This window comes from Glycine max, chromosome 10, assembly GCF_000004515.6.
Source record: "Glycine max cultivar Williams 82 chromosome 10, Glycine_max_v4.0, whole genome shotgun sequence".
Classification (NCBI taxonomy): domain Eukaryota; kingdom Viridiplantae; phylum Streptophyta; class Magnoliopsida; order Fabales; family Fabaceae; genus Glycine; species Glycine max.
The window spans coordinates 40,019,531-40,126,411 of NC_038246.2; the positions used below are offsets into that span (position 1 = coordinate 40,019,531).

At 33.8% G+C, this 106,881-nt stretch overlaps 8 protein-coding genes across 16 annotated transcripts; 5 read left to right on the forward strand and 3 right to left on the reverse strand.

Annotated features, from left to right (window-relative positions):
- The first annotated feature begins 1,007 nt into the window (after positions 1-1,007).
- On the forward strand, positions 1,008-40,776 carry LOC100794911 (protein CHROMATIN REMODELING 20). Of its 5 annotated transcripts, XM_041005763.1 has the most exons (27): positions 1,087-1,408; positions 1,788-1,899; positions 3,413-3,537; positions 3,684-3,746; positions 5,264-5,359; positions 5,437-5,529; positions 7,302-7,492; positions 7,570-7,810; positions 8,513-8,626; positions 18,605-18,688; positions 18,995-19,537; positions 19,954-20,276; positions 20,952-21,042; positions 21,122-21,337; positions 22,091-22,210; positions 28,580-28,746; positions 29,477-29,618; positions 32,466-32,615; positions 32,699-32,754; positions 32,843-33,143; positions 33,624-33,759; positions 34,285-34,346; positions 34,524-34,750; positions 35,460-35,663; positions 36,147-36,225; positions 36,299-36,558; positions 40,106-40,776. In XM_041005763.1, exons 3-27 carry the CDS (start codon positions 3,415-3,417, stop codon positions 40,476-40,478), a joined length of 4,455 nt encoding a protein of 1,484 aa, XP_040861697.1. In that variant the 5' UTR covers positions 1,087-1,408; positions 1,788-1,899; positions 3,413-3,414; the 3' UTR covers positions 40,479-40,776. The 5 variants fall into 5 exon arrangements, with proteins under 5 accessions (XP_040861698.1, XP_040861697.1, XP_040861699.1 ...); XM_041005764.1 differs by lacking the exons at positions 1,087-1,408; positions 1,788-1,899 and adding an exon at positions 1,008-1,073; XM_041005765.1 differs by lacking the exon at positions 1,788-1,899.
- Positions 40,777-41,502: 726 nt separating this feature from the next.
- On the reverse strand, positions 41,503-44,957 carry LOC100788778 (uncharacterized). The gene is made up of 2 exons (XM_003536086.5): positions 44,509-44,957; positions 41,503-43,619 (listed from the first exon to the last, which is right to left on the reverse strand). Exons 1-2 carry the CDS (start codon positions 44,612-44,614, stop codon positions 42,043-42,045), a joined length of 1,683 nt encoding a protein of 560 aa, XP_003536134.1. The 5' UTR covers positions 44,615-44,957; the 3' UTR covers positions 41,503-42,042.
- A 7,437-nt stretch (positions 44,958-52,394) lies between these two features.
- Positions 52,395-54,450, reverse strand: LOC100795448 (uncharacterized). Its single transcript, XM_003535327.5, has one exon. It carries the CDS (start codon positions 53,780-53,782, stop codon positions 52,661-52,663), a length of 1,122 nt encoding a protein of 373 aa, XP_003535375.1. The 5' UTR covers positions 53,783-54,450; the 3' UTR covers positions 52,395-52,660.
- Positions 54,451-57,880: 3,430 nt separating this feature from the next.
- LOC100795973 (plasmodesmata-located protein 2) lies at positions 57,881-60,324 on the forward strand. The gene is made up of 2 exons (XM_003535328.4): positions 57,881-58,763; positions 60,064-60,324. Exons 1-2 carry the CDS (start codon positions 58,028-58,030, stop codon positions 60,189-60,191), a joined length of 864 nt encoding a protein of 287 aa, XP_003535376.3. The 5' UTR covers positions 57,881-58,027; the 3' UTR covers positions 60,192-60,324.
- A 4,074-nt stretch (positions 60,325-64,398) lies between these two features.
- Positions 64,399-66,412, forward strand: LOC100796495 (histone-lysine N-methyltransferase SUVR4). Its single transcript, XM_041005767.1, has 2 exons — positions 64,399-65,373; positions 65,579-66,412. Exons 1-2 carry the CDS (start codon positions 64,672-64,674, stop codon positions 65,888-65,890), a joined length of 1,014 nt encoding a protein of 337 aa, XP_040861701.1. The 5' UTR covers positions 64,399-64,671; the 3' UTR covers positions 65,891-66,412.
- An 8,420-nt stretch (positions 66,413-74,832) lies between these two features.
- Positions 74,833-80,294, forward strand: LOC100789833 (uncharacterized). Of its 5 annotated transcripts, XM_006589141.3 has the most exons (10): positions 74,833-74,979; positions 75,177-75,241; positions 75,717-76,238; positions 77,017-77,408; positions 77,842-78,091; positions 78,284-78,449; positions 78,546-78,648; positions 78,753-78,881; positions 79,438-79,656; positions 79,866-80,294. In XM_006589141.3, exons 3-10 carry the CDS (start codon positions 76,001-76,003, stop codon positions 80,145-80,147), a joined length of 1,779 nt encoding a protein of 592 aa, XP_006589204.1. In that variant the 5' UTR covers positions 74,833-74,979; positions 75,177-75,241; positions 75,717-76,000; the 3' UTR covers positions 80,148-80,294. The 5 variants fall into 5 exon arrangements, with proteins under 5 accessions (XP_006589204.1, XP_006589205.1, XP_006589202.1 ...); XM_006589142.3 differs by lacking the exon at positions 75,177-75,241; XM_006589139.3 differs by lacking the exon at positions 74,833-74,979 and having other exon boundaries at positions 75,240-75,315.
- A 776-nt stretch (positions 80,295-81,070) lies between these two features.
- Positions 81,071-85,207, reverse strand: LOC100789308 (ankyrin repeat domain-containing protein 13C-B). The gene is made up of 2 exons (XM_003536087.5): positions 83,019-85,207; positions 81,071-81,931 (listed from the first exon to the last, which is right to left on the reverse strand). Exons 1-2 carry the CDS (start codon positions 84,807-84,809, stop codon positions 81,545-81,547), a joined length of 2,178 nt encoding a protein of 725 aa, XP_003536135.1. The 5' UTR covers positions 84,810-85,207; the 3' UTR covers positions 81,071-81,544.
- A 7,642-nt stretch (positions 85,208-92,849) lies between these two features.
- On the forward strand, positions 92,850-94,382 carry LOC100797027 (transcription factor MYB4). Its single transcript, XM_003535330.5, has 3 exons — positions 92,850-93,194; positions 93,284-93,413; positions 93,733-94,382. The coding sequence occupies exons 1-3, from the start codon at positions 93,062-93,064 to the stop codon at positions 94,100-94,102; spliced, it is 633 nt and encodes a 210-aa protein (XP_003535378.1). The 5' UTR covers positions 92,850-93,061; the 3' UTR covers positions 94,103-94,382.
- Positions 94,383-106,881: the final 12,499 nt, after the last annotated feature.

Sequence of the window (106,881 nt, forward strand, 5' to 3'; positions counted from 1 at the left end):
CCAAATTATGAGAGCAAGCACAACAAAAAAGGAGGAGGCTGCCAAAATGTCTTTGAAATAAAACGTCATTCATCGGTAACAAAACCATCTATAGGATGTAAGATGAGAATTCGCATTGCTATTATTTGATCAATAATAGGTTGAGTTTGCAGTGTTGATACCATTGGAATTATGTTTCCAAATCTAACAATCCTAAAAGTTAGGAACAAGAGTATAGTTTATATTGGCAAGCTTCGTGTGGAAAATTGTTTGTGAGAATTGTATAAAGACCATTGACGTACCCATTATTATCAATCATAATATCGCGTAGACAAAGATCAACATCATGAATTGAGACAAATGACACATTCTAACACATGTGTCCAAAATTTGCTACCCACCAAACCAAATTGATGTGTTTGTTGTCTCTAACAATCCTAAATTTAAATCCCTCCAACAGTTTATCCTTGACTTTAACAATACTCACCTGGTATATAAAATATTAGGAAATAATTTAACATTCAAGAAAAAGTTGAGTAAGATATTTATGGACCGACAACATATTAACCCAAAAACAATCTTTCTTAGTGACAAGATTTTAAATTCATCAATCCATGTTTAGTTTCATTTATACTTATTATTTTTCATCTTTTTATAGAATTTATTTTTTGTTCTTACATCACATCAATTATATTATTTACTCTCTCCCCTCTCTCTTTTTTCTTTATTACTAGGATAGTGTCTCTCTAAAAATTTTAAATAATACAAAAATAAAAGTTAAATATAATTAATAAAAAATGATAGAATTAAAAAATTAATAATATAAAAGTAGTGAAAAATTAATACAAGTTAAAAGAAAAATTTGAAATTTAAAAATTAATTTAATAATAAAATTATTTACTAAAATGTGTATATCAAATGAAATAGTTTTTATTATTAATAGTTATAGATAAAAAAAGAAAAAAATGGTTGAGAATTACTACTAATTAATCGAATTCGAGTGTCGAAAAAGAAAGGAGGAAAAAAAAAAAATCTACGTTCGGTGAATGGATCGAGTCGCTGCTGGTTTCATTTCATCACGAAGCTTTTATAAGGTACTGCCATATTTTGATATTTGTGTCTTTTCTCTCCTTCTCAGTTCTCCCTCCTTCAAATTCACGGCGCGTCACGAAGCCTCTTCAAATTTCGCCCCAAAACCCGAAACAGCGTGTCACGTGAGAACACACCACACTCTACCCGACTCATCATATTTATAAACCTCTTTCTTTCCGTACCCTTATTCGGAAGAAGGATCGAATAATCTCGATTCTCTTTGGAGGTTGCTACCAAGTTCACTCTCTCTCTCTCTCTCATTTCTCTATGCTAACGTAGAGATCCAGAAACCATTTCCGAAACCACATCTCTACTTTCCTCTGTTTCCGCGATTAAGGTACTGCGCTTCGTTTTGTAGCGTGATTCAGAATATTTGCTTTCAATCAATAATTAGCATTACGCAAAATGCTGGTTATGTTGATTGCTGCAGCGTTAGATATTTTGTGTTACTTAATTAGGTTTAGTGTTTATCCCCGACCAACCACTGGACTGTTATTGTTTAACATTAGCGTGAAATTGTAAACGGAGAGAATCAGAGTACTTTTTTCACGTGTAACGTGTTGAGAAATTTTGGATAACTCCGACAAATTTTGTAATTAAATGTTTTGTTTATTGTTTGCCTTAGGGCTTGGGCGTCATTACTGCACTGCTTATTTGACATTTGACTGTACTTTTACTCAAATTTGATATGGTTCTATTTCATTTTTTCGCGGTAGATTTTTTATGAAGAGCCAAGCCAAGATAGAAGCTGCCAATTCTAAGTTAGAAAATTTGGATCGAGCTTGTTGTCAAGGTTTTCAATATTCTCAAGGAATGCCAGTAAATTAGGTGGCTAAGATGATTCGGATCTTGTTGCTAAACACTCAATCAAGCAATGCTGATTCTTTTATTTATGAGTAATACTGGAGAAAAAACTTTTTTATGGGTTTGTGGGCACTGAGGGATAGATGACTTAGACAGATGTTGTCTAGATTCTATTTGAAAGCTCGTTTAGGTACTACTGCAGCGTTAGCTTAATTGTGTGAGTGAACATTGTTTTCCTGTTTTCAGGCTGTGTAAATCAAAATCAGTAAATAGAAATAGGCTTTTTTTACGTGTCAAATAAGGTCTATGATATAGTTGTTGTGTGTGAACTTGATGGTTATTTGTGACTTCTGCCTTGCCCTTTTTAAAGAAGGATGGTGGTGAAATAATGGATTCAAAACATGGTAGTACTAGTATCGTATGATATGAGTCTCATGGCTGGTGATTTGAATTGAAGGTTGAATTGTGTTTGGGTATGAATCACAAGCGAATCGCTCCAGAATTGCATCGATCGTGAGTTCTTCTGAATTGCGGGAGTCTGGTGCAGTGGGTCACACCCCAAACTGGTTCAGGTCATGCATGACCCCGACTCTGTAAAACCCTAAAAAATACCCCCCGCCCCCCCCAAAAAAAGTAGAAATGAGAAGGAATGCACTGTTCTTTTCCCTTCCGTTAGACCCATTGTGGTCCACTTGCTGGTTTCCACGTTTTTAGCATCTCCTCTCATTCTTTCTTTACGTTTTTATGGTTTCCTTCACATTTACAGTTCAGCTCTTCTTTCTCTGTTGCCACCAAACATGAGTGACCCATGAGTGGCTTTTGTCTCGTCTTTGTTGGTCTTTCTTGTCGTCTTCTAACTACTGGTGCTGGTGGTCTTTATTGTCTCCCCTTTGTTGGCCTTGTGGCTGTTATTGTGTTTGTTTTGAAGCTTTTATTACACTTTGCTAGCTATTTGACTTCAAAATGATAATATATATATATATATATATATATATATATATATATATATATATTTATGTTTCATTTCTCATGTTTGTTAAAATGATCCTAGAGTTATGTTTTTTGCTATTGGTCATGAATTTGTGCTTTTATGTTGGTGTGTGTGTGTGTGCATATATATATATATATGTTAAGTTTTATTGTTGATTGTGAATCTTACAATTTGCGATAGGATTCGATAAGTGATTCGTAAAATGGGCTTTCAGATTCACACTTTGTATCCCGATCCAACTACCATGATTCAAAACCCACTGGTTAATGTATCTGGCTTATCTATTGCTGACCAAAAAAAAATCTGGTTTATCTATCATGGGAAGAGAAACTATTATCTTTGGGCATGATATTATTATTTCAAAATATTTTTGAATACTGTTTGTTGTTCTAGTATTTCCCACTGTTGTACTTTTCTTCCACATTGTTGTTGGCCTCTTTATCATTCTCTTAGAAGGTTGAACTGTTATACATTCCATACATAGTTCTTCTTATTTAACATGCTGTCTTGTATGTTTGTATGTCCTCATGATGTAACCTTTGCTAGAGATGGAGGGAAAAACTGAGGATGAAGTGGTGGATATTGAGAGTGCTTCTAGTGGTTCTTTCAATGATGATTCAGATGATGAGGAATCTTTAGTTCCTGAAAAAGATGATGGAATGCATCTTGGGGTCAGTCATCTAGATATTTTATTTCACTCTCTCTTCGATTATCAATGACAGTTTTTTTTAATACTCATAAAAACCTAGCTGTCTATATTAGCCTTTTGATATAAACTTTAGTGTACTTTATTTCCATTTGTATGCATATAATGCAGGAGCCATTAACAGAAGAGGAAATACAAGATCTTATTTCTGAGTTGTTAGAAGTGGAGAGTAAGGTACTATAATTATATTTATACAGACACAAGCATGCAATGTGCTAGATAGCTACCCCCCTCCCAACACCATACTAACACACACTATTTACGCTTTTCATGATCTCTTATCAGGTATTATTCCACATCCTAAGTTGTATCTTTACTTTATGTTTTTTTAATTATAATTTAATTGTAGTCTCTTTCCTGCTTAGTAATAATTGCTAACTTATTGAATTTTTTAGGGTTATTTAATTGTTTAAGGAAATAAAAAAAAACTAATTCTAGTTAACGAGTTTATGAATAACCAGCCAACTTAGTGGTTGCTCACTAACTCCTCTTTGAACACTATCTAGTTGGGTTTTCTTCTTCTTCTAAATACGTAAACATTGTACTAAGATTTTTTTTTCTAGTTGTTAGAATATTAGCATTTTATGTCAGAAATTTGATTATATTTATTTATATTCACTAATTATTAGATCATTAGAATAATCAATCGTTGATTGTTAGGCTAGAGTTTGATTTTTTTGTCAGCTGATATTACTATCTAAGTGATTTTAAATATAGGAATAAATACCACAACATGTCGTTCTGCTATAATGGTGCATCATGACCTTCGATGGCTACCTGCATACAAAATAGCATTGCATTTTTGCATAGTTGGAGTTGCACCCACAAAAAACGCCCTTTATCATGGGAAAAGGCCAGCCATTCCAGCAACTATGCCTCATGGAAATGTCCCCCCTTTAATCCCCATCTGGCATGAGGCTCAACCTATTTTTGGGGTTATTTTTGCGATTTTTGTTTTAGATCATGTGAAAATTTACCTAAGAAAACACATTAACTGGTATTTCAATATGATTTTGGAGAATCTAACGTGAAGCCAAACCCACACTAAATCAGTGCCTACAAAATCAACTTTATTTTCACAAATACTTTCTAAGATTCTCTCTCTCTCTCGCTCATTCTTTATGGTATCCAGAGCTTTTGAAGCCTAATCAATTGTTTTGGACCTGACTTTACAAAATTTACCGTTTCCACCACATGAGGTGCCAGATTTATCTCATCTGCCACCACTGCGATCAGATCCTATGGCTTCACAGCCTCTGGCAAGTTGTGCGCTGCATGCATCAACATTTGCACCACGTCCAGGGACCTAATATCCAAATTCATCTTCTCATGTGAGTCCCATGGTTCCTGCAATAATTTGGGTGCAATTCTCCTACCCACTCATTGAAAAACTTTTTGACAAGAGTTTTCTTGTCTGGAAACAACAAATTGAGCCTGTACTTGGGTCACAAGCTTTGTCAATTTCTTGCAAATTTTGAAATTTCACCTTGATACCTCTCTCAAGGCAATTGAGATGCTGACGTCATAGTTATTAAAATCATACATTTCACGATTCAAATCCTATAATTTGATATGTTTTGGCTTCCTATCAATTATTATCATAAGATGAATCTTAAATGACTTTGTATCTTATGATACATGAATTTATGCAATTTCATATCAACAATCGAGGTCTTCTAACATTTTTTTAGGCTGCAGAGGCTCAAGAGGCTCTTGAAGAGGAGTCTCTTTCTAAAGTGGAGAGTGAAGTTAGACAAGAATTGAAGCAAAATCTTCAGGGGGATGATGTTGGTTTCTCCCTTTGTCCCCTTTTTTTTTTAATCTTTCTGTTTTTTTACGTATGATTTGTGTATCTTGTCTGTAGTTGGAAACTGCTGTTGCTGATGAGATGGCCACTTTTAAAGAAGAGTGGGAAGCTGTTCTGGATGACCTTGAAACCGAAAGTGCCCACTTACTGGTTTGGTTTTATCTTTGATTTTCAATAGATATTTTTGTTAGTAATATTTGCTTTTCTCTTTGTGCTGTCTTCAATTTTTATCACTATCAATACTTAAAAATTGGTCTAATCTGTATTCTGCTTCTTATGATATTGATTTGGGTCTTTCTCTTTATTTCTTTTTGGCTATGATACTTAAAAAGTAAAATAGCCCTCAGAGATAAGTTCACACCGAACTTGATCTAAATATGTCTGAATTTGCAATAACCCAGATCACTGGAGAGTGGTGTCAGATTGAGCTGTGATCTTAAACCTGCTATGCTAACCTTTTATTTGAGCAGGCGGTGGGCAGGAGCTTCGGAGTTTTAAAAATGCTAGTGATTACCTTTGCTTTATAGTTTTGCATATAAAATGCCATGTTTATAGAAGTCTATGATTTTGATCTCACCCTTGTGCCTTGTATTTGAGATTAATTGACATATACATGCTGAAATTCATTCATCACCATAATTAATTATTATTATTATTAAGCTTTAGCACAATGGTGTGTTGTTTCGTTGTTGACTGTGGTAATCACAACACAAGTTCTAGCTACCGAAATAGCATCTATGATGATTAAAAAGCCGAAACGGAAGTAAACCACAGATTGAAATCTAAGTCTAACTATGTATGAGCAAAGCTTCTGAAATCTGAACCCAACATTGTTTGCTTACCTGTAAACCAAAATCCAAAAACTTTAACCCTATTGGGAATTTTTGCAATTGTGAAGTCAAAGGAGGGTAATTTACCATAAGCATTTGCACATAATTCTTCATACTGTTTAGTAGAGGATTGTGCAACCTCTTGGTAGAAAAGATTCTCACTTATGGAGAAGATAAGTTGAAAAATTCTTATTCAAAATAATGATCAACTCCGAAGTCAATGTTCTTCTCACCGTATAAAAGCAGAAAATCATCAAATACAATTGTGTCTTAAGTACAATCGCATAATATGTAAACTAACATAAAATTCATATTTGGCTAATAAAATTATCCCTTAACTATTACAAGCCTAATTTAGGTTAGGTCTTATTGACCATGTAATTTCCATATAAATGCCAACCTGTTATTATGCTTTCTGGCACTTTTTAATTGCCCTAAAGGCTCTGTTTAATTTATTTCTTCAAAGGTTCATTCTAGACTGGTGGAAATAGGAATATTTTTAGGAGATAAGAGCTTCTTTAATATTTATTTTTCTAAGTAGCGTAGATACATGGTATAGCTAGGTATTGATTATCTTTGTAGTACTCTTAAATATAAACAGTCAATGCTAGTGTGTGAAAAACACACTCAAGCACATTTTAAAAAAAATTCTTTCACATTTTGTCACGTAGACTCAAGTTGGTGCCTTGTTATGAACTCAAGCAATTAGGTTATAATGACCTGCTTATCTCTCTTACCTTGAGGTCTTGCCACTGTGCCACCGTGAACCTCCAACTTATCACTTGAGTATTCAACTTTGTTTGGATTCCTTCCTTGATCTCTATTACTCTTCATCTATTAAGGCTGCATGCATTTGACCTTCCCTAGACTCCACAATGGTCAAAGCTTTGTGTAACTGGCTGCCCTTTATTTATCCGTGCTTATGCTTTTCTTTTTTTCTTCCATTTTGTAAATTGTGCTAGATTCTAACATTCCAAGTTGCTAAGATTTTTGTTTGGTTGTTGTGGCAATTTTCTTGGAGCTGTTATAAATTCTGCCTCTGAAATGTGCTTATGTTTTTCTTCTGCTATTTATTGATATGATCTTGAGTAGGAACAACTTGATGGGGCTGGCATTGAGCTTCCTAGCCTTTATAAGTTGATTGAAAGAGAAGCTCCTAATGTTTGCTCCACTGAAGCATGGAAAAAGAGGAATCATTGGGTTGGCTCTCTGGCAACTGCTGAAATTGCTGAGTCAATTGCTGATGCTGAGAAACATCTTCAAGTAAACAGACCTGTTAGAAGGTATGATTCTTATATGGCATTGGATCTAGAAAGAATTAAATATGTTATCATCTTATAGGTTTTTGGTGTTGGTTCAGGCGACATGGTAAATTATTGGAAGAGGGTGCTAGTGGCTTTCTCCAAAAAAAGCTTTGTGATGAAACCCAGGAGCCAATAAAGACTGAAACTAGGGGGGATTGGGATTTGTTCAATAAAATAGTTTCTGATGGGAGTGGCATTGATGCTTCATTTGGCAGTAAGCATTGGGTGTCTGTTTATTTGGCCAGCACTCCACAGCAAGCTGCCTTGATGGGACTCAAATTTCCTGGAGTTGATGAGGTGGAAAATACATTTTTGACTGTGTTTACTGCCTTTTATTTTATTTTATATTTTATTGATGTATATGTCAAAAGAAAGAATAAACAGACAGTTGTTGTTAATTTTTTCTATTCATCATTTGTTTTTCACCCCTACCCTTGACTTTGAGATGCCCTGAATTTGGATTCTTAATGATTTGGACTACATGTAGTGCTATACAAATATATATAAATAAATGTCAGGAAATGGCTGGGGTAATGTTAGTGCAGTTATTTTTATCCAATGAAAAAATGGCATAAGTACTTCATCCGTTCTCATGTTTCCTTGTAAAAATCATTTGTTAGGTTTTACTCAGTTACCGTCCTTAACATTGTAGAATGTAGCATGCCCTTGTTTACCTTGAATACTGGTTTAAATTTGTTAGTTTGCCTCATAATTTGGCATTGCCCTTGTGTGCATGGATCCTATAATTGTTGAATTGTTGTTTGAGGATTCATGAATTATCTTTAGTCCTGTTTGTTTGGTTTTGTTCTATTAAGTAGAATTTTGATTAATTTTTTTGGTATTTGGGATTTTGATCTTTTCAATGCATTCTTAAATTGTAGGCTTTTACATAATTTAATACATTATAGAAGCTGTTTCGTAAATCATGTTCTTCACCATAGGTGATGTATGCTCACCATGTTAATTACCTTTTTGTTTTTGGAAATTCCTTTTCTTTAGGTGGAGGAGATTGATGATGTTGATGGCAATTCTACGGATCCATTTATTGCAGCTGCCATTGCAAATGAAAGAGAATTAGATCTTTCTGATGAGCAAAGGAGGCAATTTAAAAAGGTAGTTATCAACTCATTATTTATTTATCAAGTAAAATAGGATGCTGATCCTTGAAAGTGTTCTACATTGACAAACTACCTGATTAAAATGAAGTGTATGATTTTGTGTGTATTTGGATCATAGTTATTAGTATCATATGTATCGTACGAGTAATATCTTGATTCGATACCAAATTGAAGGATGACGATATATATTGCAGGCTGAATCATTTTTGAGCGGAATCGTACTCTGTATTGTGCGAATCGTAGTTGAATCGCATGTTTCATGATTCTGAAGCAGTGGTTGTTTCGATTTTTGGGTGTTTTCTTTTTTCAATATTTTTTAGAAGAGGGGGAAACCGGGAAAATGACGAAAAGTTCCCTCCTAAGTCTTAAGAAGAGAGCCTTCTCATTTTTCAGATTATATAAAATGACACTGCATCTGTGGTGCCTTTTCAGAATTCTGAAAAGCCTTTTCTGTGTGTCACAGTGCGGTGGCTAAGCTTTAGCCTTTTACTTTGCACTGTGCACATCTTTTCTAATTGTGGGACCCCCTTTGGTTCAAAGATCAAACCCCCCTTTATCCTATATGAAATATTTAAGTAACCCCCTCCTTTGTCCTATTCAAATACCCATTTACTTGTCTTATTCCAAATTTCTTTTGGAAGACCGGAGATCTATTTGCAATGTTGGAACGAATTCTAATTTGTGACCCACATATTCTGCTACTATGTTCTTGCTTTAGTGGAGCAATGCAAAAAAAAAGAAACAAACATCTTACAAGTTACGATTTAGGTTGCTGCCTTTTTTTCTTATGTCACTCTACTTAAAATGTTATATTTTTTATTGATCATGTATCTTATGATTCATAATACGATTTAATTCATGATTCGTAAAATAGCTCTTCTGATTTATGATTCAAATTCCGATTCAATAACCATGATTTGGATTAACTTAATTTGAAGAAATGATCATTTTCCTCTTGTTAGCCTTGTAGAAGAGCTTTTCAAAAATTGATTATTTCGTAAAATTAAGTTGTTGCTGAAATGTTCGGTTTTTAAATTATGCAAACATGTAATTAAGTTGTTGCCAAAATGTTCAGTCTTTTTTTTTTTTTCACAGCAAAAGATAATGTATATTATAAATAAGGGTCTGAAGTGTACAACAGATAACATAGGCAGTGAAAACCAATGCCCAAATAAAAAACGAGTACAATGCAGTACAACTGACAAGATATGTCAGACCCCCCTAAGAGAATTCCTCCCTCAGATTAGATGACCAGTGGTTAAAATGAGTATTAAAACCCTTCTCCATACACCTTAGCCTTGACCAAGTATGGAATAAGGCTTCGTCCATGACTTTTTCGGGGATGAAGAGCTGGTTATTGAAGACCACGCTGTTTCTGTGATTCCAAATGGTCAAGGACAGTGCTATCCATAAGGCCTCCCATCTTTTGTCTGTGCTTCTTTTTGCATTCCAGTGTGAGAATTGCAAGAAATGATTCTTTGGTTCTATGGGGAGAGGACCCACTCTATTAACCCAATTCATAGGCTCCCACTAGAGATTCCTCGTTTTAATGCAGCTGAATAGGACGTGACTAGCAGTTTCCTCTTCAGATTCGCATAAAGGGGAACTATATGAAGGCATCTCCACCTGTCTTCTTCTCAAATTAGCCCTGGTGGGTATCCTATTTTTGAGTAATCTCCATGAGAACGCCATTGCTCTTGGAGGGATTTTCAAAGACCAAATTATCTTCGATGCACTGTCCTCAAGAACCTCCCTGTCAGCTTCCTGCAGCAGTGTATAAGCTGACTTTGTAGAGTAAATACCATTAGGGTCAGCTTTCCAAATTAGGGAATCCCTGCTGGACTGATTAATGTGGACATTCTCAAGCTCAGCCAAGAAAGCTACTACCAATTCAATCTCATGGTAAAAAAAATGCCTCCTCCATTTTAGCTTCCATTTCCATCTCTCTTCTACCAATTCCCCCATTAGGTTGATTGTAGAAGGCTGTTGACTACTGATTTGATACAGAGTAGGATATTTTTGTTGGAGAGTTAGATTATCATTCAGCCACTTGTCCTTCCAAAAACTAATTTTATCACCAGAGCCCACCTTCCACTTCAGATGATTACAAATTGTGTTGCTGTTCTGCTGCTGGAAGACAAACTTGAGATCTTTCCACCAAGGAGAGGATACACTGCTGTTTCTACCAGAAATCAGTTCCTTCCATCCACCATATTTAGACAATAGAATTTTGGCCCATGGTTGATTCTGATTATTTGCCAGCTCCCACCCCCATTTGGCAAGCAACGCCTTATTAAATTTAGTCAAATCTTTAATCCCTAACCCCCCTTTACTCTTAGGTAGGCAGACTGTGTCCCACCTCACCCAAGGGATCTTGTTGGAATTTTGATGACTTCCCCATAAAAAATTTCTTTGAATAGAGACAATCTTTTGCGCCACATGTTTAGGAATCTTGAAGAAGGACAGCAAATAGATGGGTAAAGCTGTTAAGACTGAATTAATGAGGGTTATTCTACCCCCCATTGATAGATTTCTTTGCTTCCATTTTGCAAGCTTGGCCTCAAACTTCCTAATAATAGGCTGCCACACAATCCTGCATTTAGAGCTCACCCCTACTGGAATTCCAAGGTAAGAAAAGGGAAATTCTAGTTGACTGCAATTGAGAGAAAGAGCTGCCTCGCTACACCAGCCTTCAGATTTACCCAGACACCCGAATTGGCTTTTATTGTAATTTATCTTTAGCCCAGAAACCAACTCAAAGCATTTCAGAATACATTTTAAAACTGTAACATTATCATTAGTGGCAGCCCCAAAGAACAAGGTATCATCTGCATATTGTAGTATATTAACTTCCTCTTTTTTCCTTCCCACTTGATAACTGCTGAAGAGATTTTTTGCTACTGCTGACCTCATCAACCCGGTAAGGCCTTTCACTACTATATTGAATAGCAAAGGTGCAAGGGGATCACCTTGCCTTAAACCTCTCTTAGGGACAAATTCCTTAGAAGGACTTCCATTAATTAAAATGGATATTGTTGCTGTAGACATACAGACATTAATCCATTTCCTCCATCTTTCGCAAAAGCCCATCCTCATCAACATATAATCTAGAAAACCCCAAGAAACCGAGTCATATGCCTTTTCAAAGTCCACTTTAAAGACAATGCAAGGTTTTTTCCTTAATTTGGCCTCAGCTATAACCTCATTGGCAATCATAACACCATGGAGAATGTGCCTCCCCTTCATAAATGCTGTTTGCCTTTCATCAATAAGATGAGACAGCACGAGAGCCAACCTTTTAGCCAGAATTTCGGCCACAATTTTATAGACACATCCTATGAGAGATATGGGTCTATAATCATTAAGAGATTGAGGGTCTTTGATCTTAGGGATGAGAGCTAGAAACGATGCATTGCTGCCTTTTGGAAAGGAGCCATTAATGTAAAACTCATCCATGAACCTTATGAAATCAGGTTTCAAAGTCTCCCAAAAAAGCTTAATGAAGTTGAAATTTAGGCCATCCGGACCAGGACTTTTGTCCCCACCACAGTCCCACACAGCTGATTTAATCTCCACTTCTGAAAATCTAGCTACAAGACTTTCCTTTTCTCTTTGGGGAAGAGAAGGGAACTGTACACCATCCAGGATTGGCCTACTAGTATTCTCCTCAGCAAATCTATTTTTGAAATAGTGAAGAGCTGCATTTTTAACACTACTAGGATCTTGCACCCACACGCCATCTATGAAGAGCCCTTGAATAGCATTTTGTCTCCTTCTATGATTGATCAATCTATGGAAATAGTTGGAGTTGCTGTCCCCTTCTTTTAGCCACCTCACTCTAGCCTTTTGTCTCAGCATAGATTCAAATGCATAGGCTGCATTCCAAAGTTGGTCCTGGAGTGATTTCTTAAGGTTGACTTCATCTTGAGATAAAGTTCTGTTGGTGAGACCATCCTCCAAAGCATTCAGCTCCCTTTTTAAGTTAAGGACTTTTCTAGCACTGATTTCACCATGAGATAGACTCCACTGCCTTATTCGCTGTTTGATGAACTTAATTTTCTGTTTTAGAACAAAACCTCCCCATCCCTGAGGGTGATAATTACCCCATTCAAGTTTCACCAAGTTCTGGAACCCTTTATCCTTTAACCACCAGTCCATAATTCTGAGAGGTTTAGGCCCCCAATCAATGGTTCTAGACTTCAGAAGGATAGGGCAATGGTCAGAGAAATCCCTTTCCAACACAAATTGGGTAGAATCCGGCCATTGGGACAGCCACTTGTTAGATAGTAAGAACCTGTCCAGTTTGCTCATAGCACTGCCATTAGGTCTACACCAAGTGAGTTTTCTCCCAACAGACCTAACCTCCTTTAGAGCCATATCTGAAATCCAGGAGTTAAATTTAGATATGCTGGATGATGTACCCACTGTCTGAGATGAACTCAACCTCTCTTCTCGATGCCTTATGGAGTTGAAATCACCCAAGACACACCAAAGGCCTTCTTGATAGGATGATTTCAACTGCAATAGCTCAGCCCACTGCTCTCTCTTCCCTTGAAGTTCACAGGGAGCATATACATTAATAATGAAAACCCTCTTATTCTCTTTAATCCACGTACCTTCCAGCATTATGAAATCTCTCCCCAGCACCCGCCTATCTACCAAGAATGATCCATTATTCCAAATGCATAATAGTCCTCCAGTAGCATTGGAGGAAGGAACACACTCCCAAGAAGCACTGCTGTCACCCCATAGGTACTGACATAACTTTGCATCAACAGATTCCTTTTTGGTTTCTTGAATGCAAAGAATGTCGATGTTGTTTGCCAAGGTCAGTTTTCTGATGGCTGACCATTTGACACCACTCCCCAGCCCTCTAGAATTATAGGACAAAATATTCATGAGGCATTATCTACATTTCCCAACACAGCTGCTGATGTTGAAGGATTTTCACTGTTGTCCATATCAGTCATCAGCTTTGCACCATTACTTTTATTATCTGCGAAAGAGACTCCCAATTCTCTGGCTAAGTCCCTATAAGCATCATCCTTATCCTCCATGTCATTTTTATTGAAGCTACTTGAAAGGGAAGGGCTTTGATGAAAGTTGTCCTGTTTTGGAGACACCAAGGCTTCATCCGAACCACATGAGACAGCACTATCCTTGTGGTTAATGGGTTTGTCTGCGAAGTCCAGTGTCTTTGGGTTGATCTCTTTTCCCCTATCCTGAGCCCATTTCTTTGAACATCCCTTTTTCCTGGAATAAACCTGCAGAGCACTTACAGGTTTTTTCTGTTGAGCAATTTGCTGGTTCGTTGGGGTTGTAGGTCTGTAAGGGCCCATATTAAGGTTAGGCCCAATTAAGTTCACGTTGGTGTCACGTGACTTATTTAAAAAATCCCCCAGAGGTCCGTTGCTATGTTTTTGAAAGCTCTCCCCCAAATGTCCTTGGTCCAAGGCAGCTGGCTCCCCTTTTGGGCTCTCCCCTGTGCTGGCCGATAGTCCTTGTAGGTTATCCTCCCTTTTTTTCGTAACCTGACCTGCTGCCCCTGCAGGTTGACTTTCCATTTCCTTGTACTCTGCTCCTGGTAATGTCGGGTTACATTCCTCAAGGTTTATCTCCTTTCCTTTTTCAGCTCTTGGGTGGCTAAGTGCTTTACTTGGACCACGTGCCCTTTTGCTATGGGCAATACCCAGTGGACTTCAGGTACCGCTTTGATCGTTGGTTTTTACCAAGCTTTGCCGGAATGTGGTGTCACCGTACATTACGGAGGTGGTAGATGACGGCGAAGTATCAGTCGGCCACGATTGGAAGGTGTCGGAATAGATTTCCTCCGTTGACCCTCAAACACTCCGGTGGTGTCTCGCGCATACTACACCCGTGTTCCAGTTCTCCTCTACGATTGAAATTTTGTGGACGTCTCCGTCTATTTGGGCTGTGACTATGTGCTCTACTGTCGGCGTCCATGGAGTTCTGACCAGAACCCGAGCTCTATCAAGCCTTTGCATGTCTTCGAAATCGTCGTCGATTTCAACCAAATCGCCCACTGCAGCCACGATTTTGCGCAAGTGATCAATACTCCACGCCACTAAGGGGATACCCCAACATTGCACCCAAATCAACCTGTTCCCTGGTTTGGTCTTCGAATTCCATTTCTCCAAGCCGTAGAACGCAGATGTGCCGTGATTGGTTTCTTCCTTAATCAACTCTTGAGCCTTTGTGTCTGAAAGCCCGATAAGGAGAACCATGTCGTCTCTGAGATATTTGGGCGATACTTCTGAGCCAAGGATCCACGAGAGTTCGTCCTCTACTCGTTCAAACACCTGTTGTCTCTTCAGTCTTCCTACCCATGTGTCTGCGTATCTTTTCTTTGCCTCCTCCGAAATGTCGAGTATGATCGAGGACTGTGTTCTCCCATGCGCCATCGTCAAGGAGGAGGTACGTCTTCTTCTTTCCTTGTTCTCTGCGTGTGAAGTCACAACCTCCGCGTACGACCTCTTCGTGTTTGGCTCTGCTGCCATACTGCACCTCAGATTATCACCCTCCTTATGCCCCCTTTGTTTGGCCGCGGTTAGTTCTTTTTCCTCCTTTCCTCTCCCATACTTTGGGATGTTCACGTGCAATTTGAGACCCCCTACGATAATGTTATCTAATTTTCTTTCCATGTAACTCGCGCTTGAGACTCCTTTGTATCTCACGAACCCATACCTCCTTCCTTCTTTGTTTCGGTGTTTAGGGATGAAAATTTCCCTCACGTCCCCCATCTGCTTGAAATGGTACCACAGCTCCTTCTCCGATGCGTCCTCCGAGAATCTAGTGAAATAAAACGTCGTGACATCAGGTCTGTCACGCCAGTTTACTGGATAGTGGTTGCGTTGCTGTCCGTTCTGTCGTTGTCGTCGTCCGCCGTAGTGTTGTCCGGGGCCCTCCGTCGAGTGTTGCCAGCCTCGATGCCTCTCTCTCTTTCGGTTCCTCACAATTGTCCACTCTCGATCTCTGGCTGTGTCTCTCTCCCTGTCTCTCTCGCACTCTCTGACTCTGTCTCTCTCTCTCTCTCTCATTCTCTCTCATCTCTCAAGTTACTCTTTTAAAAAAATGTTTCATGCTAGTCTTCTTGCAAACATGTTTCATGCTAGTCTTCTTGCTATCAATTTTGAGTTTTGATGAATAACATGAAATGAGTTTGAACAATTTAAGGACTAAATCGTATAATTAAGTAAATGAGAGACTAAATTATAATTGTTAATGCAGTGCATTTTTCATGGACCAATATGACTACAGTTTAATACTTCTTGTTTATTGATAATCAATGTTTCTGAAACTATGATGTTTGTTCTAGATATTGTTTGACAGCCTTGTGGATTTTCCTTTATCTGTTACAAAGTGGGACATCCTGTATTCATTTCCAATGTATCTAATATACTAATCATGCATTTACATGAAAAAGTTTTAATCCTTATGGAATATCAAATAAGCCAGCTGTATATTTTTGTGTATTTGAACAGCAGAAAAATTCAACTCTGATAGTCATTGACTTGGGTGCTAATGTCTTGGTTAATTTTCTGTTTTCTTTCCTATTTTTCTTAACTTGTTCCTTGAATAACCCAACTGGAGATTTTATTTATAATTTTTCACTCTTTAGTTTGGTTTCATTGTAGACACCATGTTTACTTGTCTTGAGTTCTTTTGAATTTGGTTGATTGATATGGACTTGGGTGTTATGGGGTGCTTGAGTCCCACATCCAGTAGTATGGGTTGCTCAGCAGAATATTCAAGTGCTTGGTTCTCTCCCCTTAACAACTAGCTTTTAAGGATGGTTCCCTAAGTGCCTGGGTGCTTATAAATTGGCATTATAGCTGGTTGTGTCAGTATCTCGGAAAGGGTTATTTATGGAGGGTTTTGACCGACAATGAAGTTGAGTGAATTTTCACCAAGTCAAGTGTTGTAGAGTGTGAGTTGCCGAGATGTCAGCTCTCAGGGGTGGTGCTATGACAAGGACTTGGGTATTATGGGGTGTCTACATCGAGTAGTATGGGATGCTCGGTGGAGTATTTAAGTGCTTAGTTCTCCCCCCCTAACAACAGGCTTTTAAGGATGAGTTGGCTAAGTGTTTAGGTGCTTATCATTGGTACTTACTGAACAACCTTTTTTAATATTTCTGATTTGGAATGAACTGCTTATTGATTTCTATATAGATTTATTTGTTTGGTGTAGTATGTCCTGTTTCAGTTAAGTATTTATGATTCCATTTTTTGGCATTATTATTAATCTCTTGTTCTTTGTCTCTCTGTTTTCTTAATATTGTCTTCTATGAATAAAATGTCTATTATCTTTATTACATTCCTTTTGTGATCTCAAAATTATCTTTACGATCGAAGCGACACCACGAAGAGAGATCGGAAAGGGAGATTGCAAAGTATCATCCAATTATCTTTACGATCGAAGCGACACCACAAAGAGACATCAGACTTAGATCGGAAAGGTGAAATTTGAGATTGCAAACAGAAATTGCAATCGGATGAAGATTGCAAATGAAGTCAGTGAATAGAGATCGCACACAGATCATGACCAGAACCACAAAGTGAGATGACAGATCACGAAAAGAGAGAATTGTGATTGCAACGAGAAAATCACGAACAAGAGAAAGATCCAGTCAGAATTTACAAATTGTAATCACGAACTGAAATCACGAAGATCTCACAAAGAAGATTGAAGTTGCAAGAGAGATCGCAAGATCTCAATTGCACTAGCAAAAAGAAAAAGGGCTAGGTCGCTAGGGTTCGAAACCTGCTCTGATTACCATAATAGAAATGTTAGAGAGAAAAATATAAAATGAAAACTGAGTTGTATTTCTGAAAAAGGCAATACAGAGGAGGTTCAGCTATATATAACTGTCTACAACAGATGACTAATTAGACTAACTAAGTCTAATAAGACTAACAGACTAATAACAATATTAATTGTTTACAAAACGGAGTCAATGTATCATGGGTATACAATACTCTAATACAGTTATTGAATTATTGATATCACATAATAGAGGCGCTATGACAGCATAGAGGTGCAGAGTGGCAATGTGTATTAGAGTATGCTGTCAATCAACTGTGAAAACAGTTCTGTAATCTAATTGTAAGGGCAGTTAGTTTTAACTAACTGCACCTCATTAATATTCAAAGCTGTATCTTGTTAGAGTTGGTTAGAGTCTGTTAGGGTTGGTTAGGTTCTGTTAGTTAGTTACTATCTGTTAGAATAACAGAACAGAGGTCTATATATACCTCTTTTTCTAAAATCAACTTTGATGATCAATAAAATCAGCTTTTCTATTCTACAAGTTTTCTCTTCTTTCTCTCTCTCTCTCAGTTTATTCAACAATGTGCCACAAAAATATTTGAATAGAAGTGTGTTTTTGAATGGCAGCCCTAGTGGTGCTATAGCAGTGCTAGAGTGAGATATTTTGGAAAACATATTTTCCCCTTCCCCTTTTCATAACTCAGACAAACCCTAGTTGGATGCTAGTTTCCCACACTTCTCCGTTCTCTCTGCTGTGTGAGCAACACCCAGCCATCTTTGCCACTATTTTCAGTGGTGACATCACACTCCATTATTTTCTCTGTTCTGAACTATGAACCCCAGTTTAGCACGCTTGGGGTCAGCTGCTGCACTCTGCTAAAGTGCCATGTAAGATTGATAACTATGATATGACTACAAAACTGGCATATGATCTTGATGTCATCTCTAAGTTGTCAAATTAGTTATGGTGTTTGACATTTGGCATTTTGAATATTCATACATATTCTGAACAGATACACACAAGCACCAACTGATATGCTAACATGTACCAAACATGCTATGATACAATAGTTCATATAGTGTTATTCCATGTTAATAAATGTGTTGCGTATCTATTTTTTCTTCATGTCAATATGTTTGCCCTTGTTTAGGAAGTTGATTATATTTTCATGCACTTTCTTCACAGGTCAAAGAAGAGGATGATGCAATTGTTGATAGGAAACTTCAAATCCGTTTGAAACATAGGAGGCAAAAAAGGAAAAGTAAACAAGTGAGTTTTATGACTTCATTCTCCTTTTTTTTTGCTTGACCCAGAAACTGTCGGACATTTCTTTTGTGTCTTTTTGTTATGGATGTTATTTTTGAGATCTTTTACTCAAATGATTTATGATTATTTTGGTATCATTTACCCCAGTTAATGATCTTGTGTATAGGTTAAACAAAAAATGATTCTTGGTATTCATAATTGAGAATTGGCCCCTAATTATAGGAATTGTATGACTTATTGATGGTTGAATTCGATTTGGTTTTGTTCCTTTGACATTGTCATGTTTTACTAATTTGGAATGTAATTCAGCGAGAAATGAGCACACCTATCCTGTTGGTGGAGAACCACATACAGAAACCTTCATCTGTTGATACTTTAAGCCCTGCTATGAAGGAAGGAACTAACAATGATGGGAAAATTGTGTCTGACAATGGCAAGGATACATGTGTGCTTATGGGGGCCGATAACATTAATGTTTTTGATGCCAGCCATCATCTTGACAAAGAAAAACTTACGAGTACTGGTGGTTTGTCAGATGACATTGAACAGAGAGGAATCAAACGTGTAAAAAGTGGTGAGCTTGATGCTGACAATAAAAAGTGTAGAATTGTTATTATTGATAGTGGTAATGAAGCAGAGGTCAGTGAAAATAAATTAGATTGCAATACTCAAGAGGTAAAAGAAGATTTATGTAACAATGGTGGTGATTCTCTTCCTTCGGAGTGTCTGGATGAAAAATTTTGGTGCACAGTTTGTGATAAAGTGGCCCTTGAAGTGCATCCACACCCTTTCTTGAAAGTGATTACTTGTGGAGATTGCAATTGCTTATTAAAAGAAAAGACACATAAAAAGGTATGAGCCTAAATCTACTAATGTTTTGCTTGGAAGTTGTATGTGGGATATTTGGTGCATAATTGTGTACTTCTGTTTTAGTATATTAGTAAAATTGAGCTTTACTGTTAATAAAATTCAATTTTTTCAGTTTGAATCCATAAGATTTTGGTCATCCCATTTGAGAAATTAGGACAAACATCTAATTCGGTTTTGTAAATTGGTAAATAATTCTGTCTGTGTTTGCTTTGGAGGAAGAAGCTATTCATTTAAGCAACCTGAAAAATATTGTTGTTCAAAGTAATGTGTTTTATGAAATAGATGGTGTTTCCCTCATTTGAGCTAGGCTGATCTTCCACAGCTTCTCAATCTCAAGTTAATATTTCTATGTCCACAAAGGAGGCTCAAAACGCAATTTAAATGCTTACTTGTCACAGGATATGGGACAAGATTGTTCGGAGGGTTACTGTACATGGTGTGGAGGAAGCAATGAATTAGTTAGTTGTAAATTATGCAAGGGTTTATTCTGCACCAAATGTTTAAAGAAGAATCTTGGTGTAGAATTGTATGCTGGAATGCAGGACACTAGCTGGCATTGTTGCTCTTGCCATCCAAATCTTTTGCAAAAACTGTCCTTGCAACTAGAGAAAGCTGTGGGGTCTGCTGATATAATAGTTTCCAGTTCTGGTAGTGATTCAGATAGTTCAGATGATTCAGATGACTCAGATGATTCAGATGCAAAGGTTAATGTTACAATCAGGTGAAGTCATCGTTACAGGCTTAATTCATTGACAGCACTTCTATGGTGTGGTCATTTTCTTGAATATCTAATTGCCTCATGCTCATGCTTCTTATCCTGAGATTGCTGATTGTCTTTCTGTGCTGCATATGACTATTTGATTTCCTCCAACATCGTGGCTTATGTAGTTTTCTTTTTTTATTGTTTATGCTCACTAACTGTAATTATTGAAAATTTATGGTTGAGACTTAGCTATTAATGATATTGACGGATGGTTAGTGATGCTTAAATCTGTATATACTTTTTCCATGTGGTTATTCTTGCATTAACACGTTCTGATGATGATTAAGAAAATGAAGGTGGTTTGGAAAACATTTTATTTTTTGTTTTCTCTTGATTTTCTGGAATGTACGTCTCAATTTGGAAAATTTATTTGTTGATTTGAATGGGTTTCTGTTGAATGTTATTGTCTCTACTGTTGTTTCATTTTCATCTTGGATCTTCTTTTAGTCATTCCTTATAAGATTTCTTGTAGTTGTCTCATTTGATATGAAGTCATGTGCATGGCATTCTCAGGTTCACAGGCATTTTTTTGTTGCACTATTCTAACTTTACAATTTACTACAAGTTATCATCAATAATCTCCACATATGAATTGTAGAGATGTTCATTATCAGATCTTATCTTTTTTTACAGCTCCAAGCGAAGACACAAAAAGAAGATTCGGAGGATACTCGATGATGCTGAATTAGGAGAAGAGACAAAGAGGAAAATTGCAATTGAAAAGGTGAGATTTTCTTGAGATTTTGTTCTGCCAAAACTGGTTTGCTGGTCGAAATTGTTCATTATCATCCCCACTTCTGTAGGAACGTCAGGAACGCCTGAAGTCTTTGCGAGGACAGTTTTCTGCTTCGTCATTTGAAATGAGCTCTGACGGCTGTAATGGGAATTTATCAGAAAGTGCAAGTGTTGAAGTTCTTGGTGATGCACTAGCAGGTTACATAGTGAATGTTGTGAGGGAGAAAGGTGAAGAAGCTGTTAGAATTCCTCCTAGCATTTCCGCTAAACTGAAGGCTCATCAGGTTTTTTGATTTTTTGGACAGTTGCTTCTCTGGATATAAATTCTCATTCCTGCTTGGAATTTTCATTGTACCTAGTTCTTTATTTAGCATAAGGTCTTGTATAAGATTATCCCGATTTATTTGTTTTTTGGGATAATGAACCTTCTTAGGATACACTTTAGATCATAAGAACTGTTATTTGCTTGTTGCATAGCATTGGATGTAAATTAAAAAAAAACCTATATGCTGCATGTCACTTTGGTACTTCTGGCTGTTTGACTGGCACCTTTTTGTTCGGTATTCTAACTTCTAACTGGAGGATTTTAGGAAACTCTGAATACTTGTTTGGACTTTAATTTTTTGTTTGCACAATGCCAAGCAATTATAATCAGTCAACATGGACATTCTTCATCTTGGAAGCTGATATGCCTTCATTTGGTACTAGCATAAAGCACATGTTTGGGGAAGCTTATTTATCAGGAAATAACCGTTTTTAATAACTCTCATGATCATGTAAAAAAGGTATTATTTCTTTAAAATAAGCCAAACCAAACATGCACAAAAGGTGGTTTAATTGCTAAATAAGCAAACTGGGGATACCATAGTTGTATGGAGTATGAATGAATCATACTCTTCACCATTCTTACATCTTCAATTTCTTCATTTGAATTTTTTATTGCCATTTATTCACTCATCTTTGAAGTTTTTACACTGTGTTTGTTGGTTTTTTGGATTTGGTATTTTTCTACAGTTTAATTTGTTTCACATTTGCAGATTACTGGAATAAGATTCATGTGGGAAAATATAATACAATCAATCAGAAAAGTGAAGTCTGGGGATAAAGGTCTTGGATGTATTCTAGCTCATACCATGGGCCTTGGTAAAACTTTTCAGGTATTATACTCATTATGGAGATTTTATTATGTAGATAGATTTTTTTTTATGATAAGCTATTATGTAGATATAATTTAAGAGTGAAATCTGTTTGTTGAAAATCCATGTGACAGATCAGTGTTTTTTCTGCGAAATTGCACTTTTTTTAGTACACCTTACATATTTTTTTCATCTCTCTTCCGTTCACTCTTAAAAAAATTATCATTATTGTCCTTCTGGAATATTTAATCATGATAATTTGTTCTTTTCTGAATTGAAGTTTAAATCAAATTGAACAAATATTACTCAACAATGTGACTCTATTTAGTCTAGTGTAGGTAGATTTGTAGTCTTTTACTGAAATCGTCCTTCCTCCCCACCGCCGCCATCGTCATCGGCGAGCTCTTCCAAAACGTTCACACAATCAATTTCTCAGAAGTTGCGTGCAAAGAACTATCTTCTTTTGGATTCAACAGGTGGAACCTGTTATTCACAGTCATCATCTTGAAGGCTACATCATTAATCCTCAAATTCCTCCTAAATATGCTCCGGTTGAAGATCGGAATTCAAATAAAGTCACCAGCCTATCTTGCTCGTGCTTCTACACATACTTCTGCTGCTGTGCAAGTTCAATGTGCTCAGCCTATGCAGTATGTATATGCTCAACCTGCTCATTTCCAAGTTACTGTACAGGCTGAGCATATTGAACTTGCACAGGAGCAGGTTGCACAGCAGCAGAAGTATGTGTAGAAGCACGAGCAAGATAGGCTGGTGCTAGAAGCGTAGGAATGTAATTTTCCTCCAGCCAATCTGACTTTATTTGAATTCCGATCTTCAAAATCATTTGTAGGAAGCTTGTACTTTGGCACAGACAAAAGGAGTTAAGGGAACTGATAGAGACCATCACTCCCCACAAGCCCTTTTAGAAGAACTTGTTTAGAATCCTGTGATTTAACTAGACACAAAGATGAGTGAAACTCAAAGAAGACATTATTATCTTTACAAAACTGACTGACACTAATGAGATTCTTAGTAACAGAAGGAACAAACAATAGATTACTAAGGACAAGAGAGAATTTAGGATTAAGAGGAAAAGAAAAAGATGAAACACCTGAAGAATTAATGTTGAGACCTTGACCATTGCCAATAATGATCTGATCAGGGCCCTCAAAAGGTGTCACTTGCTGTATATTCTGCAACATTTTTTTTATCAACAAAAGTAATTTGTATTATGATAATAAGATTAGTACAAGTGGTACTATTATATATACACTGTTGCCATACTATGTGTAAGTCTATGGAGTCCTAATACAAGCTGTATTGCAAGAATTAAGCTTCCATAGGTCTGGATTTATCTAGACACCCCTCTACAAAATGTAACCTATAGAGCAATCCCCCCAAGTACAAAACCCGACCCTCATATTGCTAGCCCATGAATGAAAAGGGATGTCAAATCCTTTTTCCATATTTTTGAGCCATATCCAGCAGAAAAATATGGCGTCATCCATCATCTTTTGATCATTGAATCTTTCATTTGAGAACACAATCCTGTTCCTATGATACCATATGCACCAAGTTAAGGAAATCTACCACATTTGCCATCGCTGAATTCTAATACCCTTGAGATATCCGTGAGAATGCTGAAGGAAGTGGTCTCTGGGAGCTTCCGGGGAAACACCAGCTATGTTTAACCAAGAAAGTGCTTCCCACCATAGAGGCAAGACTTTATCACAGCTGAAGAACAAATGGGACGCATCCTCCTCACTAGATCTACAGAATGGGCAATATACGTTATTCAAATCCACATTCCTCCTCCTCAAATTGACCTTTGTTGGTAGCCTATCCTGAATCAACCTCCAAGCAAAGTGTGACACTTTACTTGGAACTTTGAGCTTCCATAATTCATTAAACACTTCGTCATTATTTCCCCCGGATAAGTGTCTACTGAGCACTTTGTAAGCAGTGCCCACTGTGTATCTCCCGCTGGGATCCACCCCCCAACCCCAACTATCTTGCTGATTAGTTTGTACTACCACACCCTGTCACATGGTGAGAAGCACCAGAATCAGGGTACCAACTCTGCCCTTGAGTTGGAGTGTGAGAGGAACTAGCTAGATAAACTTGAGGATGTTTAGAAGCTGGTTGAGTGATCTGAGGTGGTTGAATGTACACATATTGAGGTTGTACAGTAGCTTGGGAATGAGCAGGTTGAGCATATACATACTGCACAGGTTGAGCATATTGAACTTGTACAGGAGCAGGTTGCACAGCAGCAGAAGTATGTGTAGAAGCAGGAGCAAGATAGGCTGGTGCTAGAAGCGTAGGAATGTAATTTTCCTCCAACCGATCTGACTTTTTCCTCTAATAAAGCTGTTGTAGTTGATGGTGTTGTAAATATAGTTACTTGTAATTCCAATTCCTTTTCCATTTGGCACTCTAGGCTTGGTCACCTAGTGCTGCCACTATGAAAATTGTACTCAGACTTTGTAATGTTCCAAATATTAATAAAGACTCAACAGATTTTTGAAATCACTGTTGTCTTGGAAAGTCACATCGACTTCCTGCTTCTTCTTCCCTTACTGTCTATGATAAACCTTTTGACCTTGTTTACACTGATCTGTGGGGCCCTGCTCATTGGCATCACCCTCTTGTTTTAGATATTATATTTCCTTTGTTGATGCTAACACAAGGTTCACTTGGCTGTACTTACTCAAGAACAAATCTGATGCTTTAGAGGTCTTTAAACTATTTAAAACTATGGTTTCAAATCAGTTTAACTCCTCTATTAAAGCTGTACTGTCTGATTGGGGAGGGGAGTTCAGACCTTTCACTAAGTTCTTAACTGATCATGGTATTCAGCACAGACTTATAACGCAAACACAAACATGTTGTGGAGTTGGGTCTCACTCTTTTGTATCAAGCAAAACTGCCTATTCATTACTGGGATCATGCCTTTGTCTCTGGTGTGTTTCTTATAAACAGATTGCCCTCCTCTGCTATTGGTGATAAGATTCCATATCAGAAATTTCAACAAGCAAGCTAATTATTTCTCAAGGTGTTTGGCTGCTCCTGCTTCCCTTCACTGAGACCTTATAACAAACATAAGTTACAGTTTAGATCTCAAGAATGTGTATTCTTGAAATATTCTCCTTCACAAAAAGGTTACTAGTGCCTTGCTGCTTATGGCAGGTTATACATCTCTAAAGATGTTACCTTTAATGAGAGAGCTTTTCCTTATCCTTCTCTTTTCCCTGAACCATCCTTGTTAACCTCTGAAGTCCCTGATACTGCATCTACCCTCACTGTTTTACTTTCTACAGTATCTGTTAACCCCGCCAATACATCATCATCTGCTGCCACTGAGAATTCCTCTTCTTCCAGTGACCAGCAACCTCCTTCATCACATATTTCCCATACCCAGCCTTTACCTACCAGTACAGCCTTACCTGCTCAGCAAAATCCTCCCTCGATTCCCACACAAGCAACCTCACAACCTACTATCAGACCTGATAATACACATCCTATGTGTACTCGAGCCAAATCTGGTATTACTAAGCCCAGAACTAATCCTACTCTCCTGCTGGCTTAGAGTAGTTGAAAGACATTCTTCCAACTCCTCATGAGCTTGCAGGGTGGTATAAGTGTATACTGTACCTCAAGTATTTTTACTTACTACAGTTAGGTGTTGTTAGTTTGTTAACTATAGTTGTCAGTTCTCACTGTCAACTATATAAACTCTTCCTGTATTGGATAAAACTGAGTGATAAAGTGTTTGAGAAGGTGGGAAAGTGTTTGAGAAGATGAGAAAATTGAGAGAAAAGACTGATATTATTCCTAGACTGAAAGTTTATCTTAGTTGGTTACAATGACAGGTATATATAGACCTCTGAACCTTTACACTAGCAGTAACAGAGAAATAAAACAGTATTTGAGAGCCAGCCTTTCAACACAAGTAAAGTGTTGGATGATGCACTTCTCCTATTATGGTCATGGCTTAAAGTTATGGAGAAAGACTTTACAGTGCACTACAACCAGTGGTCCTCTCAGCTGGGAGATGCCTTTGGGTAAATAGGAAAGGAGGGTACATGCTAGGATTCTCTGTAGTAGATGCACCACAGGTGTAATCCTAGGCTTGGGTCCAGCTGGTCCCTAATATGAACCTCTAGGAAAGTATGTGGTACCAGCTGTGTATATCTCTATCGTTTGTATTTTCAGTACCCCTGGTACTCTGCATATAATATTTTTTTTTTATCAGCAAACTTAATATTTGAGTACCAGAGGTACTAACAGTACAAGTATCAATCCAGAATTGGTCTTAACATAGTTTGGCCAATCTGGAAAAACATTTAAATAATACAGAAGTCTGCACTGCTATTCTATCCTATTCTATTTAGGAACCCTGCTCTGATGTTAGAAGACCAGTAGTTGTAGTGCATATTAAACCCCTTCTCCAAATTTGTAAGCCACGTCCATAGTAGGAAAATTGCGTCATCTAAAATTCCGTTGGCATTGAGTGAGCCATTTGAGAAGATAATAGTATTCATGTGCTTCCAAATGGTCCATGTCAGTGCCATCCACCACCATTTCCATCTACTAGATCTCATCCCTTCTGACACTCCATAAATGTGTTGAAGAAAGTGCTGCCTTGGTTGGTTTGGGAAAACTCCCGATAAGTTCACCCATGATAAAGATTCCCACCATATTGGAAGAATCTTGCTGCAAAAGAAGAATAAATGACCTGCACTTTCCTCCTCAATTCCGCAGAATGGACATCTTGAATCTCCAAGCTGAATGTGACGCCTCCTCAAGTTTTCTCTAGTTGGTAGTCTATCTCTTATTAGTCTCCATGCAAATATGATAATTTTAGACGGAAGCTTGAACTTCCACAGCTCCTCATACACTCCATCTTGTTGCTGATCAAGTGAGTCCCCCCTACACACTTCGTAAGCAGATTTAGCCGTGTACTGTCCATCCGGTTCCGCCTTCCACACCCATTGATCAGATTTGTGAGGCTGAATTGGGTGGCTTGTAACGACTGATAAAAATGACACCGCCAAATCTACTTCGCTATCAAATAATGGTCTTCTCCACCTAAAGTCCCATTCCCAACCTTCTTCTTTGATGTCCCCCATCTGCTGTATTCTTTGGTGCTGCTGATTAGAAATGCTGTACAACCTAGGGAACCTTTCAAGTAAAGACTCCTCTCCCCCCATCCATACATCCTCCCAAAATTTGAACTTATCTCCACAGCCAACCCTCCATGCAGTTGTATTCTTCCACATCTCTCCATTATACGATTGATTAAACACTAGCTTTAGGTCCCTCCACCATACTGATTCACCCTTCCCTCTAGTTATTTCACTTAAACCCCTCCAACCACCATACTTCGATTCTAGTACCCTAGCCCACAACTCCCCATGACTATGAAACAAATTCCACTTCCACTTGCTCAGCAGTGATGAATTGAATAAATGGATATCTTTAACTCCTAGTCCCCCATGCTCCTTTGGCAAACAAACGGTTTCCCATTTGACCCAAGCTATTTTGTGTTGCTCCTGGTCTCCTCCCCATAGAAACCTTCTTTGCATTCTGACTAACTTATCCACGACCCTGCATATAATATAATTATCTATTTTTGCTGAGCAAAAAAAAAAACACTAGCAGTAACAGAATCTAACCAACTAACAGTAAAGGCTAACTGAATTAACTAACAGGATAACTAAATTAACTTACAAACTAACTGTACTAACTAACAGACTAACTGAACTAACTAATTCTGTTATCAGATATCTAATGCTAGAGAAGTGCTGTTAGCAAAGGCTAACAGCCCTTACAAGTACACACAATTACAAAACTGTTTATACAGTTATACAACGCATGCTCTAATATTCTAATATCCTGTAACTGTTTTCAGTTAGGCTGAATAACAATCTGTTTCTCAATCTCTCTCTTCTCTCTCTCTCTCTCTGAATTGTAAAAATGGAAATCAGGGATGGAGAATAAGGAGGGAGAGTTGGCCTCTTGAAGAGCCATAGTAGGAGACTATTGTAATTCTTGATCAGTTTTGTCACCTTGGCCAGGACTTAATCAACATTTTCCAGAGAATAATTTTGTTTGCTTTTGCTACCAGTCTAACAGCCTCTCGTTTTTATTTTCAAAATGGCCAGTATTAATTACTCAATCTAAAGGATAAATATAAAAAGATAAGAAAAAATTATAAATAAATATAAGTACAAATTCAAAGATTAAAAGGATAATTTATTTTGGTTCTTTTTATTCTGTTCTTCTGTTGTGAATAATTTGCAACATTTTTGGATAGGTTATCTTTTTTTTTGCTGTTCTGTTGTTTGATGATTTTGGTCTGATGACTGATTATGCTGGAACTTATAGGTGATAGCTTTTTTGTACACTGCAATGAGATGTGTTGATTTGGGGTTAAGAACTGCGCTTATAGTCACACCTGTCAACGTGCTACATAATTGGCGTCAAGAGTTCATCAAGTGGAGACCATCTGAGTTAAAGCCTCTCAGGGTCTTCATGCTGGAAGATGTATCAAGGTTTGCTTATTATTTTGTTGAAATCATTATGTTATTCATAAGAGTTAAGATGTGTAACAGCATACTAGCCTATCCAAGTTAAAAATTATTTGTCCTACACTTCCTTCTATAATAAATAATCATACAAACTAATCCAGTGGTGGCCTTGCATTTTTAACATATAAAGTGCCATTCTGTGTAAATTTGCCTTTTTTTTTCTTCACATTAATTACGTCAGTTTTAATTTGCATATTTGTAAAAACAACCTCAATTCTTAAATTTGGTGGCTCGGTCAAATCTGTCCATATGTTGAAATTAATTCTTGATAAAGAATCTTTCTATTTTGTGTTTGTTGAAAGTTTTTATGTCTTGTACTATGAATGCTGTATGAATACTCATTTAATTATTTGTTTTGTTTAACAAAAATACAATAACATTTATTAAAAAATCTAAACAAATATAATTTATATAAGCATCAATCATCTTAATATTAGGCTAAAGTTTATCAATCATAATAATAGATTCTTTTAATAAAAAAATAACACCCCCCACCCACCCCCCCCCCCCCCCAATGAACTGGTGTTAGCTGGTTTTTCATTGGTAGGACTGGCTGGTTTGGCCCAACTATGCCTATTTGACACGAACAAACCTGTAATACCATCAGTTTAATTGCAAGATCCATTTGGCTACCCTTCAATTTTTCTTATTTTCAACACAAAAGTCATCTTATTAGTATAATTTCCTTTTCCAGAGATAGAAGGCCAGAATTGCTTGCAAAATGGAGATCTAAAGGTGGTGTCTTTTTGATTGGTTATACTGCTTTCCGGAACTTGTCTTTTGGGAAGCATGTGAAAGATCGACACATGGCCAGAGAAATTTGCCATGCTTTGCAGGTAAAATTCTTGAAATAGCATCTCTTCTTGAAATTTGCCATGGCCAGATAAGTCTACTTGTGAATCAGTTGATTTATTTATTTTTTTTATCAGCAAAGATAATATAAATAGATCTGAGTACCAAAGGTAATGAAATACATGTATTTGGATGGCCATACAGTTGGTTCCAAATCAGACTAAATAGAGTCTAGTAAGGAACCAAAACAGGCTTCACGAAGCTATAAAGCTACTGCTAATCTCTGTGACTTTTCTTTCCTAATACAAAAACCCTTCTCTAATATTACTAGACCACTGATTAAAATGTACTGAGAAGTCCTTCTCCAAGTTCGATAGCCATGTCCACAATAGAAAGGATGCCTCGTCAATCAATTTATTACTATCGAGGGAGTCATCAGAGAATATGATCTTATTCCTCTGCTTCCAGATGGTCCATGTTATAGCCAGCCACCAGCATTTCCATCTAGTAGTTCTTATCCCACCAGCCGTTATGAAACAATGTTGTAGGAAGTGTTGCCTTGGGTCTCTCCGGAAAACTCGAGAAATGTTCATCCATGAAGATGATTCCCACCAAATAGGGAGGATTTTGCTGCAATGAAAAAATAAATGCCCTGCTTCCTCTTCCATAATTCCACAAAATGGACAGCTCCTATCTGTGACCTCTATTTATCTCCTGTGCAAATTTACTTTAGTAGGCAACCTATCTCTAAGTAGCCTCCAAGCAAATACTGCAACTTGGATTGGCACCTTTAACTTCCACAGCTCCTCAAAAGCCCTATCCTGTATCCCCTCATAACAAATGATTAGGCATAATGACAAATGATTAGGCATTAATTTCAATTATCTTGATATTACTTAGGAAGTCTAAGAGTATTTGAAACATCTGGTGTTTGAGAGAAATTGAGTATTTAAATTTCTCGTAATTTGTATTATGAGTGCATTAAATATAAGAGCTAATAAAGGACCAATTGCATAGCTATTTTTAAATGTTGACTGCACTAACTATATTTGACTAATATTCAATGTGTTACTAAATTATTAAATATATGCTGGTGAATTTAGGGCCCATTTGTTTGTTGTTTTTAATAATAAAAGTTTTTTTTTAAATTAAAAGCATTATTACAAATTTGTATGATAATTAAATAAATTTCTTGAACAAAAAACGAAATCATTTAAAAAAGGAGCTTTTCTCAAAATCTAGAAAGAATAGCTCATGAAAAAATCTATTTCATAAAAGCATTTTTTCAAGGCTTATCAAAATACACCCTAGACTAACTGAAAACATTAACTTTTTTCAATTTTTTTTTTTGCTCGGCAAAAGTATATATTTGTATTAATTGAGTACCAGAGGTACAAAGTTTACAATTAAGGGTGCCAAACACAAGGTTCCGATATCAGACTTGAAGTAGTCTAGATAGGAACCAGTGCTTGGAAATCTATATAACAGATTTTGTGCAATTACTGTAATGTGTAATCCTCCTCTAACAAATAAAACCTAATCTGAGATTGCTCGACCAATGGTTATAACTTGACCCGAAGTCCTTCTCAAAGTTACGCAGCCAAGTCCGAAGTAGGAAGGCTGCGTCGTCCATGATTTTGTTGGCGTTGAATGTATCGTTGGAAAAAAGTATCCTATTCCTCTGCTGCCATATAGACCATGTCAAAGCTAGCCACCAACACTTCCACCTGTTGACCCTTACACCCTCAACCGATCCATATATGTGATGGAGGAAATGATGCTTTGGGGTTTGCGGGAAAGGGCCCACGGTGTTCACCCAAGACATCGATTCCCACCATAATGGACTGATTTTGCTGCAATGAAAAAACAAGTGGCCTGTGTCCTCCTCCAAGCTGTTACAAAACACGCATCTCCTATCATTTATTTCCACTTGGCGTTTGTGGAGGTTTATACTTGTGGGTAGTCGATCTCTGAGTAACCTCCAGGCAAACGCTAATACTTTACTAGGTGCCTTTACCTTCCACAATTCTTCAAAAGCTGTATCCTCTGTCCCTTCACATAAAGCCTCCCTCATCATGTCAAAACGCTTCTTACTTTCAATTAACTTCAACGATAATTTTTTTTTGTCTACCCCTGTAAATTATTATTATTATTTTTTGTAGATTGTTTGATGATGACAAATAAAATTTAGGGATGTAGGTTGAGAAAGTGTTAAACCCCCAAGGTTAAGGTGTAAAATAAACAAAAAATGTCATTAAAGTGATGCAGAAAGACTTGAAGGGAGTTATTTGAAGAAGTGAAAAAACAGAGGAGATTGTGCAATTTAACTTAAAATTAAAGTGGGGTTCATAATCTATATAGAAATATAGCATTGCTAGAGGCAACACAACTAAATAAGGTATCCCAAACATTGGATACTGCTGGAGAGAGGGATTTCTGGTTAGAAAAAGGGGCTTGACCAAAATGAGTCAGTTGACCGGGTCCGGAGAAGAAATGGTTAGAAATAGTGGAAAGATGTGTCACAATTTCACCAGAAAGCTGTTGGATGGGTTATGTAGGTAGCATGTATAAAGTGACGACCTGAAACTGAGGTCCTACAGATCTGCACCTGCTGGTTTTATTGGTGGAATGGATTGCACACAGGGAAAAGACAAGTAGATATGGCAGCCACATCAGAGAGGACAAGGACACTGAAAGGAGACAGCCACTTAAAACTAACACTGGGTTAAAACAGAGGGTATTAAATATTGTAGTAATGTAGTTGTACATTTTGGGAATGCAGCAGTAGAGCAGTAAATGGATTAGGACTCCTAAAATTTGAATAATCCTAATATTCAAATTTGTGTCATTTGCAATTGCATTCCTTTTTCATTTTTGGTATGTTGCTGCAGGATGGACCTGACATTCTTGTTTGTGATGAAGCCCATATGATAAAAAATACTAAGGCTGATGTAACTCAAGCCTTGAAACAAGTAAAATGCCAGAGAAGAATTGCGCTTACTGGATCACCTCTTCAAAACAATCTAATGGAATATTACTGTGTAAGTTTGTGTATAAGTTACAAATTGGATGTTCATTAAGTTATTGCATGCAGTCTTTGACTCTTGCATTTTATCTGAAATAGATGGTTGATTTTGTAAGAGAAGGTTTTCTTGGAAGCAGCCATGAATTTCGAAACCGGCAAGGATTTCTTTTCTCTCATTGTACTGATTTTTACTGGAATTTATTAAATCTGAGTCTCTAACAGAATATTTTTATTTATGTGCAGCTACCAAAATCCTATAGAGAATGGACAGCACACCAATTCAACTCTGACCGATGTGAAAATTATGAACCAGAGGTCTCATATCCTCTATGAACAGTTAAAAGGATTTGTTCAAAGAATGGACATGAATGTGGTGAAGAAGGATCTACCACCCAAAACTGTCTTCGTGATAACTGTCAAGCTATCTCCCTTGCAGAGAAAATTGTACAAGAGGTTCCTTGATGTGCATGGGTTCACTACTCAGGTGCATCCTGAAATGTTAAGGAAGAGATGTTTTTTTGCTGGGTACCAGGCATTAGCTCGGGTAAGTATGCCTTTGAGGAACTTAGTAGTTAGTAGTCAATTTAAGTGTCTGAGCAATATTAGTGTTAGTATATATTATAATTATAATAACCTGTTGAAGGAGTTAAGGAAGCCAAGGTGTTTTTCATTACAGTTTTTTGTTGGCTGTTTTATTGATTTGGGTAAAACACTAAAAATTCAATAAATATAAATTCTTGCATGGGCTAGTTTGCTTATATCTCCTCCCTAGTTATCAATTAGTCCTGTGTTATTTCAAAACGAACAACTGATTTTGATGTACGTAAATTCATAGCTTCTATTTTCCAAAGTTGTGCCTTTTTCTTTCTTTCTTGTAGTTAGTTCTTCTAAAAGGAGGTTAGCTTTACTGTTTTGTCAAAAATATCAATCATTATTTATTAGTTTGTTGAAATTCACTATAAGCTAAAAATATTTAAATAACTTTGTTAACTATGATGGTGATGAATAAATTTGTCTGTAGTAGATATGGAATCACCCTGGGATCTTGCAGTTGACTAAAGAAGTCAAGGATTATGTAAAACACGAAGATGCTGTTGAGAATTTTCTTGTGGATGATAGTTCCAGTGACGAGAATTCTGATTATAATGTACTTGCTGGAGGTAAGTCTTCATGAATAGGATACATAGGTACCTGTTCTTTTCTGCTTCTAATATTTGTTTTCGTTATTGATTAATATAGTTATTACTTGATCGAACTGTCTAATTTCAGTGATATTTTTTCCTTTTGTACTTGCTAAATCAATTATTATTGTTAGTTTTATTGTAAGTGATGAAAGTGGCATTTGTTTCTGTATTAAATATTGAGATAATACACTTAGCAGGGACTTGTATTGAGGAACTACTGGTTCTGACTTCTGAAATGTGTGAACATAGTTCAGTTGTCTTTAGTGCCATCGAGTTTATGATGGAACAAATACGTTCTCTCTGTTTTGGAGGCACAATAAGAACTGGTCAAATTTCTTTTTGGATGGATTTCCGAATTTTACTATTTTTTAATAAAACATTTTTTTCTTGTAATATATAATCTATTGACTATTTTGAGTTTTATTTATTGTTTTGTCATTTGTTCTTCATATCATGAATTTAACTTTTTATGGTATTTTTTAACAACTCATTACCTTGCAGAGAAGATGAGATATGCAAATGACTTGCTGCAAAGGAAAGATGATAATGGCTTTTTCCTGAAGGTATGAAAAGAAACAAAATACGGTATTGAATGAGATTCAGTGTTAGTTATTTTTGTTGTCCTGTCCTGATATAAGTGATATTACATTGCATGAATTGTAAACTGAATCGCTTGGTATGAATTGTGCTTTTAACAAGCATGCTTTCGGTGGTGATTCTTCTTATTTTTCACCTTCCAGGGTTGGTGGAATGATCTTCTTCATGGAAAAATTTATAAAGAGATTGATCACAGTGGCAAAATGGTTTTGCTGATGGAAATACTAACTATGAGTTCTGATGTGGGTGATAAGGTGTTAGTTTTCAGTCAGAGCATACCAACCCTAGACCTCATTGAACTTTATCTCTCAAGGATACCTCGACGTAGCAAACGAGAGAAGTTTTGGAAGAAAGGAAAAGATTGGTATAGGTGAGTCCTGATTTTTTAAAACCTGTTCAACTTGATGCTACTCTTTTTAATCTTCTAATTTGTTTTTTATTATGTTTTTTTAAACTCATTTTGTGGTTCTAAATGCTCATTTACTTTCTTGAAACACTCATCTGAAGGCATTATTGTTTTAACAGTCTGGGGATGATTTTTTTTTTTGTGTGTTAATTGTTGCTTAGATTTTCTAAATTATTTTGGATTAATGTTTAATTACTTAACACCCTTCTGTATTGATCTTTTTATTGGCTTGCTCAAATTATTCTTGATACTTTGCAAATTTTCTGATTTGTTTCTTATCTCTTTCAAGCAAGTAGTATTAGAGGATATCTTTCAGATGTCATGGGATTTAATGTATCATTTTCACTGGAGTTCTTAATTAAGCATACTTTGGGATTTTGGATCAATTGTCTCTGCATGTTAAAGGTTTTGTTTCTTCTGGTTATTTCTTACTTTCCCTTTTATGAATTTTGATTGTGTTATTCAGGACTTGTATAATCTGTATGCTTTTTATTGTTTCATGTTTCTTCTCTCCTGTATTGGTTTCATCTCAGAATGCACATGTGTTGTTCGATCTTGGAACTTCCGTTATCTTAATACTTTGTAATTTAGATGGGTTCTATTTTAAGTAGTTTTTTTAAAATTTTATTTCATTCATTATTTTCTGAATTTTCTGATATGATTTAACCTCTAGGTTGGATGGAAGGACTGAGAGTTCTGAGAGGCAGAAGCTTGTTGAGAGATTTAATGAGCCTTTGAATAAGAGGGTAAAGTGCACTCTGATTTCAACTAGAGCAGGCTCTTTGGGTATTAATCTTCATGCAGCTAATCGTGTTGTTATAGTTGATGGTTCTTGGAATCCAACATATGATCTCCAGGCCATCTATCGATCATGGAGGTAAGATCCTGTTAATTTTTCCCTTAATCAAGATAAGTTTTCTTCTGATTAAAAAATTATTTATAAAATATAAAGTTTAGAATTTGATGTGACTGTCTCCTTTACGGAGAATTCTTTCAGTGAGCAGTATCTTAGCTCATTGTCTTTTTAGAGGGGTTTCCCTTATATCTAACAATAAGATGTGAAAGTTGAGACTTACACTCTTAATTACGGTCACCAATATTTTCTTATTCTTGCAAAAGCATTTGCTCATTGTGCGGGAAATTAGGTACTTTGTTGATACAGTATTGTACACAATTGATATCACTGTATTTGCAAATCAAAATCTTCACTTGAATTTTACTAGTTTGGCTGGTTTCACTCTGGATAGACCCTTAAAAATTAAAAGGATACATGTTTTATATTTGATCATTTACAAATTATTTAATTTGTATCAGTTGACAAACAATGTGGTTGAAATCAAAATAATTTTCATGTTTGTAGGTATGGGCAGAAAAAGCCTGTGTTTGCTTATCGATTGCTGGCTCATGGAACTATGGAGGAGAAGATATATAAGCGCCAGGTAATACAACATGATGTGCTTCTATAGTTAATTTGTCAATTTTTTTTCTAATTCCTGGAAATGATTTGAATAGGTAACAAAGGAGGGGCTTGCTGCTAGGGTGGTTGATAGACAGCAGGTGCATAGGACCATTTCTAAAGAAGAAATGCTGCATCTGTTTGAGTTTGGTGATGATGACAACCCTGAGACTTTGGTTGATCTAAGTCAAGATAATGAACATCAAGACAACCCAATTTTGGTTGGGCATTCACTGAAACACACAGCACCACATTCAAATGGAACTAGTTATTCTGATAAGTTAATGGAAAGCTTACTTAGCAAGCATCATCCAAGGTAGGTTCTCTTGACTTCTGGACTATTAGAGTATTGCAAGAGTTCAAGTTACTCAACTGCTCTCTTTGTATTAGTTACACTAGTTATTATTTCATTTGAGACTCTTCTCATGATTATAGTGTCTCTCTCAGTTTGACTTTTTGGTATCTTTTCACATTTTTTACCCTGGACTTCCTACAAGTAGTATTGAAGTGAACAAGAGCATTTTTTATTTTGTCAACATCATACTTTTTCATTGACAAAAAAAATGGAAGGCGATGTCCTATTTTAAGTATTGTTAGATATAAAATCCCCTCATAAGCCTACATCCAACAACTTAACCTTTTGGGATAGTTGATTCATGATGTGCTATTGGAGCATATATGACCAAGTAGTCAAGACTTGATCATTGCTGCTCAATTTTTCTCGATAAAAGTTGAGTTTTAGCCCAAGATACAATGAACGTGTGCATTACCCATGCTTTAAGCCCAATAGGTTGTTGAATGAGGAGGCATGTTAGATATAACATCATTATTGAGCCTTCCCCCAAGAGCTTAATCATTTTGGGATAATTAGTCCATGACAAATATAATTGACAAGCTACTGCAAGGCAGGTGCATTTGCAAATTTATAGCAAAAATTTTATCAAATTATTTTCCCTATGAACTCAAATGATATAGAGGAAACCAAAATCAAAAAGGTTTTGGGTTTGGTTCAAGACTTCTACTGGTGGTCTTTCTTTAGTAGGTCATGTTTTGCGGCGTACCTTTACCTTGAAATTGGGCAACCTTCTCTCCCGGAAAAAACTTTTTTGGCTAAAATATTTTTTGTCCCAATAAATATCGAAAAGTTCAAAATTCGCCCCTGCATAATTTTTGGTATGTTTTTCGTCCTCGTAAAATCAAAATGTGTTGTTTTTTGGCCCGGAGTTAGGCTTGGACGACTCCAAGCCTACGTGACATTTTTTAAAACTTAAATTATAGGCTAAAATCTGTTTTTCATCTCTATAAACATCGAAATATTTGAAATTCATCCCTGTAAAATTGAGTCTGTGAAAAATTGAAATTTTTTAGTTTTTGGCCCGAACGTAGGTTCGAGTAAATCCGAACCTACGCGTCACTCTTTCATTGGTTCCATTGATGGCTATGAGAGTGGGTGATTTTTGGGGGTTGAAAATCGCCACAAAATGCAGAAAAAAACCCCACAAATTTGTAAATTTCACTTCCCTAACCTCCTTCTTCCCTAACTTTCTTCAACTTCTCCGTCCACCAGGCTAATTTGATAGAGAGGTGAATTCGGAAGTTAGGTTGTTGAGTTTGTCAGCGATGTTTGACGATAGAACATTGAAATTGGTATTCGTAACGTTGAGTTTGAGAGTGAAGATGTTAGGTTTTCGAAAGAAAGAGGAATTCAAAGAAAAAGATGACAGGGTCAATAAGGTGGTGCTGACCATTGCAGTTGGACAAAACATTTAAGAATGAAAAAGAAGAAAAAAATTGTTTATTTAAATTCGAAGAAGATGAAGTTAGGGAAGGAAGTTAGCAAAGAGGGATTTACAAATTTTGGGGTTTTTGCATTTTGTGGCAATTTTTAACCCCCAAAACACTCACTTTCATAACCATCAATGGAACCAATGAAAGAGCAACACGTAGGTTCTGATACCCGAACATATGTTTAGGTCAAAAAGTAACAAATTTCAATTTTTTGAGGATGGAAAAAAGACTTGAAATTTTGCATGGACGGATTTCGAACATTTCGATATTTATATGGACAAAAAGATATTTTGACCTATAATTTAAGTTTTAAAAAATGTCACGTAAGCTTTCAGCCTAGTTTCGGGCCAAAACACAACGCATTTCAATTTTACAAGGACGAAAAACAAACCAATAATTTTGCAGAGACAGATTCCTAGCTTTTCGATATTTATAGGGACGAAAAACATATTTTAGCTATTTTTTTTTTTACCAAAAGTATGTTTTTCCATTTTGGACTCTAGTATCCCAAAGTTTCATGTCTGAGATGCATTTGTATTATATTATTGTGTTTTATTTTTTTTAGAAGGAGTTGCATTTTTTCGTTTCACCTTTGACTAAAAAGTGCACAATATTATTATAGTTTATTTTATATTTCAATATATCTTCACTTGTTTCATGGTTTGCAATTTATATTCTAAGTTTGTATGTAAGAGGGGCTAGCACCTAAGTATAGGATAGGAATAGTTGGCCAAATGAAGGATTGAATCTCTGCATCATCACACCTGTTTTAAAAGTCTCAGGCTAGTGTTAATTGTGGTACGAGCTTATTTGTAATATTTTGTGTTCCTAGAAATTTATTGATTTCTTGTGAAATTATTTAGACAATTTTTCAAAGGCTACTCTAAAAATAAATTGGTATATTTAGAAAGATATTTTTAAAGAAACTAATAATAGGCATTGATTTTAAATTTGAGTGTGATAAGAGGAATAAGTTTCTTGGAATAAGTGAGTGGTTGATTCTGGTTGTATATGTTTGATTCCTGGTTGCATATAGATAAAATCTCTGATAGGAGAGTTTGGTCCACAATGTTGGGGATGTTCCTAGTATGAACAAGATTGTTTCTTGTAGAAGATACTTGTGATCCTAGACCAAAAAAGCATTGAATCAAGTAACTTCAAATTTTCCATTTTTGTGCAATTTTCAAGGTAAATTAGAATGTGTTGAAAATAATTTTCTTAAATGTCATGCTACACATCTATTAGTTGACTCATGATTTCACTGTCAACTAACAGATAATCTAGAAGTTGATTTAGAGGTATTATTGATTCAGATCTGTTGTTGAATCCTCCCATTCCTCTGATTGTAATTTATATTTCTGCAAATCTGATGCAGTTTTATTTCCCAGTCCGATTATTCTGCAACATTCTGTGGTGAAAATGATTTATAATTAGTTTAGTTATTAGGTTATATAAGTTGTTGAGATGAACATTTATGCCTGTACTTATTATTTTAAATTGGGAACGAATATTCATTACAAAGGTTTTTGTTAAGTCTCGTTAAAGTGTTTTTTGACTTTTTTTGGTTAAACAGACAAATCCAAAATCGGATGTTAATTTTTTTTAATTACCCTTTTAGTTTCAACAATTGGGACTAGGTGTGTCAGAAAGTTGGAGATGGAAGCAATAAGCATCTAAATGATTTGTATTTGTTATTGCTTCTGACAGTCCTACACCTGACCCAACCAAAAATTATGTCTGTTTCAGTTATTCACTCATTCAGTTATTCCTAAATAATGTGAATCATGTTTTTGGGCATATCTCTGCATATGCATCCAGGTCACATGTGCTGTCTGGATCTTGAGTTTAGCACGATTAGGACACTAGCTGAACCGGATATTTTAGTGGCTGGATTTCTGCTATGCTGCAATAGTATCAATAAAGATTTTAGTTAAGTAATAAGTACATAGACTAACGATTTTGTGCTAGAGTTAGATCTGTAAAAAATATGGATGCTTGTATTTAATTACTCTCAATTTTTTTTAGAATAAGTAGGATGTATCTTACACATAAGCTAATCTATTTTTTTGTAACAGGTGGATTGCCAATTATCATGAACATGAATCCCTGTTACAAGAAAATGAAGAGGAAAAGCTATCGAAAGAGGAGCAAGATATGGCTTGGGAGGTTTACCAGAAATCGTTGGAATGGGAAGAAGTGCAGAGAGTACCACTTGGTGAGTCTATTATGCCCGAACAGAAGCCAGAAATGCCAATTGCGATGCCCCAAAATGTATCAGAAAGCTGCAGCATCTTGCCAACTAAACTAAGCAGGCGTTTCACGATACGGAAATGCACCAACCTTGCGCATATGTTGACACTTAGAAGTCAAGGAACAAAATTTGGATGCAGTACTGTCTGTGGGGAATGCGCCCAGGAGATTAGGTGGGAAGACTTGAAGAAGAGATAGGAATGTGGCAACATGAAGGATGACACAATTTGATCTGTTTATATATATGATTAAATCTTTTTTTTTTTTTTTTGTCGTAAATGGTTATTCCCCATGCTAAAATCTTTTATGGGTGAAACAGAAATGTTCCTCCCATAAAAATGAAATAGAAATGTTTCGTTTGTTGCTGTAAGCAGTTAATGGCTTTTCTTTAGCTAGGCATGTAAAAATCAAGCTTCGTGGAATATCAGGCGTGGCCTACTTCCCGGCAATAATCTGCAATAATGCAGTGTCAAAAGAAAAATTGCTTCTTAGGCAACATTGAGGCTTTACTTGCATAATTACTCTTTCCAAACTCAACATGAGTTGGATTTTGGAAATTCACTAGGCCCAAAGGATGTCTTAATATAGATTGTTTACTAACAAGAGTTTTACATCAGTATTGAAATTCAAACCCATATTTTTATAGAATATAAATTTAATTCTTACCAATTAGATCAACTTTTGTTGATTCATTTATCCTTAATTTTTAAGATTTTAAGATAATATCACAAGAGGAATCACTCACTTTATTATTATGAGAAAAATATGACATTTCTTACATTTTTCAAATAAATAAGAAAAAATATTCACTACTACCAAAAAATGGATAACTTACTTTACTTTTATTATGATTTTAAAAATTATAGTCTTACATAAAGGTGGTATATCAGGGGAATATGCAAGTATTTTTCCTAACTAGTCATTTCCTCACTTTTATCTCACATTTCCCATTGGCATAATTATTATTAAAAAAAATTAACGTTCAATTGCCTGTAGCATAATAATTTGGGTTTGGCGACGAAGCCTACACAAAATTATAACACCTCTGCGAAAATAACAATTTCTTTCAATAATAAAGTTACTTTATTTTATGAAATGACAGGTAAACTTTCAAGATACAACAGATCAGACAAAAACTTCCCAATTCCAATCAAACGAACGCAAGTGAACTATTGAATAAAAGATATAGCAACACTCGGAATACTAGCAAAAAAAATTCATATTTCCCACTAAACACTGGCAACAAGATTATCATACAAAGAGATCAGAAATGTGTATACAACCGAGAACTCTAGCTCATACAAGTTTATAGTTTAAGCTAGGAACACATTCTTTCTAATGCACTTTTTGTAATTGATTAAAATTTATTAAGAATCACAAAATAATAAGAGAAACTCATCCAATAGGAAGTGAGCCCCACATCATTTGTGAGTCTAAATAATTCTCAGCTAATAACAAAGAGTGTATTAGAATGTATATTGCTATCATTCTACTCACAATTTTTGTGTAGCTATGTATATTGTTTTAAGCAACTCAAACATCAGAGAACTATAGTTCTTCAGGTCACCAAGAATGACATAAGTTGCTACTATGTAAGGTACACCCCCTTTACAATTGATTGATGATGATGATGATGTTGATGTCTTGCTCCATTTCACCTCTCCCACAATGACATACATAACACATACTAATACCAGGACATAAAGATATTACCTTAATCAGTTTGCATTCCTTTCCCGCTAAAACGAGAGAGGAAGCAGAACTAGCAATATTCATCTCCTAGCCAGTTATCCTTCTCCTTTGGACCAGTTGGCCCCTCCTCACCATAAAGCTCAGTTGGAAATAGTTCAAATAAGTTCTCCACAGAAAATCTAACAAATAGTGGAAGCAGATTTATTATCTTCTCTATCTCAGACCGTGAATCATATACAACGGTAGGACCCCACTCTCTCATATACTGCAACCAACATGGTTCTGTAATGACTCCTTCACCAAGATACTCGGCCGCAACAATCTGATATTTGACACTCGAATCCACAATAAATTTGCTTTGAGCTGCATCATTGCGTACTCCAATTCCTAGTTTGGATGATCCCTGAAGGTACGTCCCGGGATGAGGGAAGCTAGCATGGCCATCTTTTGATGAATAAACAATTGGCTTATTCCCCTTATTAAACTCCAGATCAAATGCATGTATCCATCCTCCTCCACTATGCTGAGAGAAGTAAACAGACCATAGCTCTCCGGTGAAGTTGCTTATACGAAGGGTAAAGTGCTCCCAATCACCTACGTGTTCTCCTATCTTGCTCATCTCAATGTTCATCAATGCCACTTTAAGGGTGGCAGGTCCATTGAAGGGGCAAAAAACCCACATCACAATATCAGTAAAGGCTCCTCCCAATGCAGGTTTCACATGAACATAGAGTTCAGCACTCTCTATGTTTCCCTTCTTTAGATTGTTTCTTGCATCTCCATCAGTAGGCAAATCAATCCAAAATGCACCATCATTTGTTCCTCCACTAGGTAAATTTGAGCCCTGATAATCTATAGCTATACCTTTCTTATTGCCTGCTGCATGCAAAACTGCTCCATTCTTAAAAAACCATTGCACTGATGATGGCAAGTACTTCTCATCAGGATGGAAGTATACAGTGGGACCATAATGCTGAATAAGTGCATGAATCTGGTTCTGATTTGGCATCGCATGCAAGGAAGAATCAAGATTCTTCAAGCACATGATATCCACCACTTGCTCAGAATCAAAATAGGTACTGCCACAGAAGAATGTCCCAACATCTACACCTCTAGCTAACATACCTCTATCACAGGGTTGTGTGTTCCAAACCTGAAATGAATCTTTTGCATATTTTGACTTTACAGTCAGTAACAGATCAGAAGTCTCACAAGTTTCTGTGAGATCATCTCGCACGCATCTAACTTCTTCAACTTCAGGTTCCTTAGGACTGCTAGTAACTACTATGCCCATGGCTTTATAACCTGTTGGAGGGTTTGGCAACCAAAAGTAAACACACTCATCATGTGAATCCAGGCTCCATATTAACGAGTAGTTAAGTGGCTTTTCCAGAGCAGGAGATTCTAACACGGAGGCATCGAAACTAGTTTCACGGGCCACAAGAACATATCCTCTCAATGGCTGGTGATTGGACTGGCAGTAGTAACCAAGGCAGAAAAAGCCTTCAGGAATTTCCAAAGGTCTATAAAATGTGAAACCAAGCGATTTCCCATTCAAACTTGTGCATCTCCAAACCTTCTCAAAATTGTTTACTTTTATAACTTCTATTTCTCCAAGGCATATTCTTCCACTTGCAAAACTACCACCTGACCAGATCACTCACAGGCTTAGATAAATCAGATAATTAAGCCACAAATATTTGACAGCATAGCCACAGAAGATCATATAGTTTGAACCAAACAGAATAAATGATTATCGGTAGAAAGGATTCAATTTTGATGTATACTACAATAAAAGTGCTTACTTGATGCACAATTGCTCAACTATCAAGCAAAAGAACAAACTAAGCTTAGCATTTTATGAGTGAAAAATGTGGATGACTGGAAGTTCTACACAAAGTGCTGCAGTAATGAATTAATATTGTTCAATTCTCTAAGGCAAACAAACATCCATCAATAAGCTGCACAACATTTGACAAAACATTTATAGTGTTAAGTCAAGATAAGAAATTCCAGTTGGAGAGTTACAAAAAAGGTAACATCATAAACCCTTTTCCTACTATAAAAACATTTTCTTTTAACGGTCTATTGAAGTGAAGCAATACGTGATGGAACACGGTAAACGAGAGAACCATGGAATTAATGCCACTACTTCACATCCAAAAAAAATTATAATAAATAAACAAGGCATCTATCTTCTCTGTGCTCATAGTGATGGAATATTCGCAAACAACTAATTGTTTTCAAAATATACCGCGAGATTGATAAAAGAAAATGACGTATAAATAGCAAGTAGCAACCCATCTCAATTCTGATCCAATTACCTCTGTAGCTTGAAATTAATAGACCGAAAACAGTTTTTCTCAAAAATGATATAATATATAAAGTAGTTTGGTTTCTCGTTTGATTGAATGAAAAAACAGTGCCTAATCGTTGCAATTCTATTAAGAAGAGAGAGAGAGAGAGAGAGAAGAAAAAGAAAAGCCCATCAATCAAATCCAGAAGGTTGTTTAAAAAGTCAATGCTAAGAAGATACCTTGTGGCCATTGAGGAAGGGGCGAAGGCAGAGAGAAGGGAAGAGGATCAGGGTCAGTGAATTCAGGGACAGAAGAATCCCAGCATAAACTATTGCACCCAAACATCTCTCTTCTCTTCTCACAAAGCAACAAGATGAAGAAGAGAGCGCTTTTCTTTTCTTCTTCTTGCCTTCAAAGAAGAGAGAGAGAGAGAGAGAAGGAGATTGTTCCAGCAATAGTAATAAAGGAGAAAAGTGTTCAACTTTCTCCTCCCTGTCGTCTCTTCTCTTCTTGTTCTTGCAGAGAGAGAGAGATGATTCTCTGCTCTTCTCTGCTTTAACTTTAATTAGTTTCGAGTTTTTTGATGTTGCCTTTAGTAATTTGGAAGCTCAGAGTTCGGTGATTCTCCAAACTTATTATTTATTAATTCATAATTAAAAAATCTAATATAACCTGCAGTGACTTTGCGTAAACAATGTTCATTCGCCACCTCGTGGGTGTTCTAAAACACGCCTTCATCTTCATTATTCAATTATTACCTTTGTTGTTGTTGATTAAGACACATTTCTCTCTTTCTTCAAATTTACATCTACGCATAGTCCACAAGCATATATTAAATCTTTCTACATTCACTCTACTTATTCACGCTGTAAGGTTATTTTAGTGTATATATGTTCCTGTACCAAAAAATAGTATATATATATATATTCAAATTTCTAGGTATTTATTTATTTCATAGTGAGGAATATATGATTTTTTTATAAAAAAAATAGAGACAATATATTAAAGTTGGAGCGAAAAATCAATCAAAATAAATTTGTTTAGTACTCAATTATAGGTTTTTTTATCTTAGAGTAAGTAGAATATTTTGTATGATAAAAAATAATTTCAAAGTATTAAACATAATTTGAATATACTAACAAAACATAATCAAATATATTTTTACATTAATCTTAACCATAACTTTTATATTAGAATGTGTGTTATGGTAAAGAAAAATTATAGAGTACATATAACCAAAAAAATAAAGGGTGTTTATAGATGGGATTAAATTGGTTTTGAGAAGAAAAAAATATATGATTTAATAATTTAAATTTTCTTTATATTCTATTTATTTGATCTAAAATTTTAAATTTGATTCAGTCCAATCTAAAGTGATTTAAATCGGATCAGTTCAATCATACTTTTATTATTTTTTAAGAAAGTATAAATATAAAGTTTTGTGGCTTCTTAAATAACTGTGTAATTATTAAATAAATTTTAATTGTATAAAAAAACTTTTAATTATACAAAAACACTCTTCTCATTTGATAGATTGGGAAAGAAATATCTTAAATAAAAATTGAAAAATTTAATACTTAATAGTAATTTAAGTTTAAAATAAGATAAATACAAATATTTTCAAGTTGAAAGACGTTAGATACACGCATAAAATATTATTATTTATTTTTGTTTAATTAAGGAACAAAATTATTGACACTTGGGAGGAGTCTCTCATTTTTCATTTCTTTTCTTTTTTTCAGTATTCATTTTTTCCTAATTTAGTTTATAATTAAATTTGGAAGTTGAAACTAAGCTCAATCAATCTTGGAATCAAATTATACGAAGCCTGAATATTCCGTAGCAAGTCATTTTCATATAGAAAAATGATTGGATAAGGCACTTGCTATAGCATGCCATGCTTCCTGGTAAGATTGTCGTTTATTGCATCTCCCCCTTTTATGGTTGCCCCCACCGAAACTTTTGTGACGACAATTGCAATGGTAAATGATTGTATACTTATGATGTTCATTCATTTCACTGTGTGAACATTACAATATTCGTTAAGGTAGAAAATTAGAAGGATGTAGTTAGTAATATATATATATATATATATATATATATATATGGTACGTGATTGCATTTTTTATAATATTCATTCATTTCATCGTGTGAGCATTCCTACATTTAATAAGAAAATTGAATAGGAGCACATAACATATTATACTTGTACTATGAAGGGAAAAAAATATTATACTTGTAGTTTTGTAAAATGTGACGTAGATGTAAACCCCACGTTTGTGTTTGTATATAGATTTAGAGAAGTTATTGTTGGAATTTTTTATTTTAATAATTAATGTGGACTAATATTATAAGATAATTATATTAGTTATTTATTATTAGTGAGTTTTATTTTATGTGATTAAATTAAGTGAGTTCGATAGTTAGACAACTAAATTAAATGATATGAATTTAATTGAATAGATGTAAGTGTTGGTCCATTAGGGGATAATGAGAACCCTATTAGGTTAACACATTATAAGAAGATTATGATCTCCAATATATCAAGCCGTCACATATAGTTTCTCTTCTCGCATCTGAAGAGTTACAAAGGTCGAATAAAGAGGTTCTGGTCGAGGAAGAACCATGAAGCCACTGATTATCTAGGGATTCAAATTCTGCTGTGTTTGTTGATCAATCATTATAAATTCAGGTATTCGTAAAATTCTTCCTAATAATCTATCTAATGTAATGTGTTCTTGGTGGTTATTGGTATTTTATAAGGATCTCCTAAAATTTTAACAAGTGGTATCAGAGTTAGGTTTACTATTAGATTATTGAGATTTAAAGTTATTTGATTTCAATTATACCTGGATTGCTTTGGTTATATGAACCCAAGTTTTTTTTGGAACAACACATATTGATTGTTGGTGAATTGGATATTTGATTTAAATTCGGGTGTATTTTGTTTTTTTAACATCGTTATTTGGATTTGTGAACGGCTTCTCTTCATGGCTATTGTTCATAATATATATAAGGAAGTTTTTTGTGGATCCAGCTTTTGTTTTTTTTTATTTGTTAAAAAAAAAAAGAGGGGAAAAGTTATATAAGGGAGTACATAATGAAAATGTCTAACTTGACATCAAAATCGAAAGCACTTAAGATAGAGCTTGGTGAAGAATTGCTCGTGCATTTAGTTTTGATTTCATTTACTGTACACTTTGGGCAATTCAAAGTGAGCTATAACACTCATAAGGACAAATGGTCCATTAATGAGTTTATATCTCATTGTGTGCAAGAGGAAGAGAGGCTATAAAAAGCCACATTTGAAAGTGCTCATTTAAGCTTAACCTCTAAGAATAAAAAAAGGAAAACCAAGGTTGCTCTAAGCAAAAGAAACAAAAGAAAGATGTTTATGGTATTCTAAGTATAAATCAATGATAACATTAAATATAATTTAAGGATATGATATTTACTTGCCGTAATTAATGTTTTATATTTTTTGCTATCATGATTGAAGTTAATTTAGCAGTACCAGATCTTTCCCATCTATTTGCATATCTAGTAATCTTTAATTAAATTGATTGACATGATATATTGTCAAAGCAATCTCTATTGCATAAATTAATTTAATTAGAATTGCATAGATATTAGTATAAAATTATTTATGCGAATTGTGCTCAGCTCAAAGGAAGACACAATTTGACCAAATAAGTTTGTACCTTTGATGATAAATGTATGACAATTATAAGGTATTTTCATGTGAATTATAGCCGGTCCAAAGAAAGATTATGATTTGACAAAATTTATCATCAATAATTGATCATTGCATTGAGAGTACCAATTACAAATTAATTTCTCTGTCCAAAGACTATGAATTAATATTGTTCTGGGTATCTTGTGATGGGTCTGTTTTGTAAAATATTTGCATGTTCTGTTATATATATTTTTATATAACTAAATTATATGTGAAAGTTATGTAATTTTAAGACCTCACATTTATTATATTAAATTATCTTATATTTTTTTGTTAAATTGATTGAAACAACATGTTGCCAAAGTAACATCTGTTGCATAAGTTGATTTGATTGAATTTACATGGATGTTGCATGGAATTATTCATGCGAATTGTGCTTGACCCAAAGGAAGACATAATTTGACATAATACTTACATGTTTGCAATGGTAAACATGTGGCGATTATAAATAAATAGTGTGGTTTTCCATGTGAATAATGAAATGTTCAAAGACAATCATTATTTGACCGGAATAATCATCATATAAGTTTTCCATGTGAGCAATGGAGTGTCCAAAGACAATCTTTGTTTGACAGGACTTATCACCAATGTTTGATCAATGTGTTGAGAGTATCACTTGTGGTTAGTCTTTTTCAATCCAAAGATTGAGGATTAATGATGCACTAGGTATCTTGTTTGGGTCTTGAAATTTACCATAAAGATTATTTGAGCATTGTATATTTATTGTTCTCTCCTTTAATTGTTGTTGTTGTTATTACTATTGGTTTAAATTACTCATATTATTTAAATCCCAAAGTTGCATGTATAAAATTTAGAGTTTGAGAAGAGTCAGTTCAGAGTTCAAGAAATTGCATAATTTTTTTTTTCTAGAGAAGAAACAAGAAAACAAGATAAGAAATTTCCTTTTTGCTTTTGTAGGATGAGACTTATAAAAAAAGGGTTCCATTTACACTATTTAGTGTGTGAAAATAGTAAACTTCTCATTTTTGTTTATTTTAAAGTTAATTTCATTTTGTACCGAAGGATGTTAGTGGATAGATTTTGGTTCTACTACTCACAAAAATATGTCTATAAGATGTTACCTATGAAGTCATCCGCCAAGTGATAATGAAAGATTCTTTTATGTGAACGATGACATAAAGTTATAGTTGAAGCTATGAGAACTTTTATGTTTCTTTAAAAGACTCAATTTCATTTGAATTTGGTTGAGACATATATTGAGCTATTTATTAAACTAAATTCTATTTCTAATTTGGACAAATTCAGTTATTTTTGTTCAATTATAAATAATAAAATTAGTCTCTCCTATGATTCAAAAGTTGCAAATTATGAGTTCTTTTATGGATATTTGAGTGTTTCTATTGCAAACATTTTTTTTGGATGGTATAAAACTTAAAATTAAATGAGAATTTTTTACTTTATAACATAAGCGCTTAAGTGATATCTCTTAATAGAGAATTTAGATGTTTGTGTTATAGAAAATTTTGGATCTTTTATATTGGTTGGACCTTATAATCTATTTTGAGTATATAAAGGAAAAAATAAAAAAATAAAATAAAATTCAGGTACTAAAAGAAATAAAAATGTCTTAGAACTAATACATACATATATTTGTGTTCTATTTCTTATAGATTCATGGAATGAACAAATGTATTTTATTATTTATATAGATGATTTCTTATAAATAAAGTATTTATTTAAGTTTAAACAAACTCATCCAATATGTTACGATAAGAAGAAGAGAAAAATAAAGAAAAATAAAATATGTCAATGTAGTATTAGTAATTAATATTTTTGAGGTGTTTAAATATTATTCTTCTTTAAAAAAAATATGTGGATGAATTTTATAGTACATAAAGAACAGTATTCATATCTCCAATTAAAAGAATAAACGTTACGTTATTGAATTTGAGCCTTTGGGCAATTCATACCCAAGAGTGGCCTGCCGCCGCCCCATTAGACTTAAATGTCAAAATATTAAATTCCATCAATTCCACGTCAAATATTTACGCAATAAAAAATTCTTTAAATTTGATTATTTTTATATTATTTTTGTATAAAATTCCATCAAGTCCACCAGTCTCACCATTTTTTATTTTGTTTATTTGGCATTTTTTAATTTAATATTTTAGTCTTTATGTGTTTATTTTATCAAGTAAATAGACCATTTTGATTCAAAATTTGAAAGAAGGAAATTTTAGTTTAATTCATAAATATATAAAAAAATACTATAAATTCTTTTGTTAAATTTATATGATATGATTAAGATGTAATGTTTAAGAATGTCATAATAAATAGTAAATTTCATAAACTAATTTATTATTATTAAATGGTACATAAAACGTAATTCGTACTATTTTCATATTCAAAATTAAATCAAAATTTATATTTTTCATAATCTAAATTGTATTGATTCTTATTTGGTTCAGGGCCTTTGTTTAGAAGAGTTATATTTATACATAATTTTTGTATATTCTTTGTAAGCAAGAAAAAATAAGATCCTCTGCCAAATGACTTTGATGGTGAAAGCTTGTGCTCCTTACTTGAATCTTTCATACAAAAATAAATTGAGGAACCACACCACTAGTATTGGCGAAACAGATTCTTGGAAACTCTACAATGGACCTCTCATTTCAACAATCTGATTATCTGACAAACCATAACCAGAGTTTTTGTTAAACCAGAAAACAGAGTTCCTAACTGGGAATGTTGTCTCTGAAGATTTTATGCTTTATTCCTTCTACAATGTTCATTCATCCACCCAACATCAAAGACAACTACAACCATTAAAAAAATTGACACAATTCTCAGCAACAACTTAACACAAGGGGTTCTTCTCCCCAATGGCAGCCTCGCTAGCATCGTTTACAGGAAGTTCACATAATCATAGTTTCTAGAACACACGGAACTGGAAAAACAGTCCGAAATACATTTAAATGCATTCCAGAAAATAATTCTGGAGACAACTAAAACAGGAATAAGTAAGAGAATGAAAAACAAGCAATGATACTGGGAAGTGGGAACTTTCTTCGGGAAGATATGAAGTAATGGATAAAGGATAATATCACAACCCAAGCATTAGCGATAACAGCACGTTGGTCCAAAATTAAAGCAACTAAAGAAGTTTAGGTCCACCAACAAAAAAAAAATATTTTTTATTAGTTTTTATAAAACAAAAAGACCTCATATGCTAGCAAGAAATCCACGATGTTGAGAAAAAAAGGCTTATTATATTTCTAATACATTTAAAGTAAAATATTTCTCTTAAGTTTTGTTTTAAGCCTCATTTGCTCACTGGTGGCCGGCCCTGCAGAAGAGAAGGATACTAATGGCACATTCTGTTTGGTTTTGCAATTTTGAGCTATTTGGCATTGTAAGAAATAAGTGATTTTCAGTTTTCGCAGTAAAAAAAAAAAATATAAACAGCAAAAGCCTTAGCTTACCGAGTCAGATTGGGAGGTAAGGGGGGTGGATCATCTTAAGAAACCACACTTGAAGTATTAAGAAAAATTCTTTATGCTTATATATGTATGCTCGAGAACACACACATATGGTCTCATCTCATGAACATATATTAACTAACATTTATTATTATCAACAGCTGAAGTTGATTTCAAAGATCTTATTATGCCCGGCCTGTATGCATGCCTTTGTGTATGACAGAGAGAAATAACACCCCAAGAAGATCAGTAAAAGAATCTCGCAGTTTCTTATTTATAGAATGACAAATACCAATTAACTTTCTCTTCATTTGTTTGTCTCTAAGGCTTTTTCCACACTTAATGCAATTTCAGGACATAAATTAGGTTTGACTTCACGAACCCAATTACCATGGTTATTCTTGAATTCACACCTACATTTCAGATAGTATATAAAGAGATGGATCAAATTAATCCAACTATTGGCAGCCACAATTAACCCACCATAAAATTAAATTAATCTTTGTTGGAAGTCGATCAGGATTTGATATACCAGCTACAGCTCTCAAGATATTGCATGGCATTTCAAAGTGCAGCAAGCTTGAGTGGAACTATACATACCTAACTAAATTGCACTGATATTATTTGAAGTTTCATCAAATTTTCCCCCTGTATCTTTCTTTTTCTACCCTGATATTAACACATCTCTGTTTAAACATAAAAAAACATTATGCTGAAACCTTTTATGAGTTACATGAACTCTTGTAATTATTTAAAAAATATTATACCATGTATCCTTATAAAAAGATTGTGTTATAAATATTAAAAAGCTTGAGAATTGTGTGTACAGTCTCAATAAATCACAAGAATTGACAATATAATTTATTCTATTATTTATCATATTTATATTTTGTTTCCTTTTATCTATTTTCTTCTCCTAGCTAGATGCCAAATTATGGGTGTCCAAAAACCATGTTTTCTAACCTGTCCCATATATATAAAGCATACAATCCCACATATGGTGTAAGTTTTCATTAATGATGTGAATATACATAATCTCCTCTTCACCAGATAAAAAACAGTCGGCAAAAAAAGAACTTAAAAAATGACGAAGCGGAGGAGAAAGTCTAGCATAATGGAACAGCACTCCAATTCTACAATTCTAAATCCAAACTATCATGAGTTAATGATGTTCATTTGACGAGGGACAAGGCACAGCCCATGCATGAATGCATCTCAAATATAGGATTCATCATAGGTGAGTTCAGACTCTGCAGTGGGAGGAGCCTTGCTACCACCCTCGTACCTCTTCTTCCTGTTCCCATGACCCCCTCCGCAAGTAATAGAAAACTCACACCCCATCGCAGTCCCAAAACACGAAAACAACCCACCATCACTACTACCCTTTCTATGCTTCTGACCTTTCCCCTTCGGAATACTATGCACATGCCTCACCTTCTTATTCTCATTATTCTTCCCTAGGTGATCGTACACCGCCGTCAACCCACCACGCTCCTCCGGCCAATCCTGAAATACCAAGTTCCCCGGCTTCCGCGGCGCCGTCATCATCGGCAGCGGATACAACCCCTTCGCTATAGCCGCCGCCACCACCGACGGCGAGGGCCCCACGTCCGAGCAGAGCGACCCGTTCATGTTCATAATCACTCCTTTTTTTGCCATCGGCATCCCAACCTCCGAACCCTGGCAATCATCCCCGCCTTCGTCGTAACCGTTTTCTTTCGAACAGTTATACGCATAATCATTGATGGTTGAGTCATTCTTCTCGCTCTGAGAGCGTTGCAGCGTCAAGAGCTTGCAACTGGAATCATTATTATTAGTTTCATTTTGCTGCAGTTTCGGTTTCTTGGGGTCCATTACGTCCCAATAGCCAACAGCGGAGGCGCTGAGTTCGGAATACATGGGCATGCTTCTCATGGTGGAGTCAACGAGGTTGACTCCGATGTTGAGGATCCCTTGGGGGCGACCGGAGGGGCGACGAACCTGCAAGGCGACGAAGCGGATCTTTGATTTGCGGGTATTGATGGAGCGGGGGAGGAGGTTGGAGGCGAGGACGGTGACGGTGCCGATGAGGATGTCACGAAGCCAGGCGGAGGCGTAGATTTCAATGATGATGAGGGATTCGTCGGAGGTGAGGAAGTCGTCGTCGACGCGGAAGACGAATTTCTCGTTCCAGGTAGGGTTGTTTTGGCCGTTGGGGTCTATTTGGGTGGTTAGCTTGCGCTCCGGGTTAAGCCATGCCACTGCGTAGGCTTTGATGGATTTGGAGACGGGTGCAAGGTCTTGGGCGGATATGATGTTCAGTTCCAGGAGCTGGAAGGGGGAAGCTAGCATAGACATTTTAGTTTGAATTGATGGGGAGGGGGGCTAGCTCGCCCACCACGCTAAACCTCCTCGCTCTCTGCACCAGGGAGATCCAACGTTATGTATTGGAAAGGAATGGGAGCTTTTATATTTGGCCCAGATGCAGGCCATTCTGGCATGACAGAGAAGACAGATAATTGGTTAGGGATATACGGGCTGCGAATAACTCATTATAGAAACAACTTTGCATGTCGTGCGATGGAAATTTATATCTTCTTTTTTGAGAAATGTTTAACAAACATCCTTCAACCACCGTTTCACATCGCTGACCTGCAATAAAAAATATTATTTTATTATTCAATATTTTTTTAAAAAAAAGTAAATAATAGAAGAAAAAAATAAATGAAAAGAGGGAAAAGGGACAAAAGATAAAAAAAAAAAAAATCCAAATTCTCTTCTCCCTATTTTTCATGCTTCTCTCGGCAGTATTTTGTGTCGGTGTATACAAGTGAAACTAGTCGTATTACACAATACAACACAACGCACAACCTCCTCCTCCTTCACTCAGTGTTAGTAACATGCAAATAAGCAATGACGAATGGTGAAGATGTTGTGATTCGAAAAGAATGAGGACAAAAAACTTTGAAAGAAGAACAACATCAGTCCTTATCTCTACCAAGTTTTTGCCAAAATCGCCACCAAGAAGCAAGGCCAATAACCCTGGATGTGCCAATTGATTTAGTCAAATATATTTATAACTATTGGGACTCAAAGTTGACCATATTTATATATGTAATTAATTACATTTGACGCTCAATAACATTAGTAACCATTAATGAATAAGTTAATAATAATTTATGATTGGCATGACCACCTTACTCATAACATGAATACAAATTTCTATCATATCATTCGCCTAAATTTAAAATAAAAGAATTATTATGTATTATACACTAATTAAATCATTTAGGATCATCAATTTTTGTAGTTTGATGTAAAAGAAAATCTAATCAAATGTAACAAATTAAGTTATAAAATAACCTTAACTTTAAGCATAACTAATCTATAAATATAGATTGTGTGATTTCCTTGGTATAGATAAAATTATTCTCTTACATGACGTGACACAAGTTTTGTTCATACAAATTCAACTTTCAGGTATGTAATGAAAAAAAAATCATATTCACATGTAACTTTTGATTAATAATATTAAAATGGTTAAAGTTAATCACAAATGATAAAAGATTAATCATTATTTATGATAGACTTAACCACCTTATTCATAGAATCAATACAAATTTTCATCATATGATGTGTCTAAATGTAAAACAATAGTAAGAGTTAACATGTGCATTATAAACTTATCAAATAATTTAGGATCATCATTTTGTAGTTTCTAATGAAAGTTAAGATGCAAAATGAAATTCAATCGAATATAACCACTTAAAGTTATTATTGTAACCTTGACTTTGTGCATAACTAATCAATAAATGTAGTTTGTATGATTCCCTTAATATAAGTAAAATTATTCCCCTCATATGACCTGACAACGGTTAATTTTAATTTTACTCTAATTTTACCATTCTATGCACACGGTTATCCTCAAAATAACATTCAATTAACTACAAATGTATAATGTGATCACAAATATTCCTAAAAAGTATTAAGACCTTGCACAATAAACAAAAAGATAAATAAACAAGAAAATTCATCCAAGACTAATGCTTCCTTAATTGTTGTTTATAAGTCAACAAATATGGATAACAAGTTTAAGATTAAATTAGTTAATACAATATCTTAACTAAAAAACAATAAACACATTCCAACTACCATAGTTGACACAATCCCCCTACCCTTCTTACCATTCCAACAATTGTTGGGCCATTTTGGTTGCATAAAGCTTAGCAACTTCACTTTCAAGATTCTCAATGCTAATATCAATATCATTATCCTAAAAAAGTAGGTCTTCTTTAACAACACTGCACAAACCTGTAAAATGACAACAATAGGTGGTGAAGAGACAATAACAATGGAAACCTTCAAAAAGAAAAAAGATAGAATAAAAAATCAATCAAACAATAAAATTGAAGGAGTGTGAGATAAGTCTAACTTTGGATAAGTTTTCATTATCTATAAGCTCAATTTTATCCCTAACACCTAAAATTAAATCAAAATATTAGAAGGACTTTAGAAATTTTATATGAAAACATTCATAGGCAAACAAAGATATGCAAGTCACAAAATCAAACAAAGAGTTCCAAATTTGCAAGCAAAACCAATGAAAATCACTAAATCGCACTTAGGGTCTCACCCACAACATCTATTGAAACATGTTTATGTAAGTAGTGAAAGGACAACAATTTATAAATGCAATAAATCTTATGATAACTATCAATTAGAAACAATTAGAATCTTACTTTCCAGCAACAAAGGGAACCCCATTTCTAGAATTTCCGCAGATGTCTCCTTGCAAACCAAGAATAATTTCCACCATTGCTTGAATAATCTTAGCAATTGAGTGTGGGGTAGCTTGTTTGTGTTGCAAAGTAATTCAAAGTGTTAACTCATGCATCTTTAATGGTTAACTTTGTTAGGTATATAGTTAAGTACAATTTTACTGATAAGTGGTTAACACTATTAGTTAAGTAGATTTTGTTATGTGAATTGTGTATAAATACCTCTATGTATCATAGTAAACACAAATTTTGTTATGTGACTCGATATAAGTGACTTGTGTATAAATACCTATATGTAACATAGTAAACACAAATGATTGTGTGATCAATAAGATTTTCTATCATTCCTGTTATTTTCTCTCAAGCATGTGTATGTGTTCTTTTCCTCATCTCCAACATCGTTAAGGGAAGGGGAGAAACAATGGTTCAAGCATAACATTATTTTCTTGAGAATATTCATAATAAAAGCACTATAACTGGATGCGCACCCAATATGGGTTTAGGGTTCCAATGTTCAAATGGGAAAAAATGTAGTATATCATATACTATTACAACTACCCTCAAAGAGTAAGCAAAATCATTATTAAACGATACAAAAAAAACTCAATTGAGAAGAATAATAAGAATCAATAACACACTAAACAACAACAACAACAAGAAGAATGAAAGAAAGACGAAGAAGAAAGAAACACAAACAAAAAAGAAGGAGAAATCAAACCTTCCATCATTCATAATATTAAAAGTAAAACTTGTAGATGTGGAAGTCCGAAATAAATGGAAGAAGAAGGAGAGGAAAAGAAAAAAAGGAGGAAGAAATGACACAACTTATAACACGTTCATAACCTAATTATCTCAAATTTTATTTTATTTTTAATTTCCTTTTTTATTAAATATTAAATGATAAAATATTATATAAAACGGGATGTGTGCTCCTATTGGATGGTCAATGTATCACTGCTTCTTCTTTTTGTCTCTCTTTTTTCTATTTTTTTCTTCATTTCATCAATTTCTCTTTTATCTTATTTTCATATTATTTTATCACTTCCTCTTTTATTAAATAACTTGTGAAATTTAGATTCTCTTTCTATCTTTTTGGTATTTTTTTTATCTCCTATATTTCCAGTTAATTCCACCATACTTCAGAAAAAATTATTGGATAGTCATGAATTATTACTTTTTTATGATCCTTACTAATATCTCTATGACACAAAACAATTAATAATATTTAATCGTGTCTCAAATAGAAAAGAATCTTACTCATAGTGATAGTGATCCAAAATCATCTAACATTTTTTCTTATTTTGGAGTGAACGTGCAATTAGAACAAAATGGGATGTAGTTCACCCATTTTTCTCTTTACATCACCAATTGTCAACTTCATTCATTAATTATTTAGTTTTGACGTGACTCAAGCAGCTAGCAAAAATAAAGTTAAGGATTATAACTTATAAGTAATAATTTAAAGTTAACTTTCACTACCTTCAAACCAAGCAAACCAGTCGTACGTAGGCATATTGCGCGTTAGATAGAATAATTAACTTGTAACACAAGGTTTAAAATGAACTGAGGCAGGGGTGTTTTCGTTTTCCCCATTCTTTGACGTATTGCTAGTTGAAATGTTTGTCAGTTTATTCGGTAGATAGGATTAGGAATGAAAAAAAAACAAACCAAAATCCCAACCCCCAAGCCACCAGAACACCATGCCCAAAAGCAAGTATCAGCTATATATCTAATAAGCGCAACCCATATTTCCAATGTGGTTTCTCCAAATCACTGTCTCAAAACCACCAAATGCTATAGCGTTGCACCGAAAATCACTTCCGAAATGGATGTTTCCCATTCCACAATCCTCATCAGTTTCACTTTCTTGCTATTCCTACCTTCTTCCAAACCAGTTTCCGATTATAGCACATTAGTCTACAAAACCTGTGCAAGCCAAACCTTCAACGACCAATTATTATCTCAAACACTCAACTCTCTGTTCCAACAACTCATCGCACAATCCTCCCAACACAAGTTCTTCAAAACCACGGAAGCCGTTAGCGACGACACAGCCATCTCCGGCCTTTTCCAATGTAGAGATGATATCAGCAAAGAAGATTGTTTCAGCTGCGTAAACTTGCTGCCTCAGATGTCAAACACCTTGTGCAGTGAATCCATATCAGCACGGGTTCAGCTTGACGGTTGCTACATTCACTACGAGACAGAGGAACTTCCCGAACCAGAAACAAAAAGTGAATCTAAAAGTAGAAATTTGATTATTCACAATGAGTGTGGGGAACCGGTTGTGGATTATATCAAGTTTAAAGAGTTGATGGACGAGGCGTTTGTGAATCTGGAAAGTGGGATCCTAAACAGTAATGGGTACTATGCAATGAACTATAAATCAGTGAAATTGATGGCGCAGTGTGAAGGGGATTCAGATATTTGTGACTGTAGCAATTGCGTGAGCGATGCAGTGCAGGTTGCAAAGGAAGAATGCGGAACTCCACTTTCGGCACGAATATATCTTGACAAGTGTTTCATAAGCTACTATAACATTCCTCGCAACTTTGTCCCAGGTAACTACTAAATTGAATCATGAACCAAGTCTTGTATTTGCATTTTTTCATTTCTTTAAAGAAATTATTATATTGAAACAATATTTGAATTTCTTCTTTTTGCCTTATTATTCTATCCCGATAAAATATAATCTAAAAACTAAGAGTCATAGAAAGAAGTAGTATTTAAATAGAATATTTTTGTGGATGCATAAAAAATATAATATTATAATATTTTGGGAGTAATAATTTATAAACACTTTATTATTTTAAACACTCTTTTAATACATTTTATTTCTCTTTCTGTTCTTATCATATCAATAAATTCTATCATATTCATGCTTTTCTCATTCTCTAGGTGTCAAATAATTTTGTGTGATTTTCTTTTTATTTCGACTTAAGGCATAATTATCTTTTAATGCTTTATCAATAGCTTTTGTTATATCTTAAATTTTTACAGTGAATACTTTTTTATTATATTGATGATTTCTTGTTCTGTTGATGTTCTTTTCCAATGTTTGTGTTGGTAACCGAAATTCGAAAAATTCGTTAAAGGTCTTATTGGGTCAAAAAATGGGACAAAACCCATATTATTATTTTTGGTGGCTTTGATAATTATTTAAAAGAATTCATTTAATTAGATATGGAGTCAAAACTGAAGAAGACTTGACGATTAAGTAAAAGCCAAAAATCTAAGAGGACATAGAGATCATGGAGCAAATCACTAAGATGATGAATTCGTCAATTATAGGCAGTTGTATGGATGATTTTTCTGTGAATAAATATGGAGCAACTGTTTATTGCCTTTTTTATCGCATTTACCTTCGACTCAAATTCAAATCGAATTTATTTTTTATCTTTTGCTTTTTTTTTTATCGCATTTACTGTTTATTGCCTTTAAAGTTCATTTTTGTTTATTTTTTTTACACTTTTTTTCCTTCACCTACACCAAACATTTTAGTAATCTAGGAATGAGGATCCGTTACTGAAGAACAAATTTTCCTTTTTAACGTTCATTGTTTGATCTTTACTTTGGAATTTTGTTAAAGTTTATAGTCGATCTTATGGTCGACTGATTTTCACGCGACAATAGTTTGTGACCATTTTTTCTTTTTTTCTTTTTACTTTGTTGGTTGTCATACTAATCCATCTTTAAACTATTCATAGCTTTCTTTGTCCTAATGGTTATTAACAAAACTTGGATACTAGCATAATATTTTAGATATTTTTAGTATTGTTCTATAATTAAATTTTTTTATGTATAAAAAAATAACTGTTATAATAATTACTCATTAATTATGTACGAAATTTATGAATACAGGAGCAAGAAGAAATAACAACACCGAAAAGTTGGCAGCAATAATTGTTGGAGGGGCCGCAACTCTGTTTTTGGGTTTTGCTTTTTTATCACTGCTTAACTCTCGGTTTAGAAAAGACGATTATGAATAGAGTGATTAAAAACTTTGTATCTGAAGTACTTTTTTTTTAATCTATATTACTAATGTTGAAAACATTTCTTAGTTTTCATTTTTTATAGGTTCTTATCTGACTGTGGAATATTTAAATTGACTGAGATTTTGTATTCTAAGGAAAATAGTTATTGCATACATTTCAAGTAGCATTAGATTTTCAGTCAAGAAAAAATTATTATTAATCAAAAAGTTATTGACTCAAGTGATTCTACATTTGAGTCCTTTAATTAAGGTTTAAAATTCAATTTTCGATTTGGGCATTACACCTCTTGATTAAGCAAATAAAAGTCAAGGAAAAATTTGATTGAGTTAATAAATTTTTAATATAAATATGTCTATTTTTTTCGATAACAGTTTATTCCATTTGTTAAAAAAATAATATATTTTGAGAGACATTGTTAACATATTATTTACTCTCTTTGTTATTTTTAAATTGTCGGATGGTAAAAAAAGTATTTCTATTTTTATGTCGTTTCCAAAACTTTAAGATAATATCAATTATTCTTTTGTCAATTGTATCCTTATTTTTTTACCTAATTTTTTAATTAATTCACACATGTATTTTTTGTGGAATAGAACTAAAAATTTCATAACTATTTTATTAAGATCAAGAAATTTGATTGTATTGTTTAATTTTTACATAAAATCTTAAAAGATAGATAAAATTAAATGAAGGAAATAACATTTTTTTAACACATGTAAAAAAACACATATTTTTTATTAGTTAAAATTTATTTAAAAATTATAAAAATTGAGAGATGAATTAAATAAAGAGCAAGATTCATCAAAAGAATTGTACAATATTTTCTATAATTTCAACTATAATAGGGATAAAGAGTGTATTTAAAAGAGTATATTGAATTAATTTGGGCCTTGAGATGTTGGTGGGTCCTTTAGCCTCCTTTTTCTTGAGAATCCCGTCCAATAACAACGGAAAAACGTTGAAAGTCGCAGTCAATCTATAACAGAAAGCTCAAACTGTAAATTACATCCAATAAAAATGTTACACGTCACCCGGTACACGCGCTGGATAAATCCCTCACCCAACAAACCCGACCCAACAGACTCGGCGACTCTTCGGCTTCCGCTTCATATAACAGCGCAGTCACGCATTGTATTTTCCTAACATTCTCTTGGCAAACCAAACGCACACTCTCAGTCTCTGTTCTGAGGGTTTCTGAGTTTGGACTCTGCGTATTGCTTTCATGAACAAAACGCGTTTCCTTTTTTCGTTAGGTAACTTGTTGTGCAAGTTCCACCATAGCTTAGCACCTTCTTCGAAGCTTCCAGAGAAAATCATGTAACATTACTGAAGATTCTCCTTCACCATATAGCTCCATCGTCTGATTTTGTAAGTAAAACCTCTTTCGTTTTCTTTTTGTTGCTGTTTCTATTATTATGCTTCCTTAGCTATTTTGATTATTCAATCAATATTGTGTTTAAGGTTGAACGTGATAATGCGAGCCAAGGCTGAACATGTCATCTCAAATCGAGAGTGATATATATGATTCATAAAATAATAAGTGAAATATTGTAAAAAAAAAAAATTGAATTAAAAATTACTTTGTGGGAGAATCAGTGCGTGAAGTTAAAAAAGGAATTTATCCGTGGTTTGAACTGACCACGAAAAAAGCTTCTTCCTTTCCTCGTGAAATCCCGATACTGGTGGTTTGAGCCTAATTGGAAATGTATCCTCTCCATTTCCTTTTTTTCTCTCTATTATTTTGGGAAAAAAAACATAGGAATGATACACATTTTATAGAGAGTGACATTTATTATTTTTAAAATCTTGGTAGTAAAAGTAATGGGGGAGAAAAGGAAATGGAGAGGATTTTTTTCAATCAAATTCATTTGTCCATTTTTGTACAATTATTTTGGTTACTACTTACTAGTTGTATGCATTGTGCGGGTTTTTTTTGGTTTCTTTTGAGGATAAAAATGTTGCTGCAGACATTGGAATTTACGGTTTAGTAGGAAATTTTGGTTACAAAGGAGGTGAACCTCCTCGATGGAGAGAGATACACTGCTGTGAAAACTTAATGGGTCGGGTCCGATAATACAAAAAGAAGTAGGGTTTTATTTTCAGCTGCTGGCTGGATATTCTTTGGAAGGTTGCTGGCTACGACTTGCCCTAACATTAAATTGGGACAAGTCCTCTTGCCCTAAAATTTTATTTTACAAAACATAAATGTAGGGAAAACAGTTTGCAAAGGATTTAATGCCAAGATCAATTATACTGTATCTATACTTGATATTTATTTATAAAGGGAGTTTATCTCAGTTGGTTGAGTGGATGCATGTGTTATTATAAATTTCCTTGACGCTGTCTTTGATTCTCACGAATAAAAAAAATACTGGATATTTGGGCATGGCAGCCATGTAGGAGAAAAATGCTTCCTATGTTCTCTGACTGTTGCTATTTCTATTTCCTATGCATTTTATTATATTAACATTTAATCATCATAAAGCAAAATTTATCATTAAAATATTGGACTCACTGGAATAAAAACTTTAATTTGCTTTATGAGTAATATCATATATATGGAATATTGAGGAAGATGTCGCCTGGATCTTGCGTTAGTCCCTAATTCTTGTTCATTGATGTTTCCCTCTATTTTTATGCTTGTAGAGTTCCCTTCAAGTGTAATGGTTATATACCTATATTTGCGTTATTTTTTTCTAAGATAACTTTCTACTCGATGCATTGAACTTCTCTAAGGTGTTGTACTGTGATTCTATTTTGTTATATGCAGGGAAAAAGGTTAATTGCGTGGGCATATAAAGTTCAATTTGATTGCGAGTTTTGGTAAAAGGCCGTTTGGAGGGGCACAAAGTCTTGGCATTCAATTGGCTTCTACATTAGTGTTCAATTGCAAGACAATTACTTTTGGAATATCATGGCTCCTCATCCAAGAGTCATCAAGGCTTATAATGCTATGAGGTCCTTGGGAATTTCTGATGAAGAGGTGAAACCGGTGTTGAAAAATTTGTTACAATTGTATGATAGAAACTGGGAACTTATTGAAGAAGACAACTATCGTACTCTTATAGATGCATACTTTGAGTTAAAGGAAGATAAGGTTTGTCCATCTTGTGCTTATTTATATATTTAAACATTGATTTGATCAATTGTCCTTTAAATTGTAAGTTTTTTATTTGTTGTTCTGTTATTTCTTATGTGCTTATCTTCCTATAGGGTAGATGAGAATTTACATGTGAAGTGAGTGTGTTACTGATATTGTGTTATCAGTATTTGTGATTGGTTCATTTGAATGTACATTGATCAGCTTCTTTGGATTTGATTTTTGTTTCTATTTGTGTATATTTTGGTGAAACCTTGTAATATTTTTTATAATAGCAAACAGAAGGTAAGAGAAAGGCTCCAATCAGTTATCTTGATGGGAGAAAGCCAAAACATAAACTGCACTTGGTAGATGGAGATATCCAAGCTTCAGCAACTGACAACTCAAGTGAAGGGTTGTCTATAGAAGACACGGAAATACCTCCCAACGTTTTTAAACAGAAAATCATTAAACCTTCTCAAACCTCCATTGGACATATGGAGCCCACAACCAGTTCACAAGCATTGCAAACAGTGTCGAGTAAGGTAGACGGGATCTCAACTTTACCTTGCATGGCTGCTAGAGATAGAAAATTGCATCGTGGGAAGGCATCAGCTGCAGGGCATTGTGAAGATCCAATTGTTGAAACAAGCAATCCTCGTATCCAGAGGGAAAATATATCAAGTGATCATCATCAGAAGGAGCTGATGACACCAAGAACTGAGAAACTTAAGTTGCATCTTGGACCTGTTTCAACGAGTTACAATGGTAATTAAAAAAGCCTTTCTAATTACAGCCCGCCCCCCTATTTTGTATTTGTTTGTTTTTGCATCAATCATGAATTCATGATCTACCTTCTTTCAATTTGATTCCTAAAAGGTCTCCCTTCTTTCTTTTATTTTTCCTCTGTATAAAAGGTAAGAGTGGAGATCCTGAAAACTATTGATTTGTATTATCAATGCTTCTCATATTTGTCTGAAAAAGGAGCTGTTATAGATGTCTTGTACACCATAACTAGATTATATCTACCAATTTACAATTGCCTCTTTATTTTCTTCACATTTGCTCCACTGCGTCAGAAAAGCATATGCTGCTCTACACTTGAACATTGGTTTAGAGGTTTTTTGATATATAACTGCTGTTTAGTGAATTTCTTGCCGATATTCTATAGTCTCATCTAATGCTTCAAATGGAAATTGTCGTGCCAAATCTCTATCAGCTCTGTATCAGAATGTGCACAAGGAAGATGCTACCTCAGCATGCAATAATAGCAAAAGAACTCAGAAGGGTAATATTGACATTGCCTCTTCACCTTTGGGAGAAATTAAAATTTCTTTAAACTGTGAAGTTGCTTTGGGACAACCAAACTTCCGTATTCCTGATTTAGATGCTGTCATGAAATCCATTGAGGAGAAATACCTGAAGGCTCACATGATAGTCGAGCCTCAATCATCTATGGTGAAGCTATTAGATGATTTATGTGGAAGTTACTTGAAGCTGGGCTTGAGTTTAAGTCCAAACGGGTCAACTTCCAAGTTTGCTAATTCACGCAATGTGACATGTCTGCCACTGCAAACTGTTACTGAAGATGACAAGAATTCCTTTCACTTTCTTGATGACATAACAAAAGGTTCAGAGAATGTTAAAATATCATTGTTAGATGAAACTGGAAGTGAGGACGTGCCACAGTTTAATTACATACCCTATAATGTAATATATCAAGATGCTAACGTAAATATTTCACTTGCTCGTATTGCGGATGAGGGTTGCTGTGCTGATTGTGCTGGCGACTGTCTTTCCTTATCACTTCCTTGTGCATGTTCTCAAGAAACAGGTGGAGAGTTTGCTTACACTCCACGAGGCTTGTTGAAAGATGATTTTTTAAAAGCTTGCATGTCTATGAAATTGGAACCTCTAGATCATCATTTTGTGTATTGCCAAGAATGTCCATTGGAGAGGTCTAGGAATGACATCGTTCCCGAACCATGCAAGGGACATCTGGTTAGGAAGTTTATCAAGGAATGCTGGAGGAAATGTGGTTGTGACATGCAGTGTGGAAATCGGGTAGTGCAACGGGGTTTAAGATGTAAATTGCAGGTAAAGTATTATATGGACAATCTTTCAATTTATTTTATTGTGTCTATTATATGTAGTTATGATTAGTGAAAATTGCAATATGTTTACCGATGCAAGTCAACGTCTTTATTAACATTTGTTTTTTTTATAGGTAGCTGTAGCAGCCATTGTTGTTGCTACATTTCTTGTATTTGATATATGACAAGTCTTGTTGTTTATTCTTCAGGTGTTTTTGACTCAAGAAGGAAAGGGATGGGGCGTCAGAACACTAGAAGATTTGCCTAAGGGATGTTTTGTATGTGAATATGCAGGGGAAATATTAACCAATACAGAATTATATGAAAGGATTATGCAGAAAAGCGGCAATGACAGACATACATATCCTGTAACCCTTGATGCAGATTGGGGCTCGGAAGGGGTGTTAAAGGATGAGGAGGCACTATGCTTAGATGCAACGTATAATGGAAATGTTGCAAGGTTTATCAATCATAGGTGCTGTTTCAAAATTCAGCAACCATATTTTTTATGCACGATGTAACCGAGCCAGCCCAATTACTATTTGGCTGAAATTGTCAGTTCCGGCCAAAATTTGGGCTAGTCCAATTACCATGGACTAGGCTGATTTAAGACATGTAAAAGTTTGTCAATAGACATGATTTACCATAAAGCATTATGGTGGTATTTCTTTTTCTAATCAGTATAAAATATTTACTGATTTTATTGATAATTAATGTCAAACTCAATACACAATGAAAGAGACTATGATCGGAGAACTACAGAATTGTTTTTATGTGTTTGTCAGTGTGCTGGATTTTTGTTGTTCCATACTTCCATCTATGTCAATTGTCAATGGCCATCATGGAACAACATTTTTTTTTCTGTTTTCTTTTTATTTTGTCGTCATACAAGAGTACCCCCGAGTTCATGACTTGTATCATATTTTATTTTCCGTCCTTTTCATCTATTGATTTCTAGTATGGTTTCTGTGTTTCTTGTTTCCAGATGCTCGGACGCAAATCTGATAGACATTCCAGTTGAAGTAGAGACGCCTGATCGTCACTATTATCATGTATAAACGTGTTAGATTCTACATTCATTTTATTATTGTTGGAAAACAATGAAAATTAACTTTTGGTCATATATTTATTGTTTGTTTCGATCCTTATTTGCAGCTTGCTCTATTCACAAACAGAAACGTGAATGCATACGAGGAATTTACATGGGTAAGCAGACTGAAACAATTGAACACACTTTTCTTAAATATTTTAGGCTTAAATATGTGAAATTGTCTGGTAAATGACAATTTTATTTTGGATCTCTAATATATTTTTAGATTTTTTTGTTGTTGAGTGCCTAATAAAATTTGGTTCATTTATTAGGACTTTAAACACATTTAAGCTTATACTTTATTTGCATATTACTTCTAAATGATTGCTTTAAATTGGTAACAAGAGAACTGACTAGTAAAGAATGCTTTTGGTTGTGTTTGTGTAACAATACAAAAATGGTTTTCTAGTAGTTTTTTTTAAAAGAATTATTCATCATAAATTGATTTAACTATCTTTTTAATTTCTGTAATTTAGTATTTTTTTTAATCCTTATAAAATTATTTTTTTATTTTTAGTTTTTATAAAATATATTTATTTTATTTTTTAATCCTTACAAGATTTATTTAAACCTAATAAATTTAAAAGTCTCGCTTCACGTTGGACATACAAGCAATGCTTGCATTTTCTAGGAATAATATCTTATAGGCATCTTAGATACCAGTGTTGTAATCCTATACTTGATGCACACAAAAAAAAAAAGTTTGGCTTTGCATGCACTCATCTAATGTTTATGAGTCGTTTGAGTTTCCTGAAGACACCAGAAATTATTTGCAGGACTATGGTATTGACTTCGATGATCATGAGCACCCCATTAAAGCATTTAATTGTTGTTGTGGAAGTCCCTTCTGCCGTGATAAGAAACAAAAAGGTCAGTCAGATAACTTGGTCTTAGTCGTGCTATCTCATGTCAGAATTTAACCTTATTCTTTATGTGCTTTATTTATTGCATTTTCTCGTTGTTATTTTGTTCCCTGAAGTGGTTGTCTATATGGTTTAAGAATTGCATGAATGGTAGATTAAAAGTTTCACCTGATCCATTTTAATTTTTGGATCTAGGCATCTAGCTCTAATTCAATTTCAAATGTCAACTGCCTTATTCTCGATCAAACTTGCATGATGAATAAAAACTTGTATGTGCAATCTCCAAATATATATATTGCCGATTCCTGAATAAAGGGTGATCAGCTCGGTTGTGTTTGGTAGTTGATACCCAACGTAAAACTTTGTTCAATTCTTATATTAGTAATCAACTTGCTAAATTTATTGTAGTGTTTTTTTATCATCCTAGTTTTTCCATTCTTCTTTCTAATAATTTCCATATTTATTTAAAAAATGTTTTATGTTAAAAATATGTTAAATTAATAATAATAGAAAGAGAAATATTAATAACATATCTTTTAACACATTATTGTTAGCTAGCTAAAATTTCTTTAAATTCATAAATTGTGTTGGTTTCATTCTTTATTTAGTGAGCCCTTAACCATGATTTATAATTTCTAATAAATTTAACTAATAATAAAATATTAGGTTGTGCCTGTTTAAAATGATATTAGGTTATTTGGACTAACATAAAAGTGTTTTTGTTAACCATTGGTTTAATTAAGGATATTAGTTAAGAAATTAATAAATAAAAAGTTATTAGAAATCACATTAAACATGAACTGTAACATTAATAACATATCTTTTAACACATTATTGTTAGCTAAAATTTCTTTAAATTCATAAATTGTGTTGGTTTCATTCTTTATTTAGTGAGCCCTTAACCATGATTTATAATTTCTAATAAATTTAACTAATAATAAAATATTAGGTTGTGCCTGTTTAAAATGATATTAGGTTATTTGGACTAACATAAAAGTGTTTTTGTTAACCATTGGTTTAATTAAGGATATTAGTTAAGAAATTAATAAATAAAAAGTTATTAGAAATCACATTAAACATGAACTGTAACATTAAATATTATGCTTTTCCATAAAATATATTTTCTTTAATTTTCTAACTCTTTTCCTTAGTAGTGGCAATGGTTAGCAAAACCAATGTAAGAGTTGAGTTGTTACTTTGATTTATTACATTTCATTTTGTGCCTCTAATTTTTTATTATTTAATAAATTTCATTCTCATCAAATTAATTTAATGTATTTTATTCATTCTTTGGAGAAACGATGAATCTTATTTTTCGTCCCTAATTGATTAATGGAGTGTGGATGTATCACTAACATGTTCACATAATTACACTTCTAAGTGACACAGGGATGTTAAAAAATAAAAATTCTCCGCAAAGTATCAAAAACTAATGTTCTATGATAGCCTTCCTAAAATAAACTATGAGTCTCCTTAAATTTTCTCTCTGATGTCATGTGCGTGTGAAGCAGTTTACGATTTCTTTGGATCTATCTTTAGAAATTTATTTACGTGCTATAGAAGATTCTGCTTATTACTTAATTTATTTGGCAGGAACTAGATTAAACGCACTCAAGGAGATACAAGCCACACAGACGGAGTAGCTAGTTGGTGGCACTTTGGCATTCTTTGTTCGCAGTTTGTTTTCAGGTACCACGTACCTGCTGAAGGTCAGCAGTACAAGTTTTCAAGTATCTTAATATGCTTGCTGGAGCAGCGAATGCTGGTCATATAGACGATTTCTTTCCTGCAAATACTTAGTTAGGGAAACAAATTAAGGAGAAGGTGAATTTGTATGCGATTACTTGAAAAATCCGTAATTGAATTGTTTTGATTTTAATTTTTTTCATTTTTCAAATGTTTTGTTTGGATAAATCAATTTAAATTTTTTTCATTTTAAATTCTTTGTTTGAATAGGGTAATTCAATTTCCTCCAAATGTAAAATTTCAATTTTATATTTTAAATTGATGAAATTTTAATATTAAACTTTATAAAAAATAAACACAATCTAATTTTGAAATATTAATAAAAAAATATTTTCATTTTTTAATAATTTATAAATATAAAATATTGATAATTTTATAAATACAACCAGTGATATTTGTAAATCAACCAATGTTATTTTTTGGTTAACATTGATTAGACTATTTTTTAGTCGATATTGACTAGATTTTTTTTTTACCAACGTCAACTAGGGTCTTTTCGAACAACATTGACCAAGATGTCGACCGAAAAACATCATTGATCAACATTGGTCGAAAAATCTCTAGTCGAAGTTGGCTAAAAAAATAGCCCTAATCAATGTCGGATAAAAAACCCTACTTATCGGATATAAAATAACCTTGGCTAATGTTGGCTAAAAAATAGCTTTGATCGATGTCGATTGAAAAAACCTTAGTGGATGTCGACTGTAAGAACCTAGTTGATGTCGACTAAAAATAGTCATGTTCAATGTTGATAAAAAATACCTAGCTGGTGTTAGCAGAAAAAACCTTAGTCAACATCAACCAAAAAACCTAACTAATGTGGTTAAGAAATAACTCTGGTTGATCAGCCAACCAAAAAACCTTAGTCGATGTCAGCAAAAAAAATTCTAATCGACGTTGGCTAAGAAAATCTAGTTGACATCAGTCAAAACATCCTAGCTAACATCGGCTAAAAAATAACCTTAACCGATATTGGCTAAAAATAGCTATGGTTGATGTTAGCTAAAAAAACCTAGTTGACGTGACGTTGAAAAATTGTAACAGGTGTTTACTCAAAAGTTAATTATGATTGATGTCAGTAGCAAAAATCTAGCTAACATTGGCAAAAAAAAAAATTATTGATCAACATCAACTGAAAAAACCTGGATGACAAAGGCCAAAAAAATCCTTGGCTGATATTAGCAAAAATTTTCCAAGAGTGACATCAGTGAGAAAATAACCCTAACCAATATTATCTAAAAAAAACTTAGTCGATATCGACAAAAATAGCTTTGATTGACATCATACAAAAAAATTATTACCCAAAAAATCTCGGTCAACGTCAATGAAAAACAACTTATGTCGATATCGGCCATAAAAACTTTAGTCATCCGTAGTTGTGAGTGTTGAGCAAAGAAGAGTCCTAAGCAAGAACGTGAGTTAAAGTAAGCATCTCCAAAAAAAGAATTTCAAATTATATATTATTTTAGAGAATTTAAAATCTCACTATTTTAGTCAATCAAAATGATTCATAAAAATATCAGAAATTAAATCTTCTTTCAAATACTTTATCCAAACAAGTTATTTTATCATGAATCATTTTAAATTCTTTAAAAAAATGAATTTTCCTGCTAAATTGCTCCATCCAAACACAGGATAAATGTAAATCTTCTTGCGTACGAAAACAATTATTAATACCCGAATTATCAAAATCATTAGTTGGATTTATATGACTTCTAAAAAAATTATGTATTAAAAAAAAACAATATGAATGCATTAGAAAACTACATCATTATTTTAAGATTTTTTAGTTGATATTTTAGCAAATATATAATTTCCTTTATTCCAATGGAAATATTTCTCTTTCCTCATGGAAATACAAGTGTAGAAAAATGATAAAAATGGAAGTTATTATTTTCCTACAAATCAACAATATCCAAAATTAAATTTTCAAAACCTATAACAATCATGGATACGTAGTAATAAACTTTTATTCTCTTGAAACAAACACATTACTACTAAAAAAAACTTACGAATGCTTTAAAAAACTTACTAAGATTTAATTTCAACATGTCATCAATTATTTGTACTTAATTTTAATTATAAGATATTTTTAGATAATTTATATCTCATAAAAAATAGTTAATTTAATTAATCATATTGAATAGGTTAATTATGTGTGCTATTATTCTAAAATTATTTTTTCTATCTTTTTATCTACTTAATTGTTCATCATTAATATTTAGAAAAAAAATTAAAATATGTAAAAAAAATAATTAATGTATTTAAAAATTAAAAAATAATCTTATAAACAAATAAGGGTAAATAGTCACTTTTGTTCGTGAATGTGTAATCTTGGACAAATGAGTCTCTAAAAGATGAAAATATAAAATTTAGTTCTCAAACGTGTAAAAAGTTCGACAAATATATTCGACCATTAACTTTCGTCTATTACAAAATTTGTTACTGAAATGATTACCAACATGATCATGCTGACTAGATTGAACAAAAATGTCAATAATTTTTTATTGGAGAAAAATGTCAATAAATTACTATTATTGGATGAAAATATCAATAATTTTTTATTTGACTTAAATATTAATATGTTTCTATGGACTAAGATCCCAAATTTTATTTCATTTAACGGTAAAATATAATTTTAGGATAAATTTTCGTCATTTTTTATCGTTACACGCATAACATTACAATAATCACTTAAAAAAATATATTGACAAACATAATTTAAAACAAACATGATAATAACGATAATATTGATTATCAATCATAATTTTTCTATCACAATAACAATTATCCAAAATAAACATTGTAATGATGTATCAATCATTACAAAATTTTCCAAATTATAATTAGTCACAATCTATTATAAATAAAAGATAAATATATCATATATTTCACTTCTTTGAATATTAACTATTTTATTGAACGTGACGAACCAAAGTTAACGATCGGATATATTTGTCTCATTTTTTACACTTTTGTAAACTAAATTTTGTATTTTTATCTTTCAGGAAACATTTGTCAGCGAAACATAAAGCGACAATTTACCCTATTCATATCCCCAAAGAGTGGGAAGACGAAAAATCAATATAATGTTATATAACAATTATGCCCCATTCTCTTTGTTTTCATCCTTTCCTTCTCTTCACCTACAATACACAAGTTGGGTTTGAGGGTCGGGAGTGAGAGAGAGACTTGGTGAGACGTGAGGTTTTAGAGTTGAAGGAAAATGGTGGCGACGGCTGGCAATGGGGCAAACAGTGGCGGGTGGCAATACCAGTGATGGCCGATGGCTGGGTTGATGGTGATCCTTGAGAAGGGAGAACAAGAGTGGACAACCATGGAAGAAGGATTTGTAGAGAGAGCTTACAACAAATATGTTTATATGCTGACAATTAAAGATGATCATGTTAGCAATTATTTCATTAACAAATTTGTCTCTTTCTGTCATGTATGTTATTTTATTAACAGTGATAGACGGAAGTTAACCGTTAGATATATTTATTATATTTTTTATACTTTCAAAAACTAAATTTTTTATTATCTTATAGGAATGTATTTGTCAATCAGGTTCACAAATAAAAGTAATTATTTATCAAAAATATAAATAATTTTTTAAAATGGATTTTATAACAAAAGATTAATGTGTGAGGAAATCAAGAAAAAGTGCGTTGAATTAAGTTCATAATGAGCTTATCCACGGATTCAGCAATAAATTACAACAACTCGGCAGCTCCATTCCCCATATCCTTCTACAAATTGTTTGGATACACCGCAACCCTCTCATTTGACAATCTTTTTATCATTGCGCCAGGTGTCTAATATGCTGCCAATTTATTTGATAAGAGTTGCTCCCTCAAAGCGATTGCGAATGTGATTAACATTGACATGTCACATGTCATGCCTTTTTTATTGTTGCTAACGGCTCGTTTGGCGGAGCAAGTCTTTTTCAGGTTACTTTTTGCTTAAATTTTTTTTTCTCTTGACAGAAAAATATTTTAATAAAATTACCTGTAATTTTTTCTCAGTTTCTCTAAACTTAGGTATATCTAATTTTATAATATATTATAATACTATAAATGAAAATACACAATTTAGAGAGTACCATATTTGAATCAGACTTTTTTAACATTTTATTTTCTTTCTTTGGATTTGCATTCACTCATTGCATATGCAGTTAGTAAATAGATAAATATCTTAATTATCTCAAATTACTCTTTTTTTCTTTTTTTTTGTTTTTATTTCTAAATTAAATTTATGGTAACTAGTGAGATGACTAGTAATTCTTAAGAGAGTGAGAGGAATAAATATGAATTATACAACTATATACAAATAGTTAAAATTACGATAAAAACATTATCAAAATTTAATGTCATACAATTACTTAAAAAATTATGTAATTTTTTTAAAATAAAAAATCACATAATATTATGTTTTAATCTTTATCCTTCATGATAATATTAACTATCATTATTTATTTTTCTCACTTTTATATAAAAAGACTTTATCACTAAATAAATCCCTTGTATTTTATATTTTTTGTTATTAAATGAAACTAAATTTATAAATTCTTATAAAATTGTCGAATTTAAACCACCAACCACGTGGAACAATTGGTGAGTAAAGTCGGACTAGGACTCGAGGTCATTGGGACAATCTATTTTTTTTTTTTAAAAAAAAAACATTAACATAAAAATGAAAAATGAGGTATAATGAGTTCAAACACATAAAAATAAGAAATATAAAATATAAAAATTTAAGATAAATACTTGTGATTTTATTAAAATAAAGAGGTGCATTTATTTATCATCACATGAGAATATGTAAGGTTCAAACACATAAAATTAGGGATATAAAATATAAAATTTTAAAATAAATACATTAGATTTTATTAAAATAAAGAGGTATATTTATCTATCTTTACATAAGAATAGGTATGTCATTGAGCATGAGGTTATTTTAACTTAACTAATGATCTTGAGTTCTATATGCCTCAATTAGAAGATATATCTGATTTCTAAAAAAATTAAATTTATTTTTTATTTGGTAAACTTACCTAATATTAATTTTTTTAAAAGTGTATATTAAAATATGTGTTTTTTTTTTTTTTGCACCAAAGTATCCCAATGCTGATTTATTTTATGTATAGAAATAATTAAAGTGGAACTTAACTGACTTAAGTCTTAAAAAAACTATTTTAACAAATTTATGTATATAAATATTATTCTAACAACGTAAATTTTTTTAGATCGGTTATTATTAGTATTCAATATTTTATTTATGTAACATAACATGCATTATAATATAAAATTTGCGACAAATTAATTTAAAGTCATGTTATAATCCCATCTAACAATTGAAAAATAATTCTACAAAAAAATCAATAAATAAGAAAATGACACTTTTTGTTGGCGAATTAAAGTAGATGCATGGAATGCTAGTACCAGTAACAAGGTTTCTCCAACCTAATTATACCTCATTTGTCTGTTCACTGGTATAGTAAAAGCATTACATGGAAAGTTTCTCTTTCTCGTGGCGTGTTCTTTTCACCTCCATGACCACATTTCACAAGTCATGACAAGTGCACTGATTCCTTTCTTTTCGGTAATGTAAATTGAAAAATTCTACTTGGAATAAAAAACCTACTGACCCAAGGTTTTTGGGTTAATAAATGACAGATAGATAAACATTAGAAGAGGGGACCACAGATAATAGGGAAGAAGAATGAAATGAAGAATATATGTGGCAACTATACCAGAATGTGATCCTCTTCTCCATTGGTAACCTCCCCCAACACCAACACTTCACGATTCTCAACCTAACCTCCATTTCATTCGTATATACATGTTTTGTTCTGTTCCTGATCTTCACCTTCCCAAGGCTTTCTCCTCCATTTGCTTTGGCCAGGACAAATGTCCTATTCTTTTCACCCTTTTCAATTCTATTTTTATCACTTCTAAATTTCAACTAGTAATATATTATAATGTTTTTTTTTATCTATAATTAAATGTTAGTTTCTTAATTTTTATTAACAAAAAAGATCGAATCCACTCATCCTTTTCTTTTCTTTCATTATTTCTTATTCATCAAACTAACTTTATATAACAACAGATATTTATACACGCGCGGTGTTTACTTCAGATAAAAATCCGTGTCACTGTTTCTGAGTGGTTCTGGTAAAGCTGTTGCCACTTATTCTTATCTTCTTCATCCCCCGATTCGAACTTTTGTCGTTTTCATTACATCACATGTGTGTGTTTATCTCCTCTCCACCTTGCATTTGCATGTCTTTTCATAACTCACAAAGCCTTAATTGTTTTCGAAACAGTTTTCCAAATTTACATTTTTGTCATTAGCTTCTAATAATTCGGTTGGGTTAGGTTAGACCTTCTTCTTCTTCTTTCAACTTAAATTTATTAACCCATCACTTTCTCTCTACTGTTCATAGTATTATTAATATTTTTGTTATACGATGATTGTATTGTATATACAAAAAATACGTGAATTACATTTTCTGTAACTTTTTATTATGACGCTATTCTGGCTGCTGAAGTATCTATGATGATATGTAGATTTCTTTTTATATATTATTATTTCTGTTTGAGAGTGGCCTTGATAAATTCTGATGGAAACTTTGCATTAATTTTACAGTTGCAAGGGATGACAAGGGTGGTCCCACAAAGGTGTTTAAGGAGACAGGTGCAAATAATTGTGTGATTTTCTGAGTTTCTTTATTTCTATTTCCTTGGAGTGGTTGTAGTGTGGTTGAAGGAGTCACAAGTAGAAGAAGAAGAAGCTAAGTGTGGATCAGTCACGAGTCAGTGTTGTTACTTGTTAGAAGAAGTACAGTAGATGAGGAAAAGGGTCTGTGGGGGAAGCTTTTTGAATAAAGAAAGAAAGAAAGAAAGAATCGTTGTGAGGGGAAAAAAAGTGAAATGGAGCCACTGAATCATAAGTCTTTTGAGAGAGTGGTTTCCCAGAAAGCCTTGCAAATGGGAAACTCGTTTCCTTGTCAAATTTGTGTGGTGGGATTTCTCTGCGGTGTATGCCTCACCTCTCTGTTCATGGCTGCTCTCACTTCCTTTGGCTCCTTTCAGTTTAGTCCCATTTTGTTTTCAACCATGTCGATGGCTAGTAATTCATCAGGGAATTCTACTTTTCCTAATGATATCAGTGAGTCAATTTCTTTCTCCTTTGTTTGAACCATTTCTTGTTTATTCTTTTATTTTTTATATTTTGTTTTATGGTAATGAGGTTGTGGATGCAGTGTGCATCTTCCTCTGTTTTCATATGACTTTTACTTCTTTGATAGAACTTAGCTAATTCAAGAAAGAAACTTTGAAACTGGGTTATACAGAATTACTGTATTTAATTTTAAAATCTTAATAAGTGGGGGAACCAATTTTATTTCTCCTTTTCTTCTTCGTGTTTTTATTTTATTTTTCTTCTTTTCTTGAAGAAAAAGAACCGGGTTTATTATGAGTTCCAACTTTTTTAAAAGTTTGATGTATTCAAGGACGTTTATCTGCGAAGCGAACTTGATAGAACTTGTTAGGCTTGGTCATGAAGCAACTTTTAAAGGATACTTTAATTAGTAATTGCTGGCTTTACGTTAAGCATACTCTAATAACCATTCTTTTTGACTTTGGACTGCATATTCCAGAGAGTATATAGTATATACTGTTTTGCCTAATCAGCATTACAATTATGACATGCTTATAATAATTATTAATTTTTATCCGCTCAAAAACAATGTCAAGGAGTTTACAATAACTCGTGTGCTTTGTTCAACTTGAGCTATACCCTCTCTTGACTACAATAACTATTTATTGCACAACAAGACACGTAGAACTGATCCTAATGATGGAGTAATACTGTGATTAATCCGATTGATTATGATGAAAAGATTGAATGTAATTAACAGTTGAATGTGTTTTCTTTGTTTACTTAGACAAGGTTACACGTTCGGACTGCCAGTTTAAGCTTAAGGAAACTGAGAGATTAGAGGATTCTAAGAGCAGCAGAGAGCAAAATAACGATGAGAGAGTCTCATTGCTTTATTCAGCATGGAGTGCTGTGTTGAATGAACCTACAAGTGGCGGTAAAGAGCACTTGCAGAAACATGGAATTAGTGGGTCCAGTTTGCCTCATGCCCCACATTTGGAAAACTGCAAGGTGAAAACACAGCTATATGACTATTTTGATAAGCGTAAAGGAAATGAGGTTTTCCCACCATGGACAACTTGGAAGGGATCTTTGCAGACATTCCCTGTCGCTGCAATCAATGAGCAAATGCAAAATCTTAGGCATGATGCAGTCTCTGAGGGGGCTTATCCACCATGGGTGTGTTCTTAACTATCTCTCTAGTGTTTTGGATTCACCATAAAATATTTCACCTACAAATTGTTGGTATCAATATTTGGTCTGTTGTTGCCTCCAAATATACTAGTGAAATGGCATTTGTTTCCATAACAATCATCATTTCATAACCAAATGTTGTTTATGTAGCTTTTTTGTTTCTTAAAACACATTTCTTTTTCCAAGCAGAGCTAAGTATGGTTAGTATTTTCCTCACTAATTAAATATTGTCCAGTTCAATCTTTTTTCTTTAATGCATGATTTCAACATTTAGAATTTTTACAGAAAAACAGCATATAGGTTCTTCTTAAGGAGGATTTGTGAACTTCTTTAGAACATAAAAATGACATTTACAATGTTCATGATTAAAGAATTAGATGGAATGTTGTGAAGTTTATTCACATAGAAGCATTTGCAGATTGCAGGGTCCGATGAAGAAAACTATCCCTTGACTAGAAAAGTGCAGCGTGACATATGGATCCATCAGCATCCTTTAAACTGTAGTAGCCCGGATGTCAAGTTCCTTGTCACTGACTGGGAGAGATTACCTGGATTTGGTATTGGGGCTCAGATTGCTGGCATGTGTGGACTTCTTGGTATTGCAATCAACGAAGGAAGAGTCCTTGTCACTAACTATTACAACAGAGCTGAACATGGGGGTTGCAAAGGTATATTTTTTGTGAAAAAATAATTAAAAGCCATGCCATTACTTATTGTATTATCTATTTCAGTTATAACAACCTATGTATAATGTGAACTTATGCTCACAACAAAAACCTTAAAATAGTATTAAATATTGTTACAAGAAACCAATGTGATTCTGATAATATTGAAAGCGTACACTCCTTTTTTATATGTAGGGTCTTCCCGTTCTAGTTGGAGTTGTTACTTCTTTCCTGAAACCTCCCTGGAATGTCGGCGGCGTGCATTTGAACTCATGAAAAGTGAAGATGCGTGGAGTAAGGGAATTGTGACCACAAAAGAAAATTATACAACAAAGCATATATGGGCAGGACCTACTCCAAGGTAACCAACCTCTCAACTGCAATCTGATATTTATGATTCTTTCCATGCTGAGAAACTGAACGTGTAGGAGTTTTATTCTTCCAATGTCAATATCAGGAAATGGGGTCTTCAGTGGAATTATTTGCAACCTACTACTGATATAAATGGGACTCTGTTAGCTTCTCATAGAAAAATGGATATACGGTGGTGGAGAGCACAGGTACCGGACTCTGTTAGACTTGCAGAAAAGGAGTTATATATGCTAAGTCCTCATTTTAGTAATACTTAATGATTTCATCTAGTTGCCATAAATATTGTTTTCAGGCAGTACGCTACTTAATGAGGTTCCCAACTGAATACACATGCAATTTAATGAATGAGGCCCGCCATGCTAGCTTTGGAAAATTAGCTGCAGAAATGGTCCTTCAAAGTCTTGCTGGGGATTGGCCAAAGGTTGTACTTAAATTTGCACTATTTTTTTGCTGGACATGAAAGAATTAAAGAGTGGAAGTAGTACAGTTTATCCATGCTTTGCATCTAAACACGGGAAGAATACAAATACTCCCTCCATTTGTGATTATATGACGTTTTAGAGAAGAAAAAATTATTCAAAAATAGATGTTGTTTTACAAAATCAATGTTGTATTAAATATTTTTATGAAGACTATCCTTAATCAAAATACTTAGTGAAAGTAGTATATAGGAAGGAAGAGTAAATGAGTCATTAATTAGAAAAATAAAAGATATATTAGAAAATTACCTAATATTTTTCTTTGAAATTCAATAAATTAATTGTATTTCCCACTACATGTCAAAATCTTAAAAGTCATATAATCTAGAAGAGAGAGAAAGTAGGTCCTAGTGTCCTACTATTGGAAAAATTATTATTTACCTAATTTCCCCCTCAAGCTACTCTCATTGTTGGATAAAACGGTAGTAGTAGTATATTTTTCAAAAAAAAATAAAATTGTATTGATGAAAATTACCTTCCTTTACTACTATGTCTCAGGAAAGTAGTGGCAGGGCAAGGTCTAATGATATTGATGAATACGTTTGGTCCAATCACAAGCCATGGGTCCCTAGGCCTCTTCTATGTATGCATGTAAGGATGGGAGACAAAGCATGCGAAATGAAGGTAGTTGGATTTGAAGAATACATGCAGCTTGCGGATAGGACTCGGAGACACTTCCCTCACCTTAATAACATTTGGCTGTCAACTGAGATGCAGGTACTATGATTGTTACATACACAGCTTTCATCGGGATGCTCAGTTCGCATGGTAATTGTCTTTACAATTCGATCATACGAACTGGGCTCGATCCCGAGATACCAAAACATTCAATATATACCGCTTTTTAATTGGTAATCATTTGGAGTCATCTTTTTAGATGATAGTAGTAGTTTGTTATACACTGACATAAGACTTATTTGATTCAGGATGTAATTGACAAGACCAGAGAATATTCTCATTGGAACTTTTACTATACAAAGGTAAGACGCCAAGCTAAGATTAACATGTCAATGGCTGCCTACGAAGCCAGTCTGGGAAGGGAGACCAGCACAAATTATCCACTTGTTAATTTCTTGATGGCTGCTGACTCAGATTTTTACGTTGGGGCATTGGGTTCTTCCTGGTCCTTTCTTATAGATGGAATGAGAAATACTGGGGGAAAGGTAATGGCTGGGTTTTTGAGTGTCAATAAAGACAGATTTTGGTAGAGAGTTACACGTTTGTAAATTAAATCATCAGTGGCTAGGCTACCATAGCAATATGATTCTCTGTATGTATAATTATTGTACATATGCAAAAAACAAAATAAAACAACGCGATCTCTTATTGATAGAGTGATGACGATACAATCAAAATGCTTGCACCTTGTTTTTAGAGTCTGTAATTTCTTGCATTGTTCTTTCTTGTTCTGTTTCATGTGGAGTTCCTAGGCAATTCGTCGAAGCTTTGGGTATGGAATATTTCCTTCTTCAAAATTTTACTAGCAGGGATAAACAATGGACGTATATTCTGACTATTAAGAAATATGTATACTATCCAAAATTCCAAATTCTATAACCATATAACCAATACCTGAGATATTCAACACCAAATATATTAATTATTAAAGACATTTTTTTACTCACTCATGAACTCCCAAGATTTTAAAATATTGCATGTTACACTGAAAATTTATCAAAGGCTTGATCTGAACATTTTGTGTATATGATATTTTTTTTGCTCTTACAATAAAAATATGACATGTATATTATCTGTACATCTCAAATACAAAGAATTGATACAAGAGAAAAAAAGTGGATGAAGAATAATGTACATGTTATATTTTTATTTAAAAAAATAACTATAAAAACTTAAAAAGCAAAGAATTAGTGACTACAAAATTTTATACGTACATCTTAATTTTGTCCATTAAAAACTTTGTCTCACTTTGTTACCAGCTTATTAGTAGACAAATACCGATTAAATGGTACTGAATGATTTCTTTAGATAAGGAAATATAACATGTTTATAAGGAATTTTAGATTATGCACTTAGTTGCAAAAAAAAAAAAACACCAAAGATCCTAGCTAATATCAAAGTGAAAAATGTATAAAAAAAAAAACTATTAAAAGTGAAAAAAGAAAGAGGTTCCTTGTATTCAATGATGTAGATACATATTTCAACAAATTTCGCTAGGCCAAAGTCAGTTCAAAAGAATAGCCAAAAACTTCATGAACGAACAATGAAAACACAAATACCACTCACAAAAATGCAAAACCAACAATCAGAGATACAGATGTACATACAAATACAGGTAATGTATCTTGGGCAAAATCAGAATGAAGTCAAGTAAATGAAGGCTATATCTTTCTCTTCGCTTTCTCTTCAAATGACAATACAATTATTTCCAGATGACGCAAAGTCTTCATAATCCAACATCGCGAAAGGGGAAAAACATAGTGGCACCCTTTTCTTAAAGAGTAACAATCGATCGCCCAAAAAGCTTCAAGTAAATTCTTGGCTAGATGATCCAATGTGAAAAGTAAAGTCAGCTGTGCACAATGACTCTTACACTTTGTCTCTGACAACGATTAACAAAAGCAGCAATTACAGAGATAACATGCTATTAGTATTCTTCCACATCGTCACTCCCTAGTTGCATTCCATCTCCTCCTTTAGCAACTGTCTGCTTCTTATGTTTCTTACTTTTGGCTCTCTTTGCCTTCATACGGCGTTTCCTCTCATTGGCATCTACCCATTTGTAGTCCGAAGGTATACTGAAAGGGTCCATTTCATCCTTAAATTTATGACTATCAGAATCACTGGACTGCGTACCACGACTTCCTTTCATCCATGAAATCCATGACGTAGACCCTTCTGATTCCTTGGATTTGGCATCCTGGAAGTATGCTGGGCTGGAGGGTGGAGTTGAAAACTCCTCTGCTGGCTGAAGATCTTCAAATTTTGTAAAAGTGACAAGGACCCGTATGGTAGGGACTATAGGGATAGCTACCTGCATAGCAGTGCATAACCAGATGCCTATAAAAAAAGATGCATTGATGCAAAGTATGCCACAACAGAGAAACAGTCAAACAATGTCATTTTACAAGGGTACAGTGCGAAATAGATATGTGCAATTATATGATAAATTAGTTAGTTTTGTATATAAAATATTAACCAACATATTTTTCACATATCCAATATATACTCGACATGATTAAAAGTGTCTTTAAAATGTTCAAAAAGGTCAAGGTGGCTGGTTTCAGTAATGTACATACAACAGTTGCATTTAAAAGTGGTGTTCTTAGTGTTTATGTCCATTACATTTAGAACACCAACATGACTCCACTCTTGGAGTGCTAGTGTATTCATATCCAGAAGACAAATCTAAAATGAATAACAGAATAGAAGCTAGTGCAATATTGATAAATTTAAGGCAATATTATGTAATTTGCTTTGCAATATATAGTTCTGATACTTCTGCATAAATGATGAAGAACTATACATCTTCACAAATTAATCCACAGAAGGGCAACTACATGTATCGGCCTAAAGAATACTGGGGGTAAGCCGGTGGGAAAAGTCTCGTTCTTCTAACACAACCCCAATGCAAGTGTTCAATTATAGAACAAATATCCAAAGGAAAAAAAAAAACTAAAAACCATAAACATCTTAAATATTGATGGTGTGAACTCCAAGCCACATATTTGGCAATACTGCAATGGAACGATAGTAGCATATTTCAAGAGAACGATCAATTTATTCATCAATCTCTATAAGCGACAGTTAAGCATCAACTCGAAATCAAAGAAATTGTATTGCACTCACTTGTGTTGTGATAGCAGAAAAAGTATTTGTAACTCATGCAAAATCAAAGAAAACCCGGTCCCCCAATCCAAAAACAAGAATTTTGAAGAGGAGGAGGAAGCATGTTTAGACAAACTACAACTCTAGACTAACTCCCATTTTTGTCCTCCAAAGCTACATATGTCAATATTGTAATTTGCAACCACAAGAATAGAGAGCAAAGCAACAACGCATTAAACAAAAAAAAAAAAAAAAAAGTTAAGCACTGAAGGTTACGACGGTATTTGGGTTACCTTAACAGGAAAGGTTCCAAGAGGAAGTTTAGTTGTCAAAAGTTCTCTGAGTCTCCTAATAGCCTTAACCTTGTTTGCTAAGATGTCAAGCAGAGGCAGAAGCTCATCTGTTTTCAAAGGAAAGTCCGGTGTCAACCACAGGACAGGTCTCAAGCCCTTCTTGAACTCACTCTCATTCTTAGACTCATTAATTCCTCCTTTCTTCTTTTTCCTTCTAATGTTTTTATCCTTCCCCTTCTTTGTTTCCGCGGGATCCTCCTTCACAAACTCAGATTGCGGCTGCGGCTTCTGCTGATCACCCGAAAACTTCTTCGTGGTTTTCAAATCCTCAGGCTCGTCACCACCCTTCATGTTTTTCTTGTTCCAACCAAACCATACCTTCTTCTCTTTAACCCCACCACCATTGGAACCATTCTCATGCCCATCAAACCCTCCTCCAGGCTCCTCATCTTGACAAATAGCATCAGAATTCCCCATTCGAAGCGCGGAATCCAGTTGCATCCTCTCCTCAGCAGTCAACACATCATCATACTGATCATCATTGTTGTCTCCATTCACCATACTCTCCCCATCATCCACAGCAAAAAGCTCCTCATCGGTCATTGCCCCGGGCACCCTCCTGGACTTCACACTCACCATCACATGAAGCATGTCATAAACCCTAGCCTTCCAATTCCCCACAATCTCGGTCTTCTCCTGCCGCCGCCAATTCAAATGCGGAACAAGCTCTGCCTGAGTAACATCAATCCCAGGCCTATACATATTAGTCTGAGACATCAAAGAAACCTCATGATTAACCTCAGCTTCAGTAGGCTGCGTACCCGCTCCCTCCAAAGCATTCGTAACTTCCTTCTCCTTATGAGCAAGAGCAAGCAAAGAACCCGGTGGGAGGTTCAACTTCCCATCCTCAGAGGCATAACCCTCTCCGAGGAACAGAAAAGTTTGATCGGAACGCTGTATGCGGAAGCCGTCGAATCCGGCGAGGGTCATATCGGCGCGGAGGTTAGAGCCGCGCTTCCAAATGCGGTAAGTGTCGGAAGGCGCAATGCGGCCGATGAAGGGAATAACGGAGCTCTCGAAATGGAAAGAAATCTCCATGTAGAAGTCACGGATTCTAGCGGCGGAGGCGACAATGCGGGGGAGCCTGCGGCACCACTTCGCCCACGCCAGAGGCTGGTAGTGGCGCGCGATGATGACGGCGATGGCTTCCTCTCTGGTGCACACGGCTTCCTGGAGCGCGCTCCAGCCGTGCTCGTTCTGGAGGCTCCAGTCGGCGCCGGCGGTCATTAGAATCTCGGCGGAGACGACATCCCTGAGGCGCACCGCAAGGTGGAGAGGGGTTTCTCTTCCAGGAACGTCGCGCCGGTCGATGACCGTTGATACCTCGTCGGCTTTGAGCTCCGCGGCGAGGGATTCGGCTTCGGTGTTGACCTCCCCGGCTTTCGCGAGCCGAGGGATGGTGGACACGAGATGGCGCAGCGCGGCGTGGTCGCGTCTCGCCACTGCCACGTGTGCAGGACTGTGCGCGTATTTCGATATATCCTCCATCTGTTCTCTCTCTCTCTCTATATATGCTGCTACTGTCATCACTGTAATAGACGCAAGAAGGAAAAAGGAAAAAGCAAAAATCAAATCGATTTTAAGATTGGGATCGGTTATTGCTCCAAAAACCTTTCTTGGCGAAGCTGGATTCAAATCAGTGATGGCGGAGGAAGATTTGGAGCAGAGAGTGATGTTTTTGCTTTTAGAATTGTGGAAATTTGGCGAGTGAGTGAGGAGATCGAGGTGCATCAATTATGAAAGGGAGGGGAATCGGGAGAGAGCGATGGGTTTGGGGCTAGTTAGGGTTGAATTGGGAGAGAGAGAGAGAGAGAGATTGGATCTAATGCTGACACACACAACTCAAAAGCACATGAACAAACACGGTCTCTCTCTCTCTCACACACTCAGAGAGATCAGAGATAGCATCGTTGCTCCCTCACTCTACTTATTATTACTGTCTCTCCGGGCTGGGGATCTTTCTACTATTCTACTACTATAATTCTAGTCTAGTGTGTGTGTGAGTGTGAGTGCCCCCACCTTTGCTTTTGGATTTGGTGTCTTCATTAATTACTCCATATCACTTTTTATTAAATGTTTGTGTTCAGTGCTGCACTTGCTTTAAAAGGATATTCATATTTCAAGGAACCAATTCAATTCAATCAATCAATTAACCAAATCTATATAGTAGTCGGCCATTTATCACTTAACCTAAAATATGCCGGCACTGCCTGGCATTAGCCATACATGATAAATTACATTACCAGTGACTCAAGGTTATTAGTAATTATTCTAAAAAAGGGTTATTAGTTACTAGTATTAGGCTAGCAGCTCCTAGTTCTCATTTTTCACTTGCTTAATTGTATTTCTGTGTTGGACAAATAAATAGTACACGCCACGGGATTTTTATCTTCATTCTGTAGTTAGTATTTACCGACTTATTTCACTAGTCACTGTCTTTCATAATTTTTCAGAGGCATTCTCTGTTTCTCCTTTCTACGCGGCTCTCGATTCTTAACTGCCCTGCCAATTCCCATGTACATTATTGCAAGCAACAAAATGGAAACCTGGATAAAGATATTTGGCAATGGCCAATAATAGTAACTTGATCTTGATGTGTAAGAATTTCTCGAGAAGTGTAATTGTGGAGGAGTTATTTAACTTGTTTTTTACCTTACAATGTTACATTTAAGAATTTCAACTAGTTTTTTTTTTTTAATAGTATCATCTTTAAGAACCTAAAATTGTTTTGCAATTCTTTATATTGTTACTTATATATATATATATATATGAGCAAACTATACTTATGTAAAAATTGTCATGCCAGTTACTTCAACCATAAATCTATATAAAAATTCTTAAGTTTAACATCCTTAATGAGTGACATTCACTTTATATTATTAATAAAGTGAATATTATAAGTACACGTGTTTATAATTTATTGATTTATTTAAGAAAGATATCTTACTTGAGAAAGATATCAATACCCATTGATTGAAATATGAAAGCATAATAGAATTTAACTTAACTAACATACCAGGCGTGGTTGGCTGTGAGAAACCAAGAATTTTGGTGGGCAATACCAATCTTGTTTCTTACTGAAGTATTTGGTAGAAAAGAGAGTAATATGATGGATAAAAATAAAATGGATGAGTGAAAGTAGATAAAAATGAAGGGTTTTTGTTTTAAAAAAATAGAGAATCTATGACAAGAAAGATAGAGACATGACTAACCATATGTGAAAAATAATATAATAAGTCCTACCAGTTTCAAAATTATTTCGACTTCATATTACATGTATTAGCATGATCGGTTGTAATGAAAAATTTAACGCCCCAATCCTAGAAAATGAAAAACACTACATATAATTTTGGAACCAAAGTTCTCAAATTAAGAAAGGAAGAGGCACAAAACAAAACAAAAACGAGTCTAAGAGAATTGGTTTCGGATTCATATAAGCCAATCCGTATGGCCTATGTTGGCCATATGATTTTAAAAAAAAAATATGTTTTACGAATTAATTTAAAATTAATGGTCCAAATAAAAATTAAACTTGTGACTTTCGAGTTATTAACACAACACTCTAGTCAATTAAACTAATAAATCAATTATATTATAAAATAATTAATGTCAATATATATAAGACTGAAACTTTTAATTTATATTTAATGCACATGTAAATTTACATAATAAATTTTGTGATAATTAATTTTAATCTAATAATTAATTTATTTCCATATAAAAATTTTAAATATAAATCGTAGGTTTAATAAAAATTTATATATGTAAAAAAATAAATTATTAACATAAATCTACTAATATATTTTTTGACTTTATTATAATTAATTTTGATTTAATAATATATATATATATATATTAAATAACAATCATAGGTTTCATTTACAATTTATATATGTAAAGAAATTAATTATTAGATCAAAATTAATTGTCATAAAATTTATTATATATATTTACCTGTACATTAAATATACATTAGAAATTTTAGTGTTATATATATTGATATTAATTATTTTATAATATTATTAACCTATTAGCTCAGTTGGTTAGAGTGTTGTGCTAATAACTTGAAAGTCATAGATTTGATTCCTACTTGAACCATTAATTTTAAATTAATTTATAAAAAATTAAAAAAATCGTATAGGCCACATACAGATTGTTGAGGGTAATATGGGAATTACATTTGTTGTGCTGGGTGTACCAGCAAAATGAATGGTGCGCGTAACAATTCCCTAACTGTAGCAGTGTTGTCTTAGGCTATTGGGCTGGCCTAACATCTGAAAGTAAAATATATAACCCCAGTAAAAATGTTGCTATTGGCCTTACTCTAGTTGTTCTTGACTCCTACCTAGAGGAGAAAAGTCTATTATGCTCCCCATATGAATTTCTCCATCCCTTCTCTTCCCTCTTCCCCCCCTTCTCCTCCCAACCTCTTTTTCCTCCCTCTCCTTTCCTATCTTTTTGTTTTTTACAAATTTGTGTTCAACGGAATCACTATTACCTATTATTTTGGATTAAGAAAGTCACAACAAAATCATGAATCACTATTACCTATTATTTTAAAAAAAACAACACAATAAAATCGTGATTAAAATGCACAATTTTATATTAGAATTTGCAAAATTATTTTTGTAACATCAAACTAAACATAGTTGGATGAAGTTAACTGGTTAAATTGGATTTATGATGGCCCCACCCCTTTCCTCAGTTAATCTAGAATGGTGAATAATATCCACGGTCTTTGTTGCGTCCGCACTTCAAGCCTTCATGTTGATTCATAGGCTCTTACATTATTACATTTCATTGTAGCCCATTTCAAATCACACTGACACACTGTATGCGTCCCATGGCATCTCACAAGAAGATCCTCAACTTACACAACTTTTTGTTGCTTTCTCTTAGAAAGATTCTCTTCTTTTGGCAGCGCATTATTACAATTTACAAGCTTCCCTGTTTGTGCTTTTGTTGCTTTAGAAGAATGATGCACTCCTTGACCATCTTTGCTAAAAACAAACTGCATTAGTAGTTTGAAGGGATCGATTTGAACAACCGTGGAAACTAGAACAACTGTTATAACATGTGCTCCCAACACCAACTGAGGCAAAATACGATGCTAAAGAAGACTACCTAGAATCAAATTAATTAGCAGGGCCAAGGATGTCTCATGTCAAATAACATCAAAGCAAGTACAAGTTACAACTTTTAATTTCTAATATCATATTTTTTTTATCAATAGGAATCAAAGATAATTAGAAGATTTACAATAACTCGTGTAGCATATTTAACTAATTTAGATAGACTCTCTTAACATTTATTATATCATATATGATTAATCGTCTAATTTTTGTTGCCTGGCCAATTATAAGAATCATTTTCTATTACGAATTTCCGTTTTCTAGCAAAGTTACATCTTTAAGCTTTCAAGTTTCATCCACTACACCAGTATTACTTAAATACACAAACTTCTTCTCCTTCATATTATCACCGTATTTTAAGTTTATGACATATGATCTGCATGAATGTCTTTGCTGACCCAAACTGGGTTTTATGACAGAAGGAAAACCAACATAAAGCTACATTGAAAGGATTGATGAAATATAAGCTTCATTCGAGGGACTTGGAGAATGCAAAATTTTGAAATTATATATCTTTATCTTGTTTTCATATCACAAACAATTTCAGTAGAGATTTATTAATTCCTCTAAAATGAATAGTTTAATTTAAAGAATAAAATATAATTACAATCACAATTATTGAATAAAAAAATGAGGATGGAATGAATTCCTTAAATAAAGCATTTGAGTATTGTAAAAAGAAAAAGATAGTTAAGAGAGGGTATTCCATTTAAAAGTGATCAACTATTAGATACCCTAATAAATATTAGCCAACAATAAAATTGATAGATATCTTATATACCATAATAAAAAATTATAAACTAAATATTTAGTCAAACTAATTAAAAATTTAGTTGGTAGTTAAAAGTTGAAAATTAACTTATTAAATGATAAGTGTTTGATAGAACTAACTGTAAAAGTAATTAAAAAGTATAAAATGACATAAAAATAATAAAATTATAATTTATTTTAAAAAGATAATCAAAAAATCAGATAAATATATTAAGGATAAAAATGAAAAAAAATATAAAATTTAGAAGCTAGTGTTCTAAAAAAACATTACTTTAAATAATATTTCAAAAAATATTATAAGCTATTAAGAAATTATTAAAAAACTTATTTACTGAATAGTCAAATAAATTTTTTTAGTTAGTAAAAAAAATGTAGAAACTAATTAAAATATTTTATCCCACATAGCCTAAAACTCAGAAATAAGTCTCGAATAGTAAGATAATAAAGAAAATGAAAAAAAAAAACTAGGAAGAATATATATCGAAAATTCTATGACATAATAAAAAAATGAATTTACAAATAAATCCCAAGTGGTTAGTAGAGATAGGCCGAACTTTGAAAATATATTAGTATGTTATATTTTATCTTTTGAATTGTAACCTTGAGTTAAAAGCTAAAATGTCTTCTTAGTGGAACTTTTTAAGAGATGTAAGTAAAATTCTTCACCAGCGATTTTCTTTATGCTATTTCTCTATAACATAAAGTTATGTGTGGATCAGTTAAAAATAATTTGTTAAAAATATAATACTAAACAGGAAAAGAAGAATAACACAAAACAAAAATACAAATGAAAAAAATAATTCTTTATCATTTATTTTGTTTTTGACAAATAATGAATAACATAAGTAAAATAACATAAAATTTATTAAAATACTTAATATTAATTATCTTAATACAACTTATATTAAGTTTAATATGTTTATTGAAATAAAAAGAGAGAGGTTATAATATATAAAAAATCCAATATTTTCCTTTTAAAATGATTACTTTAGTTACTATTTTTTTGGTTATTAAAGAAATAAAAATAGAGATACATGTGTTTTTTTAGTATTCTTTTTAATATTTTGTACCTAGGACAAAAAATTATCCAATGATTTTCTGAGTAACTAAAATTAGAGATTTTATCATATCCTCATCTACTTGATTTTTTTATCTTCTATTTTCTTTTTTTAAATCAAATATAAAATAAAAATATTTATTATATCTAATATCATAATTTTAACAAATCAAACAGACTTTCCATGTATCAAATTTGATACTAGCAAGCTTAACATCTGCAAAACCGTCAAATCTAGGTAATTAATAATACAATACTAAATCAAGTTTTTTCTTTAAGTGAACAATACTAAATCAAGTTAGGTAATAACAATATCATTTTCCTTTTTAAGTATTTAACATTGTATACTCAAAACTTAAATTTAAAAAAATATTGATTAAGTTAAAATAGTTTTGTGCTAGTTAATTCATGCCCCTCAAGAACTTAATTCAATTTGACAAGTATATTTTCACTCAATGAGGTTATTTATCTTGTTTTCAAATCCAATAAATCACAATATAATTGTACTATTAATTTACTTTTTAATGTTTGTGACTTATGATGATGAATTTCACGGGGGGCAGAATAGGATGTGCCGTGGGCTCTGATCCGATCCATACCGAATGATCTTGGTCTATATTACATATCAACCTAAAGTCTTCCTCTTTCATACTATATATCAATGTTGTTTTTTTTTTGTCAAAATTACTGAAAATTACATACATTTTCTTTTACTTTCGGTCTTTCCCCAAATTTGGTAACTTCTATGAAGTTTCCCCTCATGTTACAATCGTCCTAATATCATACTTTCAATCAGGTTTTTTTCTTCCTCCTGATTAATGTGATTGCTTTTGTATTTTTCAATCATGGTCAAATTCAATGTAGGTGGAAGTTGGGAATTGGGATGTGCATATTTTGAATCTTTAGTTCATGAAATAATTAGACTTTTTGAAAGCATAATCACCAAAGTAAAAGGAGAGGATCCCTTTGCGCAGCATAGTCAACCTTGGTTACGATGGTTTGAGTAGCAATTGGGCCAAGACCGAAAATATATATATGGAGTCACGGAGAGATATTAGTAGGAAATCTTGCAGTGCTCTTATTTTATTTTATTTTCATTTTGGTTTCGTGCATACAAGAGGATTCTCAGCCAACATGCATTGGGAGATTAATTCTTTTTTAAAACGTAAAAATTAGTATAGTGATTATTTTACCTCTCCACATCCATAACTAATAAAATTAAAGTTATAAATAGTATTACCAATGAGAAACATTAAAATAATAAGATTATGATTATGTAATGTTAAGGATAATTTTGAAAAAATAAATAATTTAATAGTATTAAATAAATCAATTAATTTATTTTTCTTAAAAAATTATATAATTAGATCTTGATCGGTGAGAGTAATGATTATGTGGACCTTTGTTAGTCACATTTTTTCATTAGTTTGACATGCCCGCACACTGTTAAATTTTATTTTTTGGGTGAATCGAATCACTGTTACATGTTTCTTTTTCTTTCTTCTTTTTTTATAAATCACTGTTACATGTTTCTAAAATATGGTTATTTCTCACGCTAATATTCAAACACATGTTTTGGAAAAATAATATACTGTAGTGTATACATGACATCATGCACGAGCTTCTTTACTATACTTCGCCTTTCAGACAAATGGTTTTGTTTGGGCCCGTTTTTTCGTACACAATTTCTTTCCCTATAATTCTATGGAATTTTTGTCTCGTTTGAAGATCTTTGCGGTAGATGAATACCCCGGATGTATTTTTTCAGCTACATTGCGACCAAAAAAGTATGCTACTTTGGACTTTTACTTCTTTAAGTGTTACTTATTGCGAACACACACACAATTTTACCAATTATTTATGAAACATGTGTGAACATTTTGTTCGATAAATACAAAATTAAACTGAAAAAAAAGGTTAAGGGATTTGGAATGAAGGAGTATATTTGCTCTATACAGTTCTCATATCAACTCGTGCACTCACTTTTGGAGTTTTGGTTCTGCCAAGCAATTCTTAAAAAAAATAGAACAAGTTGTGTCTTATTTAAATTTTCATGTGATCAATTATATAAACAAAAAGGTAAGCATAAAACATATAAAACAAAGCTTTATAGATTAATTTTATCAAGAATTTACCAATTTAAGATGTACGTATGACTTTTATTTCTTGGCATGAAGTTATCATTTTAGTTTTTTTTTTTTTGACAAAAAAAACTAATTAATTTGTATATATGTAGCCTTTCATGTTCTTTCTAAATCAAATATACATCACGAAAATGGAAGCAAGCGAATATAATATATATATATATATATATATATATATATATATATATATATATATATATATATATATATATAGAGAGAGAGAGAGAGAGAGAGAGAGATTGAGAAATGAAAATATAATGCCAAAAAAATTTACATGCTAAATTCTGAATTCATTAATAGAGTATATGGTTTAACCTAGAACCATATAAAAGACTGAACATTCTACTATTCTAGCACTTCACGGCAATGAGTATAACGGAAGGAGATGACATAACAGTAGTAAGACATGCACGAATCCATTTTGCCCCGTGTACTACTTTTGACTAATGGACCAAAAGAATGATTTATTTAGGCTATACAGAAGCCAAAGTATTGAAGAGTCGAAGCAACCTAGAAGGTGAGTTATGTTGATATATAAAGTCGCTTTTGTTGCATATAAAATTATGTCTACAAGTTAATTTCTTTTGGTGGCCCATCTCTGTTGTGAAATTGTGATCAGATCACCCTATCTTAAAATTCAAATGCGCGTGCGTGCTTTGAAGAGAGAAAAACAGGAATAAGAAAACCAATTAAAGGAATAGTATCAAGTACCTTTTTGAAAACCACACAGCTTATTTGGACCGCATCTACATTATATTTTCACTACTGGCATAGAGGATATTAATTAGAACCCAATGGCTACATATCCTGAAATTAAGAGCTAGAGCTACCAATTGGTTTGTGCAGAGAAATAGAATTGAGCTTTGCAGAGCAGTGACGATGGTGAGAACTCCATGTTGTGAGAAGATGGGCTTGAAGAAGGGATCTTGGACACGAGAAGAAGATCAGATATTGATTTCTCACATTCAACGATATGGCCATGGAATCTGGCGTGCCCTTCCAAAACAAGCTGGTGCGTGCTACTTAAACAAATGCTTTTTGTTGTTGCATGTTTTTTACTTTCTTTTTAATAGATGACTTATTCGAATTATGATTGTTTAGGTCTGTTAAGGTGTGGTAAGAGTTGTAGACTTCGTTGGATAAATTATTTGAGTCCAGATATTAAACGAGGGAAATTCAGCAAGGAAGAAGAAGAGATCATCCTCAAATTACATGGAATTCTTGGAAATAGGTGGGGGTAAATAAACTATAAGATAAACTTTATTCCTAATCAAATTTTCTACAAAACTTTTTTATATCATTATTCATTTTATCTTATATATTCATCTCTCTTTTGTTTTTATCTTTTTTTTTCTTCTTATTTTTGCAAATTTTTTGAGTAATAGTATTACTCTTAAAGATGCCATACATATAACAAGTCATACAATTTTCAAGATATCATATCAGGTGTACCATACGTAATTACGTACCTAGTTTAATATGTGATGTGGTTGCATTTGCTGAAATTAAACAATGAAACTAATTTTAGTGAACCCGGGCTTGATGCTCAGATGGGCTACTATTGCGACAAGATTACCAGGACGAACCGACAACGAAATAAAGAATTTTTGGCACACCCATTTGAAGAAGAGGCTTGAGAGAAGTAAAGTGATAAATACCTACTCTAATCCCTTGCAAGAGGCACAAACAGCTTCTAGTGCAAGGACTTTAATAAGTGTTCCACGAGTAGCGGTGGAAGCTTCGGGTGCTTCTTCTAGTAGAAATCCACCTATTGTAGGTCTAGGATTTTATGGTGTTGCCTCTTCTGATATTCTAGGACAAATAATTGGCAATAGTTCTCACAGTCGTCAGATCGATAAAGAACTGGAATTTCGGTCTAATGTGTATATGAACAGTCATCACAAGGGTATGAAAATGTAAGACATGTTGCATAATAAATATGTATGGATCTGAGTACTGTGGCGCTTTCTATAGGGTTTTTATTGATAATCGCTTCAGCTGTGTTTGTGTGCAAAATTTTATTACTTAGTTTCACTTTGATTTTGGCAAGGAAGAAATGTAACAAAGGCTGAAGAAGGTTATGTATAGTTAGGAGGAATAGTGACATTTTGTTTCATCTTGTATCCTGATTCCTAAGTTCTCGAGTTTGTATAGTGTACGTATTCGGTATTTCTTTTATAAAGACGTGAATTAAATTTTATTTATGGCATGCATGGCGCTTATGTAAAATGATGATTTTGTACATAATTATTTTGTGTATTGCACAAATTAAAATATAGCTAAAATTGGACTGGCCAGTGAAATAGGATGAAAATGAGAGAAATAGGAGGAAAGGGAAGATATGTTAATAAATTTGACTGTGTTTAAGTTGTTTGGTTGAGTGAAAAAAGGTTGCATAATTTTGAAAAGAAAAAAAAAGTGAGACTATGTGACATTAACAATTTGTTTTGTTGCTGTAAAATAGGAAGGAGAAAAGAGGAATAGGAGGGAAGAAACGAGAAGTTAGTAGATTTGAGTTGTTTGATTTAGTGAAAAAAATGATGGATAATTTTGAAGAAAAAAAAGTTGATCAGGTGCCAACATTTCATCTTAAAAAATGAGTGGAAAAAATAAAAGAAATAGTAATTGCTCAAATATTTACCAAAGTTACCTCTCGTGGTAGACCTCCATTTTGTTTCTCTTCAATGCCTTGGTGAGATAATGTTCTTCTAAATTCATGTTAGTTATGTTGAGTTTTTTTTTTTTGTACAATAAGAAAAAATATAGAATCAAAACAAGAAATTAGATTACTGTGGCTAAACGTCAAGAACATCTAAAGGAGGTATTACAAACTGCTAAAGCTGGAGGAGTCTTGGAACCTCACGATTAAAAAATTGAAGAAAAAAAAACATGTTAATAATGTAAGGGTACACCAATAAATTTATCTATAATAAATATTTTTTTTCCTTTTCTTGTCTAAACAACTTTTATTTAAATATTTATCTTCTACCCTATTATATTTTACCTCAATCAAACTTTTATTCCCTTTCATTTTCTGACTTTCTTTCTTCATAACCAAACATAATATATTGCTAGTATCATTCTATTACATATTGTTATGTATAAGAAAATAGTTAAATTTTATAATAATTGCATTAAATTTTATTTTAAAGATGATTTTTGATTGGTTGGTAATATAAAAAAAATACAATGATAATGATTTGTCAATTAATTTTTTTATATTGATAATACAATAAAGTTAAAATAATATATTTTAATTTTAATCCAATAATTATTAATTTTAAAAATAATAATTGATAATTGAAAATAATTAATTATAAGTTAACATGACTTTATCTATATCAATAAATAGAGGGAATGTATCACTATTTTTTTCTCCACATTTTCTATACAATTTTATCCTTTAATTAAAAACAAAAACCAAATAGCCACCCAACAATCACACTCATTTTTCTACTCTGACGCCATTTTATTATTCATTCATATATTAACATTAATATCAATTAGGCTCTCTCACCCTCCATTCCAATTACTATTAGATTCTGCTTCCATCCTTTTTTATTTTTTCTCTACACCTTCTTCTTCTTCTTCACTTCCTCTTTACTGTTTGTTACTTCAATTTAGTGATTTGTTCTTTTTGGATTCAATTGAGGAAAAAATTGTGTGGTTTGAGCAATGGATGTTAAAGTTGCACAGAGGTTATAACTTTCAGCAGTGGTTCAACCTGAAAGGATTGGGAGAAGACCACCCAACAGATGTCGTTTGGGTGTGTCTCGGGAACCGCAGAGCCTTCGGGTTTTTGTTTCGTCAACGATGATGCGCCGCAGAACAAACACTTTGGAGGTTTCCTGTTCTTACGATAACATTTCAGGTTCCTAATCTATATATAATTTTTCCTGTGCTGGTGTTGTTGTATTTCGTTCGTGCTGCTTTCCACTCCCTTTTGTTGTTGACGTATCATTTTGCTTTATTATTATTATTATTTATTATTTAATTTTGATGAAAGGGTTGTTAGTTCTGAGCTATATATGTCTTTCAAACAAAATGAAGGATTGGTAATTGCGGTAAGAAGGTATAATGAAGTAATGAATCATACTTTGTGTAATTTTGTGTTTTTCTGTAACATTTTTTTTTTCATCTTCTTATTTTTCTCTTCTCCTTCTTTAACTTTTTCTTTCATGTATAGTTGTTTCTTGTGTAAATTTGGATTACATAATGTTTACATATTCATTTTGATAACATTTGGAAGGATGGAATTGAAGGTAACACACAACATAGAAAAGATGTGATTATAATTCATGTAACATTATGTTATTGTCTTACATCTAAAGGATTCAAAGTCTTCTTCTTGATTTTCTTTTTTTTCTTTCTTTTTTATAAAAAAAATAATTTATTATTGATTAATTGTTTGAATGTGTTTAAGTCAATAAAACATGAATGTTCCGTTATATGTAAAAAAACATAAGTTTTTTTTATCTTTAAGTTAATGTATTTCTATAATGACTTTAACATCTAACAAAAAAATAAATACCATGATATATTTCTATAATTTGTTAATTTCGGATATAAATGTTTAGAAAATGATAATAAACTCAAAAATACTGTCAAAGGAAACATGATTTGAATGATTTTTTTTTTTGTTTTGCAATTACAATTATAAAAATATTTAGATAATCTTTATTTTATACACATTTTTTATTTACTTTATATATTTATTCATTTCTTTTATTTTTCTCTTCACCACATATCCTACTTTGAAATATATAAAAAAAATCCTTAGTACAAAGATAATTAAATATCAAAATAAAAGATATTATATATACATTACAAAACATATTAAACTAAAACTAATATACACATCAATTTACATATAATAAAAAATATTATTTCAATATATAAATTTTAGTACAATAAATATGATAATACAAAAGAAATGCAAATACACAATATAACAATACTTATGTTTCCGCTAGTATATATAAAGACGTTCATGATGGAACTCAACCCATAATCTTCCAATTCAGAGGCGTTGCTCAATACATATACAATGTTCAAGGGATTTTCTTCGTGCACCATGAAAACTTCCTTTACACCCAACAATTAAGGTGAATTATCGAATTTGCCCTTCACTTAAAATTAAAAACTACCATCCCCTTCCTCCTTTGCTACTTTTGTTGTCGCTCTCCCTCGATATATCAATAAATATGTTTTATAGCATATACTATCACATAATTTTTTTTACTGCATTTAATAATATAAGATTAAAAAGACCACTTTCAAACTATAAGAACTAAAAAATAATTAAAATGCAAATTATAAGAACTAAAAAGACTACTTTTAAACTAAAATGAATTAAAAAATAATTAAAATGTAAATTATAGGGATTAAAAAACCACTTTCAAACTATAAGAACTAAAATGTACAAATTATGAAACTATAAGAAACAAATGAGTAATTAAACATATTATAAAAAAATATAACTAAATTTATAAAAAAACATTAAATTTTTTTTTTAAAAAAAAATTTAAAAAAAGGTTATATGGATTGATTATAATTTGTATAAGTTATACACATTGATTGATAATCCGTAAGATTCATACAGATTGTCAATTCATATGTTTATTACCAAACAGATCTAACTCGCATACACTAAAAAAAAAACTTACCTCTTCCGTCGTTGTACCACGACACTCATCACAGTGATAACCACAAACTATGAATAACATCCGCGACCTCGATCAAACCAAACACAACAACAAGCAAGACCTCAGCCGAAAAGAAAACAAATATGAAGATAAAATACAACCAACGAAGAAGAAGAAGTTAACAAAGGTAATGTTGGAAATTTAAAAACATTATTGGGTGTAGAAGAAATTCCTACGGGGTACACGAAGAAAATCCCAATGTTCAATATGTTTAATCATTGCCAAGACTAAATCCGTCCAATCCTCATATAATTGGCCCATTTAAAGTGATTTTGTGTCGAGTGTTGCTAGGTGTACCCAACATTTTTGTTGGTGCACCCAGCACTTGAAGTGAAAAGCCCGAAATACCCCTGGCTTATTTTTTTTAAAAAAAATGCGAGACTCTCTCTCTCCCGCCCGCGTTCCGGCTTCTTCTTCCTCAGCTCGATTTGTTCTTCTTCTTCCCCACCTCAGCCATTTTCGTCTTCTTCTTGCTCACCTCACCGGCGTTTCCATTTGTCACCATTGTTGTCGTTAAGAGGAGGTTGCCGGGAAGAGGTTCTTCTTCTTCTCCAGCCACCATTGTTGCCATGAAGAGGAGCTTGTTGTGAAGAGGTTGTCGTGAGGTGCATTGAGGAGGTTTCCGTGAAGAGCAACGCCATCATCCACCGTCGAGGGAGCTTCATCACCGTCCACCATCGAGGTAAGCGCCATAACCATGTCTTTTAGTTCATTGTTGCCGGAGTTAGGTTGATCCGCTAGGGTAGTATGTTGATCCATAAGTAGAGACGTTAGTGTACGAATCAATTTGATTTGTAAGAAGGAATTTTAATTTTAAAAAATGCCAAATAGGTTATAAATAATGAAAATTATTTTTATTAAGATTTAGGGTTAGTTGTGAGGCTTTTAGGCTGAAGTAGAGTATGATTGAGTGATGAAAAAAGTTTGAAATCATGTGTTCATTATTTGATGAAGTTTCTCTCAACTTATTTGAGATAATGAATATTTATTAAGATATTTTTGTGGACATAAGCAAGAAGTACTGAAAATGTTAAATTTGTGTTGTTCTACTATTTCTATTTTATGGAGTTGTAGTTAGTGTTTTTTATCCTTTGATGTGTTTTTCCCATATTTCTATTTTATGATGGTTTTGTTAGTGTGTTCTGTCTTTGATGTTCATTGTACCTAAAAGGGTTTGCTTCCCTAACAATCGCATTCAGTTACTACAATTTATCATAGCCTGAAACTAATAGCTTCAATACCAATAGGAACACAATGAAAATGAGTAGTTTATGGAGCCAAAATAATCACTGATTATTACCTCAAGAAAATCATACAGTTGATACATTTCGGTTGGTTTCACCCTCAAACCAATCACACCTAAAACATTGTTGAAAATAGTAGGCTTTTTTGGTTTGTACTATATAATGCATGAGTAGATAACATGTAATTGGATGTGTGCTTTCATGCTCATAGTTGGTTATGTTTTATGGTCAAAAGTTTATGCAATAATTCATTTAAAGAGCATGTAATCATGATTTGAAATGAATATTGAGCTTCAATGGAACAAAATTAATCATTTAAAGCAAGAGTGAACAAGAGTGGACAATAGTAGTTGCTGGTAATGCACCAGGACTAGCTCATGCACTTGCACTTTCCCTTTCATTTAACATTATGATTCAATTCGATTGATATAAGCCAGTGATTCATATAAGCCAATGATTTTCACTTTGTGGATGCCTCTTAGTAGATTTGCATCGTCATTTAGGATCTGCAAATCATGGTTTGGACTAGAGGCTTAGGCCGTGCTTTAGGTACGGTTAGTTGTAGAGGTCTGGGGAAAGGTGATCATGATAATTCTGACGATGCTCCCCAGCGTCGAAGACCTACCGCATCCGCACATAGGCAACGAGTACCTATGACTTTTGCGGATGAGGTTGACATACCTGTGACTGAGACTGACGTACCTGTGGTTGAGGTTGACGTACCTGGTCCTGACTTAGCCTCAACTAAGGTTGGCCTAGATGCGGATGAGCTGATGGTAGAAGCTGACATTTAGGACACTGGTGCAAACACTGCTGCAGAGGATGATGCAGACACCATCGCACAAGCTGCTGAGGATGAGCCTGAGGGATTTCCGGGTGGTCCGGGCGACCCATCCATGTTGACCGAGTATGCGGATCACGTTGCAGGCAGCGTATGGATGGGAGAGGTATTTATAATATTGAATTTTAGTTAGTTGTTAATTATACTTTATCATTGAAATTTGTTTTCCTTTAAAAGATGATGTTAAAGAATTGTGTGTTCCTTTATACTTCAGTTCAGGAGCGTCCTGAGTTGAAGTTATCCTCTCACCGGAGGAAGGTGCATAGTTTAGGCAGGCATGTCCCTGCCATTGAGAGGCTAGTTACTGGGACAGGACTAAGTCCTTTGATCGTGTGTTCGATAGACACTGGTAATCGGGGACGTTTGTCGTCGTTTGTCGAGCGGTGGCACCGAGAGACTTCTAGTTTCCATCTCCTGTGGGAGAGGTGACGATCACGTTGGACGACGTCGCATTTCTTCTGCATCTGCCTGTGGTTGGCGACTTGCATGCCTTTCAACTCATGCATGTGGATGATGGGATACAGATGCTGGTGGAGTTATTGATGGTCACTGCAGAGGCTACCAGGGCTGAGACAGGACAATATCGTGGACCGTACGTACGCCTGCAATGGGTACATGATATCTATCAGCGTCGATGTCAGGCAGGACATTGGACAGTTGCGGCTCGCGCGTTTCTTCTTCATCTTCTGGGTTGCACTCTTTTTGCTAACAAGAGTGCAACCCATGTTCATATTGTGTTTTTTAGGGCCCTTCGTGACCTCAGTCAGACTGGGAGGTACGCTTGGGGAGTAGCTGGTGCATATGTACGACCACTTGAATGATGCTTCTATCAGCACCAGCCAACAACTTGGTGGTTACATCACGCCGTTGCAGGTAACAAACATGTTTTTAATTCATTGAGGTTCAACAATGTTTAACTTGAAATTTGTTTAGACTTTTATTATTAATTTTTATGATTTTCATGTTACCTCTGTAGTGCTGGATATACGAGCACTTTCCCTCAGTCATGGAGTCCACTGCTGATCCGGACTACAACGAGGATTCACCGCGTGCCTGTAGGTGGATTGCTACGAAGAAGACCGTGAAGAGCATACGTACACCGACGTACAGGGAGCGCTTGGACCGACTTCAGATTCCGGATGTCTGTTGGATCCCATATGGGGAGCACCGATCGGTCCGGGACTTCCATATGATTTCATGTTATTCTGGTCTGCTGCCCTGGGGGCCTGTTGTTGTGTATTACCAACCAGAGAGGGTCATGTGGCAGTTTAGATACACCCAGACCATTCCTGTTCCGCCCGTCGATTCATGGGTTTCGTTTGATGATATATACGACAGGTGGATGCACTATTCGGACCATATGGCTGCAAATATGTTAGGTCTCGACACAGGCGGTGCACAGATCAGTTGTAGTTTATTTACACATTTTATATTGAAATTCGATGTATATACTTTTATTGTACTTGAGCCCATTTCATTAATAATGTTAGTTTTATTTATTTCTTTTTTTGTTGTTCAAAGACCTTGTTCAATCTTTACAAAGTTTAATGAACAAAAATAATAAATATGGAAAATATTATAGTATAAAATTATTATAAATTCTAAAAAAATATGTTTTATATAATTTTAATTATGTAAAAAAAAATTATTCTATATTAGAAAAAATCTAGATAACTTATTTTCAAATATGTTTTCAAATTGAATTTAATTTATTTCCAACCATAGAAAAACTGTGTTTTAGTCTCTATTTCTACTTACGGCTCTACTTTTACATTGATGAATTTATTCTTTAAATTTTTTAAAATATGATGAAATATTAGAAATGAAAGACTAAATCACATATTTTAAAGTTTAAAAATCAAATTCATTGATAGAATAATATAGGAATAAAAAAAATATACTGAAAACATTTTTCCCCCAAAATCATATGTATGTATAAATTTATTTTTAAAATGTTAAGTGAATGACCCTATAGCATGGTTAAACAAAATGAAAGGGTTAATATTATATTATATAGAAGAAAAATGTATGAAAGTAGAAGAGTCATTTTGAATGCATTCAATAGTTGAAGCATTATACATTATATTAAATTAATAATTGACTCATATAATTTATTTATTTTCTTGATTTCCATATTTTGCATCATAATTAAATATACTTTGTTAAATATTTTAAATCATTAAATTATTTTTAATTTATGACAAAATACATTTTAATTAAATTTTAATTTTATAGTAGTTTCTTTAAAAAAAATGAACTACTCGAGTTTAAATAATTTGTCTAATTGCAATCTTTATAATTAATTGTTATTTTTCGTTTGTTGTAGTTGTTTTTTTATATATTTAAAATAAATTTGCAACACCGACAAAAAAGTAAAAGTATTAAAAATAAAATTTAACAGAGAACGACAAGTCGTCTTCCATTTCCAGAAAAACAAAAAAAGAACGATTATGCGATACATGAATTCAAACAGTACATTAACTTCAACATAGTCGAACGAAATTAAATTTGCAGCAAATACTACAACTAACTCATGCTAATTTTGTGAAAAGGACAACTCGTCTTCCATTTGCATTACAGGTTTACTGAAAACAGCTAAAATTTCTATTGGTCCAATCCTTTTCCAGTAGTTAAACTCAATTAACACCTTCATCACGTCATCGTTGGTTTTGAGTTCAATTATTTCGAATTTGATAACTTTTTTCTGAATACTCGTGGTGACTTGGTTTCCGAAAAAAAAATCGCCTTACCATTTGTGTTTCATGAATACCATAAGGGGGAATCCCATGAGGTGCAACTTGCTTGATCAAATCCTTCAGTTTATCCATGGTACATCCAAAAGGAATGTCAAACTTTTTAGGATTTTTTCTTGGGAACGAGTCACCAACAAACTCATTTTGGCATGACATGTTCCACCTCCCATTGTAATATAGCAGGACATCATAAGTAGGAGTCATAGTGGCTTGAAATAAGTTTAAAATATCATCTAGTGTTTTAGCAATGGTACATAATAACTCAATCGAACCAACAAATGAAAATTGATGATTACACATTAACATTGTGTTAACATCAACATCATTTTTCAGTTGCATACATTCAAACAAAAATTGATTACTTGCATATGTGAAAGACTGTCGGTAGTAAATTTCATCCAAAAATTGCTTGTCGGTTAACTTAAGGGTATTGTGTATTCTGGTTTTTAACGTTTGAAAATCACAACCGTTAGATACTCGAATGGGAACTGGAGTGGAAGCTTGAAAACAAACATCACTGTCGTTGTGAACAATGGATCCATTTGGAAAAATAAAACCTAATGTGGAGTTTACAATTGTCTGACTGCTCTTGTCTCTCCCAAGAATGTCATAGTTTTTTGTAAGAGTTGGGTTACGACTGAAACTTGTGGTTTTTTACAGTGTTAGGCGGTGTCAGATATATAGATGAGTTTTAATATCAGTGCTGCATTTTTTAAAAATTAAAAATACACGTGCACATGCTTTCTGTATGTGTTGTCAACTACACTAGTGATGTGGCACGCTTTATCTTGCATCAGATTTGCATGTGTAGTCATGTTGTGCAAGGTCCTGTCACGCGTTTTATGTTAACTCATACAACAATTTATCATACATGCTTTTTTCACAATGTGTTGTCAACTCAGACAACTCCATATGTTGTTAGTAATAATTTTGTTGTGGACGTAACAAATATACAAAGACACATAAATGTAATGTGAAAATCCAATTCAAAACGATCATTCATTATAAATTACATGTTCAATCATCATTTATGTCAAGATAGTCTCTGTTGAACATCACGAAGCTCTTGTAATGTTGCATTCTACTAATATATGGAGTTGACCACTACTTTGCCCGAGGATGATAATTGCTAGACCATAACAATGCTACAGGCGATAAAGGACAACGTTCTTTTAAATAAACCTGTTGTACATGCGAAAAAAGTGTTAACTCAATGCTACAAAACTCATTGCATAAATATAAAAAAAAAACACTTCATATCTACAATATACCTCAACAAAATGATTGTCATACACATGACCGATACAAATTATACGATGCAATGAAGAATTTGCCAGCGATTGACTTCTAAGAGGAAAGAATGTCATGCTTTGTTGTTTAGACAAGGATATAACGATTACATTATATCTTGATGCAATGACATGTCTCATGTCCGTTATATTCATCCACTAATCCGTGATCACCTAAATGAAACAAATATACACGCCAAACTTAATTGTAAAGTTAAGTATTAAAAAGCAAAAACATAAGTTACATACCTTGGTTAACCCATCAACATGTAGTGACATCTTTAATTCCTCAAATCTCTCTGTGCCACCAAAGAGTCGAGTATAGTCTTCTGAGAATTTCCCAAGTTCTTTAAGAAGATGGTAGCGGACCACCGACCAAGAGTCTTCACCTATACCTAATAAATTGGCAACTGAGCGATATCCATAGTTACCATCAGCTTTGACATCAACAATCTTATCAATGAAGTCGTGCATAAATGGCTGAAACTGATCCAACATGGGCATCATCGTTCTTCGATTCGGTTGCTCAGAGGATGATGCAGTACGCCTCACTGATGAATTTCTATTTTGCATAGATTCAAAGGCATCTACATACTCCCAGTAAGATGGATCGCGCTTTGTTGACCTTGGGTTCCTGCTCATAGGTTTCTTCGGTGCCCTCTTTGTGTTAACTTTTGCTGGAGGAGGACACATCGAATTCTGATTAGGGTATGCAATTTCCCAAAGTTTAGTCTTCATAGTAAACTTGCCACAAACATCAAGTTCTTCGAATCTTTTGGATATTGTTTCTATTTCTGCCTTGATGCTCACTTCGGGCTTAGATAACCCTTGGTCTGAAAAACTTAGTCTCCTCCAAAACATATGGATTGAATCCAGTGGGATGCAACCACCAACATATTTGGATAGCTCACAAGCACAAGGAAGACCAAACATGGTTCTCACCACACAACCACAACTTGAAGGATTCTTGCCAGCATAGTCAACACGCTCTAATTCAGCAGCAATATGATTTAAAGCATACCTTGAAACCATTCCAAGAAGCCTCCTGTATAAGGTTTTTTTTAAGACATGTCCAACGGCATGTGTACTTGTTTCAAATGATGTTTTAATCTCCGTGTGCTGCAACGTAATCATGTTATTCATGGCATCCCACATACTGCATAAGTCTCAAAGACTATTTTGTAACAATCCTTTTAAAGACGAGTGAGCAGATTCAACCCTACATTTCAAATACACAAATAACAATAAACATATATAATAATACAATTTCATCAATTCATCAACGTTAATACAAATAGTTGAACAATTTCATATCTGTTTGTTGTTGTATTTCCTAAATGCATCACCTTATTAGTCCAAGCGGAAACAAATTTTTCCTTGTGTGATATTATCCATGTTTCCTTGACATAGTCAACAAACATTGGCTAAGGTGAGCAAGCCATTTCGAACTTCTTCAAGCATTTATCAAACTGCTGTTCTGAAGGACAATCAATCAGACATCCCCAACAATCCATGACATAATCCCAAATATTTTTTTTGCCCAATTAGTAATTTACATTTGGCCTTCACATTCTTGTTTATGTGAAAGTTGCACAACAAATTTGTACAATCAGAGAATACAGTCTTCACTGCATTCATCAATGCTTGGTCTCTGTCAGTGACAATAACTCCAGGGAGGGCATCACGCTTTTAAAAAAAAGCCTCATAAGCGTTATAAAGCCCAGACCACATTATTAACGCGTTCACACTCCACATATGCAAAACCGGCAGAGAATGTCATCCCAGTCGGTGTCACCCCAACAAAATCGAGTAGTGGGAGTTTGTACCGGTTTGTTTTGTAGGTGTTGTCTATCAAAAACACCAAATTACATGCGTTGACTAACTTCACTGCATCAGGGTGACACCAAAAGATATCACGAACCACGTCTTCATCCTTTATTCTGTGCCAATGAATATACTGATCATGTTCAAGAAGTTTCATCAGATGTTGCATTTCAATATCGGTTCCTCTTATGGGAGAACAAAATGCACTTCTTGCCTTGTATATCTGTTTAATAGTCGTACAACTATTGGCATTGTGTTCCTTCAGAGTTAGCAGAATGTTTCTTGGATTCACCATGGACTTCGTCATATCAGCAATAACTGTTTTTTCAGCTTTAGTCAATTGCCCCGCATATGGATGTCCAACTAATGAGTTGGCCAATTCATGATTATACACTCCACAAATCAACTTCACCATCCAGCCTTCTCCTCCAAGCACTAGCTTGTAAAGAAGCTTGAAGGGACACCCACATTTTCTAGTCCCAGTGTCTCTTCTGATAAATGCTTTTTTCTTACGCCTATACTCGTCACTCTTTTCACAACCAATTAACACAAACGAAGTCCTTCCTCTACTACCTATGTTTGTGTCTGACCTTATAATCACTGCCACAAATCCGTTTTCATGAGCAATGGATCGAGCCCACCGCAAAACATCCTCTCGGCTGTCAAACACCTACAAAGCAATCAACATAATTTAAGTTTAAGTTTTCTACCAGTATTCATTTTATTAAATCACTCACAAACATGAACATTATAACCTGAGAAGTATTGAACGCATCGAAACAATCAACATGTGATTCATTCGCACCACATGCTTCTTCATTTTGATAATCCATATCCGCTTCTTCAGACATTATACTCTCATACATTCACTGATCTTCGTCCATCTAACCAACTCAAATAAAAATTGACCATACAAACAAATTAATAATTAAAAAAAAAAGGAAACTTAATTAAAAAACCATAAATTTTTTTAAAAAATTACTCTTACGGATCAACTTGATCCGTAATAGGATTTTATCAACCTACGGATCAACTTGATCTGT

Excerpts from the sequence above, each read along its gene's own strand:
- LOC100794911 (XM_014763222.3), top strand. The coding sequence starts at position 2,032 with ATGTTGTCTAGATTCTATTTGAAAGCTCGTTTAG. Across the intron at positions 2,066-3,412 it reads CTATTTGAAAGCTCGTTTAG|AGATGGAGGGAAAAACTGAG; the intron begins GTACTACTGCAG and ends AACCTTTGCTAG. Across the intron at positions 32,616-32,698 it reads ATCTAATGGAATATTACTGT|ATGGTTGATTTTGTAAGAGA; the intron begins GTAAGTTTGTGT and ends TATCTGAAATAG.
- LOC100788778 (XM_003536086.5), bottom strand. The coding sequence starts at position 44,614 with ATGTTTGGGTGCAATAGTTTATGCTGGGATTCTTCTGTCCCTGAATTC. Across the intron at positions 43,620-44,508 it reads CCTTCCTCAATGGCCACAAG|GTGGTAGTTTTGCAAGTGGA; the intron begins GTATCTTCTTAG and ends TGATCTGGTCAG.
- LOC100795448 (XM_003535327.5), bottom strand. The coding sequence starts at position 53,782 with ATGTCTATGCTAGCTTCCCCCTTCCAGCTCCTGGAACTGAACATCATA.
- LOC100795973 (XM_003535328.4), top strand. The coding sequence starts at position 58,028 with ATGGATGTTTCCCATTCCACAATCCTCATCAGTTTCACTTTCTTGCTA. Across the intron at positions 58,764-60,063 it reads TCCTCGCAACTTTGTCCCAG|GAGCAAGAAGAAATAACAAC; the intron begins GTAACTACTAAA and ends TTATGAATACAG.
- LOC100796495 (XM_041005767.1), top strand. The coding sequence starts at position 64,672 with ATGAAATCCATTGAGGAGAAATACCTGAAGGCTCACATGATAGTCGAG. Across the intron at positions 65,374-65,578 it reads GTTTAAGATGTAAATTGCAG|GTGTTTTTGACTCAAGAAGG; the intron begins GTAAAGTATTAT and ends TTTATTCTTCAG.
- LOC100789833 (XM_006589141.3), top strand. The coding sequence starts at position 76,001 with ATGGAGCCACTGAATCATAAGTCTTTTGAGAGAGTGGTTTCCCAGAAA. Across the intron at positions 76,239-77,016 it reads TACTTTTCCTAATGATATCA|ACAAGGTTACACGTTCGGAC; the intron begins GTGAGTCAATTT and ends TTGTTTACTTAG. Across the intron at positions 77,409-77,841 it reads AGGGGGCTTATCCACCATGG|ATTGCAGGGTCCGATGAAGA; the intron begins GTGTGTTCTTAA and ends AAGCATTTGCAG.
- LOC100789308 (XM_003536087.5), bottom strand. The coding sequence starts at position 84,809 with ATGCACCTCGATCTCCTCACTCACTCGCCAAATTTCCACAATTCTAAA. Across the intron at positions 81,932-83,018 it reads TTGGAACCTTTCCTGTTAAG|GTAGCTATCCCTATAGTCCC; the intron begins GTAACCCAAATA and ends ACTGCTATGCAG.
- LOC100797027 (XM_003535330.5), top strand. The coding sequence starts at position 93,062 with ATGGTGAGAACTCCATGTTGTGAGAAGATGGGCTTGAAGAAGGGATCT. Across the intron at positions 93,195-93,283 it reads TGCCCTTCCAAAACAAGCTG|GTCTGTTAAGGTGTGGTAAG; the intron begins GTGCGTGCTACT and ends ATGATTGTTTAG. Across the intron at positions 93,414-93,732 it reads CATGGAATTCTTGGAAATAG|ATGGGCTACTATTGCGACAA; the intron begins GTGGGGGTAAAT and ends CTTGATGCTCAG.